At 47.5% G+C, this 142,633-nt stretch overlaps 4 protein-coding genes and 13 non-coding genes across 20 annotated transcripts; 6 read left to right on the top strand and 11 right to left on the bottom strand.

The window, feature by feature from the left end:
• Positions 1 to 4,631: 4,631 nt before the first annotated feature.
• On the bottom strand, positions 4,632 to 4,704 carry Trnaa-agc (transfer RNA alanine (anticodon AGC)). Its single transcript has one exon. It is a non-coding gene; the product is annotated as a tRNA-Ala (tRNA).
• A 15,779-nt stretch (positions 4,705 to 20,483) lies between these two features.
• On the bottom strand, positions 20,484 to 45,688 carry LOC144166797 (calumenin-A-like). 4 transcript variants are annotated; one of them, XM_077696285.1, is made up of 6 exons: positions 45,502 to 45,688; positions 34,831 to 34,958; positions 31,805 to 31,846; positions 26,261 to 26,494; positions 23,890 to 24,176; positions 20,484 to 21,909 (listed from the first exon to the last, which is right to left on the bottom strand). In XM_077696285.1, exons 2-6 carry the CDS (start codon positions 34,952 to 34,954, stop codon positions 21,640 to 21,642), a joined length of 957 nt encoding a protein of 318 aa, XP_077552411.1. In that variant the 5' UTR covers positions 34,955 to 34,958; positions 45,502 to 45,688; the 3' UTR covers positions 20,484 to 21,639. The 4 variants fall into 4 exon arrangements, with proteins under 4 accessions (XP_077552411.1, XP_077552412.1, XP_077552413.1 ...); XM_077696286.1 differs by lacking the exon at positions 45,502 to 45,688 and adding an exon at positions 35,598 to 35,746; XM_077696287.1 differs by lacking the exon at positions 31,805 to 31,846 and having other exon boundaries at positions 45,502 to 45,686.
• Positions 45,689 to 52,856: 7,168 nt separating this feature from the next.
• Trnaa-agc (transfer RNA alanine (anticodon AGC)) lies at positions 52,857 to 52,929 on the bottom strand. Its single transcript has one exon. It is a non-coding gene; the product is annotated as a tRNA-Ala (tRNA).
• Positions 52,930 to 63,114: 10,185 nt separating this feature from the next.
• Positions 63,115 to 63,187, bottom strand: Trnaa-agc (transfer RNA alanine (anticodon AGC)). The gene has a single exon. It is a non-coding gene; the product is annotated as a tRNA-Ala (tRNA).
• A 182-nt stretch (positions 63,188 to 63,369) lies between these two features.
• On the top strand, positions 63,370 to 63,442 carry Trnaa-agc (transfer RNA alanine (anticodon AGC)). Its single transcript has one exon. It is a non-coding gene; the product is annotated as a tRNA-Ala (tRNA).
• Positions 63,443 to 66,581: 3,139 nt separating this feature from the next.
• On the bottom strand, positions 66,582 to 66,654 carry Trnaa-agc (transfer RNA alanine (anticodon AGC)). The gene has a single exon. It is a non-coding gene; the product is annotated as a tRNA-Ala (tRNA).
• Positions 66,655 to 66,869: 215 nt separating this feature from the next.
• On the top strand, positions 66,870 to 69,882 carry LOC144166798 (uncharacterized). Its single transcript, XM_077696289.1, has one exon. The coding sequence runs from the start codon at positions 66,884 to 66,886 to the stop codon at positions 68,096 to 68,098; it is 1,215 nt and encodes a 404-aa protein (XP_077552415.1). The 5' UTR covers positions 66,870 to 66,883; the 3' UTR covers positions 68,099 to 69,882.
• A 7,479-nt stretch (positions 69,883 to 77,361) lies between these two features.
• On the bottom strand, positions 77,362 to 77,434 carry Trnaa-agc (transfer RNA alanine (anticodon AGC)). The gene has a single exon. It is a non-coding gene; the product is annotated as a tRNA-Ala (tRNA).
• Positions 77,435 to 77,616: 182 nt separating this feature from the next.
• Positions 77,617 to 77,689, top strand: Trnaa-agc (transfer RNA alanine (anticodon AGC)). Its single transcript has one exon. It is a non-coding gene; the product is annotated as a tRNA-Ala (tRNA).
• Positions 77,690 to 79,397: 1,708 nt separating this feature from the next.
• LOC144166759 (uncharacterized) lies at positions 79,398 to 82,336 on the bottom strand. The gene has a single exon (XM_077696247.1). The coding sequence runs from the start codon at positions 82,225 to 82,227 to the stop codon at positions 79,444 to 79,446; it is 2,784 nt and encodes a 927-aa protein (XP_077552373.1). The 5' UTR covers positions 82,228 to 82,336; the 3' UTR covers positions 79,398 to 79,443.
• Positions 82,337 to 85,771: 3,435 nt separating this feature from the next.
• On the bottom strand, positions 85,772 to 85,844 carry Trnaa-agc (transfer RNA alanine (anticodon AGC)). Its single transcript has one exon. It is a non-coding gene; the product is annotated as a tRNA-Ala (tRNA).
• A 178-nt stretch (positions 85,845 to 86,022) lies between these two features.
• On the top strand, positions 86,023 to 86,095 carry Trnaa-agc (transfer RNA alanine (anticodon AGC)). Its single transcript has one exon. It is a non-coding gene; the product is annotated as a tRNA-Ala (tRNA).
• A 10,300-nt stretch (positions 86,096 to 96,395) lies between these two features.
• LOC144166761 (uncharacterized) lies at positions 96,396 to 101,386 on the bottom strand. Its single transcript, XM_077696248.1, has 3 exons — positions 100,867 to 101,386; positions 98,992 to 99,228; positions 96,396 to 96,678 (listed from the first exon to the last, which is right to left on the bottom strand). Exons 1-3 carry the CDS (start codon positions 101,329 to 101,331, stop codon positions 96,406 to 96,408), a joined length of 975 nt encoding a protein of 324 aa, XP_077552374.1. The 5' UTR covers positions 101,332 to 101,386; the 3' UTR covers positions 96,396 to 96,405.
• Positions 101,387 to 106,449: 5,063 nt separating this feature from the next.
• Positions 106,450 to 106,522, bottom strand: Trnaa-agc (transfer RNA alanine (anticodon AGC)). Its single transcript has one exon. It is a non-coding gene; the product is annotated as a tRNA-Ala (tRNA).
• Positions 106,523 to 106,704: 182 nt separating this feature from the next.
• Trnaa-agc (transfer RNA alanine (anticodon AGC)) lies at positions 106,705 to 106,777 on the top strand. Its single transcript has one exon. It is a non-coding gene; the product is annotated as a tRNA-Ala (tRNA).
• Positions 106,778 to 109,567: 2,790 nt separating this feature from the next.
• On the bottom strand, positions 109,568 to 109,640 carry Trnaa-agc (transfer RNA alanine (anticodon AGC)). The gene has a single exon. It is a non-coding gene; the product is annotated as a tRNA-Ala (tRNA).
• A 174-nt stretch (positions 109,641 to 109,814) lies between these two features.
• On the top strand, positions 109,815 to 109,887 carry Trnaa-agc (transfer RNA alanine (anticodon AGC)). The gene has a single exon. It is a non-coding gene; the product is annotated as a tRNA-Ala (tRNA).
• The last annotated feature ends 32,746 nt before the right edge of the window (positions 109,888 to 142,633 follow it).

A 142,633-nucleotide genomic window follows, 5' to 3' on the forward strand; every position in this document is an offset into this window, starting at 1 on the left:
ATGGCCCCCCATAAAAGGACACAAAAAGGAGGGGTGTTTTGGCTGGGCGTGTTAGAATCACGACCGCGTCTTGCTGTTGGTTACACCATTTCTGAAGGTTGATTTGTGTTTGAAGAACACTTCTAACAATGTATACTGTCGCTTTTCCAGGTGTATCACCACTGGGATTATCCGGGAGTATGTTGACCGATGAAGTGGGGGAGAGGGCATACACCGGAGCGTCCGCACTTGAAGTTTAGCAGAGTGAATTTTAATTTTTAGGTCTCCTATTCGAAAGACCTCTGCAGTTACATTGTAGGCAGGGCCGGATTAAGGAAAATGGTGCCCTGGGCAACTGCGCTAGTATTGGCCCTGGACTCACGACTCACCCCCGCACCCCCCCACCACCGCCACCCCGCACCCCCTACGCCCTTTTTTACCCGAAATAAAAAAAAATCTCTCTTTTAAAGACTCCGTCCCCACCCTCCCTCGCTCCACTACTAGAATATACCATTTTGTTTTATTTTAGCTAAAAACACTTTTTTATTAAAACATATTTAAAGTAAAAAGAAAGTACGATTAATGGGATTCATGCGATAGTAATGCGTCAGATTTGTTTTTGCAGCACACAGCACAAACGCAGCCACTAATACGACCGTCGGAACGCGCGATACGTGTCCGTTCCGTGGCCGTAAAACATAGAACGGCCATTAGTACAGTTTGGTCCAGCTCAAGAAAAAAAAAGAAAAACACCAAGTGAAAACACCAACAGCTATGTTTACTATGTGCATTCGCTTTATCTAGACATGTTTTTTTAAACGCTTGGTTTTATGTGGACCACTCAATCTATAATCTCGTGAGGAGACATACCGTTGTATCAAGAACAGTGTTTACTGGAATTCAACGGAAGCATCACAGTGCGAAAATAGTAATACGTGTTATGCAATAAGTACACAGCAGATTCGGCATATATTTATCTTAAGGGCTTGCAAGCACAATAAAGTGGACAATATTGTCACGGGCCCTGGTCACGGGAAGGACCTCAGCAACGGAGTCAAGAGTACTTGTTTGAGCATGCTGCAAGTTTCAAAGGCCTCTACCATAACGCCAAGTGGACACCTTGTCACGGGGGAGACGAGACCTGGGCTCTGCACAAGTACACCCCCGCAGTGAAGAAGAAAACCAGAGGATAAGGAGGACAGTGGCCAGGGGGAAAAGGACACCTAGCAACACCGGTGGTCCTTGTCCTAACCTGAGCCGGCAGAGGAGAGTCCGGATGAGCGGCCTGTGTGTCACCCGCGAAGAAGCCCGAAGCCCACAAGAGTCTCTGATGCAGTCTTCACACGAAGAAATAGGCGGGAGGAGGCCGATCTTGCGTTGAGGTCTCTAGACGCCGGCATGCTTCAGTCTCCGTGGTAGGCCCCTTGGGTTCAATTCTTAGAAAAGGTGACAGACAACGGTCATGCAGGCTCCCAGCAAGATGCTGATAAGAGCGCCAAAGAGCACCTTTGCAAAAAGCTTCGACTCAGGGGTGGAAGGGGTAAACGGGTCTTCTGCGCCAGAATCGCTCGGAGAAGCACCTCGGTATCCATCGCCCCCACCGGCACCGGCTTCGCTATCGCTCATACCGCTGGAGCTGCCGGCTCTCCCATCATCGCTAATGAACTCCTCCTTCTTGTCCTGATGCGTGATACTCTTGCGTCGCGGCATCGTACTCAGCCTAGCGGTTCACTGTTGCATGGAATGCCTGCCCAGCGACACGCGCATGACGTCAGGTGCATGGTGCGAGGCGCGTGGCAAGAGTGCTTTATTCTCTTCACTATTTACTACGCTACACGTGCGGGTGCAGCAGATTCTCCCACATCTTCCTCTTTCAAGAAAGGTTACGATTCAAACCACGACGGTGGAATTGTGCTTGCAGAGCGGATACGCGAACACAGTGCCACTCCGCCTTGGTCCGTACAAAAAACAAAAGATAAGCGGCGATGCATTTGGGCCTGCGAAATGTGTTCGCTCAGTCGTCAAGCACGCCGTAATGCGCAAATAAAAAGCAAAAACGAAATGAACACATCAAGTGACGCAAAAAAAAATTCCTGCATTTTTGCAGCCGCCCCTTCCCATAGGGGCGATTGCCCGTGTAAGCCGGGTGAACTTCCCAAGCGTTGTAGTCCCACACAAGGGCCGAGCGCCAGGCCGGGAAGTCGCGTGTACCTATTTTACCGATAGGAGCCCGGCGCCACCAGGGCACACGAATGCACATGGTGCCTTCCACAGCCACGGTGGACGCTCAACTCGCAACCGCCTGTGGCAGGATATGCCGCCAGACTCTTTCACCCCCGGCAACGACGCAGCGCGGCATGGTGGCCGGGGTCCCCGCCAAATGGACAAGGGTCAGGGGTCCCTCGCTAGGGTAAAGGCAGCTTTCCAGACGTGAGTTCCCCTTTCAAGGGTCTGCACTCGGGCAGGAACGCCTGTACCCGTTAAAGAAACTGGTGGGTGCCCAGTGATGCCAGGATTCGAACCCAGTACCTACCGCATACGAGGCGAGTGCTGTATCTCTGAGCCATCGCTGCGGTCAAAAGCTACGGCGCCTTCCACCGGGGCATTTCCCGACAAAGTAGGGTAACTTCCCAAGCACGAGATCCCCTGTGCAGGGGGTGCCTGTACTAATTTTCACTGGTTGGTGCCCAGCGGTACCGAAGTACATCCCACATTCTCGTACTCCATGGCACAAACCGACGTGGTGGAACGGTTTCCAGTACACTGGATCCCCCGTACGGGGGGCGCGTGTCCCCATTTTTATTCTGGTGGGTGACCAGCGGCTCCAGAGGAACCTACCACGTCTGCCGCAGTGGTGGGGCGTGTCCAAGCCCTTCATCCCCCTCCGAGACAGGGGGCGCTTGTACCCTTTGAACTGGTGGGTGCCCAGAGGTCCCAGACCCCGTCCGAAGGGGTTCGAGGGACCTACCACACGGCCTTCCATTGCTGCTTGTGGTCAAGCTGCCAGCGTTTGTTCCACCGTCGAGACAAGCTACGGTACGGGGACGCTTGTACCCTTTAAAGAAACCGGTGGGTATCCGGCGGCTCAGGATTCGAACCTGGTACCTCCCGCTTACGATACGAGCGTTTCACCACTCGACCATCGCCGTCTTTTTTAGACAGAATTAGACAAAAAATAGACAGAAAATTATGCACACCTTCATGACGATGATAGTTGAACGCGAAGCTGTCTTCGTGTGAAACCAAATGGTAAAATGTCAAAGTCAAAGCCACTGCGATAAAAGTCCTATCTGCGTGGAGTCAAAGTGCAAACTCAGACGGCAACCAAGGAATCTCTTACGAGAAACCTTGGCATTAGGCCAACCATCGTCTTCGTTAGACGGAATGGTGCATGATATTTTGAAATGTTGCTTATACAGAACAACCTGAATGAACACTTAAACACTTTGAAACGTGGGTTTCAAATGCTCAAAGAATATGTAAGTGCCTCACTCACCCTCGATGGTTTTCTACTTTACTTTATTAGTTCACGGCACCAAGTAGTTCACTAAAAATTCCAAGGCAAGTTTTACGCATACCTTTTACACGTATATACACAACTTCGATCTTATTGCAGTAAACCTTTCGGTTAAATTGGCACATCTCGCATATGCATCTCCATATGAGCAGCTAGCTTTTTTGGTATAATATTATAAATAATAGCTTAGTTCAACGTATTAAACATAAAGCATACAAGGGATTTTTAGAACCTTCTAATAATGTGAAGGTGAAAGCTTAGTTTAGCCGTCTGTTGATCTCCTCAGAACTTTCTCTTGAAGTTTGACGCCTCACCCAGCACTAGCTGACCAGCCCCTGGACAGCACCCTGCGAAGCTCGGTTCGCCCACTAGCCATCGCCAGGAGCCACCTATTATCCCCGGTCGGTGACGCCAACCCCGGCCGCTGGATGAGAGCACACGCAAGTCAGCGCGCCATTCATCTAGCGGCCATGCGCCAACACTAAAAGCGGCTCGTGCGGCAGACTCCACTGGCGCACTCGTTTCCCTTTCCTGGTGCGCCATCCCCGACTCGCGTAACTTCAACATTTTTTTTTTGCAGGATTCCGCGCATCTCAGCACTTTTTTTGCATCTCACGCGTTTCATGAAACATAGATCTAACGCTTTCGCCCTAAATAAACAGCATTCAAAAATGAAACTGAAAATAAAATTAAAGGAAGACATCATATGGAGATGAAAAGCACTGTCCAACGAAACACTTTTGGTACCTCACGTGGTGGACTACACTACCAATGACGGCCCGTATCAAACATAGCGTATATTGCATTACCGCACTTGGAAGGTTTTACAACCTTTATGGAAGCAAATAAAGTCGCGGCAATGACCGGAAGTGCGGATCCGAAATTTCAGCCATGGAGGGCTTTTGTACCCCACGAAAGGCGATGAAAAACAGCTCTTCGCTGCTATCATCCACGTAAGGTGGGTCAGTAAATGAGTCCTTTCGTTTCCACTTCAGTTTTCACAATCACTTTTAACAGAAACAACCAATAGAACAAATCATGTCACGCTAGCAATTTAGTAATATACCGTTCGTTAAATTACCTTTTTATGACTACCGCACTTTAATTTACTGCAAATACAAAAACAAAACAGTCGTGGAGGTGCTGGGTATCGATCCCAGTACCTCTCGCATGCTAAGCGAGCGCTCTACCATCTGAGCTACACCCCCGATGGAGTTAGACGTCGAATGCGGACAATACGAACGAAACCGGCGATCTTCTGCGGGCTCCGTTGCGCAAAGTCCACTCGGCGCCTAACTGGATTTAATCTGGGTCAAAAGTAAGAGCGGCGCAGCAAGGAAGAGATAGACTCTTTAAAATTCTGTACGTCGTGCACCTTTCCTCGTCCGCGGGTGTAGCTCAGGTGGTAGATCGCTCACTTAGCATGCGAGAGGTACTGGGATCGATACCCAGCACCTCCACGTTTTTAACTTTTTATCAAGTGCTTTCATTTTGTGCAAGGGGTGGAGAAATTTTTGTACGCTCCTTCCTTGTGCTCGAGAGGGAGACACAGACATACATGGATAGATGATGCAAACTTATTGGACATATTTGTCGTACGTAACCACCCGAGAGGAAACTTCTGGGTGGGCGCTTCGTCAGACGACGGCCAGCAGCCCGTGGTCTTTGGCGCCGTCTTCCGCCAGGTGTACGACAAAATCTTGTACTTTGGCCTTCAACAGCTCGTAATTACTGATGTGAAATTCTCTGTTGGCGGCCTGGGGCTCGAGATTACTGGCCCAAAACGTGTGTGGGTGAAGCGACTAATAGTTCTCACTATGGGCATGTATTCTGGTATTTTTTCGGGCACTGTCGATGGGATAGGATTTGGTGAGGGAAAGTGTATGTTTGCATCCTTCCGTACGCCACGCTACTGATTGTCCTCTTGTGCGCGCTCTGTGAGCTACTGAAAGTTTCAGACGGATGAACCTATCGTGTTGTGTGAATTTCTGATATGTTCAGAGCCTCTCCCTCTACCCACCATGTCAGACGGCAGGTCTTCGGGCTCAATGTCAGCCTGGCAGCACAATCCTTGGTCTGTCTAGTGTGCTATCTCGTTCACCAGAGAAACGAGTGCGCTGGTTTCCAAATCAGACTGTACGTCTTGCTGTTACTGAGCAGGAGAATGTCGCATTAACTTGAGGGTCATCCAGGTGTTATGATGTTACGGGTGCCCATCTCTAGCAGCCAGTCTGTGGCGATGCTGATGCCGACTGCTGACTTGGTGGCTTTTCGTATAAATCTATTTTCCTGTATTCATGATCTCCTGACCTTGAGATACGAGGAGACGTACGTAATTCTGCGAGGTTTTGTAATAGCGAGGTTTCGAGGTCGATGGAGGTTGTTCCGTCAGAGGGCGAGTGTCCCTCAGATACCGACGTTCCGAGGTCAATGGAGGTTGCTCCGTCAGAGGGCGAGGCCGCAGAGTGTCCAGCTCCGAAGAAGAGGGTCCTACTACGCCCACTCAATTGCAGTTTAAGACAAAGACGGAAATCAAGGAGGCTCTATCTGCCGTTAATGATAGCATCAAGCAGATAAGCGACCGACTCACCCGTATCGAGCACAATGAGGAGAGCGTTGGGGCTAGGCTGCAAAACATCGAGGCACACTTGAATGGTACGGTAGTTCCAGCTATGGTGAAGATATATCCCAACCTTTTAGCAGACGAGGCCAGATCACACAATAATACCAAACTAAATAACGCAATCCAGCAAGGTCAAGATGACCTCAATAAGTAAAGCCTTTAGAGCCTGGCAATGGCAGTGCTGAGGATTTAGCCCAAAACAGGCAGCCCTCCAGCAGCTAATTAGACCACAAACTGAGAAACCACACCTTATTATGCTTCAGGAGACTCTTGCACCTGACCTCCCTTTCACGGGATAGAAGGTGGAGAGTCTCCGGTAGGATAGAGACCGGGGTGTAACTATGTTGATAAATAAGAAGATCCCTTATATCCTACATAAGCTCCGTACGTCGCATTGTAAGGTGGAATTCATCGCTGTCGAGATCATTCCTAATAATTATGTAGGCAAAAGCAGCAGCAGCATATTTCTCCTCAATTTGTATAGTAGCCCAAAAGAATCGAGGCAGAGCTCCAAGGCCATCCTAACTTAAGGGGCACGGTTAGCCGGTGACGCTCCTCTGATCGTTGGTTGGATTTCAATGCCCCTCACCAAGCGTGGAAATACTCTTACTTCACCGGCAAGGGTGAAAGGTTATGGAGGCACGCCTCGAACCTTAGTCTCACTCTCATTACCGATCCGGGTCACCCAACTAGATGCGGCACTTCTACGTGCAGGGACTCGACGCCGGACTTTACTTTTGTCCGGGGAATCGAGAAACCTAGCGGGGTAAATATTGTCACGGGGATTGTCCGTCATGTCACGGATGTCACGGGACGCGGCGGACAATCCCCGTGGCGCCATGGCCCACCACCACGGATGGTGACGACGAAGAAGAGCTGTGTGCGCCGCGCTGCCAGGCCGGGCTCCGTTTTGGCATTATGTAAATAGTTCTTTAACCATTATGTAAATACATCGCTTCATCGCTACATGATCCGTGTCATCTGCCGCCACGTAACATTTGGTGGAGAGTGCGGGTCATCCCCATCCCCATCCCCATCCTGGTCCCAGCATCGCATCGCATCGGTATGGACGTTGCCGCCAGGGATATCGAAGCCGCGCCGGGCAGCCCCAGCCCAGCAGAGACCACCACACGACGATGTCCCCCGCCTCGTGTCCCCAGCCCGAAAGACCCAAGTGACGACAAGCCGAGATGAGCCATGCCCATACAAGCCGAAGATGGATTCCCCCGCCCTTCCGTCCAACGTGGCCTTAGAACCTTTGGCGCTTCGTCACGGCTGAAACCATTGCTGTTGCTGGGCCAGGCATCAATCAACACCATCATCGTCATTCGTGGCGGCAAGCAATTCGTCTGCATTTCTCATCGCACACTCATCTGCATTCATTCGCCAACGGGCGTCGGCGTCGACCGGGACGGTCGTCTTCGACCGGCGGGGTGATGTCACGGGACGCGGCGGACAATCCCCGTGACGCCATGGCCCACCACCACGGATGGTGACGACGAAGAAGAGCTGTATGCGCCGCGCTGCCAGGCCGGGCTTCGTTTTGGAATTATGTAAATAGTTCTTTAACCATTATGTAAATACATCGCTTCATCGCTACATGGTCCGTGTCATCTGCCGCCACGTAACAATATTGATATACACCTCGGCAGCGATCACTATATTCTAGTCATCAGCTTCGAGGTAGTTCCTAAGAAGCTGAAAGAGTTAAAACTGATTGATTGGGGGAAATTTCGCGCACTGAGGGCCCATTCCAATACCTCTCCTGATTAGGCAGATCCTCCGCTACAGAGCTGGATAAAGCAGCTTGGGCTGGACATTCGGGCGTCGGAAAAAACATCCTCATGGATGTTAAAACTGAAAAGATGGACCACAGATTAGCTAACCTCCTTGAGGCTAAGCAATCAATATTAGCGCGGTGGAAATGCCAAAGACTGAACAGGAAACTTAGAGAAAGAATCACGCTGCTAAACAGAGAGATTGAGGAGTATTGTAGAGTTTTATGTAGGCAACAATGGGATGTAAAGTTTTATGTAGGCAACAATGGGATGAGATTTGCAATCTTTAGATGGCCAACTTCGCAAAGGGAGACGCTGGAGTCTCCTCAGACATCTACTAGATGAGAATGGTTCCAGATCCAAACCAACCCTGTGGTCACAATAATTCACAAGGCGCAGAAGGATGCTAAGGATGACGAGCTCTTAGAAGATCTAGCCCGCCAGTACATGCCACTTCTGAAAACGCAGACTTTCGTCCCTTCTTCAGTAATGTAGACAGGTTCTTTCAACCACGCGCTTGACGGAGATTTTTTGGATGGAGAAATTTGTTTTGCGATTCAGGAACTTAACAGTACATCTGCTGCTGGCCTTGACGGTATTTCAAACAGAGTTCTTCGCAATCTTGAGGTGAGTTCCATCAGCTATCTAACCAGGCAAATCAATAATATCTGGAGAGAGGGTCACGTCCCAGATGCATGAAAACACGCTAATATACGATACTCATTCCGAAGTCGGGCAAGCCTCTTCGATTAAAAAACTTAAGACCGATCTTTCTGACGTCCTGCCTCGCAAGGTTGCGGAGCATGTTGTGCTGAACAGGCTCTCCGGTTATGCGGAGGACAACCAGCTCTTCCCTTATACCATGATCGGCTTCAGGCCGGGTCTTTCGACCCAGGAAGCTATGCTCCGGATAAAAAATAAGCTACTAGATCGCATAACTCATTACACGGGGGCCATTCTGGGCCTTGATGTAGAAAAAGCCTTCTACAATACACACCACACGGCTATACTCCAGGCCATATCGTACCTTAGTCTCGGCGAGCGTTTCTTTTCTAACGTTCGATTTTTTCTTAGCGGCAGAACCGCCTCCCTACGCATTGGTGATATTATATCAGAACTCCTCGAGGTTGGAGACAGGGGAACTCCTCAAGGATCGGTACTGTATCCCTTTTTGTTCAATCTGGTCATGTCCTAATTAGCTAGAACACTTCTTGATAATTAGGGGGTTGAACACACCATCTATGCTTATGATGTTACCGTATGGAGTGCGGGGGGCAGTGACGGCGAATTGGAGGCTCGACTGCAAGAAGGTGTCAGGGCCACAGAGCTCAACCTCGCCCCCGCGGGTCTTAAATGCTCCTCAATGAAGTCAGAGTTACTTTTCTATAGCCCATCTAGACCAGGGCGCAAGCCCAGGGGTTGGGAGAAGGACAGGAGGCCAACATCGCGCTTTTTGGCAAGTACGGCAATCGCATTCCGGAGGTCACTTCCATCAGAGTTCTGGGCTTAATTATCGAAGGAAACGGATCCGATAACTCAGTGTTACAGAAGATTACCGGGGAAGTGAAAAACGCGTTACGAATGTTTCGACGTATTCTCAACCGGAGTAGAGGTATAAGCGAGGAGTGCGCCATCAGGCGTATCCATGCTTTCGTCCTATGCCATATTTATTACGTTGCGGCTATGCTCAATTGGAAGAAAACCGAAGAGAAACGCCTCTACCCCATGATTCGTCGGGTTTTTAAGGTAGCTTTACGGATTCCTATCAATGCATCCACAGATCTCCTACTGAAACTAGGTGTTCACAATACGTTATCAGAAATTGCAGAAGCCCAGCACACTGCACAGGTAGTTCGACTGTCAGGCATAGAGCAGGCAGAGATATTCTGACCACTGTGGACATCTTTACCGAACAGAATAGGGAGAGTGTCAGGCACCTTAGCAGAGAAATCAGAGACTCAATCGGGGTCCGTCCTTTCCCCATAAACGTCCACCCTGTCTTTAAGCAAGTGAGGAGACGGTCTCGCGCCAAGGCACTTCTAGCTGCGGCTCTCGAGAGCCCTAAGGAGTCGGCGTTTGTAGATGCTGCTCAGATAAATGGAAAACAGGCCTTTTCGATAGCCGTAATTGATGCTCAAGAACGGATGTACAACGCACTTTCCGTGTTTACCAAGAATTCTGAGGTTGCTGAGCAAATGGCCATTGCACTTGCTCTGCTTGATCCTCAACATAACGTAATTTATAACGACTCCAGGGCTGCCACTCGGGCCTTCGCCAGGGGAGTGGTTGATTGCAAAGTCTCCAAGTTATTGGAAGATAGATACATTAGAAATCATTCGATAGTCTGGTTTCCAGCCCACATGGGCGACCTCTGGGGAGAACAGCGGAACTTCAATGAATCCGCACACGAGGCGGCGCGAGGACTCATCAGCCGCGCTCCCTCCCAACAACCCCCGTCACCACACAGGGCCTTTAAGGATCAACTTCAGACCTACAACGAGCTCACCAAGCACTTCTGCTTAACTCGACGTGAATTTGCACTCCTAAACAAAGGACTTAACATGCCGCAGTCAGTCACTCTCCGCATGCTACAAACGGACTTATATGCCAATCCTTGGATTATGAACCACGTCGGCTCGGACTACGGCGGAACTGCTACATGTACAAAGTGTGATGGGCGTGTGAACTTGGGTCACATGCTGTGTGGTTGTGCTACACAAGCCTCCTATCTGGAGGATAAGAGCAAGTGGGACAATGCTCTCAGGAGCAGCGAACTTAAAGTTCAAATCTGGGCTGTCCAGTAGGTCCGCGTAGCGACGGAGAGTCTCGGGCTCCCCGTCTCGACGTGGGAGATGCCCTCTACGCCTTGACACCTGTCAGGTGTCCTTCAGGACCCTTTTTGGAAATAAAGTTTCTGCACCACCACCAACACGGATGAGGATGTGCTTCTTGAGGGCATGCACCAGACCCCATTTTTAACTAGTCACATACCCTTCCCATATGCGTGTGGGCACCGTTACAAGGTAATTACGACTCATCAACTGACTACCCCATGGCCCTGCAGACGTTGCAGGAGGTAAGCCTCTTATGGTGTAATTATTCTTCGGAGGTAACCCTCGTGGTGGTGTATATCGTACTATGGAGCTACGGTAACGTTGAGGTCGCAGAGTTAGCCTTGTTCACGACTTGTGTTCCGTACTGTACAGTAATAGATAAAACTGCTCTTACTACGTCATTTGAACCCGTGTACAAAAAATAACGACCCTCATCACCCAACCCATGCTACGTCACGTGGAAGACGATGACTTTAACGTCGAGGTCCAAGATACGTTCGATGTGCGAAGGAGATCCGAGTGTGCGGGTGCGCGCAGCTCCGAAAAGCAGCTAGCGGACCCGAAACGGCAAAAAACTTCGAGGCCAAATTTCTGAGTACGACTCAATAAACCGAACGTGTGTTTGGACTTCAATCCAGCCTCGATGAGAAGCTCCTGCGACGATACTTCGCACTATACAAAAGTGAACGCCCTGTTGATCAACTTGTTTACAAGGTTGTCCTAGATTGCGATTAGAGCACACTTAGACAACGTGCCTGATCTATGGTGGCTCGCCTCAAACGTTACTACGTGACATAACCGACTATATAAGGCGAAAGTCTTACATGTACGTCCCATCGTTCAGTTGACCCTTAACGTCCTTAAGCGAACCATCATTTGAAAAAAGGTTCTTCACTCACAAAATATTCTCCGTTTGTTTTCTCCAGTGATGTGCAATCGAAATATTATAAGTATTAAGTGCCTAAACTTCGCCAGTGATGTATTTTTGGGCAAATGCACGACTTTTTATGGAGTTACCTTTGACCAATCATCCCTATTCACGGTATTATACCGATTAAATACGTCAACTCCTCCAATCACGCATTTTCTTCTGGAAGCAAGGCGTTACACAGTTACGCAGTCCGGTGGAGCATCGAACGGAGCTAAGACTGTTCTTTTTTGTTTCTAGCCTGCCGTCCGCCTGGCCTACCGTCGTCACCTTGCTGCCCATTTTCCTGCTGATCGCCCATCTCTGCCTTCGGACCGGGTTCAAAGTGGGCGTCAAGTAACGGTCTGCACAGCCATGAACACTGGCCTGCAGAAACGAAAGATAGCAGCAGCGTTGGTGCACGAGGCGGTGTGGCGTCACGGCCAAAAAGCTACAAAGCAACTCAAGGAATCGCCGCCTTCTCAGAACAGTGGAGCATCGAACGGAGCTGAGGCTGTTCTTTTTTGTTTCTAGGTAAGAAACGTCTGTGATGCTTTCATAGCCCCGATTCTATGCTCCACTGGACTTCAATGTTTTGGCGTTAAATACGTCGTCGGAAAAGTGTTTGTCATGTTCCAAAGGTTTCGAAAATGATGCGCAGCATCTCGTGTGTAGCTTGTGCAACAAGTGGTTTCATGCGGAAAAATGTTCAGGTGTTCTCAAAATGAAGCTAAAACCATTGCTTCAACCGGTGTTCGGGGTTGGAAATGTGAAAGATGTACAAACGAAGAGTTCGAGGCGTCATCTGAATCTTAAGAAACCGATGAAGAGAACGGTAAGCCAGCTAAAGGCAGCGGTGCTTGTGACTTCAGCAAGAAGATATCTGAAATGAGCAAGATGCTAGCAACAGCTTTAAGTAGACTAGAAAGTTTGGAGAAGAAAGCCGATAGGCAATGTACAACAACGGAGGCTATTGAAAAATCCATGGAATGCTTAGCATCTAGGTATGACGAACTTCTGGTGAAGAACGCCGAGCATGAAAAGCATATTGACTATTTAAACAAGGTGTCAGCCGAAATTTCCAGAAAGCTTGCGGAAAAAGAGGCGGAAATAACACAGCTAAAGACTACAGTCAGCAATGCTGAGCAGTATTCCAGGCGAAAGAACGTTGAGATACACCGTGCAGCCCAGCTGCCAGAAGAAGATTTATACCGAGGTTCTAGTAGATCTTAGCCGTAAGCCGGAAATAAAGGCGCCCGAAAAGCAATCTATCGAAGTGATACACAGGCTCAAGGTGAAGCAAGATAAGATTCTAGCTATCATTGTTTGCTTCAGAGACCTAGAGGAACGCGACCTATGGTTATCTAAGAAAAAGGCACTTAGGAACGAAAAGATCTTCATAAATGAAAACTTGACAACAGCGCAACAACAGCTGTTCTGGCAATGCCGTCAAGCTGGCAAGCAAAAAAACTATAAGTTCGTGTGGATGAGCAATGGCAAAATTTTCGCGCGGAAAATTGAGGGAGCGACTGGAATTAGAATGGACACTTAAAACGATCTTGCAAAACTTGTTTAATGACCTCTTTCGATTCATTTTTCGAGTGGGAGGACTGTATCCAATCAGTGATGGTTGTGGACTCCCTTCAACTAGACGTCACCATTTTACACATTATTATCCGAAGCATTACTAAAAACTGGGATACGTTATGCGCGCATCTGAATGAAGGAAAGATTGCTGTCGATGTAATTGTTTTAACTGAAGTGAACATTGATGCGCAACGATAGTTTTCTTTTTCACTTAATGGGTATTCGAGAGCGGCGCTTTGTCGAGAAAATCGAAGAGGTGGAGGAATCTTCGTATTCGTAAAGGAAAACTGGCTGTTAGGTTCCACTGAGCTAAACTTTGAATATGCAGAGGCATTGCTGATTTCGATCAGTAAGAGAAACGTGACGTACACGATATGTGCAATTTACAGGCCTCCAACATGAACGTTAACTTGTTTTTAGATGAAATGAAACAAATGCTAAACCGTCAGATGAATTAAAAGAACCTTATAATAATAACAGACATTAACATTGAGGTTGTGCAAGAATCAAAAATCGCAGTAATGGACAACCTCAATTTATTATCGGAATTCGGGATTTCAGTGGTCATCGTTGACTACACAAGGGAAGAATACTTAAGTGACCAAATCACCAGATAATGCATAGATCATATTATAACATGTAGAATGAAGCAAAGACATCAGTCTGGAGTGATTAGGCTAAAGTTGGCTGACTATTACTTTATAGCATTAGCGATATTTTCTAAGGCAGCGAGTGAAAATGTTGAGCATTTAAGAATGAAAAAAAATTTAGACGATAAGAAAATTGATGCCTACATAAGTTAGACTAATTGGAACACCTTGCTGTTTCTGGATCACGTAAGCTTGTACATTAGGATAACTGAAATTTTTCGTGATATCTACGAGCGTTCCAGTAGGTGTGTAAAATTAAAGCAAAGACAATTGAACAACCAATGGATGGCAACTGAAATAATGGAACTTTGTTATTTGAAAGATGAAGCATGACAAAAAATGTCGGGAAGAACCGCAGGATACGCTAAAGAGGCAAGAGTTTCGGACTTTTCGGTATTTGGTAACAGCCAAAATACGCCGAGCTGGAAGCAAATATCACTTGTCCCACTTTTCCCAACATAAGAATACAGCAAGAAAACGCGGAAGATGGCGAACAAATTAATGGGAAGAATTACCCAAGCGTGCGTAGATGACACAATCAGAAAGAACTTTCCGAAAGAACCAACGCGTGAGTTGTGCAATAAATTTAACGACACGTTTATACAAGCCGCTGAGGCATTGATGAAAAGAAGGGCGAAGATGGAACGCGCACGCAAGAGTACAAGTTTTGTGAAACAAGGATATGCGAGGTAGCAATCACTAAACTTCGGTGCAAAATTCCCCCAATAAATTTTTATCTTTATAAATCTCGTCTGGCTCCATCTCCGCAATGCCCTTTCTGCGAAGAACTGGAAAATATAGAACATTTCCTATTTAATTGCCGCAGCTTCTCCCCAATGCGACGCACGCATCTGGAGTCAACCTTTAGACGACTTAACCTTCCACTATCTAGGCGGGAGGAGGGAGTTAGACGCCCCCCCCCCCCCCTTTCCCCCTCCTTCCGAAATATTTTCCAGGCAGCGCGCGTAAGCGAGGGCTAGTGTTTCCTCCCACAAAACTCCTCCCCGATAACCCCACATGTTTCTTTTTACGCAGCCAGAGAGGGGACGGTTCGCCTAATTGCTCCTTTGGCCCTCGGGGCGAAGAACACAATCACTGCGGGGGCGCAAACGCCTGCACAGAATGGCGGCGTGGCCCGAATGCGGTTACTCGCTCTTTTTAAGGCGTTGGCCTGGAGCTGAACCAGCTATACCTTCGGCCTTTCTTGTGTCGACAGATGCCGAAAAGACCAACGTTACTAGCTCATTCTAGTAACGTTGGAATAGACAAAATAGGAGCGCGGAAGACATCGACAGACAATTTCCATGTCGCCTCTTAACTTCCAGGTTGGGTGGCCTTCCTTTTCTTCCGCTCCCTTCACTGTTTTCCTGCCGGCGGAAAAGCAGTCTGGACCGAGTTTCGTCGTCGCAGCAGGGTCTACAGTGTAATAAATAAAATGAGAAATGACACAAAACAGGCACGGTACGCCGGCGTGGTCCCAAGTCCTGACTGGCTGTTCTGCTGTTCCCGGAGCACTTGAACTTTTTAGCGAGAAGAAAGAAGGAAAAGGGCGACCGGTGTGCAAATTTGGGATGAAACGTGTATTTGAGATTTTTTTTTTAGAATGACAGGACGGTTGCGAGAAGGAAGAGACAAAGGGCAATAACGATTCGGAGGAGAGTTTTCGGGCTAGTCTTGGGGAGGCGGCAGCAGAAAAACGGCGTAAGAAGAGTCAGCTAAGTGTGCTCATGCGCGCCTGCCTGACTGCGGTGAGAAGCGAGTCTGTTCCTGATCTGGTCTGTAGCGTGGTTGTTCGATTGCGCCGTGTTCGTGTTGCAACGTCTTGGAATCGCGATGAGTGTAGGTGAAGGTGCAGGGACTAAAAAGCGACGACAATTCAGCCTTGATGAGAAGGTGAAGATCATCAGTGCCGTGCATAGCGGCCAGAAAAAAAGGACGTAGCCGAGGAGTACGGTATCAGCGCATCGACCTTGTCGACGTTCCTTAAGGACAAAGAAAAGATACAGGAGCAAGTGGCATAACATAAATCGGACCCGTCAAGGAAGCGGATCCGTGGAGCCACATTTGAGTATTTTTGAGTATTATTTGTTGCACTTTTGCGTATTGTTTTTCGTCGCTGAATGTATGTTTGTAGTGATGCACTGGGTTTTTATTAATTTATGTTACGTTTCACTTTAATTCCTTCTTTTCCTTTTTGCTTCATCGTGTTTTCTCATACTGAGTGAATGTAATTATGCCTGCTTTTGTTTCTTGTGGCATAGGGTGTTTAGAAATTTCTCCTAGATGCGCTTTTTAGTGTTTTCGATCTCATGAAAATTCCTTAGTTTTCCTTTGAATATTAATATAGTTTTACAAGTATAATATTGAGTTTCCTGTTATTATATTTGTGCTTTTTTTTTCTCCCCTTTCGAGTCCGCCCTAAATATACTACTTATTTTGTATTGCTATATTGTCAATATTTTTTATTAATTTATATTACTACTTTGCAATGCATATAGCTCTATAATATGCCACTGTATAAAATGATTCTAGCGGCTTTCACTGTGTTTTATTCTTATATGTAATATTTAACCGAGGGTCCTGGTGCAGTCTCGACTATGGGACCCTCGTCTGTATAATTTTGCTTTGTAACCTTCATCTTCTTGTAAGATTGAGTAAACTTCTGCTTCTTATATATGCTTATCTGCTTTATAGGGTGTCAATTTAGTGTGCGACGCATATAGCGAAGTGACGTGTATAACGAACAATTATCACGGTCCCGCACGCTTCGTTATACAAGCGTTTGACTGTATTGTAATATTTCTGGTTTTTCTTAAATTTCTTTTGAAAATCTTCATTTGACATTCTATGCAGATTGAATGTATAAACTACGACATTTATGCACTGTTGTGCAAATATACAGCGTTACGTGAGGGTATTCAGTTCCGTGTCCAGTTTCTTCTACTTCGCGGCTATTAGCGCTTTGACGGTCATTATACTCTATAATTACACTACGCATTAAAAACAGCCCGAGGCGTTCCATATAGCACGGACCATTCCATAAAGAGAGCTCAAACTCGGCAGAAGCGAGACGTAGTCTCGATCCAGATAAAATGAGCGAGATGACTAGGCCGAACGGGCGAACATATCGGCAATTGTAATTCAGTTGACAAATTTAATTGAAAAACGTGGATGACAAAGCGAACTATCATGGACATCAATATGTAGTCACGCCTGAAGACGAAGGAAGATATGATGACGGTGGACGTCAAAGTGGGAAAAGAGAACTTGAGAACTTGCTTGCATTGCGTGCTGCCACAGCGCAGACCCAGCTGCTGAGTCAAAACGCAAGCTGGGCATCGTCAATCGCCGAAATGTTATTGTTGACAGCATGGATTGGTCATTAGGATGCATTGCGGCAAAGCTGGTCCGCGGGATTGTGCTAAAGTGCACCGTGCCACTAGGCTGTCTTCTTTAAAAAAGTATTTTGTCTCATTTGCCTTTTGCTTAGAACATTCTAGCTGCAACAATAAACGGCAAGGACGCCGACCACAAATTAAAAGATTAATGTTCCGTCTTCCACACATCAGCCTTGGTCACAATAAAAGAGTGAGCGCAAATGTTCGCCCTAAGTACGCTTACCGACGCTACCCAGGCCACTTGCGTAGACTCGTGGCGGATTTCCGGTGTTCCGATCAAGCGCATGCTTCGTCTTTCATGTATTGATTGATTGATTGATTGTAGGGATTAACGCGCCGAAACAACACAGGTGATGAGGCGTGCCGTAGTGGAGGGCTCCGGATTAATTTTGACCACCTGGAGATCTTTAACATGCCCCGAAATCTCTTACACACGGGAGTTTTTTGCTTTTTGCTTTTGCCTCCATCAGAAAAGCGGCCGCCGCGTCGTCGTCGTTTGTATATGAGGAGCGACTTCGTATGCTAGCGAGAAATATCATGCTTCTATTTTGCAAGCGCAGGGAGAAGTTGTCGACACTCGAGACAACGAAGAAGTTTTTCTGCCGGCGGACATTTAACGCATTCAAACTACGTCGTCAGCGGCGTGCGTTGGCGACTCAGCGGCGTTATAGCGGCTTGATAACTGCGTGGTGTACACGTGATACTACAAACCCGATGGAAGAGATGGAAGAGAAGGCGGCGAGGCGGTGGGCTGCGGGGGCCGAGCGCAAGCGCCGCAAGCGGGCCGACAACCGTGCATTCGCACTTTCACATTCTCCCCCTCGGGGAAATGCGGGGGAATTTTTTTGAAAATGCTGGCACCAACCCAAGCCTTGTGAAGGCCCCTACCGGAAAGTTTCAAGGAGAACTGCAGAACTATTGGATGATGTCTTCCACACAGTACCGCTTTAACACAAGTGGTTGTACTACAAGCTGCGTTGACACAATGGAACAGCCGATGCGATATACGGTCAACCGAAGATGCACAAGCCTGTTCTTCCTTTGCGGCCAATAGTGGATTTTACCTGTTCACCGCTCCACATGCTCTCCTATTTCCTGAATCGCGTCGCCTCACCACTTTTCGAAAGGAGCCTAGCCCGTTCCGCAACGATGATGTTTTTCTTGAGGTGGTTCAAAATCTTTAGCGCTTGAGCTAAAATCACTTTTCAATAGCATTCCCATTGATTTGGCTGTGGACGTCGGCACTTGCGCACTGAGTAGGGGCCCCAGGATGGGAGCCTCATCGAAGCACACAATATTGGACTGCTGCTGTTTTTTTGCCTGTCGAACACCTGCTTAACATTCAACGAGAAATTATTCAAGCAAGTTCACAGAGTGGCGGCGGGTGCATTAATTTCTGCGACAGTCGTCAACCTGACGATTGAGGCGCTTGGGTTGTGTCCCCTTGCCTCTTTCGCACCGCAACCGAGAACGTTCTTGCGCTGCGTGGATGACTGCTTCTCTGTGTGCTGCGAGACGTCTGGCTACAATCCTGCACCGCTCACCTCAACAGAATGAAATCGGCATTGCTTTTCATGACTAAGGAAGAGTACGACCGGTGTCTGGCAAGCATTCACGCAAGTGAAGCGTGATCGTGCGCGGATTTTCTCACTATGTTCAGGAATAACTTCACCATCCCTTCCCAAAGAAGCTTGAGAGTAGCGCGAAAGCTTCTGATATCAAAAATGCGTCAAACCCTTCGCTGAAACTGGGGCCAATCAATCGTCAAGCCTTCTAAAATCCAAACCGCAAAAGATGAACAAACCCATGCGACGGTTTTCGTTAACGCATCTGGGAACGATCTAAATGTATACCGATACGTGATTTAGGAGATGTAAGTACACTATTGTACTCTTTCTGCATGATCAATGCGCGTATTGTCCAATCTAGAACAGTTCTTTTTTTGCAATTTTCAGTTAACCGTTTTGGCACAATGGAATCCCGGTTTCCCGCAGGCGCCGTGTGTCCATAGATGTTATCAGAGCTTTTCGATCGACCAACCGGTGTATGCGGAAATTCGTTAGTTTTTTTAGAGTACGCCATCGGTTCCTCAAAGAAACCTTTCGCTTAAAAACACGAGAACTGGCCAATACCTGCCCTTTATTGCAGTGCACCCGTCAGCTCAGAAACGGTTTGTGGTCCCCTCCCTGCTCAGCGGAGCGAAGGTGATCTGCACTAAGACAAAGGACCGGGGGGCAGACATCACTCGAGTTCACAGAGATTTCATAGTGCTGTTAACCAAAGGCTTTCATCGACTCTGTTCACTCGCCCTGCACGTTTAGTCTACGTAGGAGGTCAGCGAAGCACGGCAATTTCGTATCTATCCGGTATCAGCGAGGCGCTGTTACGCATTACTCCACTCACATAATGTGCAAACCGATAAAGTGCCCACCAACAAACCCGGGCACGAGGTTGTGAAAGTGAAGGACCAACTGCAAGAACGGTATCCGGCCGTTGAATATGTCATTCCATATACAGATTGCCGTGCGTGTGCACAGCCCATAACGGAAAATGTACGAAATGCCTGCAGCAGCACCGAAATGATCTGAAGCAGCAATACGTGTGAGGAAGCGCCCTCTTCGAGCACAGCGACAGCACATCATACACAATCAACAGGTCCGCGTACTTGGAAAATAAAATGCCACTTAATGCCTCTATATTGAGTCGCCTCTACATGCAAATGACAGAGCACACTCCATCGCGACGCCCGAATTCTGCCACAGTGTACGCAAGATGCCTGCAGGCAGCGTGGCGAGCCGTACTGAAGGCGCACATTTGCGCTCTTTTATTCTGGCCAAGGCTACCATCCAAGAGCCGAAACCAAAATCTTTTGGAACTTTCTAAATTGGCGGTAGGCGTCTGTGCCTTTTATGCTTCAACATGCAGCCCGACCAAACGGGCTTCCGTCATACCTTTGAATTCGGTGTGCTTTGGGTGCTACTGCACGATTGCGTAGCTACGGCAAGTGTCTGGTGAAAATGTCTTGTGAGCATCACGAGACTTCGCGGAATTCTCTCGAATCGGGTGACCCGCACTGTACTGGGGACAGCTCATTCCGGGTTATCCAGATGAGTTCCAGAGGAGTACCGCCGACTCCAGCCGCTGCGTCTAGCTTAAAATGGGGGGGAGAGTGGCATTGCTTTTAGCTCGTGAGAAGACTGAAGTCCAGCGTTTCCCAGCACGAACAATATATTTTATTCATTTTTCGTGAAATGCAGACAGTTTTGAGTTGACACATCACCAGTATCCAGACAAATAAATATTCGAGTACACATTGAGCCTAAAAAAGGAGGGGCAAATCAAAACCGTGCAAGGCTGCGCAGTGACGTGCTTTTGACGATGACGTGGTGGTGTGCGTGGCTAAGGTTCTGGGAAAATGGCTTCTAAACCATCAATCACTTATAAATGCACAGCCAAAGTGTATTTATAAAATGCAATTTTTCCGGTCTTAACATATTTACGACAAATCTGACTTTGCTCAGTAATGTAAAAGAATGTCTGTGCCCATGTATTACGAAATATATTTTGAATAGTCAGAAGGTATGCACTTGAAATAGTTTGATACTTGGAAGTGCACAGTGAGGAAAGATTGGTACTAGAACGAGCATGTCGCCTGCATTCAGTCTCTGTAAAAGGAAAGAACCTGAAGTTGAGTATTGGCACTTATCTCACCAAAGGATAAATACAGGCATATTCTGGTGGAACTTCTACTCTGCAACACCTTAAACATGTGACAGTGTAAAACTAATTTAACTCGCGCAGAAGACTCGTTGCACGTAAATCAGGCAGTGTGGAATTTATCTTGGGTCGTGCAGTTTAAACTCCTGAAGACGACACACCGGAAGAACTTTGTACAATGCCGCGCATCAGGAACAAGTAAGAAACCATTATAGAGTGTGTAGTATGCTGCCTCCTGCCCTTCGTATGCACGCTTTATGTAGATTGTGACACCCTGATTATCAAAAATCTCGAGAAATACTAACAAAACTACAGTGTGCTACAGCGAGCAAAGTTTCGAGTTCATTAGACATCCTTCAGGTATCTTCACAACAGCTTGCACCTACAGAACACCTTATGCCTCCACCGTGAGGTCGTCACAAAGCTTCAGGGTTAAACTCTCCATTCGCATCTGCAAGCACTCATGATATTTAATATGTCGAAAACAAACGATGCTTCCCTAGATGACTGACGTTTGCAACCTGTCTGCTACATTCGACTGATGGATGACTGTTCTCCGCCCCTTTGGTAACCTCGCAGCGTCTGACCAAGGCCGGACAGGACGGCCGTATCACATGTGGCGACGGAGGAGGCGACGTGGTTGTTTGCATTAGAGCTCCTCGCGCGGCTTGACGATGCCGGCGTGTCCCTCCTGCTGCCAGAACTCGTGCGGCAGGATACCCATGAAGTAGTCTGGCTGCGCGGCCATCTCCTCCTTGGTGAGCTTGGTGTCCTGGTTGACGTCGCCGACGGAGATGAGCCTCCAGGCCTCGCCCTCCTCGCGGTCGTGGCTGGGCAGCACCCAGTCGCGCATCTCGGCCTCGCTCAGGGCGCCGTCCTTGTCCTTGTCGAGGTACGTGCTGAAATGGCTCTGCTGGGCCTGTTGGTTCACGGCAGGACAGAGAAAGAAGCGCGCGGTGAGAATGGAGTCTGATATGACATGTAGTTACAACACTTGAGAAAAAGGAGCACAGAATCTTTGGCCACGTGTAATGAGTGCCAGTACCACTTGAATTTGGTTCCACGGGCTGTGCAGAAGGGAGCCACGACATGTGCTACAACCCTACTATCATTTTGTGCGCCACAGCCTAGAACTGAAATCGCGCTTCAACCCCCGCCCTCTTTCACATGCTGACGAGAAGTAAGGTGGCAGCCACCACCTCTTACGATCATATCTCCGTTCAGCTCGTTATTCGGCTCATTCACGTTAGTAGAGAGGGTGTCACTCTCCAGTCATGACAGGTAGTGCATGTTGACGGGTATGACTTCGCGTAGCCGTTCCAGCTATCCTCATATGATCATTGGCATCGTATGATCAAATAGTGGAGAATGAACGCCGTTTCTGTGTTTTCAGTTACCTCTGGGAAGCTCACCGCATGATGCCGCACGCCAAACCGATGCCAGCCAACACGCTTCCCGCCTCTGCTTTCCTATTCCCGTTCCACACTTTTACAAGACGGCTCAGGTGACTGACTTTGAAAGGAGCAACGAAGAAAGACTGGATAGCTTTGCTGCCTAAAGTGAGTCTTTCGTGATCTACGGAACACTGGTTGAAGGTCAGTCAGTGATGCTACCTTTTTTATCAACTAAGCGATTTACCTCCGTGGCACTAAGCTAGCAACACTTTCTCCGTTCTGTAGAGCTAACACTGCCAATCTTGAGTTACGACTGCAAACACCACCGTTATCCAAGCCAAGTGGGCCCTGTAGAATGCTCTCTAGGAAATACAACATCAGGCGCCCCATATCTGCCCCACCGATAAACATGTGGGAACTGGTGTTGCAGCATTTTCAACGCTGTGAATGCTTCTTGTGCCGAGAGAAATCGCTGCAAGAAACTCGCGCGCCTCACAAAAAAGTCAATTTTCTAGTGTTCGCACAGAAGGCCTTATAGGTTGGCTTGCTTACATTGTTATATTTCCACAAATAAAAGCAGAAACACTTGAATAGGATTTGGAGCAGTAAGTTAAATGAGTCCGCGACGCCTTTATGCTGTTTCTGTATAATTGAAAAATCTCGGCGTCTATTCCGTGAAAGCGCCAGCCGACTTCAGCCCTCGCCAAAAATACGCAAAACGCGTCTGTGTTCTTCGACTCCTATAGGAAACTCACACGCTAAGCAGGAGTGTTTGCTTTATTTTGTGGTGCAAATGATGATATTGCACAGTGCAAAAAACTACGCTGATGTGTTGCAAAACATCCTAAACTCTCCGCGCTCCTGCTCAGCGAGGGTATATACTGGCAAAAGTGCTCAAATGTTTTTCGCCGTATTTGTGCACATGCATGAATGATTACTTCCCTAACGCTTTGCTGACGCTCAAACTCCTGGAACTCACTGGCGAACACCATCGCGGCATATTAAGTGCAGTACGCGCCTCGACACCACATACTCTGCACTGATGTTCGAATATGATGGGCTGCTGGGCTACTTGGTTTGGATGCATTTTGGAAAGGTTGACGCGTTGAGGTGAACGTTCACAAGAAGGGACATGTAGGAAAGGGGGCAGTGTCCTCTCGTGGCAATATGTGCCATATATCGAAGCAAAGAAAAATTGCGTGATGAAATCAGCTGCCACCACTGCCCGTCTTCGAATTCTCGTGTGGCTGCCATAACCGTGCATAGCCGTTGCGAATATCGTGAAGTTAAAGCACACTTTCCGGCCTAAAGCTAATCATACCTGCTATCTGGCGATGCGGATATAAGGCCTAAACAAAATTACTAATGTGGAGCAACAACATCTTACAGCAAAACTTCCCATTTCGTTTCATGTACTTTCCTTATACTATGCAAAGTGGCGAATTTTTCTTAAAGCATACGTGGCGTGACTATTTCCACGTCCGGACGTGCTCCTCATAGCTTACCGGTGCCCAGTTCTTGTCCTTGTCCTTCTCGGGTCCGGATACCTTCTTCAGGTGGTCCATGTACTCCTCGATCGACACCTGGCCGTTCTTGTCGTTGTCCATCAGCTCGATAGCCTCGGTGACCACCACGTGACGCACACGCTCGTCCTCCTCGGGGTGCAGGAAGCTCTTGAACTCGGCCTTGTCCAGGGAACCGTCGCCGTCCATGTCGGCCACCTTCCAGCGCCGCTCGGTGCGCTCAAGCATCTGCCGCGCAACCTTGCCCTCCTCGCCTTCCTTCTGCAGGTCTGCACGTCAAGTACCGCATGGTTAGTCGAGAGAAAGGACAACACGAAGGGCCCGCTGCACTAATTTAGCGGGAAAAGCTAAGGCCAGGGAATGCAAGTGCGAGATGTACACGGGACTGAAGACAAACGAACGACCGAAGTTTTTTATGTGCTCATGTTTTGTTGGGAGCACAACGACATATGTCGTTCTTATGGGCATATGATAAGCGTGTGGCTCATTGCTACTAAAGGCAGCAAAAATAAACACGATCAGAAACTGCGTTACTTTTGTGAAGGAGAGTAGTCATCAGCCTATCTACGCCCACTGCAGGGCAAAGGCCTCTCCCATGGATTTCAAACTACCCCGGTCCTGTGCTAACTGCGACCATTTTATCCCCGCAAACTTCTTGATCTGATCTGCCCATCTAACGTTCTGCCGCCCCTTGCCACGCTTGCCTACTCTAGGGATCCACTCTGTTACCCTTAATGACCAACGGTTAACTTGCCTTCGCATTACATGCCGTACCCACGCCCATTTCTTCTTGATACACTGCTTTCTCTTTGTCCCTTAACGTTACACCTATCATCTTCCGCTCCATTGCGCGCTGAGTCGTCCTCAATTTAAGTTGAACCCACTTAGTGAGCCTCCAAGTTTCTGCCCCGTAGGTGAGTACCGGTAAGATGCAGCTGTCATACACTTTCTTCTTAAGGAACAACGGTAGGCTGCCACTCATCTGAGATCGCCTGCCGAATGCACTCCACCCCATTCTTATCCTTTGAATTATCTCTGCCTCATGGTTAGGATCCGGGGTGACAACTTGGCCTAGGTAGGTATATTCGCTTACTACTTCCACGGCCTCGCCGCCTATCTCAAACCGCTGTGTTGTCCCGAGGTTATTGATCATTACTTTAGTTTTCTGCGTGTTAATTTTCAGGCCCACGGTTCTACTTTGCTTGTCCAGTGCGGTAAGCATATATATGCCTTGCAATTCATCCTCCGAGTTACTTAGCAGGGTAACGTCATCAGCAAATCTGAGGTTACTCAGGTATTCTCCCGCAACTTTTACGCCCACCTGTTCCCAATCCAATGTTCTGAATACTTGTCACCATGCTGTGAATAACATTAGAGAGATTGCGTCTCCTTGTCTGACGCCCTTTCTTATAGGTGTTTTACTGCTCTCCTTAATAAGGACGATGGCAGCTGTAGATACATTGAAGATATCTTCTAGTATTCTTACGTAATGCTCGTCTACACCCCGAATACGCAATGCCTGAATGACTGCTGAGGTTTCAACTGAGTAAAATGCTTTCTCATAATCTATGAAGGCTATATATAGGGGTGGAGTATACTCCACGCACTCCTCTATCAACTGATTGATCGTGTGAATATGGTCCATTGTTGAATAGCCTTTACGAAACCCTGCTTGTTCAATAGGCGAGTAATAAAGGTGGCTTATTCGTAAGATTAAGACATGGAGTTTTGACGCAAAAGCATATATGCCTGTACTAATCGCTGAGCGCAGACAAATTGCAAATCTTGTTTAAGTTCTTGATGAAGCTTTCCTTGATACCTACTATGGCCGCGGGGTTACACAAAAATTGGTGAAACTTTCTTTTGTTCACCCAAAAACTCGGTGTTCCGAACTCCAAGACTGCCTGTTGGCGCACCAAACTTTCTCTGCTCTTTCGTTCATCTAGAGCGCAGAATTGGTCATTGCATTCGAAGAGAATCATGCTACATTGCTTGAATACAAAATGAAATACCTTCTCGTCATTTTGCACGCTCACCCATCACTTCCATTTCAGGGACTTTCGTTTACTTACATTTTACTGTACGGGTTGCTCAGTACGAAAAGAAGCTGAATGCCAAGCCCAAGGAGAAAAAAGGAATGGATCAGAATTATTGGCATTCTAAATTTCTTTCCGATGATACTACCTTCTGTTCACCACTAGGGTTCTTAAAGCAAAAGAAGTTCTGAAACTTACAGAGTCGGGTGGCTCATTTGCCCAGAGCCCTATTCATAACGTGACGCATTGCGCCAGAGAACACGCCGTCCACCGGAAAGAGAAACCTATCATTGCGACGGACTGCGCAGAGCACTCACCCTTCTCCGGGAAGGAGAGCTTCTTGTAGGTGTCCCAGCCGAGCACCTTGACACCGGGAACCTTCTCGGCCATCTCCTTGTCGAAGTAGACCCACTGCTTGTCGATGCTGTCCAGGATGATCTTGCTGTGGAACTTCTTGAGGTAGTCCTTCAGCTCGGCAGACGTCACGTACTTGTCGCCATCCTTGTCCAGCTCCTCTTCGAACAGCTTGTGCAGGTGTGTGCGCACAAGCTCTGCGCGGTGCAAAAAAAAAGGGTGAGCGAGACTCCTGGGGAGTGCATGTAGACATGCGCACGATTGTTCTTGTCGCCTGCTCTACCGTGCATGACCTTCGCTCTGTTTTTACAACCAAATACGCAGCTTAAAATTTAGTTTTAACTAGCCCAGCATAAGATTTAGGTGAAATTAGGTGAAAGCGTTAGTACGTGGACGGAACAGTGTGAAAGTTGCAAATGTAGGCTGTTTTTTTTGGCTGTAGGCTTTTGCGGAGAACGCTTTCTCACTGACGTGAGACATCACGTTCAAGTCACAAAAATGTAAAAGTGCTAATAAATGCGAAACGCGACACTGAAACATTTTCAGAAATGTGTGTATAAAAGGAATGGCCCCTGTTTTTTCCGCTACCTTTGTGCACAAGTATGCGGTGCTCTCGCAGAAGTATATGCACGATTTCAATTCTCAACAATCCACTTCGCTTTGCAGCAACGAGAACGCAAATTCGAGCTAACCATCTAGCGGATTGAGAACACCGCAGCTAACAGGTCGGCTGGGCGGTCGGCTGGGCGCATGCACAAAAAAAACGTAACTAGGGGAGTATAAATAAATTTACTACGGCTAATTGCTGCTGAGCAGCAGATCGGCCTCCGCTGAAAGCAGCCCCGCACGTAACTGGTTCCTAAGTAAAACTGGTTGGACCTTTCGTGCATCCAGAATTGCATACTGGCACCGTGGAGTTACTCCGTGCAAAGCCCGCATTGAAAGAATACCGTTTTTAAAACTTGTAACGGAGTCTTTTTTATCAAGCACGAACGCAACTGCAAACTAAAATTTATTGTATATCGCGGTAAAAGTTTGCAATTTCAGCATGCTTATTTTAGAGTTGTTTTGACAATTGTAAATGCGTCAAACATGGCTGCCGCGTATGCCACTCGGCTTCGTCGGCTTAACCTGGCAGCGAGCATGTACGCGTCCCTCTAATGAACCAAAGTGGGATAAAGGCGCCGTGCGAGTAAGTGTGAGCGAAATGAATTTAGCGCTCATAATTTTACACGCGTCTTAAGTTTGATCCACATGTAATTTGCTGAGTGAAAAAGATGTGCTCTCGCAATATTATTTAGTGCCCGAGGCAACCGCGAATTTCTGAAATTTCCACAATGGTCTCGGTACCATTTTTTTTGTTAGAAAAAGGCCACAGCCAGAGGTATAGCTGGGCTGGAATGAGCGCACCTTCGTAGTTAGGAGTGACGGAGTGTAGGTTTGTGCAGGGTTATTGAAATACTGGACTCGACGGGAAGAAAAACGAAGGGGACATACGCTGCAAAGGAGTAAGTAAGAAATGTATATTCCGTGCATTTTTATTTTGTTTTTGAGATTACAGTGAGGTAGGAGTTAAAGACAGCGGATTTGGACCAGTCAAATGGCCTCCAATTTTTTGTTTGCACCGCGGCGTTCTATCTTGCTTTCACGGAAAGCTCTACGCCTTAGCTGAAAGGACACCTGTATGTTATTTTTTTTCCACACCTCGTAATGAATGCTCTATTCAAATAGCACGCAAGCCTACATTCTGAAAGACCGGCACGTCGCAGCTGCGGATGGGTGACGTTGTAGGGCGAGATCTCGGGCACGAAAGGGCTTAAGGGTGAATTTCTTTACCTGGAAAACAGCACCCAGGCCTTTCTCGCTACCGGGTCGAAAAAAAACAGACTCGTCATTCAGAAACTCCCAATATCGTCGAAAAATAAATTCTGTTTACATGTTGAAGAGTCCGCATATACTGCGGAGGAACATGCGAATCAGGCGAAAGCTTAGTTGAAGGCGAGAAAGTGCCATACGGAGGCGAAATTGGCCACTCCATTCCTCCACCTGTCTTCCCTTTGCACGAGGTGAAACGCTCCTTTAGAAGCACATAGAGGTGGACAGCGGCTTGGCACAACGAAAGCAAAGGGAGTTGTATTCTCCTTGGCATTCCGCCACCCGTTTGGCAGTTAGCAGTGCTTTAGGGGACAAGAAAAAAAGTTCGAAGGGGACGGGTTTTGCACGCCGGAGACGCACCTGAACTATGAGGCACGCCGTAGTGCAGGGTTACGGATTCATTTAGATTACCTTTGGATCTCCGAGTCGTGCCGAAATCGTAGTGCACGTAAAGTAGCCACACTGAAATTTCCGTCGCCATGAGTCTCCAAAAGTCGCTAGTTTGGCGACAAATCGCCAAACCTGGCAACCCTGAGCGCACGGGCGTTTTTTTTTTTCTCCCGCACAAGGAAAATGGCCGCTGTGGCCAGGGTGAAGCCCATGTCTCCATGCTCACCAGAATAATCCACCGAGGCACCGCAGAGGGTCTTTCATGGGAGGTGACCAGGGGGTGAGGGTGCTATGCTACGAAATCGAAGAAGGTGGTTCCATAGATGCCACCATATAGAAATTACCTGGAAGGACTTGGAACAAAATATTCAGCTCCAAGCGGCGTCTGCGGTCCTTAAAATACAACGTGGAATGGTGCTTCCTTAAGGTTTGATGTGAGCGCGGAGAATTAGGACGAAAAGCATTGCGAAAGAAATCTCCTTGAGCTAAGTACTGAGAACGAAGCAGTTATCATTGCCAGTTCTACTGCCGGTTGAAAAAACTTGGCGCATTAAATAGAATAGAAACGCATGCCCGGAAAGGTAAGATATGGAGGACAGAAGAAGGCGCGATTATCAGCAGGGCCGTAGCCGGGGAAAGGGGGGGGGTGGCAGAACACCCCCCCCCGAAATTTTCTGAGCGCCACATCCTTTTCTGTCCCTGTTAGCCCTATATTTCGCTTACGCTATTTACGAACCAAATCGATTCACCATAATTTGAAAAAAAAAAAGGTGCGTTTTCTAAGCTGATAAGATGACTCATACATTTCGGTGGCGCAGCCTTCTTCACACGCTCCAAAAATATTTCTGGATATGCCCCTGATTGGCAGCGCAGAAGCACGAGGCGACCAACGCCTTTGATTTCAATGACGCCTACAAACAAAACTTTTTTCTCGGGTGTCACAGCTCTTGTGTTCTGTTCATTGGTTGTGGTTACTTTCATACGACCACCAGTGTCCATAGCACCTGAGGACGTATAGGACAATGGCTAGAACCAGAAGGTTGAAGCGCTGCCTAACATGAAAACAGAATCTAGAAAAAGGAACGATGTTGGTAAACCAATGAGCCCCGACTGCCCAAGAAAGGCCAACATGCTGGAAGACGAATAATAACCAGCTTAAGAGTTGCAACACTTAAGCACTTATGGTAGTTTCAAGGAAACCACAAATACGTAAACAAAGAAAGGAATTGAGCCGAAGACGCCCGATTTTACAAAAACAACGAGGTTTCTCGATGGAACGGTAAGGACAGGGTTTTAATATTGACTTGCATAAGTAACTAAAGATTCTGCGCTTTACAAAGGGTGAAGATATGTGGTGAAACAAGGGGAGCAGTGTGGCTGTTATACTCACTGAAGGCAATCGGAGATGATACAACGAACATGGGTAATATAGTTATAGCAGCAGAAAGGTTCTGTGCGATAGACCCGCTTTATTTCTGCCAGTTATTAAGAAAATTCCAACTAATGGCAAGAATTGGTTAAAACTAGGACACACTATAGATAGCTACTACACGGGTGTGCTGCAAAGACCACACGGCATAAATCCGTGAAGAAGGCAGCAGCCCTCATAAACAGGCCAGCACGCAAGCCTCGGGAAAGATCACGTTTCAGCTTTTTTTTTTCATTTAAAAATATACCTACTCCCGGCATATCCCGAGTAGAAGAAAATGCATAACGTCGGTACAAAAATATTTGTTAGGAACACACGTTACATTCCTTGGTAACCAGGAGATATCTCCACATTTACGCTGTTATACTTTAGAAGGGCAATTGGCAGAAAGAACAGCAAAGCAAAAGCGCAGCAAAGCAAAAGCACAAAGGAAGCGAAGCAAAAGTACAAAGGACGGAGCAGAGAGCCAGGCGCAGAAAGCAGTTTTGGAATATGTGAGAAAGGGGTATATGTTCGCAGAGAGTTGTATGTCTAAGAATGGCTCTGGAATCGTCAGTCACCTTTTAGCTACAAAGGGGCCGTCTGGGTACACACGCCTCTGCACAGTCGTTCTAGCTCTAATGTAGTTATAGCTCTAGTGCAGCTACAGGAAAACATTAGATCGAGCATGCTGCCAGGACCATTTTCTAAGAATTCGCAGTTGCATTCCGCCTGCACATTACAAGTATGAAAACCATGTTTTCTTTCGTCGTCAGCCGTGACTATAGAAAAGTTAATACGGTGCACGGAATGCTCGCAATACTAAAACACTGCCTGATAACATCAGGAGGAACATTAACTGTAGCGAGACAAGCTTACAATCCTTGTCAAGTGTTCCATTTTAAAGACTGCTAACAAATTTCAGAATATTGCTACGTGGAAAAGTTCTAGGTGTAGGTCGTTTAAAACGAAGAAAATGTATGAGAAAAGTATTAGTGAATTTTATTTCACTGAGCTAAACCGCTTGATAATTAAACGTCATAACATTTCTACACAATTTAGTATGTCAAATTGTATGGCATTACAATTACCTCCATGGCAAAGCAGCGCGTGACCAACAATCTTTATAGCTTAGCGATTTCTGGCGCCTACAATTAGACAATCTAAGGCGTCAGCCTTGGTACGTTTGCGATATTTCACTGTTCTACCTTTCTAGTTTGCTTGGCCAGTTTCCAATCCCTGTTTATTTGTTGAGCATACGTGACATTGTATCCAGCTTCAGCTTTTTTTACCTGACGGGGGGACTTCGTAAGCTCCAGAATAACAGGGCAGTCGGAAAAATCGGCAAAAAAAACTCAGTACTGTCATCCTCAATAGCTCCTCAAAAAGTACCCAAATTATCGGGAATTAAGTTTATTTATCGGCGTAAAATTTATTTAAAATTTAAGGGTTGCTTACACTGTACTAAGTCGGTGCTTGAAAGTTTGTGTTTTGAAGTTGTGAAACATTCAGATATATAATTCTATGGCTCGGTAATATATGTCTGGTATATCTTTATTGAATATCACCAGTCCTCATTGTTCTTCATTGATACGTACAGAACTAAGTAACCGCTTAGTTTACAAAAGCCCATCTGAACGACTAGGGATGCTTTCGAGATGCTTCACGCTATCATTGCTACAGTTTTGCTAAAACAGCTGTCTACCTTTAGTTACGTCAATTATACACATCGAAACAAAAATATGGTGGCGATTCGTATTCGTAATGACATTGTTGCCCTATCCAACATAGTTAAAATATAGCCTCGTTAAAAAAAAGGTCAACTCACGCATACCTTGTAATTTTTTCAATTTTTCCAGTTGTGCCTTAGTAACAGCTGAAAAGAAAATGTTTTTTAGATCGTTTAATAATTGAGCAATTTTTGTGCGTGAAGTGCCAGGTGTGTAGACGGTGACGAGGAGTGCGGTTTGCAGAATCGTGACAAGGAGTGCAGCGTGGAGCATCGCAACAAGTAGTACGGATGGGAGGTAGTGCGAAGTGGGAAAGGCAACTGAGTTTGCGGCGTGCAGCGACTGCGTGCGGGTGAGGAGGGGTCACACATGCACCAAGGAGTTCGAACAAAACATTGACAAGGTTATGTCGACACGTGCCGCAAGCAGTTGGACAAGGTGTGTAATCGACGCAGTGTAGTGTCGATTACACAATGCAGTAACGAAAAAAAGAGTAACAAATAAACATTCATATCTTCCTAAGCATGAGTCCATATAACTTGTTATAGATCTTGATTTCTTTGAGTCATTAGCAGTATATTCTGAGTCGTATATTCTGCTGAGTATATTGGCAATATATTCTGAGTCATTGAGTCGTATATTCTGCTGAAAATGCTGAACTTTTCGCTCCAATATGACAATAGCTTCGGTCGAAGGATTTTATTTTTCGCACACTGGACCTACCCTTTTTCGCATCCTTCTGGAAACAAACTTCCCCTTGCGATTGCTCATTAAACAACAACAAATCAACACTTGTCAAATTATGAATAACAACTTTCAATTTTAGATTTTTTAAAAAACACTGCAGTGACTGCAGCTGGAACACTTAAAAAACTAAAGTGCTAAACGTTACAAATCGTGCAGATACCGACAGCAAGGACAGGTACAATAAGTGACGCCCTTGTTCGTTCCATTGTCCCAGCACAAGGCGGTACAAGTGACGCCGACAAGATTTGCATTTTTAGGTTCTAGGAAAGGCATCAGCTGTGCAGCGTGCATTTCCACTATGGCCTATCGCCAACTGCCTTGTGCTCCTACTTTTTAACTGGCAGGGAAAGTCAGCTTTTTTTAATGTGAATGTGTACCAAATGTGCTTGTTCGGCTGCGGGCTTCCGCAGGCTGCGGGTTTCATTGCTTGATAACTGGAAGGTTTGTGCGTTTCACTATCGCTGTTTTGCCTTCGCAGATTTCTGCGCTTATAAGATGGGTAACGTGAGAGTAAACCAGAACCGAGTGTGCACTGATATTTGCATTCACTCGTTCCCAGGCAGTTTCTTTACAGTTATGGACCATTAAATGTCCAAATGTTTGCGCGGGACAACATCCGAATTTTTGAAAACTAGAAAACATGTGTTTTCTGTGTTTTTAATAACAATGTGAGCGCTACTATCCAAATATTTTCTCGACTAAAGTTTTTGTCTCCGCTGTATCAGATTTTTTGCGTATGCGCGCACAACAGGACAGAAACTTTTTTGACATGAAACCAAAGAGGCGCAAAACCAAGGTTCTGCTTTCTTAATTTTCTTTCCTTAACTTGTCCCATTAGGTGCCAAACAGCTTTGGGACCAAAAATAAGGCCTGTCAGCCCTTCTGGCGGCGGCTTTTAGTGGTAGCTGAGTTGTGTCCGTTCCGGAAACGTACATTTCGCGTCCGTTTCTAGACTACGTTGCTGCCCCTGCGAGGCCTCAAGCTGCACCCTTTAAGCCAAACAGGGCTCTCTTAGAGGGGACACTTTGAAACGAACGTAAAGCAGACAAAACTCAGAAATCCGCCCCAGCAGTTCAAACTCTTTCGAACTTTCCGCTGTTGCTAAACATTCTTCATAACTGCACCTGATAAACTGCCAGTACGGGCTTTAAGGACCCCGTTATCAGCAGAATGGGCGCTGCTGCTTATCTTACTTCACCCCACCGATGCTTTTCGAATCAACTGTTATTTACCGTTATTTTAGAGCTCTCATTGCCTGATTCGGAGCCTTGCTGCAATGAAGACGGGTTTCACAAGAAAAAGCACAGCTATGGGCCTCATGTGCACGACACGGAACAGCGGTTTAAGAGCTGCTATTTCATCACTAACAGCTCACAGCTACAACACCCATGAGTATAAGCACTTTTACGGCGGTTATATGTAGAGTTAGATGGTTATTTTGCTTAGACGGATGACTGCAACAAACGACGAGGATACACTCTTGCACTGCCCCGATTCCTGCAGCAGCTACAGCGTGGGCTTAAGCGTATGTTCACCCCCTTTAACAGGCTGGCGCTAGGCCACGTAATAACTACTCCTTCATATGTGGACATATATACTGTAGTTCTTTCTTGAAACCCCTTGCCGCTCGCCGTACTCGTCATTCCCATTCTCTGTCCTTAACCCCAATGTTCGCATCCACCAATCTGTTTAAATTTTCCTTTTTTCCCCGCACAATTAATGATTGGAACAATACATCCGAAAATTGTCTAAATTCTCTTGGTTCATTTGAGGCAAATGTTTAGTTGTGCATTTGTAGTTGCCTCTAACGTTCACTGTTTTCTACTTCAGTTCTTGTTTCTGCTATTTGCTGTTTACTGTTTGTATTTGGTTGATACTGTTAACACATTACGCCCCTCCTGCTTGGGCCTACATGGCCTGCAGTATGTTCTTAAATAAATAAATAAATAATTTCCCCGAAGCACGTCCTATTAAAAGTTTTCTTCCGAAACAGTAAAAATATCATCGGCGATCGCCGAACGTGGTGCCAAGCACGTGTCCAGGAACTTTCGCTAGCACGCAATAGTGCTCAGAGCAAGATACAACAATGGCTAAGCAAGAGCTGCTAAAGGACGCAGATGTTCCTGGTTGCAGAACGACGTGTCCCTCTACATCTCTCGCATTACAACGGACAAATGGAAGAAACCACACTGTTTGCAAGCGCGTTCTCCCCGCTCGGACAATGAACAATAAGTCCGCAATGCTGCGGCGAAGAACAATCCCCCGGCAGGCGGCAAAGGAAAGCCAAGGAAGCGCACGCCTTGGCCATGTGTTCATACTAGTACAATGGGCCTTGGGGCCCTGACTGCAGCAGTTGAGAGCGTCTGGTCGCCGTGGCTCTCACCTGGGTCGGGTGGCTTGTAGAACTGCTGCTGCTGTTGTCCAGCAGGAGGTGGCGGCTGTTTGGCCGCGTCCTGAGCCAACGTGGTGGCCACGACCAGCAGCAGCGCTGCAAGTGTCTTCTGCATTGTTCTGCACAAAGGAAGAACACGTGTCAGAAAACCGCAACACCGCTAGTCTCAGTACCCTTGCGCTAAAACTAAGATCTATGTGTTCTAGAGAAACGACCTTATCAAGACATTTATCGTGGAAGCTTCTTAAGACATGTACAGCATCGTAATCGTGGGACAAGCACTACAGTGACAGCTGCCAGTGCACGAAACCACCGATAAGTACACATGTACCTTCTCATCTCAAAAGAAAAAAACAGGATAACTATGTTATTCAGCAAGGTAAGTGAGTGAGCTAAGCATAGAACTGTTTGTCACGTATCTAAGATACGCATATGCATGAACGATGAACGCACAGAAATTCGAAAGTCAAACGTTTTTGGACAATCACCAGAATTTTCGTCTTCTATGCGATGTACAGTTTCTGCTCACAATGCATGCGAGCAATTGTATTTGAAAAAAAATAGCGTCTTGTAGTTGGTTGCACCGACTCCGTATGGTAGTCGCATTCCTCTTATGCATGCTTAGCCTTTCAACCGCTATGGTTAAAATGTGCAACACCAAATGACAAACGAAACATAAAACGATATTTTGAACGCCAGCGCAACTACAAGTAACGTATTTAGTTAACATTCTACGCGTAAATAAACTTAGACGGTACCTTATAAGTATCCAGTGACCGATCAGGCAGACAGACGGCGCTCAGCTACACGTGTGAACTCAGCGCCGCAGCGCTGCTGATATAGGGCATGGCATTCGCGTGCGTGACGTGGTCCTCGCTAAGCGGCGCAGCGACTGTGACGTCACAGCGAGACTCCTGACGTGTCAAACCCGTGCTGGTGATCTTTTCTACGTTCCCGTGCCCGCGAGGGAGAACAAAAGAAAACTCCGGTACTTGCAAGACGTGAGCTTTTGAAGTCGCAGTGTTAACCGGCCATGTTTTGGCTGCGGAATAACGCGTTGCAGCACGCGATGACCAGCGCTGTAAAGGAAAGCAGTGCAACACTGCAGCACAATAGCCTCGTATACATGGACTCGAAAGGGAGTTTTGAGTCGAGAAAACGAGCTTTTTTCGACTCGACTCATCTATGTCTAAACGGACGGGGTGAATCGAAAAGTCGTCGGGGCGAGTCCGTTCGACCCGCAGGCAGGGGGTGGGCCGACTCGCTTGTAGGGCTGAGTCGACGGGCTGTGAGGAGCTGAGTAAGTCCTTTTTCAATAAACCCTCCTGTTCCCTTGCCTCGATTATTTGGATGGAGTTCATATAAATGCGGAAGGGGTCAAGGTAAGCTGAGCCGCCAGTCGACCCGACCCTCTCGAGTCGAGTCCATGTATCCCGGTCGCTGTACATTGTGCGCCGTACACTTACGTCATCATCATCATCACCACCAGCCTATCTACGCCCACTGCAGGGCAAAGGCCTCTCCCATTATTCTCCAATTACTTCGGTCCTGTGCCAACTGTGACCAATTTATCCCCGCAAACTTCTTGATCTCATCTGCCCATCTAACTTTCTGCCGCCCCATGCAGCGCTTGCCTTCTCTAGGGATCCACTCTGTCACCCTTAATGACCAGCGGTTATCTTGCCTTCGCATTACATGCCCTGCCCACGTCCATTTCTTCTGAATTTCTACTAATATGTCTTTAACCCCAGTTTGCACCCTGACCCACTCCGCTCTCTTCTTGTCCCTTAATGTTACACCTATCATTTTCCGCTCCATTGCCCGCTGAGTCGTTCTCAATTTAAGTTGAACCCTCTTAGTGAGCCTCCAAGTTTCTGCCCCGTAGGTGAGTACCGGTAAGATGCAGCTGTCACACTTTCTTCTTCAGCGACAATGGTAGGCTGCTATTCATTATCTGAGAATGTCTGCCATATGCACCCCACCCCATTCTGATCCTTCTAATTATCTCTGCCTCATGGTTGGGATCTGGGGTCACAACTTGGCCTAAGTATATATATTCGCTTACCACTTCCACTGCCTCGCCATCTATCTCAAACTGTTGTGCTTTCCCGAGGTTATCGATCATTACTTTAGTTTTCTGCATATTAATTTTCAGGCCCACGGTTCTACTCTGTTCGCCCAGTGCGGAAAGCATGCTTTGCAATTCGTCCCCCGAGTTACTTAGCAAGGCAACGTCATCAGCAAATCTGAGGTTACCGAGGTATTCTCCATTAACCCTTACTCCCACCTGTTCCCAATCCAACGTTCTGAATACTTCTTGTAAGCAAGCTGTGAATAACATTGGAGAGATTGTGTCTCCTTGTCTGACACCCTTCCTTATAGGTATTTCACTGCTCTCCCTATGGAGGATGATGGTAGCTATAGACCCATTATAGATATCATCTAGTATTCTTACATAATGTTCATCTACCCCCTGGTTCCGCAATGCCTGAATGACTGCTAGGGTTTTGATAGAGTCAAATGCTTTCCCATAATCTATGAGGGCTATATATAGGGGTTCAGTATACTCAGCGCACTTCTCTATCACCTGATTGATCGTGTGAATATGGTCCATTGTTGAATAACCTTTACGGAACCCTGCTTGTTCTTTAGGTTGACTGAAATCTAAGGTTGCAGATATTCGGTTAGCGATTACCTTGATAAATACCTTGTAGACGACTGACAGTAAGCTGATCGGCCTGTAATTTTTCAAGTCCTTCATGTCGCCTTTCTTATGGATTAGGATGATGTTCGCGTTCTTCCAAGATTTCGGTACCATTGCGGTCATTAGGCATTGCGTATACAAGTTTGCCAGTTTTTCAAGTACACTTTTTCCGCCATCCTTCAAGAGGTCTGCTGTTATCTGATCCTCACCAGGTGCTTTGCCCCCTTTCATTTCTTTCAAAGCCTTCCTTACTTCTTCGGTCGTTACTGGTGGGATGTCTATCTCCTCTGAGCTACTGTCTCCTTCGGCATTATCCTGTATGTCCCGGCTACTGTACAAATCCCTATAAAACTCCTCGGCCACTGTGACTATTTATCCCTATTTGTGATGACATTGACTTGCTTATCCTTAAGTGCATACATCTGATTTTTCCCCACGCCAAGACGTCTCTTCACTGCTTTCAGGCTACTTCCGTTCTTTACAGCGTATTCGATCCTCTCCATATTATACTTCCGTATGTCAGCTGTCTTACGCTTATTGATTAACTTCGAGAGCTCGGCTAGTTCTATTCTGTCAGCTGCGGTGGAGATTCTCATGGTTTGCCGTTTTCTGATTAGATCTTTCGTCTCCTGAGAAAGTTTACCAGTATCCTGTCTAGCCACAGTGCCCCCGACTTCTACTGCACACTCCGTGAGAATGCGTGTAAGGTTGTCGCTGGCTTCCTGTGTCGTAAGCTCGGCTTCCTCGTTAAGGGCGGAATATCAGTTCTGCAGCGCGATCCTGAATTCTCCTACTTTACGTCTTACTGTTAGCTCATTTATCGGCTTCTTTCGTACTAGCTTGTTGCGGTCCCTCTTCAAATCTAGCCTAATTCGAGATCTAACCATACGGTGGTCACTACACCTTACCCTTCCGAGCACTTCCACGTCCTGCACGACGCCAGGGTTATCGCATAATATGAGGTCTATTTCATTTTTGTGCTCCCCATTCGGGCTCCTCCAGGTCCACTTCCGACTCTCCCGTTTACAGAAGAAGGTATTCATTATGCGTAGGTTATTCCGTTCTGCAAGCTCAACTAGTAGGTCCCCCCTGCTATTTCTACAGCCCAGACCATAGTTCCCAACTGCCTTGTCTCCAGCCTGATTCTTGCCTACTTTGGCATTGAAGTCCCCCATAACTACGGTATACTGCGTTTTTACTTTAGCCATTGCCGATTCCACATTTTCATAGAAGCGTTCCACTACTTGGTGTCGTGGCTGGATGTGGGCGCGTAGCCCTGCACCACCTTGAGCTTGTACCTCTTATTGAGCCTAATTACAAGACCTGCTGCCCTTTCGTTAATGCTATACTATTCGTCTATATTGCGAGCTATGCTTTTATTGACTAGAAATCCCACTCCCAGTTCTCTTCTGTCCTCTAGACCACGGTAACATAGGACGTGTCCATTTTTCAGCACCGTAAGGGCTTCGCCTGCCCTCCTAACCTCGCTAAGCCCTATTACATCCCATTTAATGCCCTTTTATTCCTCGAACAACACCTCGAGACTTGCTTCGTTAGATAAGGTTCGCACGTTAAACGTTGCCAGGTTCTGATTCCATTGGCGGCCTGTCCGGATCCAGTGATTCTTAGCACCCTCTGCTGCGTCACAGGTCTGACCGCCGCCGTGGTCAGTTGCTTCGCAGCCGCTGGGGACTGAGGGCCTAGGGTTAAGTGGCGTATTCATGGGAGGTTGTGGCCGTTACTACACCAGGGTGGCCAATCCTGCTCTGGTGAGGGAGTGCATTACCGGCAATGGTCGCCGGGGTCAGGCCGCACCCCAAGCCCCTTTGTGCAATTCCATCAATACGCGGATTTTTTTTTTAATCCGGTGGGAATTGTCCGGCACCGGGATTCGAACCATGGTCCTTCTGCACGCGAGGCGGGTGTTCTACCTCTACGCCATCGCTGCATCAAGTACACTTACGTAAAGTACCTATAACAACGTTGGATGCCGCTCTTTGTCGCGAGAGCCCGGAATTCAACACTGTCGTGCCGCTGGTGCACGAAATTTCCAAACCACCCCTTTCGTGGAAATAAATAGCGTGTTTGCCGAGCCGTTTGTCATACAAGGAGATAACGTATTTTGTACACCCGTTTTTCTTTCGCAGGGGGTCGGGTTGAAGGTAATTTGGGTCTTCAGGCTACTGAAAGCTGTACTGCACGTTTCCTACAGTGAAACGGACCTTGATTGGATGTTGAAGGGCGACCAAGTATCACGTGACGGTTAAAAAGGAGAAAAGGTAACGAATATAACACTCCGTTTTACTTCTCTTTGGGCCCCCGTTAACGCTGTTTGCAAAGCTACCTCCCTTGCAGAAATAAGAACGTAGCAGTGCGATTGAGTGTACTGCGGTAAGTTCACTTTGTAACCCGATACCTCCTGTTCTGTAACAGCATTGCGAATCTGCGCATCAGTCCTGCTTAATGTGACCGTCTGTATTACGTTGAAGTTTTAGTGTGCAGTTCCGTGCATGCCAGTCCGTATTTTTAGGCGATTTAAAGTATTCGCTCTCTCTAAAGTGAATACTTTCGCCTCCCCTTTCTTCAAGTTTTATTTTTTCTGCGTCTTGATTTGTACTGATTCAGAGTAACTTTTATTGCGTGAAACTATGAGAAGGGACGGTACATTCATGACTCATGAGTTGAGAAAACACTACTACACACTGGTCCCTAGTGACCTGTCCGGCCATTTGGTTTCATTTCATTCATTTTATATAGTGTTTTCCGGTTCAGTGGCGCGCTTGTATGTTACAAGCAATACACTCATCTCTACCGACATGGTCTACATTCTATGAAAGCACGCCTTGGTGTGCTCGATGATGAGTCTTATATTTATTGACAACAAGTTGGCACTTTCCTACAGTTTCGCCCAGCACACCCTTAGTCTAAATCAGAATTTGCAACCGGCCATACGTAGGATGGGGCGAATTTTGTTTTCAACAAATTTTTTGGCGATTACTTCATATACATTTTATGCGATGTGTTTTAGTGGACAGAAAGAACAGCGGACGGCGATAATCATTTCAGGCATGCCTTTGGCCCCAACCAGGCCGCATAATTTGCTTTGATTTGATTTTTTATTTCCTGGCAAAAACCAAGGGGAGGCTGAGACTAAAGGCGAACGTGGCCTGACAGAGGCCTCCGCCACCCGATTTACAGCGTACATAACACTGAACGCTGTCCCCTTACCCGCTTTCGGTGAATATAGAAACAGCTTACTGAAACACTTTTATAAGCAAGCTCGAGACTTTGTTCCCAACAGGTCACATAAGTGATACATGCCAATGGCCAACGGGCAGTGAAAGCTATAAGGCCAATGCATTTCCACGCATATTTGAAAAATATTTTGTGCATCATGCGCAGTGTGCATTACGTTCTAGTACGGCAATACAGGTGGTTGTTAATTATTTATACGGTAGTTACCACCTCGCCAAGAAAAGCAGGATGCCCGCATGGTGCAAAGTGCATGACACGGGCGGCTTCTGAAACTGCAGTAAACAAACAAGTTTATCAACCTTAATTGCAGTAAAGTTCATCATCCCAAATCCTCATTTGGTATACTTAACACTGAGACATAACCGTCATGCATCCGTGGTACAACTTCCGAAGATCTGCCGGCGCAAAACCTTCCCAATCCAAAAGAGGCGCTTCAGTATTTTTTCTGCGTTTGAAATGGATAATCAGCTCATACAATAAGCTTGATGAAGTTGCGAGAAATATAACAGCAGAGGCCTTATGAGCCTTGCTTTCAAACCTTGCCTCCGAACCAGACGGAGCGCCCTTGCGCCGAGGAAAGGGCGCGTGCGTTTCGACTCAATTTTTTTCTTGAATACTATAAACTCCTCCACCGTACAACGCGTTTGTCTTTCTAGAACACTATGAGAATCTGCCTCTCAGAGAGGAGCCGAGGACAGTCGGCCGACGCAACAGAGGTCGCGGTTAATGGCGAAAACGATGGAAAACCGGTTAAAGGAAACGTGGCTGCCGACGACCGGCGAAGCGCAGACAACGCTGGTGTGCTACGTGGACGGCCAGCTCTGACGCCGCATCACCAGGTCGGGTCAGACCGAGCGCATGGAGCGGAGGCACACACCATAGAGGCAGACAGGTCTTGAGGCTGTCCAACTACGCCACCCTCACCTAGATTAACCCCACGCCCCGCTGGAGCTTCTAACTTCGACGTCCCGCTACGTCGAACGGAATTGGCTCTGAACGGTGTTGTACGTGTGGTGGTGTCGTGAGCGCGCCCTTCTTTTCACTCGGCGGTGACCGTGGATGTGCTTCTCGGCGGCCGCTATCGTGGCTCGTCTTTGCGCAGCTGCCGACGCTGGGATCCGTCTCGCATAACGGGTTTCCTTCCTTCAGCTGCTGAGGCATCCGCGCAGACCGTCGGGACGTGACCACACTAATCGAGGACGGGCCGGCCGCTCCGCTTTATACGAGCAGGCCCGATAACGCGGCCTGCTCTTCCGACAAGGGGTGGCGGCGCTTCGGCCTGGTCGCACCTTGTTCGCAACGGCGCGTTCAAGCGTAGAGTGCACCTGCCCGGTGTAGTAAGGCACGCTGACAGTGGCTGACGATATGGCTGGCTCCGCTCAGTAAGTGACCGGTGTGAAATGAGTCACTCTAAGTTATCACCTGGGCTTATTCTCCACTAATCGCCGTCATGGAAGAAAGCGCAACACGGCTTGGACGTTTTTTTTTTTTTCTTTCGCTGTTGCATTGCAACCGCTTTTTGAGCTAAGCGAACGACATGCAGGTGGGCTGAGATTACACGCAAGGCAAGTGAAAAGCGCTTCAGTTCAATCATCAGCTGCCTAGGGCTAGAAATGTCCTTCAGCGTAAGGAAATAAACAGAAAATGGAGGGAGAAGGCCGTGCCGTTACGCACCGAACTACTCGAAATATTCGTGGGTTCTTCTTGGGTTTCTTTCACGCGAGCAGCGCGATCCTGCATCCGCATACCGCTTGCACTTCGGGGGCAAGTCAGGAACGTTTCACACAAAGAAAACCAATGGACCAGGACGCTATAGAAAACCGGCGTGGTCTTTATAACTCGGTGTTTCGCCGTCTTACACTGCATCGACTGTGAAAAGCCACGCTTCTTTCGGACGTCGTTTGTTGCAGACATGCTCACAGAGCCGACACTTCCTGGAGACCGTAGGCAAGAAGAGAAACTAGTCTGCATGCGAGACAATCAACGTGTAGTAGCACTTAATTTTTTTTTTTTTTTTTTGCGCTGTAGTTCTCTTCCCATGCGCAACTTTCAAGGCAATTTCAAGGAGACTGTGCTTCCAGAGGCTTTGGTCTGAATACAGCACATCTAACGCCCATTTCTCCATTACACCCATTCAATGGGTTCACGAGAATAAGTCTTACAACTTCCCGTCAGCAATAACACAGCGCAGCAATCACGTACAGCAAAGAGCACGTGGCTTGGCGTTGGAATAAGTCTCTTGAATGGCGCCTAACCGTACCTACCCAAGAACCATCTACTTCGGTACTAATAGCCCGACGACAAGATGACGTTCGCTTAATTTCAAGCTCTGCGTCTTGATACGCGAGAAAGGTACAAATGGGCTCGGGCATGGCGCGAGAATAGGGTGTAAAAATTCAGTCCTATTACAAAACGCAGGCAGTTTAGTCTACTTCGACTAGGAGGTTGCGTCATAAACTTCGGAACCGACTAACGCCAGCATTACTAGGAATAACACTTTTTCAGTGACATGGTCGATTATCGCAACCAAGCAAAGTGTCGCTTTTCACGCGCTCGTTTCAGAAGCGCCGGGCGTTGCTTTTTCCACAACTCGTCCGCACTGACGCGGGTCAGACTCACGCAGTCATCCATACGCTATCGCTTAACCTGCTCGGTAACTGAATACCGCGGGGCGACTGCGCAGTTTAAAAAAAACTCCCGCATGCTTGAAGGCAGTTCAAGGGAGAAGGGGGTTTAGTGCCTACGCAGCGCTATGGTGTTGCTGAGTGGCAAGTGGAAACTTTGGGTTCTGGCGACGTCGTATCGCGACGGTAAAAACGGGCCAAAGCCACAGTGCGCAGATATTTTACAGAGCAGTGACGGCTCGCAGATTATGTATTCCCACGCGTCTAGCCTGGGAGAAAGCTACTCAAGATAGACGTTATGTTGTGTTCAGGACATCTTGCTCCGTACCTAACCCATGTTAAAAAAAAAACAACTGACAATTCGTCTTTCTCAACCGCAATAATCAGCACCGACGCGTCGGTTTTGGAGTGTAGTATTCTTCCTGGTTAAGTGCGTGTGACATTACTAGATGTCAAGAAAACCATCTACCGTTGAACATACCAGTCAACCATTGAACATACGTTGGCGTCACCTAAGCCATGTTGAAAAAAAAAAAAAAAGAATCAATTCGTCTTTCTCAACCGCAATAAACAGCACCGACGCGTCGGTTTTTGAGTAGTATTCTTCCTGGTTAAGTGCGTGTGACATTAACTCGAGGTCAAGAAAAGCCATCTACCATTGTCCCAAACGCGACGCTCCGCGTAGCGTCACCAGCAGGCTTCCTTCCACGCAGGCAACACTGCCCTCCCCCATTCTACACTCTCCCCCTCCCTCGGGGTTACTCCGGCTAGTGGAACACTTCCACGTAAGCTCTGCCGTCGTCGCGCACGATTGCGTCGTGCTCAGCGTGTCCGGTTCAACGCGTGGCGCTAATGAATAGGCCTTCCGTAATAAGCCGCCGCTCCGCCGGCCTTGGCATTGAAGCCGTTCCCAAGAAAAAAAGCATACGAGTGCACGACCGCGCTGCACGGACAGCTTGCGGGTCGTAGTAACGAAGTTAAAAACACTTCTGTTGCTTGCAATTCTCTGGGCTCCTCAAAGTAGGAAGAGTATCTAGTTTTAAAACACCTAACGCCCGCGTGAATTTAATTTACACATTACTGAAAATGGAGACAGGAATTTAAGTACATACATTTTTTTTCTCTTATGCTTGCTGTGTACTGTAAAATTTACTCAGCTAATCAATTACCTTAAACGGCTGTTTTTTCGGAATATGGAATACAAGAAGCAAAGATGCGCTATTTCTTACTCGAGTTGAAATGGCCTGGGTCGACACCAACCGCGTGGTTTTTGTCTGGTCTCCTAGTATCGTGCAAGTATCCTTCAGGGAGATTAGAAACGGTGCTCGCAAATCCTAACGGCGATGCGAGCTTATAAAAACGCCACATTCAGTGGGCTTATACTCGTAATAAAAGTATTATAAACTGCAAATATTGCCGCAAAGTAATAAAATTACAATATAAACCTCGAAATATTCGCCGGAAGGTAACAGTTGAACGTCAAACAAAAGCTTGACGTTGCAAATTGACCGCTACAGCTTGGTAGAAACGAAATCTACTTCGTGCTACAACCACGTGGCTGGCATCCGCCCCCTCAAAAGAAAGGTTTTAACGATAATTGCCGAAACGTCATTCATAACGAAAACGTGCAAAATACAGCAAAATGAGGGCGCCTTCGTACAGGAAGGTAGCATAGGTCTCCGACGAACCGAAACTAGGTATTCGGGTTACGACCTGATCGAACCGGTGATGGGAAATCGGTGCCCTGACCCGGTCGATCAACAACTGTTGCGTCTTCCTAGGTTTGCAACCCTGATTCGCGCCCAAGCTGTCGTCTGCTATTGACGCCCGCGTCGTCTGCGACTCTCCCGTGACTCCGTGACAAAGCGCTTCCACGTCGCAGTCGCGGCTTAGTGATACGTGTCTTCTCGGTAAAGCGGGCTCGGGCAGTTCACTCGAACACACGAATTAGCCGAAACGAAAGCTTGACGCAACGCGGTTTGCGTTTGACTCAAAACGTGCGAAAGCTTGAGCTAAACGCGCTGAGCTGCGGCCGTCGAGAAGGTACGAAGCCGTGCCATCTCCGGGCCCGGTGCTCACCTGAGCGCTTCCGGGGTCAGTCAGTCGTCTGCGCCGGCTCTGGTCGGTCTGCGTGCGTGTGCTGTCAACTCACGAGCAGCCCCGGCCAAGCCACGTGTACCTGTCAGGCAGCTTCGTGACGTCAGCGGCCGCCGACCGGACCACCGCGCGACTCGTTGCCGGCGCGCGGCTTTTCGTTTGCGCTTCGGCGTTACCGGCGGACGAGTGCGGTCTTTTCAACGCCCATATCACAACGGTAAATGAGCTGAGCTGGAACCACGAGCGAGTTTATCGCTTTTTCTCTTTCCAGTTTTCGCAGGTTTCTTAATTGCGGTGTAGAAGGAACGCGCGAAGATTGAAATAACGTTTTGCTCCAGAGAGAACAGATGGCGCCAGGCGCTTTAAATATTGGCGCGATATTTGAACATACGTGGGCGTCACCGCATCAGATACTGCTTGAAGATAGATTAGATTAGATACTGCTTGAATAGAGGCTCGGCAGGAGGAGCTGTGTTGTACATCCCTCCGTCTTTCGTCCTGTTGTTTTGCGCGCTGTGTGTGTTTCTTTCAGGAGGAGATTTCCATCCCCTCATCCCTGTCTCACAAGAATGGAGGAGGTGTTACTCCGACAGCTTCACACAAACACACTTCCGATTCCCGCAACCCTACATAAATACTACCCGGACATCTACCCAACACCACTGTGCCCGCACTGCGACCAGACGGGAGATTTACTCCACACGATGTGGCACTGCACAGAAAATCCCAACATGAAGAACATTACACCGAACAACAGATCCACGACACAATGGGAGGCCACCCTGCTCAACCCGCATCCAGCTTGCCAAAAATGGCTCACGGACCGGGCTGAGGGAGCTACTCGTCGGCCACCGGCAGCCCCGGATTAACGGGCCCGACCATGGCTCTGAGCAAATAAAGTTTTTTTCTCTCTCTCGGAAAGATTGACAGGACGCGTTTAAATGACGGGGTGTGGAGAACCTACATTGGGGTTAATTGGAGTTTGGTGAAGTAAAATGTTGAGAAGGACGGTCAGGACTCAACTCTGTGGCAGCTGCACACTGCGCTGCAAAATTTCAGGCAGCAGCAACGGCTGAAAACGTGTAATTTAAAATAAATAAATAAAATAGAAATTTGCCTTACTGTCTATCCACCGCTTTTGTCAGTTTGTCAGAACGCAGTTATTCTCAGCACGGGACTTAAATACGTCGGAAAGAAACCCCAGCTATATCACCGTCCATGCACTATTTAAAAGCGGCCATACATTATTATTACGCACCAAGATTTCGAAGGTCTATGAAAACACGTTTTTTCCGTTTACATTTACGAACATTTTCTAGTCATTTTATAACCACAGCGCAGCCCAAGCGTGAGAAAGACATGTTTGAAATTTAATGCTAGGGTTGACGGCACTTGTACACGCAAATTAGTTTGAAACTCAGTTATGTCAAGGAAGACCGAGACTACTAGAACCCTTCACATTTCTTTCCCCAACGACCTAGCTAAAATGGTGTAAAGTCAGAAAACAACGAACGACTAACCTTTAAAAGATAAACACTATGGCTGAAAACTATCTTTCTGTAGCTGATTTTGTAATTCTTTCACGAGGGTGCCGAAGGTGCACTTCCTTCATTCATATGAATGCGCAGTCGGAAAGAAATAACCAAGGCGAAATACACACGATGATAACATACCTTGAACTTGAATTCGACGTGATAGCGATAACAGAGACGTGGCATCGCGATGAATCTGAAATTATTAAGCTCGCAAAATACACTTCGTACTATTTGAGTCGCAAGCTAAAAAAAAAGGAGGGGTGGGGGGGGCGCGGTGCCATGATAATGGCAAAAAAACAACAAAATCTAGGCTATCGTTGATAATCTCTCCAAATCAACCGCTGACTACGAAATTCTAACTGGAAAAAATAGTAGTGACGTATATTCTTTGATGTATCGACTACCAACCGGTAATATTTCTTCTTTTCTGACATGTTGCGAAACATATCTATGCTGGATTAATGAGCACCAGTACTCGTTAGTGTTTGGGGGAGATTTAGACATTGGTTTTTGGTGTACGTTCCAACAAAGGCCAATTTCTGCGGGCTTTTGGAAGCCAACGCTTGTGCAAATGTTATATGGTCACCAACACGTGTTCAGGTTACCACAGCTACAGTCATCGATATTTTCATAACAAACGTTCTCACCGATAATGTGACTGCTGGAGTTATTACTGTGCCCATAAGCTACTACCTTCCAATATTTTTACTACAAAGTTCCAAAACCACCAATGTATTTACACAAGCAGATCCTCCAGAAGTATTCATACGCACCATGTTGTCTAGTACGCTGGACCACATTGTTAGTAAACGGCACCACGTTGACTGGACGCGCCGGTTCATCAATGTGCAGATGCGAATGAAGCTTGCAATGAAGCTTGCAATTTACACGCGCGTTTCTGAACATCCATGAACAATGCTTTCCGTTGAAGTTAAGAAGAAGGGTCAAAAAGGCAAAGAAGCCATGGATCACTCAAGAACACCTCATTGCAAAACGGAAAAAAATTATACCATAAATTTATGAGGACGTGAGACCCAAAAGATTCACGCGCATTCAAGTGTCACCGAAATAGAACAAATAGTTTCCTTCGGGAAGCGAAACGGAGATATCTAAATAACCTATTTTATGCCGACGTAATAAAAAGACTCGACCTTCTGTGGAAAAGGATCAACTTTGTTCTTTCGTTGGAATCGCAAAACGCACCGATTACATCGATTACTTGTACCTATGCCATGCTTACTGGAAAAAAAATTGGCAGATGGTTTTAACGACTATTTTGTTAATCTGGTTAGCCACTGAGCACCCGCCGTGGTGGCTCAGTGGCTATAGGGCGTTGCGGTGCTGAGCACCAGGTCGCGGGTTCGATTCCCGGCCTCGACGGCCGCTTTTCTGACGGAGGGAAAAGCAAAAACGTCCGTGCGTACGAGATTTCGGCGCAGGTTAAAGATCCCCAGGTGGTCAAAATTAATTCGGAGCCCTCCACTACGGCGCGCCTCATCGCCTGCGTTGCGTCGGCGCTACAATCAATCAATTTACACGCAGCGTTGCCTGACGGTGCTTTTCTTAGACCTACCACACCGCGAGAGATTGTAGCGGCAATTCAGTCGATAAAAACAAAACGGCGCTTCCAAAGACGTTGACGACCTCCAAATAAAGCTTGTAAAATACGTTGCAAAAAATATTGTCCCAGTGTTAGAACATGTCATAAATTTAATTTTTTTTTCCGCAGGAACTTTTTCTGAATGCCTTGAGGTTGCGAAAGTAGTCATTTTTATTAAAGGCGGCGACGATAATTCCTTTTCGTATTATCGACCGATCTCGATAGTCCCAATATTCTCGAAATGGGTAGAAAAACTGATAGATAAGCGCATGACTGACTTTTTAAACAAACACCGACTTATCACGCCCTGCCATGCCAGTTCGGCTTCAGGAAAGGGTGCTCTACAGGAACGGCTCTACGTCCTCAGAAAGAACACACATTAGCATCTTTTGAACAGCAGTTGTATACGTTGGCGGTAGTTGTCGATTATTTCAAGGCTTTTGACTGCATTAATCACACGACCTTATTGACAAAACTTGAGTGGTATGGTTTCCGAGGAACTTTTCTGACTCTCCTTAAACCTTACTTATAATTTCGTCGTCAACAAGTAAAAATTACAAACTTCACATCTGAAATGAAGTCTATAAACGCTGGAGTACCACAAGGCAGTATCCTCGGGCCATTGCTATTCAAGTTGTACATTAACGGCGTTGTAAATATTGATAATGACACCAAGTTTATAATTTACGCAGATGACACCAGCATTTTCTTGATCGACAAGAATATGCCAAAATTAATGAACAAAGCCAACCACTTGCTAACTAAACTTAATACCTGGAGCGCGGTAAACTCTCTTACAATAAACACAACTAAAACGAAGTCAGTTTTGTTTCGACCGCGTCAGAAAGGCTTTCGGGGTGAAGTTAATCTAAAACTGGGATCAAGAGCTATAGAAGTTGTTCCTGTTATTAAAAGTCTCGGTGTCCTCTTTGAGAACACATGCCCTGGAACAATCATGTAGAAGCTGTCCTAAATAAGCTTTCTAGAATAGGTTACGATTCTTTCTCCCATAAAACGTAAAAAGTATAATTTATAAATCTATTTTTTTATCGAAACTTAGCTATTGCTACTTGGTGTGGGAAACAACGATGAAAACTAACATAACAAAGTTACACATGATTCAAAAGAAAGCAGTAAGCATGATAGCAAATGTTTCCTATGACGCTCACACAGAGCCTATCTTCCGGCATTTAAACCTGCATCCTGTACACGAATTTTACAACATGGTCCTTCTGAAACGAGAACGGCGCAAAACACAATGATTCCTTTTTGACCCAGTTTTCCCACATTACATTGAAATAAAACGTGCGTGACTTACGTGTTAATGAGCTGTGGAAAATTCCACAAGCCCGAACGAACTATGGTTGCCAGATTTTGTCTTTAAAATTGCCTGTTTTACTGAACACTGCCTCGATTTGTTAGTGCGCAAATACTATGGCACATGAATTTACTGCCTGCAGTGTTGCTCTAAAATTTTTCTCGATGCCCAAGTTATTTCTTACGCGCTCGCGCTTGCGGTGTTGCTTTATTTTTGGATTTCTCTGTATTTCCCTGCAACATATTTGTTCTTTTGGGAAAGAGCTCATTTTTTTTTTTTTTTTGGGGGGGGGGGAGCTGCATTTTCTCTGCGTTCTTTCCGCGGTATCCCGTTTTGCTTTGGTGATATTGTGACTTCGTGTATGTGTTCTTTTTTCTTCTACTTGCTTGATTTTTGTGCACAGAAAAACTTCAAGAGTGTTAGCAATTTTTACCTGTACAATCGATTTTTTTAGAACATGCTGCTATATGTCCGAATATATTAACTGTATGTTATTGTTAAAGGGGCGCATACCTTGCCATTTCGATACTGGAAATAAAAATGATTTGATTTGCGTGTCCCCAGGCGTAGACGATATCTGTATTAAATTATCACCACCATAATCACCCAGGTCTACCGTCGGACGAAGGCCTCTCTTACAATCTCTAACTGCTCCTGTCCCGCGCCGCTCGAGAACATTCTTTACTTACGAAGTTCTTTATTCCATACCTTCATCGGATTGATGGCCTTCCCCTTTTTCTAGACCAATCTCTTGGTATCCTCTTTGTCATTATGCACCGGTTGTCATTTCGCCTAACTATATGACCAGCCCAAGTTCACTTCTTGTTCATTATTTGAACTATGCTATTGTCTACTCTCGTTTATTCTCGGATCCACGCAGCTCGTTTAACAGAAAAAAAATATTGAATTCGACCATTCACACAATTTTTAAGCTCTTAGCACAAAGTATGCTTCCCAAACGGAAATGCTTATTAATACCAAAAGATCACCCATTATGGGAATCACACACAAGTAAGTATGGAAGAAAAAGAAAACGAACAAGTAACAAGTTTTATAATACGCCGCCGCTACTGGGCCAGTTGATCTATAAATATATAAAAAATGGTTGGGAGAAAAGCATTCACACAGGACACGTGAAGAACAGACAAAACAATCGCTCAATAAGTGTGTTTATTCTGCAGAAAACACCGATCTATATATCAAACACCCCTTTATCCCATCCTTTCAAACGACAGCTCAAGAACGCTTCCCCTTCGCCACGCAAGCATCGTGACTTCTCGCTGATACACTATAACCGTCTTGTCGAATACGTTAGGCCTCCGTAATTTCCCTCGTAGTCTGGCCACGCGTTCCACCCACAGTATTTATTTCCCGAAATATTGGAGGACATCCGAACCTAGTACAATGCTTACATGTATAGGCAAGTGGGCGTTGTTACTGGCTCCTAGTGACAGGTCTATTTTCCATATGCGGTCATCTAAGCAACTTTCATGTCACCTCATGTCAGGATGTCACGTTACCTCATGTAACCGGAATCTAATACACCACTACAACTGCACGTCGTCGTCATCGTCATCCTCGATCGTCCGGTCAAAAAATGGTCGCCGCTATGACCCGATGCGCTTTGAGTCCGGATCTGGACAGTAGAAGCCTCAACCAAAGTGACAGCCCTCTTTTTATTACCGGCTTGATACAAAGATAAATAATACCAAAACAATAACACCTGCTCCAACCACAGCACAGTGATAAAAACCGCACCCACTAATAAGGGTGGCGCATATTAAAAACGTTTCAAGTTAACCAGATCATCGAGCATGCTGGCCCAATCAGGTTGATGGTCCTGCATTTAGATTGCGCCCATGTTATAAGCGATGCTTTCACTGTATTACCTCCTCAAAGGAGGCAATTGGATGAGGGATACTAAGCGGGGTAGATGCAGTGTAGTGCTGCCCGGCAAAAGAGGGTATTTGTATGCACGAAACGCCACACGCGTTCCTGGTTGTTGGTGAGTCGTGAATGGACGAGGGAATAATGGCGGCGGGTGAGGCGGTAATGGACGACAATGTCACGGTAGGGATGAGTCGGTCCCTAGCAGTTGAGGCACCATGGCAGGGGGTGTCGCGCTCGCCTCGCTCCCTTCAAGACCAGTGTTTTCGCCGGGGTCCGAATGAGTGCGGCCGGAGAAGCAGGAGATTTTTGAAGGCGATTGTGGATGCCACGAGGGCAGTTGACCCACGGGCGAAATTTTGAATGGCCGTTTTCGAATATGGGATAATAATTGTTAGAGTAGGCCGGTTGTTAACGCAAGAGCTATCGCGGCATCCTCCGCCGCCGCTGGGGAGGTGGTACGCACGATGAGAGAGGTAACAGGGGGGGCTATCCGGGGTGTTGATGGCCGCGAGGGCACGACCATCATGATGGCGGTGTTCTGCCGCGTCAACGTACATGATATCTGGGCGGATGGGCAATTTATTCGCCAGTGCTCGTGCTCGCTCTTTCCTGCGAGCCCTGTGGTACTCTGGGTGCATGTTCCGTGGGAGGGGACGAACGCGGAGACAGGCAAGGGTGGTTCTTGGGATGGGAACCTTCAGGTCGCAGATCTTTGGGGCGCGGATACCCAAACGTCGCAAAATGTGCTCACCAGTGCAAGTAGTGGAACGGAGCGCACACGCATTCAAAAAGGGTTCGCGACCAGTTTAAACGTGCGGTTTCGAGTGCAAGAAAGAGAGAAGGGTACAAAAATTGCTCCCCCTACCGCACAGAAGGAAAGAAATCCTCTGTAGCATAGGCGCCTACTGCGGGTGCTCGGGCCCCAGAGCCGCCTTCGGTGTTTTCCCGAGCCCCCTTTTCCCGCTATGTTTTGTAGATTCCAAAATAAAAATTGTGGAGGTGCTGGGTATCGATCCCAGTACCTCTCGCATGCTAAGCGAGCGCTCTACCATCTGAGCTACACCCCCGGACGTGCAACAGCGAACGGCATACGAGGTTTTAAAGAGTAAATCTCCTCCCTTCTACGGAGCTCTTGCTTTTGACCCAGATTAATTCCAGTTCGGTACGCAGTGGACATTGCGCAACGGAGTTTTTGTCTCTAACGGTTGTTACGTGTTGTCCGTACTCGATGTCGAACACCGCCGATGTGCGCTTTTTCGCATTATTCTATGGGAACTGTTGAAGAAAGTGTCAGTGTTTGGGAGACTAGTCGCTTCATTGTATGCGATTTTTTGTACTCGGGAATGTCATGGAGGGGGATATGTGTGTATGCGTCAAACATGGAAGTAAATAGCCACTATTTTTGAAAGTTTAAAAGTGTATGTAAACTGCGAAATGCATGTATATTTCTTGGCCATTTCAACTGCGTGTGTTAGAGTGTAGATAGAGCAGAAAAGCCGCCGACGCGTAATTTCAGTGCGATGTTTTTAAATATCCTGGCGCATGAGTATGGCCTGGAAGACGTCGCGTGTGTTCTGTCGAATGTGAATGTACTACAGTGCCCACATGTTCCATTTGAAAGCCAGGCAAGATTGGAGGATTGCGCATCTGTGCGAGGCCTACGACGTGAGATCAGCTTTCTTCAGTGATCACAGCATATTTACGTTTACTACAGGTCAGAAGCAAAAAAAAAAAAAAAAAACACGCTTTTACTTGGATGCGTGGAAATTCAATATCAGGCTCCTAAGTAATAAACCATTCCCTACTAGTAAAATACAGTTGAAACTCGATTTTACGAAAGCCGATTTTACAAATTTCCCGATTTAACGAACAATTTCGGATTGCCCCCGTAGTTTCCCGTAGGCTTAATGCTTTTATGAGCTCGAAATAACGAAGCAAACTTCGCCGCGAAACCTGATTTAACAAAGCATTACGGGAAAAAAAGGTTCCAAATTTATGGCGTATAGAATGTATGGCAGTGTGCTGTTAGCTGGCGTTGCCGGCTCCACAAGCACGCAGCGCGAGCAGGAAGAGACATCGCCCAGTTGTTGGGAAGGGCTTCGTCGGCGTGAAGAGGTGGCCGCAGATTAGAAATTTGACGACTTCGTGAACGCCGACGCAGACGCGCACACTGACATAACAGAGGTTCTCGACGACGAGGAACTAGTGCAGCTGGTTTTCGGCGCACAAGAGGAGTCTGAAGATAAGAATGATCCGGATACTGTCGAAGCTCCTGTGCCCACACCAAGTCAGGTAATGGATGCCGTCGACCTTCTGAGGTGGTTTGCCGGGGAACACGAGGGTGTCGAGGGCGCTTTGACTTCACTGGCCAGCTATGAGAAGTGTGCGCTCACACTGCTCACAAAGGGCGCGCAGGCAAAAATCACAAGCTTTTTCTCGAGGCAATAATTTGTCATTCTCTCGTTTTTGCGAAGTTCCAGATTTAACGAAATAATTTGCGGGTCCCGGCGACTTCGTTAAATCGAGGTTCAACTGTAGATTAGACCAGGCAATGGGAACAGAAAGCGGGTCAGTTATCGCTGTCTGGGAGCAGCTGAAAAGCAACGTTACGGTTAGTGCAGTAGAAACATCGTCCGTCATACGTCGTAAAGAAAAGGAAGAGGAGAAGAATTACAAAGCGAGCTGCACTTCTTGCTAGGCGCTTAGTCTAAAACACGACCGGCTTTATCGGTCGTGGACTCAACAGCGGGGATCTTTCACAAAACGAATAAGAGAGGTTAAAAATAATTTGGGGGTCATTGAAATTGGGAAATACAGGGGTGCCATAGTGTGCGCACGCGCAGAGCGAGTCTGGTTGGGCGAAGCGCCAACCAAACATTCTCTGAGTGACGAAAAGGGTTTCGCGAAAAATAATGAGATTAAAGCTATACGATACAGTAACGTGGTTTCTAGTGACTCCGAAGACGTGGAGCGCGCGTTTTTTTTAACACTATAAGGAACTGCTGGAAAGTGCAAAGCAAGGTAGTAGAGACTTTGTAGAAACTTTTTCTTGTCGTTAATGCCAAAGTTAAGTGAGGATGCCAAGGCAAGCATGGAGGCGTCGATCCGTTTGCAGCAGATAATGAAAGTCATAAACGATTTAACCACAGGGAAGTCACCCCGAACCACAAATGGCTTCGGGGTCGATTTTTACAAGTTATTGAAAGAAGACATAGCAGTAATTTTGTAGAGTGCAATAATGAAAGCATATGAATTTAAAAGAACGCCGGGTACATGTCGGGAAAGCCATGTTATTTTCATTCCTAAAACCGACGATCCTAACAAGCTGTTGGCTGTAGAATGGTGTCGGCAAATCAGCTTAACGAATGTTGATTACAAATTTTTCATGCATGTTTTGGCTGGAAGATTGCAAGGAGTCATAAAAAACAATAGTTTGAACTAACCAATAGAGGCCGGATTTTCCGGCATCAAAACATCGTGTTTTAGGCCCCAGAGATAGGCAGGCAGAAGAACGTTTTAGGCTTCCAAACTCGTAAATATAGGCACCATAAATTTTTACATGAATGTAAATAGCTTTACAAAAATGTGTGCGCGTTCATTATCTGCGATTGGAAAACCAAAAAAATGTTATTTTTTATGATGGGAAGTAGGTGCCAACAGTTGAACATTGTCGTTCAATTGTGCCATAAAGCTGCTTGATTAATGACGATCTATTGGCCTAATTCAACAAGCGCACTGCTCACCTTCTTGTTCAATGGCCTCTGTCGCTTACTCCGGCGTCGCTTACAGTAAAACAGGCACTGAACGAATACTTGAAAGCTGAGAATACTGACTATGAAAGCGGTACTTCATGTCGGCCTGACGCAATTAAATTGCGACACAATAATACCAGACACCAATAATAAACGCTAGATAGACGATGATTTATTAATAAATTAACTTGTTTTTAAGTGACGGCTCTTAGGTAAAATTCTGGTAATTTTCTCAAGTACAATGATATCCGAATTGTACAGACTAAACGCCCAAACGCAGCCAATACACATCCACACATTTGAAGCGCATTTTGTAGCGTGAGCTACACTGGCCGAGGTTGAGCAGTTTCACGTGGCTCCCGGAGATCCGTGCTGCGCATGCGCAAGGAGCAGTGACGTCACACGGCGCACAGAACGTTTCTCCCTGCCCGACGTCTCTCGCCCACCCCACGCGCCCAGCGTCTTCGCGACCTCCGTTCCGCACGTGGCTGCCCGGTCCACTTGATGATCATGCGAGGGGTGGCCGGGTGTGCAACCGATGGCTCGTGCATCGCAGCAACACCGGCGTGCGCCTGTGGAACCAGCTTAGCTCAGGGGTGATTGGTGAAACTGCGCCGGCCGGAGTCGCTTGACACATGTGTCACATAATGCGTATACCATGTGTGTGTCATTGAAGCAGCAGTAAGCATGATAATCAAGCTATCCGACACAACCAGGAAAGCTAAGAACATCGAGCTGAACCTTAGCTCACGCTACGCATATCCTGCATAGCCGAGCTTACCAATGCTAATTTTCTTCAAAAGGTGTTTAGTAGCCGAAGAGATTTTTGATAGAAAAGCCGAATTTAGGCCCCGTCGGCACGGTGAATTTTAGGGTGTAAGCAAATGCAGCAGCACGGTGGTGTTCCGCCATTGGCTCTTCAAAATAGGAGTGATTTGGTAACAAAGGCGTAGTCTTTTGTCTAGTGATGCGTTCGAAATAGAGTTGAATTAGAGTATGACTCTATAAATGAGGATGCTACTGCACATGTCTGAAGAAACTTGTTTGGAGAGAACGCAGAGTGTAGTCAAAGAATCACTCTGAAAATTGTGGAAACAGCAGCAAACTACCATCATCTCCAGATTTTCAAATCGTCCCTGCTATGCCGTAAGGCAAACTCTCGCAAAAAAAAAAAAAAAAAATCGTCCCCCTTTTCCCTGAGATTGAGCGTCCCATTTCAATTCTGCTAGCTATTCTTTTACGGGAGTTGACTGAACTGGAGGACTAGGTTGAACCCCATAGAGATTAGAACATTCAATTTCGCCCTGTAAAATCAGTGCATTGTTCAAAGCGCGGCCTGCAGCCGCACTGGTGGCAACGCGAGCCCAAATGGCCACCATCAGCATTGGGAACGTCGTTTTAAATGCAGAGCATTTCAGTAACTCACGATGTCACCCGCGTTGACGTCCGTAGTCGTAGTCCGCACCCCTCCCCCTACACTATATAAAAGAAATACTATCCGGCGCCTGGTTTCGATCCCTCGACCCTGCGGGCGGAACGCAATATGCATGGTGCTCTACCCACTGCGCCACAAAGCCGACACAGAATGAAAGGCTACGAACGCGCCTTATATCCTTGACTCATTCAAACTACGTCAAGAAGCTGATGATACAACGCATTCACTACCTGTGGGCGGAACGCGAGGCACATGGTGCTCTTCCCACTGCGCCACAAAACCGACACAGAATGAAAGGCTACGAACGCGCCTTATATCCTTGACTCATTCAAACTGCGTCAAGAAGCTGCTGATACAATGCATTCACTACCACCAACTCCCCAAACACTAAACGTTAACGCAATACACCCACCCCCTATGCGACGCATTTACTCGAGTCCCCCTCACGGGGAGATGGGCCCAATTTTTCTATAGAAATGCACAGATGCTTTATCTTTTAACATTCATACCCAGAGCTTTATTTCACAAGCAGATAGAAACGATATGTCGTCTCTGCATGCGGCTTCTTCAGTCGCGGTTAGTGCACTGGATAAGAAAGAGGTCAAGGGATGTGCAACTTCAGTCTTTAGATCCGGGAGGGACTTTACGAGCGCCGTGTAGACAAAAAGGTGGTGTCACCTCCAGAAGTGTTCATTCGCGCTTTTAGGAATCGAATGAAATACCGCTGCGTATACATGGCGATCCCGAAGAAAACATTAATGAGTAGGAGGAGTGGCGTTACGCCAGGCGGCTGATAGGTAAGCAGTGCAGCCACGTCAAAAGAAAAAAAAAACTTACCCGAAAACTCGTAAATGTTTTTCTAAGTCTCTGAGGCATAACAAAGAATTGAGTAACGTCATGGTTTCGATAACCAGCCGCCGAGGCGTGTGTTGTTCCCTGGAATCAGAAACGTTTCCCAAAGTGTAAAATAATAATTTCATGTTAACATTCTCACTCGAAAACTTCTGCACACAAGCGCAAAAAATTTTGCCGAATCTAAGTACCCAGTGTCCCCAAACTGGAATTTTGCCTAATTGGTCACAATTGCCGCATTAAGCGGTTGGTACCCCCGGTGAGGAGCAATTTTACCACCAACATGCATGGTGGGGTCTTTAACGTGCACTACAAGCACCGAGCACACGAGCGCGCATGCATTGACCCAGTAATGGGTGAATTTCGCCCTTGCCGCAGCCGGGTGGCCGGTCCCCGATTTCGGCCCCAGCAGCTGCGCACGCCATGCAGCCACTGAGCCGCTGCGGTTCGGGGGGGGCGTCCCCTGGGAGAGGGGGCTAGCATCTGTGGCGGGCAGCCGTTTCGGGCGGCGACTCCCACAACCGATGCAAATCCCCCTGTTCTCCAGCTGGCAGTTCGGGGCGGCGCACCATGAGCAGGGTTCTTGCCGCTGCCAGGTGATAGACTGAAATGCACACCCCTCCTTGCTGTGACACTGCAGGCAGCCAGCCCGCCTGTCACAGGGACGTCCCCAGTACATTATTGTTCTAGGGGCTTTATGAGAGTAACAAAACGAGTGCGGAGGAGAGACAGGAACAAACCGCTCTGGCGGCGAGTGCAGATCCTACAACGTGTGCAGGAATATCCCGACTGGTGTCCTCGGTATCCTGCTTTGCGATGGGTCGCCAGGAAGGAAGGGGTGATGTACAAGTGGCGACACGGGTTCTACGACTTGAAGAAGAGATATGTCACTTCTGGTTGAATTCATTTGCCCTTGGTAATGTTTTTGCTCGCGCAGCCTTTCACTTAGGCCACTTAGGCTGCGTAACAAACAGAGAAAAATGCGAAAATACATTATCAAAATCAGGCACCGCTCCGTCAACGACGGCAATGGTGTACGCGAAGCTTTCCACCACGACTAACAGCATCACGGCACGCAGAGCAACTTCATTCTTCCCGTGACGGATTCTTTAGTTGTCATCTAACTTTTCCAGACCGCTTCGCCCATGGCAAAATGGAGCAATCGGATAGACACCGGCCACATTACGTGAGGGACTAAAATTCTATTCCGGCCACGAGAAGCGTTTTAACAGCGAAGCTGCTGAGCAAATCGTTTGTGTAAGGTGCCTGCAGTTAAAAATACCAAGGCCGAGCGCTTCTGCACAACTTATTCGAGCGCACGTTCGCCAAGCAGAGCATACCAAGTTAAGGAGATTAGCAAACATTGGCCGCAAAAAAATTACAGCGTTCGCCAAATCTTGGCAACACTTACCGTACTTACCCGATTCTAACGCGCACTTCTTTTCCGTAAAAATAGGTCGAAAAATCGCATGCGAGTTAGAATCGGATACGAAACCGAAACTGCCGAAAAAGCGGAAATTTCGTCCCGCCCATTGCCATCGCCATCTCAAGATGGCGCCAAAGCTTTTAGCAACAATTTTTCGGACGCAGGAAGCATAGGTGCCTAGGCTTTTCTATCGGCGTTCACACAAATCGTCAAATCGTTCCACTTGCGTGCTTGATAACAGCAATGGCAGCAGCGGCTCTCACGCGTCCAAAATGAGCGGTCGGCGGAAGCGTGAGCCTCTGGGGAAGCTCGCGAGATGGGCGGGCGAGGCGTGGGCCACGATCCCATCGACCATGGTTGAACGCTCGTTCAGAAGTGTTGCATCGCGAACGCGCTTGACGGCACCGAGGACGAGATGTTGTGGTCAGCGGAGAGCGACGAGGAGTGAGATGAGTGAGATTACTTCGAGAAATAAATCGCCCGTTCCTCTCGCATTCGTTGTTCTTACTCACAAAGTTCCGTGCGCGTTACAATCGGAGGTGCAAGTTTTTTCGTTTGTTTTTTTTGCCAGGAAAATCGGGTGAGCGTTAAAATCGGGGGCGCGTTAGAATCGGGTAATTACGGTACTCGGGACAAGAAAGACGTATGATATCGTACGCTCCTGGTTCCGCTTTTCTGATGGAGGCGAAAAGCAAAAACGCCCGTGTGTACGAGATTTCGGCGCACGATAAAGATCCCCAGGTGGTCAAAATTAATCCGGAGCCCTCCACTACGGCGCGCCTCATCGCCTGCGTTGCGTCGGCGCGTTAAACCCCCACAATCCATCCATCGTTCGCCGTCGTGTCGTCGTGCACATGCTATCTGTACCGTAGGAGAGCTGCGACTTGAATGTCGAAGCTGCTGTAGGTGATCATTGCCTCCACATGGCCCGGCTGCGCAAGCTCACACGGCCGAGGAAGAGGCCACTCAGCTTCGAGAGAGACGGCGTGCAAACCACCCGCTAAAGACGATAAGTCGCGCTTGCGGAGTGGCGTACGAAAAACGTTGACCAAAACGACGAGCTCACTCTGGCCTTGCTCATCATAAGTTCATTGAAATGCCATACCTCCGAAGTTAACCACGACACCACAACGATTCTAAAACTCAACTTTGTGTCCGTCCAGGATCACCTATAACAGCTCGCCATTAAAGTCTTACACGTGAGTGCAAGCTTCCCTGAATTTTTCTTTCACTTCATCCACGATCATTCATCGTCATCGTAAAAGAAAGTTGGCTTTCCTGCAGGGCGTTTTGGCGTACCACGGCATCAGCGAGGACACTAAAACTTCGCTTAATAACAGTCAATAGAGCACGCCTTTAATGCAAATAAACATTGTATTAACCACAGGAACAGATACATTTCGACGCGAAATGATAAGTGGAATTAAAGTCAGCGCTTACTTCGAACAGAACGTGCCTGCATACGCGTTGGTATAAACGCTAATGGAATAGAAAATGTTTCAGATTCCCTGCTGCAAGAACATGACATTAAGTTTAATTTTCGTCAGCAAATTTATTCCCGTAACTTGAAACCAATTTATATTGTTTAAATGTGGTTGGTGTCATACTAGCGTTGCCGCATTATGTAAAAATCCCCCCGTGGTCCTTATAGATTGGTAACCCACCACTGTGATGCGCTTGATAGCTGAGGTGTAACTTCGGCGCGTTGAACCTAACAATAAAAAAGAGTTACCTAAATGTTTGGCCTAATTAAGCAGTTATCTAATTTCCTCACTGCCTAACGTGAAGCGTAAAAGTATGGGGTGACGATCTGTGTCACACAACCCCAAATAATCGTTTACTGTTTTGTTGCGCTAAAGTTTTATCCCCCTGATTCCTTGACTGAACATAAACGGGCATCCGTAGGTGCTCAGCTCATGGATGGGGCTCAGTGAGAACTTGAAAGAGTAGCATTTCAAGCAGTGAAATGCTTTCAACTCTTTCAAGCAGTGAAATGCTTGAAAGAGTAGCATTTCGAAAGTTCTTCATGACTTCTGCCATTGTAAGGGTCGGGTGATCCCGTCATTATTGCCCTAATTTCATGCCCAGGCAGGCAACAGGGCAACGGCCTCGCGGGCGTAGAGCCCCCCCCCCCCCCCCCCCCCCCCCCCCTTGTGCGCCGTGTTTCGGCCTTGCGTGCCAGATGGAGGCAGTCGAGGGAGCTGCTGGGTGGATGACCGCGCTTCGTATTTCGCGCGGCGGATGCAGTGTGCGGCCGGGCCGAAGCTAGCGCTAGGTTGAGGCGTCGGATATCGTTGTGCACGTGCGTTTGGTTTGAGTGGCGCGTATGGTTGCGCGCCCTTGGACGAAGGGCCCGCAACTTGCAGGTGCGTGGGAACGCGGTCGGAGCGAACGCGACCTCCTCCCCCGGATGCGAGGTTTCTTCGATTGCAAGCATGCGCTCATCGGACCAGTGATGCCAACCCTAGGGATTTATCCCTAGATCTAGGGGTCTTTTGTCTCTTTTAAAGATTTGGCGTCTTTTTGTGAAATCTAGGGATTTTTTAGAGTCTGTTGAAATGAAACGCTATGCAGCTTAGTGACTGGTGTTGCTGAGTAACCACGCGTTTTCAACAATAAGTGAATGCAAAGAATGTAATTTTTTGCTAATTTCTATTTTTCCTTTCTAACTTTCCTTCGCTATTTCTATTTTTTCACTTAAAACAGCATTTTTTGGTGTTGTGCAAGCCGAGAGAGGGCGACTGTGGTTCTGTAACGCGAGGTTCTCGCAGTAACAACCTGTGAGGTGTGCTGTCGAAGGAACTTGTCCGAACTTGTCGTCGCGAGTGACAACTTGTCTTCGCAAGTGAAGTGCAACTGTGGAAACTCTGAGGTGTGCTGTACACTCGAAGGAACTTTTCCGAACTTGTCTTCACGAGTGACTACTTGGCTTCGCGAGTGAAAGTGCAATTGTGACTTGCACGGAAAAACGCGCGAAATTCACCTCCGCCGCGCACCTTCACTGTGCAAAGTGAAGGCGCGCTCCATGTGAAATGGCAACTTCTGGACGAAGAGAAAATGTAGAAAAAAAGAGCTGCCGTTGCTGCTAGTAAGCTGTATCTTAACTCCAATAATATTCAGAGCAAACGAAGCGAAGAGCAAGCTGCGTTTAGACTAATAAAGGTGAATGCCAACTTGCGAAAATAAAAAAAAAATGCAATCTGGAGATTTTGTCTGCTATCTAGGGATTTTTGAGGGGTCATTCTAGGGATAAAGCGTTGCCTCAGGTTGGCATCACTGCATCGGACAGACCGGGTTGAGTTGTGGCTCGTCTCTGACGGGGTGCCGCGGGCACATAGCGACCAATGGCCTCATTGTATCCTCTTTGTAACCAACTGTAAAAAGTGTAAATACAAGTTTTCGTTTCGTCTCAACGGGTCGTCGCCTTCATCACAGCCGCAGCGCTGCACTAAACGCAGCGCAGGGCTGGCAGGAACTCCAAGGGTCACCAACGCCCGACTCGCAAGGAGGCGAATTGGAGAAGAACGAGACATTACTGCCATATTCTTTTTGGCTTTTACGGGCTCACGCGCAACTCCCTATGACGAGTGAGCACAATTACGCCCCAGAACAGTGCACCATAAGCTTAAATAATATTTTGAGTGGAACCTTCGTCAGATACTTCAGACCTCATAATTCCAACGCCCACTTTTCCTTGAAAAAAAAAATCAAATAAAATAGGGATTGTTTGTCACCACACGCCCGATAAAAGGAAAACGTTTCTTCTGGGATACTAAAATTAAAAATGTGGAGGTGCTGGGTATCGATCCCAGTACCTCTCGCATGCTAAGCGAGCACTCTACCATCTGAGCTACACCCCCGGACGAGGTGCAGGGAACGGCATACATGTTCTAAAGAGTCTTTCTCTTCCCTGCTGCGCCTCTCTTGCTTTTGAATCAGATCAAATCCAGTCGAGCGCTCAGCCGATGTTACGCAACATAGCACGCAGTGCCTCACCCGTTTACTTTGTATTTACTGGCCGCATTCTACCTCGAACCTCGTCGGGGGTGTAGCTCAGATGGTAGAGCGCTCGCTTAGCATGCGAGAGGTACTGGGATCGATACCCAGCACCTCCACGACTGTTTTGTTTGCCACGTTTATACTATCAACTGAAAAGATAGACATTTGAAGCAGCCGCTTTCTTAGAGTTTTAAAGTATTGAACTAACGTTTTGGTGTTGTAGCTTTGATGCCTTAGACTTAGACATTCAAGCTTGCGTGGCATTGAGTGTCAGGGATTTTCCTCTACGAAGCTTTCATTATTGGTGGATAGTTACGAAGCTTTAGCCGCGGACAAATATTCTTTTATACATGGCGTGCATCCAGCAAAATAATCAAACTGAGTAACTGAGTCAAACCAAATAGTAGTTTAGGAGAAATGCATTCGTGGTACAGGATGCGAACTGCCAACTTTCCTCCCACTTTCATGCGTGGCTGGAATGCAGTCAACGCAACCGGGCTAGAACCATGGAAAGAAGGAATTAAAGGGTTCAAGAAAAAAAGAACAAGCGATTGGTTGGTTGGCATGGTTGTCTTTGTTGGTTGGAATGAAGTGAAAATTGCACGAAGCTGTATTTAGAAGGCGAAACACAGCACAGTGAGACAAACACACTTTTCCTGTAAAACTTTGTCGAATGGTTCGTACCCCTAGCCTTTTCTTGACTTTTCCAGATGATGTGTTCATATACCCACGTCAATGCACCTTCTATAGGTCACTTAAACCCTGTAGATATGCAGTCACTTTGAATTGGGGATCAATTAGGGAAATAGTCATGTGTGAAATGTGCATGAGATATGCTCGGCAAGAACAATATTTTGTAATGAAATGTTAATTATCTTGCGAAACTTTTTTCTGGCCAGATGATCACCTTCTGTTATTTTCTAGCCGGAAAGCATGATGGCTTTCCACATTCGGTTTTTCTAGAATAGTACTTACTTTCTCTGCTATCAGAGCTCGTGCGTGTCGGTCAGGACGAAAATAATGGAGACATATGGCTACCTGTGGTTACCTGTGGCCATTCAAGCTTGTATCGTTACCTGTAATGAACGCCAAAAGGTAAAAAAAAAACAATCTTGTCTTTAGCTTTTTGATATTCTGTCCAGGTATTGCTACATCTCTGTTTTTCCGTTATTGCGGTTATCCTGCTGGCATTATACTAATGATAAAATGGTGGCATAGCGCTTAAAACCGTAAATGTAAAGCGTCTTGACGCAGTGTCTACACCGATGTACTTTAACGGGAAGATTATGTTCAAGGTTATGAAAACGGACTTGTTCTCACATCTTCTGAAGAGAAATTGCGCTGGGTATTCTTCAGGAAGACGTACACAGAAAAAAAACGTGCAGTTTGACGTGAACTCGTCACACTGACAACTGATCGCCGTGAGTACCCTGTCTTCACGCCAAAGTGTATGTTTTTTTCTGTGTCCGTCATTTATACCAATACTTATCCCAATTTCCCTTCAAAAGATGTTACACCAAGAGCCCGACACCAGGCATGACTGTTCTTACGGTCATCCCAATAAAAGGATGCATAAAGACGTGCACTATTTATCTTTAACATTTCTGCAGAGTTAGAATGGGAAGAACGTGACACCCATAATATAATATTCAAGCCAGATTTTCTTGCCAACAAGCAAAGCAGTAGCAAATATCCATCATGTCAGGTTTTCTCATGACAAATTTAAATATAGTTCCGCAATCAAATATGCCCCATGTGCTTATTTCGAGCTGAAAAGATGGCGACGCTGTCTTTTACCTCGCATACGATTGTAGCTTGTAGTCGGTGTTGACTCGGAAAGATACCCCCGCAGGTTTTTTGTTGATTATTGTGTAAGCTGAGTTGGTTTTTGTTGACTTCATTCGCCCGCACTGTGGTCGGTCGCGGCCACATCTCGCTTACGTGTTCTCGAATTCCTTGTGAACGTTTTTTGGCAAATTGGTTTTTCACTATGGTCCTTCGTTGTCAGATTATTATACCGCAAAAGAGAAGTAATTATGGTGTTCTCTTGAAAGGGTACTAATTAGAGTTTCGCTACCAGTCAGGTTCCCACACAAATGGTTCAAATGTGGCACACGTGCTCCCCATCAACCACGTAATTTTACATCCGGCCTGCCGGAAGCCCAGGCAAAACTATGTAACGGATTAATCTTTCCCGAAAGAAACATCCTCATCTCCTCAAAGATTTTTCTGATGACATTTTTTTCCAGCCTGTATACTATATTTGCTAAAACATTACATAGCTTGTAAAGTAACCATGTCTAAATGCGTGCGAATAATTTGTCATTGTGTTGTGGGAGCATAATGTGTTGGTGGGTAATGGCGACGTAGCTCCCAATGGGAATTTGCCAATTGGCCGTGAGCGTCTGACGGCTGCTGGAATCGTCACTGGTCGATCCACGTGACGGGGTACGTCATTGGGTTACTGCAGCCAATGGGAGCTTCGATGGGGGGTTATAAGGCTATGTGTATGTAGTTAATAGGAAATTTGCCTAATTTTTACGGATATGGGGAAGGCGTTTTTTTTTTTGTAAAATGATGCAAGTTATGCAGGGGTGAGGGTTATGCCTTTACAATGACCCGGAGCAGTGGTCCAGTTGATACGGCGTTGTTCTACTGAGAACGTGGGCAGGGTTTCAATCCCAGTCGCAACTGCCGTTTTCCTGATGGAGGCGAAAATCTAAAACACACGTTGATAGAGATTTAGGTGCACGTAAATATTTTTAGGCAGTATAAATAACTCCGCAGCCCACCACTACAGTGCGCGTCGTGGCAGAGATATAGCTTCTACTTTTTAAAGATATGAATAAAAAAATTGTACAAAGTTTACGCTTGGATTGAACTATCTAATTTTACTAAGTATGGAACTACCCAGTTTAAAACAAGAGTTGGGAAGATGGTTCACACCTCCAGAAATGATGATTGAACTTTTTGTATCAGCAAACCTTTTTTTTGCTGCACTTACAAGGGTGCTCAGTACAAAAACGGAACTGCGTACGCATTATACAAAATGCTTGCAATTGTAATTATAATCCCTTTTACAAATTCCGCGATGGTCGATTTTGCTTACAGAGACTCCCCTCGCAATTTCCATCGAGGTGCGCACAGTAACGCTTATTAAGCGCCATCATAAACTTAAATATGGGGGTTTGAGGGTAAGCAACCGACTCCTCCACCCCACAGAAAAAGAAAATTTTCCCGTGCAAACAAAAAGAGTGGAGGTGCTGGGTATCGATCCCAGTACCTCTCGCATGCTAAGCGAGCGCTCTACCATCTGAGCTACACCCCCGGACGAGGAACGTCTTCAGTTTAAAGAGACCACTTTCAAGAAACAATCTCCCTCCCTTGGCGTCGCCCTTGCTTTTGACCCAGATTAATTCCAGTTCGGCGCACGGCCGATATTGCGCAACGGAGCACACGTACGTCTGCTTCTTATTCTCGACATTCGATCTCGCATTCTGTCGGGGGTGTAGCTCAGATACATTCCACTTCCGGCCACCGCCGAGAGCGGACGCACGATGGAAAGCTCCGCCGGAGCAAGTTTTGCGGCCCTTGAGGGCCGCGGTTCCAGGGTTTCTGCTTCGGACAACGAAGGTTATCGAGTCATGCTGCCAAGTCTTCCTACAGGTCGTACAGTAGTTAATACAGTTTTTTTGCACGGTGACGTTGATGCCAGGCCTTACAGAGTTGAGGATTTTCGTGACGCGCTCGGTCATTTGGCACTGCTCCCGGACGTTATCGCTCTGGGGGCGTATCAAATGAATCACGTGTGGGCTGTCACATTCAAGAACGCTGAAGCGGTGAAGAAAATCCTCGCTATCACGGAAATGAAAGTGAAAGGCCGGCGCTGCTTGATTATCGACCCGACGAACCAGGACGTAAGGATCAAAATTCACTGGGTGTTGTACGGCGTGACCGACGAAGAAGTGCGCGTCGCCCTGGCCCCGTACGGCAAAGTGACTAACGTGACAAGAGAGCGCTGGCGCGTTCACGGCGTCGTCGACAAGGGATCGACGACTCGATTGGTAACGTTGCAGCTGAAGGCTGGTGATACAGTGGAGGACCTTCCCCATCAGCTTCGAATAGCCGGAGAACAGGCCCTCGTCGTGGTGCCGGGAAGGGCGCCTAAGTGTCTTCGCTGTCACACCACCGGGCATGTGCGTCGCGAGTGTCGCGTACCGCGTTGTGGACTTTGTCGTCGCTTCGGCCACGACGAGTCCAACTGCGTACGCACCTACGCTAACGTAGCTGGACCCGGGGGGCACGAGGATATGTCCGAGTTCGTAATGGATGAGGCGGAGGCGGAAGACGTCGCCACGGTGGATGGCGACAATGCGAAGAGGGATGAGACGCCCACTGAGGCGGACAACATCGAGCGCGACGTCGAGGCAATGCAAGGACAAGACGAACCAGGGCAATCAAAAGCGGCAGCTACTGAAGCAGCGCATGCCCCTGAAGATGAAGATGACATGCATATCCAGGCTGAAGAGCCGGGAAAAGGTGACGTCAAGGTCAAGAGGAGTGACGAGGAGGGCGACGACGAAGCAGCTTCAAAGCGGCCGCGTAAAGAAAGAAAAGACACTGCGGGCACAAGGGCCGTCAACGTCAGCGAACAGACGACTGCGAAGGAGCCTTACGTGAGGCGTTCGTCGCTTCACGTAAAGCCCAACGTCAACGCCGACAGGAAACTCGCTGCAACACCGCATTCACAGTGCAAAAATCGTGGGAAGTAGGCGGAACTCAGACTCCTGACAGTGGGCAGCTCCCGACGCTGGTTGTGTGGACGTGCAGCAGTGTACTACCCCACGAGTATGGTGGACCAACGTGGAAAAAAAAGAAAGCCCCTTCACAACAGTGATAGTGAATCCTTGTGTCGCCAAGCCAGAGCACGGATGTACGCACCGCTATCAACTGCAAGGTATGCGCAGTTCAAATTGGCTCGCTCGTAACTCGTAATGCCAGTGACGATTACGGAAGCCCTACGGGTCGCGACATTGAATGTGCGCGGTCTATCAGCGAGGCGCCGACAGTACCAGTTGAGCCGCCTGTCTCTTGAGGAAGGGCTAGACGTATTGGCTTTACAAGAGACTAAAGTAGCAACACAAGAGCAGGCCGATCGAATGGTGCAACCGTTTACAGGACGTTACAATGTTTGTGTGTGTCACGCGGCTGGTACATCGGGGGGGTGCGCCCTTTTGTTTAGGAACAGCTTGGATATGCAAATCGAAGCCGTGTTGGCATGCGAAAGTGGTCGTTTGGTTGTTGCTGATGTTTTGTTCAGTGGCTTAAGTTGGAGGTTCATATGTGTCTATGCTCCAAACAATTCGAACGAGCGTGCAAACTTTTTTGAGCAGCTTGAAGGTTATCTCAAGTGTGATCGATTGATTGTGATACTGGGGGATTTCAACTGTGTATGTTCTGCACACGATCGCTCTACAAACGTGCCTGTGCGGGATAGGAGTGCCAACCTGCTTAGTCGACTGACCCAGGAGTGTCAAATCGAAGACGTGGGTTCTGTGTTTACACCCGGAACTGTGTGTAAATTCACTCACTTCCAACGCGAGAGCAATGCTAGACTAGATAGAGCATACGTGTCCATTGAACTGGTGCCGTCATGCAATAGCTATGACGTAAAACACGTATCTTTTACGGACCACAGCCTTGTGTTGTTTACGTTAGGCAGGAAAAAAGAAAGTGCAAAGTTCAATTGGGAGCTATGGAAATTTAATGAACGGTTGCTCGAGGATGGCGAGTTCGTGAAAAGCGTACAAAGTGAAATAGCGAAAACGTTGTCAGCAGTACCAGAAAGCTACTGCGTCGTATGGGAAGAATTTAAAAGTCGCGTCAAAATGATTGCAATCGAAAGAGGAGGCAGTATCCGGCGCAGTGAACGGAAAGCTGAAAATGAACTACGTAACCAGCTTGACGAACTAATCAGCCTGGAGAACGAGCAGCCAGGAAAATGGTTAGACGAAATAAGGGGTGTGAAAAATAAACTGGAAATAATGGACGACGTTAAGTACCGGGCGGCAATGATAAGAGCACGAGCGGAAAAACTGTGGGCTGGGGAGAAACCTAGCAAGCGTGCTTTAGGCGATGAAAAGAGATACGCAACAAAAAAACGAAATAAAACAGATAAACTTCCGAAACGAAGCTACAGGTGACAAAGAAAGCATAGAAAGTGCATTCGTCGAGCACTACAGTAAATTGTTTGGGCGAGAGAGACTAATACAACCTGGTTTTGCGAACTGTTTCCTGGCGCACATGCCGCGATTAGAAGACGACGTACGAACACGATTAGAGGAGCCAATCACGTTGCAGGAAATCGAAGCGGCAATTGACGAATTAGCGGCGGGAAAGTCACCAGGCCCTGACGGCCTGGGAGCAGCGTTTTATCGAGCCTTTAAGAAAGAATTGGCACTTATGGTGTACGCCGTGATCCGGGAAGCATACGAAAAGAAGCGACTACCGAAGTCTTTTCAAGTAGCACACATGGTCTTGATACCAAAAACCGACGACCCAGATAAACTGTTGTGGGTGGGGTCATATCGCCCGATAAGCCTCACCAACGTGGATTACAAAATATTTACCAAAGTCTTAGCGAAAAGAATACAAACAGTTATCAAGGACTTAGTGGGGCCGCACCAGACATGCGGAATCAAGGGGCGTACCATTGCTACAAATATACACGTAGCGCGGAGTGTCCTTGAATGTGTTGACGCTTTCGAAAGCCGGGTAGCCATGCTCCAAATAGACTTAGCAAAGGCTTTCGATCTTGTTTCCCACGAAATCTTGTTTTCTGTGTTGGAATTTGTAAATTTAGGCACCACAATAATACAGGGTGTTAAGATGGCTTATTCCGATTGTGTTACACGGATTATAGTCAATAAAAACCTTACCGAAGGCATAAACGTCCGCTCCTCGGTAAGGCAAGGGTGTCCGTTGAGCCCCTTGCTTTTTGCCCTGTACTTAGAGCCTTTCCTGTTGAGACTGATAAGAAATGAGAATATAAGCGGGTTTCGACTAGAGCAGGCTCAAGTTAAGGTTCTGGCCTACGCGGATGATATCGCAGTTTTCTGCACTGACAAAGAGAGCGTTGTAGAAGTGGTCAGTATTGCAGACTCCTTTTGCCGTCAAACTGGAAGTGAAATAAACTGGGAAAAATGTACTGGGTTTTGGCACGGCAACTGGGATTACACACCGCAACTTTTCGCTAATACACAGTGGACAGCCTTGCCTGGGCGGTATTTAGGGGTGCCCCTAGAACACTACGTAGACACTGCGCAATACTGGGGGGAAGAAATAGAGAAGATAAAGGAAAAAACGGAAGGTTGGCAAGGTCGAGGCTTATCAGTGTTCACGCGGGCTACAGTATGTAACCTTTTTCTGACCGCTAAAGTCTGGTACGTGCTTCAAGTGCTGTGTATGACACGAGTGAATGTACAAAAACTGCACAGGGCGTTTGCAGTGTTTATATGGGCATCAAGCTGGGAGAGGACCAGCCGAACCAATTTGTTTCGTTCGGTTAAGAGTGGGGGCCTGGGCTTGTCGCATTTGTTCATTCGCCAACTAGTGTCACGTTTTATGTTTCTGCGAGACCAGACGGACCTATTTTTGCGCACAATAATACAGGTGCGTCTTCGAAGATACCTCCCGGAATTTATAGTATCGACAGGTGGTGAGAGCGGTCGGGCCGTCAGAGGGTACCTCAGGGAGGTTGTCGTGGCTTTCCGGTTCCTAACAGTCCGTTTTTCTATGGAGTATCTGAGTGCAGTAAATCGGAAAAAGTTGTATAGAGACCTTGTAGATACGTTGATGCCTGTGCCGCTTTACAGGTCGTTATACCAAGGCAATACGGGCCAAGATGTCCTTAAGAGAGTTAAAAAGATGCCTGTAAGGCCTTGTGTAAAGTCCTTTTTCTTTAAACTGCACACAAATACTTTGACAGTAAGCACATGGATGGAGGAAAAAGGGTTCTTCGTTCCGTGGACCACAAATTGTAGACTGTGCCGGAAACCGGAAACCATAGAGCATGCATTTATTGAATGTTGGGATCCAATATTTCACTGGGATGTCTTACAAAGGACACTTAAAAAGGAGTTGCCTATAACTCCACATGGTATACGGTACCTTCCCATAGAAAATGAAAATGGCGTACCTTATGACATGTTTATGCTGCTGGGACTGCACAGCCTGTGGAAGACAAGGATAGCTGTGAACAACGCAGATGTGAACGCTCGCCCTGTGCGCGAAAACTTCATTGAGAGCATTGCGTATATTCGCGATATTTTTGTGACCCAGGCTGAGCCGCCTGAGTGGACGGAAATTCTTGATGCTCTTGTTTGTCTGAAAAAGTTTTGAGGTCAATGATCAGCCAAAGATAGGCTGAAGTGTTTGTATTGAATATGTGTACTTTGGAACAGGCAATAAATAAAAAAAAAAAAAAAAGGTGTAGCTCAGATGGTAGAGCGCTCGCTTAGCATGCGAGAAGTACTGGGATCGATACCCAGCACCTCCACGGTTTTTTTTTTCTGGTCACAGTGAACTTGATTGATTGTGGGGTTTAACGCGCCGACGCGACGCAGGCGATGAGGCGCGCCGTAGTGGAGGGCTCCGGATTAATTTCGACCACCTGGGGATCTTTATCGTGCGCCGAAATCTCGTACACACGGGCGTTTTTGCTTTTCGCCTCCATGAGAAAAGCGGCCGCTGCGGCCGGGAATCGAACCCGCCACCTCGTGCTCGGCAGCGCAACGCCTTAGCCACTGAGCCACCGCGGCGGGTAGGTCACAATGAACTAGAGATCGTGGTGTTATGTTTTGAAAATACTTGATGGTGGAGTTGGTGGTGATGTAATTTGGTCAAGTGGTGCTAGCCTTTTATGCCACGCCGGCAACTGCTCCACCTGAGTGCCACCCGATGCGTTAAATATATTTCTACTTCCCCATAAGTCACTAAACGCACATTATATTACTCAGACAGTAGCATTTGTCATAACAGTAAAAAGTAATTTAAAACTAAGCTGGACACACGCATTTCGCCTGGAAGATAGGCAAATAACCAAAGGCTTGTTTTATCTTTCCTTTCATTGGATATAAAAAGCCTTCATTGCTTCAACCTCGGGTATCTTTCCCCGGCAATTGCCACAACTTCATCTGCTCCCGTGAAGGTTTTAAGTACCATCCATGTTGCCAAAGGTATTCATTCAATATATGCTACACTTCGCAGGAGCACTGGAAACTTTACTACAGGCTGTGAGGACCCGGTTGTATTAGGTAAAAACATTGAGGTTTGCTTTTGTATTTCATGGTTGACTTGAAATTTTATTAAACCTTCTTCTTTATAGCCTTATTATTCTTGTCGCAATAGTTTCATTTTAATTGTTTTAACCTTTTTATAGTGGATAAATGCTCGGTTGTATTAGGTAAAAACATTGAGGTTTGCTTTTGTATTTCATGGTTTACTTGAAATTTTATTAAACCTTCTTCTTTATAGCCTCATTATTCTTGTCGCAATAGTTTCATTTTAATTGTTTTAACCTTTTTATAGTGGATAAATGCTAGCTGTATTTTGACACACCCACATGATTTGCGCAAATTGATATCGAGGATGTGCAGTAAGAAAATGTTCACTTTACCGATGCAACAGCCATATTGGAGCTAGGGAAGTAAAAAATAGTGTTTCACGCGGTTCGGTTGGCTGAAATGTGATACTACGTCATTGTTTAAAGATATTACGACAGTTGTGACAACAGTCTGAACCTGGAGTTACATGTAAAACAGAAAACAGGATGTGGATGAGGCATGTCAGCAACCAGACTGCGAAATGAGACGTCAATTAAGGCCTAGCGGAGCAAAAAAAAAACGCGCACAATGCCGCTAATGTTTCCTTCGATAAGAGATACGGCTCAAGACGCCAAAAAAATTATGACAAACCAACAGAAGCAAAAAGAAACAATAAATGCCTTGCTCGGCTTGTACAGCGCGATAACGTCAGGGACGCTGTAGCAGAGATATCTCAAATGATTACGACTTCAGTGGACGAAGAGCAGATAACGAATCAAGAAGGAACCTTCCAATCCTAAATGAGACTAGCCTAAAGTTCTTGTAAACAATAAGGTTCGTTTTGCATACAAAAGGCGAGGGGACGTGCATCTGTATTACCAGTAACGTCGCCGTAAACCACCTCCCTGTTACAAGGAGCAAGCCACTAATCATCAACGTTATAAATTTGGGGTGGGGGCAACCATACAACCAGGAAAATTATTTGCTGCTATCAAGTATTCCTAATTCCCGGAGCATTCCGCAATGAATGGATCAGTTTATGCGCAGCGCCTTATTCTGGCCTCTGGGGATGGATGCCATTTCGTTTACATAGCCTTTTCTACTATTTCAATGGGCTAAGCGGTGTCACGCACTCACTGGCTTGTGACACGAATCTATACGCACGCATTGTCGTCAATAGCTCTGGTAATTACCTATGGTCATGCTCGCCGCCAGATTTCTTTTGAGAGCTAATGGAAGGAATAAATTTGGATCATGGCGTACATTTTAAGAAAAAAAGACTACACAGGACGAACATTGAACTGTGCCTCTCTCCTGCATACTTGTCGCTTTGTTCCCTGTTCGTAAAAAAAAAAAAAAAAAGCGGCCTGCCAAACCCTTCGATATATCCTCTATATTCCGAGTTATAAGTATGTGTGAGCGTAGCATAAAGTTTCTATTTCTTGAGAACATATTTTAAGATGAATATTTGACCTCGAAACAGCATAAAATGGCACTGGTGTGGAATGGAAAGAGTTTGAATCAACTTGCACGTGATGCTGTCTTTAAGGTTACTTATCTTTCAAGCGAGTATACAGTACCATTGTTCAACCGTGGCCTCCGCTATCGGCTACCGGCGGCGCGCAGCTACGGCGCGCCGCCGGCAGCCGATCGCGGAGGCCGTGGTTCAACATTCGTAGAAAATGTTCACTTCCCATTCTCGCCTAGCGCCATCTGCCGGTTTGCTTTCCGCACTTCGCTGTTCTCTTTAGCAACAGCTAGAAAATTCCCATTGTTATACCTCCGTGGACTGCGGGTAGAGTCACTGGTTCTGATGCTTGAGGCCTGGGTTAGAACCCTCTCAATTCAAGCAATTTTTGTCAAATCCCACGATTTTTAGCTCCAGAAGTATTTTTTCGATTTCTTGTCAGCGCTTACTTCCTTAGATATAAAGGAGCACGTCGTAGAATTAGTCTGGGCTAAAGGAAGGGGGGATTCGGCAGCGAGTCAAAAAGCTACCTGCAGCCAATGCGGGGTCGTAGTGTTGGCTTATAGGGCAAAAACTTCGCGCTCTATTAAGAACCGTTAGAGAAAACGCTATTCAGCCCGACGAGGCCTGGAAAGAAGGATGACTGGATGGACATTTAGGCATATAGTATTGGGTTAAGAAACAATCTTGCGCATCGTATTTAGAAACATATGGGTACGAGTTAGTTGGTACTCCATTAACAACACCGTTAAGCGCCGAAAAGAAGACGAAGGACGCAGAAGGCAAGAGCTGGCGCTACTCAGTTTGCTTCGCCGACCTGTCTAGTTTAAGATTTTCGCATATATCTTTTGCTTCCCGTTTTTACCTTTGTCAAGGACGCACCCGGACAAGAAACCTGGTGCAAGGGAACACCCAAAACCACCGTGGTGGTTGGAATATACCACGCACAAATTGTTCTCTTTTAAATATGATGCATCCTTCCTTACAGGTAAACGCACTTACGGAATTCCACAACGCAAAATTACATCAACACCTTCTGACGCACAGTTTTCCTCCTCATTGCCCGACACTGGGTTTGATAACCGTCCCAGAAACGACTGGAGCATTGTAGCAGAAGCATTTGGCTGCACGGCACACTTCGGCCCGAAGCTGAGCGTGTGTGGTGCATAATACGGAAGGGTGATGCGCCATCAGCGAAGACAGAGTTATTCGGAGCAGAAGGTGCCTTGGGATGACTCATCCGAAGCCTGAAGAGGGCCGACTGATATATTCTTTCGTCTGCAGCGTCAATCTGTGCGTTGTATTCGCGCTATCTTCTTTTCTTGACGAAAGAATAAATTCACTGACCTTGGGCAAGGTTGTATACCACATCACGGAAGAACAGTCGTTGCTTTTTAGATGCAAAGCATCTCTTGCTCCCGGCTCCGTCGTCCGTCGTCCATCCATCCGCCGGCCCAGGAAGACACCGGCAACACTGCCGCTCCAGGAGCCCTTTAAGGGGGAGCGTGCTCGTCTCGGGCCGGCCCAGGAAGACACCGGTAACACTGTCGCTCCAGGTGCCTTTAAAGGGTAAGACACCACCGGGCGTTCAGCAAGCCGAGCATGCGCAGTGGGGGTGTGGACGGCGCAACAACGGCAAAGGAGGGACATAGACCCGTCGCATCCAATAAAATTACACCATCTTCCCGTAGGGGAACCCTGAGTAGTATGCGAAACAGCCGTGGGCTCAACGCAATTTCCCATTTCGTAGTTCCGGTAAGTGAAAAGTGTGGTAGTTACCATAAAAACCAAACTGTAAACATAGCGGTAGCTACGTACCTCCACCTAACGGAAAGGACGAACTTAAAACTAATGGGCACTTGAATCGACACCATGGCTGCTTTGCATACTACTCAGGGTCCCCCTACGGGAAGATGGTGTAATTTTTTCCCCACTCAGAACGTATAATTCAGGACATGACAGCCTCATGGCTGGCAGTATAGGGCTGAAGGCGTGCCGAAGAGTGCAGACGCGTCCTTTGGACACCGTGGGACACAATTTCACACGTAAGACCCCATCGATTGAATAAGAGAACGAAGCGGACTTAGGCTCGGCATCTGTATTATGCGAACCTCATTTATTGTAAAGTACGTAGAATGAAGTGTGTTTTTTTTTGTTCGCGTAAGTTACTACTTGTGTTGTAGAACAAAGTGTAATGTATTGTTGTGGAACCAGGTGTATTGTTGCAATGCATAACGAACTGTACTGTAATGCATACAACGAAGTGTTTGTGTAAAACAAAGTGTGTTATTTTTGTATGATGTAAGTCATTACTTTTTGTGGTACATGTGACGTGCCCTTCCTGCTTGAACCACTCCAGGTCTGCAGTATTCAATAAATAAATAAATAAATAAATAAATAATTAAATAAACCCACAAATAAATAAATAAACCAACAGACATCCAATGGCCGAGTTACATTAAAACTTTTTCTCACAACAAACAGTATCGTCGATACCTTCTCAAGGTCCAGCGAACGTGTGTGTGAACATAGCAGTACTCACGCATTTTCTTACTGCACATCCCCGATTTGAATTTGCGCTTATCGTGTTGGTGTGTCAAAATTCAGCTAGCATTTATCCACTATTAAAAGGTTAAAACAATTAAAATGAAACTATTGCGACAAGTAAAATGAGGGTACAAACCAATGTTTTATTCAAATTTCAAGTCAACCATGAAATACAAAAGCAAACCTGAATTTTTTCCCCAAATACAACCGGGTCCTCGCAGCCTGTAGTGAAGTGTCCAGTGCTCCTCCGAAGTGTAACATATATTGCAGGAATACCTTTGGCAACGAGGATGGTTCTTAAAACCTTTACGGGAGCAGATGAAGTTGTGGCAATGGCCCGGAAAGGAAATTCGATGTTGAAACACTGTAGGCTTTTTATATCCAACGAAAGGAAAGACAAAACAAGCCGGTCGTTCTTTGGCTATCTTCCAGTCGAAATGCGTGTGTCCAGCTTAGTTTTAAATTACTTTTTACTGTAATGACAAATGGTGTTGTCTAAGTAATATAATGTGCTTTTAGTGACTTATGGGGACGTAGGCATATATTTAACGCATCGGGTGCCACTCAGGTGGAGCAGTTGCCGGCGTGGCATGCAAGGCTAGCACCACTTGACCAATTTACACCACCACCATCAAGTATTTTCAAAACATAAATTACACCACCATCTTTAGTTCACTGTGACCAGAAAAAAAAACCGTGGAGGTGCTGGGTATCGATCCCAGTACCTCTCGCATGCTAAGCGAGCGCTCTACCATCTGAGCTACACCCCCCATAGAGTAGGAGATCGAATGCCGACAATAAGAAGCAGACGTTAGAGGTTCTGCGTGTTCCGTTGCGCAACATCGGCCGTGCGCCGAACTGGAATTAATCTGGGTCAAAAGCAAGGGCGACGCCACGGGAGGGAGATTGGTTCTTGAAAGTGTTCTCTTTAAACTGAAGACGTTCCTCGTCCGGGGGTGTAGCTCAGATGGTAGAGCGCTCGCTTAGCATGCGAGAGGTACTGGGATCGATACCCAGCACCTCCACTCTTTTTGTTTGCACGGGAAAATTTTCTTTTTCTGTGGGGTGGAGGAGTCGGTTGCTTACACTCAAAAGCCCATGTTTAAGTTTATGATGGCGCTTATTAAGCGTAAGTGTGCGCACCTCGATGGAGTTGCGAGGGGAGTCTCTGCAAGCAAAATCGACCCTCGCGGAAATTGTAAAAGGGATTATAATTACAATTGCAAGCATTTTGTATAATACATACGGAGTTCCGTTTTTGTAGTGAGCACAGACGGTGGCCCTTGTAAGTGCAACAAAAAACGTTTGCTGATACAAAAAGTTCAATCATGATTTCTGGAGGTGTGAACCATCTTCCCAACTGTTGTTTTAAACTAGCTAGTTCCATACTTAGTAAAATTAGATAACTGGATCAAACCGTAAACTTTGTACAATTTTTTATTCATATCTTTAATAAGTAGAAGCTATATCTCGGCCATGACGCGCACTGTAGTGGTGGGCTACGGAGTTATTTATACTGCCGAAAAATATTTGCGTGCACTTAAATATCTACCAACGTGTGTTTTAGATTTTCGCCTCCATCAGGAAAACGGCAGTTGCGACTGGGATTGAAACCTTGCCCACGTTCTCATTAGAACAACGCCGTATCAACTGGGCCACTGTGCGGGTTCGTTGTAAATGCATAACCCTCACCCCTGCATAACTTGCATCATTAAAAAAAAAAACGCCTTCCCCATATCCGTAAAAATTAGGCAAAGTTCCTACTAACTGCTTAAACATAGGCTTAAAACCCTCATCGAAGCTCTCATTGGCTGAAATAACCCAACGACGTACCTCGTCACGTGGATCGACCAGTGACGATGCCAGCACTCGTCAGACGCTCACGGCCGATTGGCAAATTCCCATTGGGAGCTACGTCGCCGTTACCCACCAACACATGTACATGCTTCCACAACACAAGGACAAATTATTCTCACGCATTTAAACATGTATAATTTACAAGCTATGTAATGTTTTATCAAATATTGTATACCGGCAGGAAGAAAATGTCAGCAGAAAAACCTCTGAGGAGATAAGGATGTTTCTTTCGGGAAAGATTAATCCGGTGCATAGTTTTGCCTGGGCTTCCGGCAGGCCGGATGTAAAATTACGTGGTTGATGGGGAGCACGTGTTCCACATTTGAACCATTTGTGTGGGGACCTGACTGGTAACGAAACTCTAATAAGTGCCCTTTCAAGAGAACACCATAATTACTTCTCTTTTGCAATATAATAACCCTTTCCTGCCCAACACAGAAAGTCTTAGAAAAAATGGCCACAAGTAATTAAATTTTTTGTATTTACCCCTTCCTAATCATGCTTCGACAAGTGAAAATGGAAAGCTCAGAGTATTTCACACAGAAAATAAACCCACACATATGTTTGGGCTGGGCTTGTATTCGTATGATCTGCGGGTAGTAAGAATCCCTTATAACGGCATCAGGCGCAGAAAAACTACATTTTTACTTATTATTTACAAGTTTTATATTGTTTTCAGGTGTACTTATATTATCAATAGGATTTGGTGAAAATATTAATAATGAAGTTTTAAACAATATAATTAATAATTAAACTAATTATTATTATCCCAAGTAATTACGGAACTAGTTCAAGGTTAAGGTGCAAGAAAACATTACCAACGAGCGAGCCCAAAACCGCGAATGAATGAGACACCAAGAGAGAGAGAAACAACTTTATTGACAGTCCGGCATGGGATGGGGGGTGGGGTGAGACGGGCGTGCTAGACAGCCTGGGGCGGCAGCCTACTCATGCCAACCCGTGAGGGTGACGTTTTCGGCTGCTGTCTCGCCAGGATGTCCAGCACGTGCTGGACCACGTCTCTTTGGTCTCCAGGGTCTTGGCTTGTGATCTTGCTGCGCATGGCAGGAGGCATTGCTTCGTCTAGGCGGTCTGGGGGGGTGCAGTTCCAGAGCAAGTGTCTCTGGGTGGCTCTTGCTTGTTGACATTGTTGACAGATGTCTGTTGTATATACGGCGGGGCATATGTGTCGTGCCAGTACGGGTGTCCATATAGCCTGTGCTTGTATTTGTCGTAGTGTAGTAGCTTCCTTGCGGGTGAGGTCTCGATGTGGGGGTGGGAAGAGGTATCTATTTGTTCTGTACCACTGGAGAATGTCTCCGTAGGAGGTGATGGAGTATTCATCGTCATTGGACCGAGGTGCCGGGTGAATCGAGGGGCGGGGTGGGGACCCGCGGCTGGTTAGCGCGTGTGCCTCCATGTCTGCCTCTTCATTCCGGTTCGGTCCTGTGTCTAACTGCCCAGCGTGTGCGGGGAACCACTTGATGGTAATGTTGGGGCCTGATGATATTGTGGAGCATATTCTGGCAGTTGTATTATTGACGTTGTTTGTAGCGAAGTTGAGTATGGCCGTTTTCGAGTCGCTGAGGACCGTGCGGCATTTCGGAAGCGTAAGTGCCAGTGCAATGGCCAGCTCTTCGGCTTGTGTGGGTGTCTTGCACTGTATGCTTCCAGATGTTTGGAGTATCCCAGTGTCGGATGCGAGGACGGCTGCTACATACGTATCTGGTTGTTGGGGGTATTGTGCTATGTCCACGTAGTAGGCGTGTGGGTCTTTGACGTGCCACTTCGTAAGGGCCGTGGCTCTCGCCGACCGTCTCTCTTGATGAGCCTGTGGGTGCATGTGCTTAGGTAAGGGGGGAATCCGTAGGCGTTGGGCGAGAGTCCGGGGTAGCGGAGTTGCTTTCTTTGGAGCCGTTGTAGGTGTATTGAGTCCGATTCTTTGTAGTATTGCTCGCCCTGTCCTGGTCTGGGACAGTCTGTGATACTGAGCTGTGCTTTGGGCTTCTGCGATTTCGTCTGTCGTATTATGTACTCCTAATGCGAGCATGCGGTCCGTATTGGTGTGGGCGTATAGTCCCAGTGCTGTCTTGTAGGTTCGTCTGATCATTGCATCTATCTTTAGCTTTTCGGCCGCCTTCCAGTTGTGGAAGGATGCCACGTAAGCGATGTGACTTAGTGCAAAGGATTGGGTGAGTCTAAGTAGACTATCTTCTCTCATGCCTTGGTATCGCGTGGCCACTTTCCGGAGGAGTCGAGTGGCCATCGTGAGCTTGGCGTGGAGTTTCTGCACTGTGACGTTGTTGTGGTGCGAGTCTTGTATGTGCAACCCGAGCACTCTGATCGTTGGGACTTGTGTTATCGGCATTCCGTCCTGGGTGACCACATTGATGGGGGTGTGTTGTTTGGTTGGCCTTCTCGTTCCTGGTGGTGGGATCACTAGAAGTTCGGATTTTGTTGGCGAACATTTGAGTCCAGTGGGGCGTAGATGTTCTTCGACTGCAGTGACGGCTTCTTGGAGGGCCGCTTCTATCTGGCTGTCACTACCCCCTGTTGACCACAACGTAATGTCATCTGCATAGATCGTGTACCGGATGTTACTAACTTGTTCGAGTCTTCTAGCTACGCCGATCATGACTATGTTAAACAGCAGAGGGGAGATTACGGAACCTTGTGGGGTGCCCGTGCTTCCCAGCTGCTTAGGTGGGAGTTGCAGTTCCCCTGCCACAAGCCTTGTGATTCGGTTGGTCAGGAAGTCCTTGATATACGCGAAAGTTCGCTGTCCCATATTGAGGTTGGACACTTGCTGAAGTATTGCCGAGTGGTGTACGTTGTCAAAGGCTCCTTGAAGATCTAGTCCGAGTACTGCTCTGTTGTCCAGGGTGGGGAATTTTCGATCAATGATTTCGTGCTTGAGAAGCAACATGGCGTCTTGGGTGCATAATTTGGCTCGAAATCCCAGCATCGTGTCTGGGTAGATGTCGGATTCTTCCAGGAACCGTTGCCAGCGATTGAGGAGTACGTGTTCGAGCACCTTTCCCACACAGGATGTTAGAGATATAGGCCTCAGGTTGTCAATGTGGGGTGGCTTGCCCGGTTTGGGGATGAGTACCGTTTTCGCAGTCTTCCATTGTTGCGGGAGCTTGCCCGTGCGCCAGCACTTGTTGAAGTATTTGGTTAGGGCTTCTATTGCTGTGTCGTTCAAATTTCGGAGCGCCTTGTTGGTAACTTGATCTGGGCCGGCCGCCGATTTACAGTTAATGGTTTGAAGCACTGCACGCACTTCCCATTCTTCTATATCGGCGTCTAAAAGGTCATTGGGTGCGCCTTCATAGTTTGGGAGAGGGTCTGGTGGTGTTGCAGGGAGGTACTTGGCGTCCAGGCGTCTTTGTACTTCGGCTTCTCCCAATTCTCGGACGGCTTTGTGGATGGTTCTGTTCAGCGTGTAATGTTGAGCGCCCTTGGTGGTCTGGTCGTTTAGTAGGTGGCGCAGGGGATTCCACGTTCTGCTTTTGTGAAGTTGGCCATCGGCCTCTTGACATACTGCGTGCCATTGTTGTCTGCAGAGGGTTGTGCTGTGTTGTTCTATGTCCCGGTTAAGTTGTGCTATGCGTTTTCGGAGTTTTCGGTTGTGGCGTTGGCGTTTCCACCGCTTCTTCAGGGAGTTGCGTGCTTCTAGGAGGTGCGCTAATCTACTGTCTATCATTGGAACCTCTTGCTCCGCTTCTAATGTCTGAGTTGCGTCCTTGGTTGTAGCGTTTAACAAGTTGGTCCATGCTTCTATGTCTTCGATGGTATCCGGTGTTCTCTCGTCTAGCTTTTTCCTGTATTCTTTCCAATCAGTGAGGTGCTGCACCAAGAAAGCAAGAAAAAAGTATTTATCACTTGCGCTGGAGTGCACGAGCCCGCCACCCTGTACCGCCCAGCAAAATTTTCGTGACGACGAAAGCCCAGTCCACACATATGTGGGTGAATTATTCAAGCGTGATGACGGAAGGCACACAAAGGGAACGGGTGTATTTCTTAGCCGATCATGTTTTTCCAAGTCCTGCAAGTCGTGTCTTACGCTTGTTATTCAGAAAATACGAGAATAGCAAGAAGAAGTATCAGTTTTCATTTTGAAGACGGCCTGCGTGATCGCGCCGGCTGGGGCGTGGTTTTTAATGTGCGATTGCTCGCCCCCCGGTGGCGAAATGAGTGAAGTACCGAAACCAATAAAGTGTCGGAAGCCTGCGCAGCGACTACCCAGGGCCGTGAAACCGGAACCGAAACAGGTGGGTGCCACTTAGTAAACGAATTTGTTGACCCACACGTTTGTGTGGGCTGCGCCGTAAAGGGTTATAATCTGACAACAAAGGACCATAGTGAAAAACAGTTTTGCCGAGAAAAGTTCACAAGGAATTCGAGAAGACGTAAGCGAGTTCTTGCGACCTTCCATAGGCATTGTAGATACCCCGTACATCACGACAAACACGGACGACCGATGCCGCATCGGACCACAGTGCGGCCGAAGGAAGTTAAACAAACTAATTCAGCTTACACAATCAACAACAACAACAACAAAAAAAAAAACTGCGGATGTATCTGCGGATGCGGATACATCCGCAGATGCGGATGCGGACGGCAAATATTTACGTGCACTAAGTCCGGAGGCTATAGCTATAGCTAAGTCTTCAAAATTTCTCAGTGGCTAAGGCGTTGCGTTGCTAAACACAAGGTCGCGGGTTCGATTCCCGGCCGCGGCGGCCGCTTTTCTGATAGGGGCGAAAAGCAAAACCGCCCGCGTTTGCGAGATTTCGGCGCACGTTAAAGATCCCCAGGCGGTCAAAATTAGTCCGGAGCCCTCCACTACGGCGCGCCTCATCGCCTGCGTTGCGTCGGCGCTTTAAGTCCTGCAATCTATTACGTCTTAAAAATTTCGAGTGAATTCGCCTCCTGGCTATCATCCTGCGCGGGAGTTTAATTCCTCGAGCTCATTGTATGCCACGAGGCAAATTCGATTGGTCAGCTGGACCTTTGGAATCACCCAATCGTGGAGCCAAACGCCGCCTCTCGGAATCTCTGATGTTTTCCTCCTTTTTCCAAACGTCGTGAGTACGCGTATACATGTGGGAGAGGCAAGATTCCCGCAGTCAAGGCGGCCTTAAAAGTCACCGCCAGGGCTTACGCCAACAAATGGCGTCCACAAAAATCGCCTCCCGGGCTTACGCATTGCAAGCGTAACCCGCTGCCCTCCATGCAAGCAACTCCAAAACGGCGTTTTGTTGCTTTAATTGGGAGCCTCCTTCCGAAGGCTCCTAAATGGGATCCGCGATCCCCAAAAGAAAAACCGATTACGGAGGCGGCCAGAAAAAGAAGTGGGGCGGCAATGCTGGCAGCCTCCCAGATCGAGCATTGTATCTCCCAATCTCCTCCCCGCCGACGTGACAAAAGGCATCAGAAGCCCTAGAGTTCCCTTCCTCTCTGTGAAGAAGACGGGACCAGCGAAGCTGTGGTGCGTAAGGTGAGAGTTCTTTTAGCGGCAAAATTCCTAAAAAATATATTACGGATAGTTCCGCTGGAACAACAGTTAAAGCCGTTTTCTGTAACCATACTCCCTCCGGACACAGCCACGTATTGACAGCAGACAATAATTCTGTAACGTTTACAACTTCACTGGGGACTAATTATGACAAGCTAATGAAACCCGACCTGACGGTAGAGCAGTCTTAGTTGCTATATTATTTATTTCGTGCTAGTTTTGATACCGCAAGAATTAGAGCCGTTTCCTGGAGTCATAGTCCATCTGCAGATGACCACACTCTACTGTGCAACACACAACGTAGAAAAACCGTCTTACAAAGACAAAGCTTACATCGATTCTTCTGAAGTCGGCTTTACCTCTCCGCTCCTGAGGAGACATTTGTATAGGCAATATGAACCGTCTTATGTCAAAATATGAAGGCCATATGTCCTTTTATTTCTTATGATTTTTTTTCGTACGCTACACACGGGGCACAGTTTTATGACCCCATGGATTTTTGTGGGCGCCCAAAGGTGGCGCTACGCTCGCGTTCGATTCCTGTCGACATTCCTGTGTTGCTGGAGATAATCTGCTGGATCCTAGTCATAGACAGCTTCAGTGTAAAAAAAAAATGTTCTACAAGATTATTCCTGAAATTGTTTTACGAAATATAATCCACATGAAGCGTATTTTACACCCCTGTAACACGTGACTATTTGTATGTTACTTTCCTGGTTTAAAATTTCTGGAGATGACAGTACTTATCACGCAAATGTTGGTTTAGCCACACAAAACCCGATTTCACGTGTATATATGAGCGTCAGCCACGTAGCATACGAGAATTGTGAAAAGTCAATGAAACAGTACGTGTGCGATATTAAACTAATTTCTTGGTAGTTCACTACTTGCAGGCAAAGTGCTCATATTACTGGTCTGCTTGTTTTTGTTTTTGCAAAACGGCGCCCTATCTATTGCCTTAAGCCTTTCAAAAAACTATTCGAGTCAACCAATGCTTCTGTGTTTCTGGAAAATATTGTTTCATTTTCTTGGACATCGTCTCGTCCTGTGGTCGGTCACTTTTTTCTTAGTATTCACTGCAATTTCAGATGCTTCATTGTCTTAGCCAAGTTTCGCTGAATACATCCTATAGCCCCGCAAGGGACTGCAACCAAAGCTGCTAGCTATTTTGTATCTCGCGCCACAAGCATATTCGCATCGATCAGCGATATACTCAATGTTTGGTTATTTTTCTGAATTTGTCGGTTGAACTGACGGTTTACGGATAACTAATTCTCGCCGTTAAACCTCCACAACTATTCCCGGAAGAAAAAAAAAAAGTCTCGAAAAGGAAACTCACTGACAATGCTCCAAACGGTGTATTTCCAGGTTTTGTAATAATGCACCCAAAGCTACAAGCTACAAAGGTCGTATCGTGAATCTCAATAAAAGCATCTGCGTTGTGCTGCTGAAACCTTGGACGCGGGTTCAATCGCGGCCGCGGCGGCTGCTTTTCTGTAGGAGGGGAAAAAGCGGAAACACCCGAGTGTAGAGATTTCGGCGCGCGCTAAAGATCTATAGAAGGTCAAAATTATTCCGGGGCCTGAATTGTAGAGCGCATCGTATAGCCCAGGTGTAGTTCAGACGAGTAAAACCCTAAAACCAACCAATCAATCAATCAATAAAAGAAGCTGCTACAATGCCTGCGTGCTCAGTGCAAAGCATAAACGAACAAATAAAAAAGTGGTCGTGGAGGTGCTGGGTATCGATCCCAGTACCTCTCGCATGCTAAGCGAGCGCTCTACCATCTGAGCTACACCCCCGACGGAGGTAGACGTCGAATGCGGACAATACGAAGCAAACGGGTGATGTTTTGCGCCCTCTGTTGCGCAATCTCCGCTTGCCACCAAACTGGAATTAATCTAGGTCAAAAGCAAGAACGACGCAACGGGATGGATATCGACTCTTTATAGTGGTTTATACCGTTGGCTTCTTTCATCCGGGGGTGTAGCTCAGATGGTAGAGCGCTCGCTTAGCATGCGAGAGGTACTGGGATCGATACCCAGCACCTCCACTCTTTTTAAAATTTAAAAACCTGATGGTAAATTTTCTTATTGTTCGGTTGCACGAAGGAGGGAAATCGTTTACTCTAAAAAACCAATTTTTAGGCTCATTATGCCCCATTTTTGACGGTGCGTGTCTCCGGTTCTTATAAGTGGGGCGGGAGCCCGTGCGAACAAGAACAAACTTCGCGGAAATCCCCAAAAGGTTTCGAAATGCTGTTGCATTGGCAAGAATATTTAAAAGTGGACAATGGAATCCCATCCTTGCACTGAAAATACACGCGGACCTTGTAACTGCAGCCAAGCAATAAAGATAGAATACCTTTCGAGCAGCAAAATTGTATGATAATTCAGGGGGGTGTGAGTTATGTTGCCCCATACTTTAGCGTGTTATATTACGGTTGGGGAGTTAGGTTAATTACATAATTTTGTTAAAGGTTTAATGCGATGAAGCCACACAGAGGATTTGAGCGGCCCTATTATCGGGTAGCCAAAGGTGACGCAGGTTTTTAAGTGCAATGCACTTCTTAAGCGACCCTGAACCTGCGTCCACCGGCGATGTCCGCATAACATACCCAGGTGGGGGATTGGCCAGTTCAGTGCGAATGCACTTTTTAAGCGACCCTGAACCTGCGTCCACCGGCGATGTCCGCATAGCATACCCACGTGGGGGATTGGCCAGTAATCTCCTCGTCTTCCTTGGCAACGGGGGGAGATGGGCGCGCGCTGCCTGGCCGCTGACATGGCACATACCCACGTGGGGGATTGGCCAGGAATCGGGCGTGAGAAGGGCTAATGCACCCGCTTAAAGGAGTACTGACACGAAATTTCAAAGCTGAGATCCGCTCTAGCAATCAAGTACAACGACAACACAAATAGGTGTCTGTGAATAAATGCATCTTTCTTTCTTTGTGGTTGTGTGTGTGTGTGTGATCTCTCTTTCGCGAACATTACCGAACCGCGCGAATTGAATTCGTGCATTCGCACTTTCACATTCTTCCCCTCGGGGAAATGCGGGGAATTTTTTTCAAGGAACAACAGTTTATAGGAGCGAACTTGTGCTCCGGTAAGACTTCAGAGTACACAAGCGGCGAAGCAGCAGTCAACAAAGTAACGTGCTCGAGCTGCGTCGGGGAATCCAAGGCAGCGGAGTTTGCACTGCGAGCGTTTATCTTTTCGCGCTCTACGTACCAGAGCCGTCGAATTACATCTAGAACAAACAGTAACATTATACAGCCAAGCGACGACAGAGCGCAATGAACTCCCTATCAAACAAGATAGCTTGTGCAGTACATAAAAAAAGAGAGGAGAACACGAGCTTAACTCCGGACGTAGATAAGACAGTCAGGAGCGGCCAGACGGAGGGTACAAAACACAGACATGCTTAGCGGCCATATTAAAAAGCTCTGGATGACGTCACCAGCTGCAGGCGTAGCGAAACACGAAAAGGATTCTTGTGTGGCGCTTACTCCGTTAAAAGTTTGAGTTGTAACGGAGTGTTGACAAATACACTGCTCACAACTAAAACAAACGTGTCTTTGCAGATGGAAATTTGCACCTTTGTCTAGTCCACTGATCCCACCCCACACCCACACCTCTTCTAGGAGGCAGCCCACGTGCTGCGCATCCTTCAAACACGCGTTTTCAAACACCGAACGCAATTGATACGCACCCATCACCTTTTTACTACCGCTACCTGACCATCCTGCGGGGCACTCGACACTCACTACCATTCCCTCTGTGAATGCCCGCTGACCCATTCCCCTCTTTCCCTCAGCACCTCCCGGGCGCTGGTAGTCAAGGCGGCGATCTGGGCCTTCTCCACCTCAATTACCTGATCCCGAAGGACCAATAAAGTCTCTCTCTCTCTCTCTCTCTCTCTCTCTCTCTCTCTCTCTCTCTGTTGGAGGGAAGCGCAGACCATAATGTCAGCTTGTACGAAGCCGCCTGGGTGCCGCTACTAACGTTTTTATTGGTTTGGACACAGTAATTGTTGGAAAACTGGTTTGTTATCAATATTCTGGAAAAGAAAGCGCTTGCATTTCATTGGTTAATATATATATATATATATATATATATATATATATATATATATATATATATATATATATATATATTTGGTTTATAACCCACACAAAGCAAGAGGCCTTAAATGCATGTTGAAATGGGACAGGTGGCCTCGCCCAGCACGAATTCGGTCACGCAACTCATCCCTGTAATTGTCAAGCCCTATTTCGTGGCCCCCACGTGGAGCTGGTGAAAAAAAAATCCGGACATGTGTTCGCTGTTTCACACCGTTAAAATTTATTGCAGCCATTGAAAATATTTCGCAATATGTAGTTGCATACTCGAACATACAACTAAACGTGAATTGCTGGTATTGAGCACGAATAGGTTCTCGTGCCGTGAAGCGCTTCCTAGTTCTCTCTCGGAAGGTGGCGCCACGTCCACTAATTGGGCTGTCCAGGAGAAGCACGCCTTTTCAGCCGCCGTGTGGCTCAGCCCAGCACATGGATGGTCTCCTCCGGCCGGCTTCCAGGCGCTGTGGACCTGCACAGGGATCGCGGTAGATGGATGTGGAATGACTGTGACGGGCTTGGAAGCAAAAAAATGTGATCGGTGTTTTAAATGCATAGCATTTTAGTAACTCACAATGTCACGCGGCGTTGGCGTGCCTTGTCGTAGTCCGCATGCGCGTCTTGTCGTAGTCCGCATGCGCGCCTTGTCGTAGTCCGCAGCCAGGAAGAAATAAAATAACAGTTTCCGGCGCCCGGTTTCGAACCCATGACGCCGCGGGCGGAACGCAAGGTGCCCGGCGCCCTACCGACCGAGCCACGAAACCGACACACATTTCGACGCACCGAACGCGCCTTATATCCTTCACTCATTTCTCGTTTGTTTCGAAAGCGCCACAAGTTGTCCCGCGCCTCCAAAAGATGGCGACACGGGTCCCGCAATCAAGAGATACGACTTGCCGGCGCACCCCCTCGGAAATGCTGTGCATTTGATCGTGCCCCTCGCGAGGGGGATGTCTTTGTTCTGCGTCCACCAAAACAGTACTCTTGCTTTTTGTTTAACACATCACGGTTTTTAACGAACACTCAACTCTATGCTGTATATGCTGATTGCAAAGAAAGATTGCGCTGGGCTTCTCTGGCGGCAAATGCTGGGTCCCGCCTAGCCTGACGCATGCGCAAGGCGTCCTGGGCGAGAACTTCTGGATCATGCCTGGGAAGCTTCTTGTTTACCACACGAAATTCTCCGACCAACGATAAGCTAACAGCTTCGCTCTAAAAACATCATACGGTGTGACATCGTGTTCTATGTCAAGGTAGCATGCTCCATCAGATGTCAGTGGTACGCCTTCGTGGAGAGTTCTCTGAAGGACTAACCGCCGGACGCTACCCCCACCCCACCCTAAGCTGACGCGACGCGAAGCAGTGGTGTTTAGGCAGCTGCAAACACGTGCGCTGATGACGCCAGTAATAGCTAAACACATATGCCCGGAGGTGTACCCCAGTGATGTGTGTGTGATGTGCAAGAAGGACAGGGCCACGGCGGCCCACATCCTGTGGGACTGCAGAAGACACCCGAGCGAGGCCAGTGCAGCAGAGACGTTCCCGCCGTACCTTGTCAGTGCGGCGGCGTGCAAAGACTACGTCATACAACACATGGCCGTCCAGCAAGTGTCGGACGCCCTCGAGCTTCAACGCCCGAAAGTGTCACCCCCACCCGGGAGTAGGCATGAGTAGGTGACGGAAGCCGAGTGGCCGGCTGACACGACGTGAGGCCGCGTCGCGTTTGCAGGACAAATAAAGATGTTTTCTCTCTCTCTCTCTCTCTCTCTGAAGGACATCCCAAAAAAGCACCGCATCCCAGCAATTCACAAAGACGTGCTTGCATTACCTGCAGTCGTATCCCCACGGCGGAAACGTCCCCTTTCATGTAACCAAGTCAAAGCTGGCAATATCTGCGTGTGACCCGTCGCGGTGGCTCAGTGGCTAAGGCGTTGCGCTGCTGAGCACGACGGCGCGGGTTCGATTCCCGGACGCGGCGGCCGCTTTTTACCCACACGTTCACTAAATCCTGAAAAAACATTTTGCTTAAACTCGAAAGCCGTCCCTTTAATTCTTCTTTCCACTTCTGATCTCAACTTCCCATGCTGGTTTCGTTAGGAATCATTGAAGCTCGGATTTCTCTCACGCCAGTTTCAGGAATTCGTGAGGTACTGCCGTCGAAGAGAAGCCGGTGAATGTAAATCAAGACAGATTTGAAGTGATCGACTCATAAGAGGGCCCTTAATAAGGAAAAGCAATGCATGGTTCGCGTTAAGATACTCTTTAAGATAAGCAGGCGTTGAGATATGCAGGAGTTAAGATACTCATCGACCAGCTGTGCACCCGACAAGCGAACGCGAAGTGTATTGGCAAACCGTGTCAATGCACGTCTTTAACCATTTTGTTTATTGGTAACAACAAGCCGCGGCTAAATATTAAAGAATATTTATACTGTTAACGCAATTCTTCGGGTATAAATTGAAACATAATTGACGGAGAATGCGCATTCATACACCGATGGTACATGTAGGAGAAATTTTCGCCCCAGTCTTTGTCGGCTTGTCAATATCATGACAATGAGCGAGGAAGTAGGGAGCGCGTGAAAGGAGCTACCCTGTCAACGATGGCGACGTTGACAGGGAGACGATAAGTCGAAGCGGGACTCGCCAGCTGTCTCTGCCTCGAAGGGTCTCGTTACTCCCGCCACCGCTTGTACGCGCTGTGGACTAGAGTGTGCAGCCAGTGCGGGCGGCAAAGGACGGAAGAGTGCGAATAACAACGACGACCGGTACTGGTGTGCAACAAGAGGGGCGACAGGCAGACAGGGGCATTGGTAAAGCTAGAAAACGCTACCACTGGGATGGTTGGAGCGCAAAGCCCAGCTGGAACGGTATACGAGGGACGCCCGAGAAACGCCGTGCTGTAGACTTAGCCAGAGCAAGGTGCGCGTAGTGTCACTAGTAAGGTTACGCAGTATCAGCACTCTTGCCCGCCCCCATCGTTCCGTGCCGCCGCCGTTATCATTGGTCAGATCGCATCACGTGACATTTGTTTACAACGGGGCGGTTCATGGGCACAGCCATTTTGTTGTTTATGCGTTTTCTGTCGGCCAACTGTGGTAGTCTCAGCTTGTCCTCCATGCTCAGCGGCTGCTCGCGAATGGCGTCGTTGCGAACGCGAATCAAACATAACGCGCTTCGCAACATATCAGCTACAGAAGTTGTCGGAAGATGCCGTATTGCTGCGTCTTCGGCAGTGTTGTTTACAAATGACCTCGTCAAAGTTAGCGGAGAGGCCGCAGAAGCGGCAATCCGGCAATACTGATAAACACCAAAATGGCCGCTGTTGCTCACTTGCGTGCCTCAGTGACGGTACCCTTTATCTTATCTAGTGACATTAGGTGCGCGCATCCGGCTGAGTAACAAATTAGCCAGGGAGAAGAAATAAATGCTATCGCATTCTTAATCATCCTCGAATGTACCATCACTTAATCTTTTTATGAAGGCAAGATTGGCGAACGAAGTATTCCGCTTAATGAGGCTTTTTGCTAAGATATCTTCTACTCATAACGTAACCATTAAGGCATTCCGCTTAGCGCATACAATCGTGGCACAAGCGGTGGTGAAAAGCCGCGTATCTGCTCCTTGCACTGCAAATATCGCCGAAAGACGATAGTCGACTGGTACCCCTGCTAATAAAACCTGCCTTCTCTTTCCCGCTCACCTCTCATGCTGTTCCTCTCCGGTCTCGTTCCTCCCAAGATAACACGCTAAAGCTTTGCTCAAGTAAATTTAAATTTACCGCGTTCCACTGATCCAATTCGGGCGTCCCGATGCCAGCGCTTCCGTACGGCGGAGACGTGCATGAGTCGAGGCACCCTACTATAACGGTTATAGAACCACGTGGACCTACTCCACGAGCGTTCCAAGCGGAACGTGTATCCCTATGGTGGAACCTTTCGTTGCTATTTCCGTTAGATTTCTGAAATGCCGCCAGGAGGTAGCGGTGGCAACAACAGGTGGAGTTTTCGGCCGTTGATGCAGTATTCAATTTGCTAGCGCAAAAGCCAGGCACCCATGAATTTTAATAAAGGAACACTGCCAATTTCATTTGTGTATTGATTTGTTGCCTTATATTTGCATAGTGCCTTGTTCTAGTTGAACAATGTTGACGAGTATGAATACAGACACCACACTTAGACGTTTAGATTTGGCTGTGAGTATATAAGGCTATTGCGCAGCTTTCGTTTCGCTTTGGCCGAGTGGCTGAATCGGGTCACAGACAGACATGTAGACCGAAATTTCTGCGTTTATGCAGCCGAAGAAAGACTATCGTCTTTAAAAATATAAAATGTCCGTACGTAAACAGGTGTTTTCCTCCGTCGCAAAGCTGAAAATCGGCCTCAAGGCTTCGGCAGCCTGAAACTCTCGTCTTTGGTGCGCCGTTCACGAAACATATAACGCATCTGCTAACTGAGCATTCGGTTCTTCCTGTCTCAGCCGACACCTTTGCTGGCTCCACGGCCGCATTGCTTGCCCGTTTCTCCTTCCGTTGATCGGCTTCCGTAGCTCAAATTCCTTCCTTTCTGGCTGCTTCTTTGGCCCTGCACTGGCTTCACACTCAGTTTTCCACTAAGCAATCTACACGTGGAGTGGCGACGCGACGCTGCTAAACGTGCCTACGGCCGCTTTGGCATGACGTAACCCCGACAAAACGGGCCGTAGAAACGGCGGTGGCTTCCACATCGAGTTCCCCCGCGCAGCACTAATTGGCCGTCATTATTTTAGGTTTCTCGCCTTTGGAGCTATCGCGCCCCGTTAACTCGGCCCCCTTTCCCACTACTCGCACCCTCTCTGCTGGATCACATGTTGCTGACGTGACCTATCTATTCCTCACGCAACAATTACATACCCTGGGCATCTACGTTTGTTTGGCTTAAGACGAGTTCACTGGAGCGTGCGGCTGCGGGGTTTAACCTCTCAACGTCGTGGGGGGGCCGTCGATTCGTCCCGTGCCATCTGTAGTTCGGCAGACAGAGCTTGTGGTTGTGATAAGGCCGAAAGAAATTCGAAAAGATATTTTCAAATTTGCGTAACTACACGCTGTTTACTCCGTAATTTTGTTGTTTAGGGTGTATGCTACTTCGTTGTTGCTTAAAATAAAGTTCCAGTGGTTTATGAGACCCTCGCATCCATATTGGACACCTTTTGTAGTTAATCGACCATATTTAGTGGAAATCCCCAAGGTGGAGTAAGTTTCTATGAAGCAAAGTTTGACATCCACCAAAATGCAGCCATACGGCTACAAAGGAAAGCTATACAGCTTTCTCAGAAACTTCGCAGTTGAAGAAAAATTCGTCCTGGTCCAGGATTCGAACCCGGGACCACTGCCTAACCGGAGCAGTCGCTCTACCAACTGAGCTAACCAGGAGGCTAGTCGTTAGTAGCGCGAAAGCGAATTGATCAACAACTCGTGAAGTGAAGGACAGGTGTTAAGTTATGGGGTTCGATGCTGGCGTCTAAGTCAATTCCGGTTGGAGATGCGCTGTGGGATGTTTTGGCCAGCTCCAGGCCCTGCTGGCGATCAGTACCGTGCGAGCACAGACGCCATAAATCCAACTTCAACGCGCTATAAGGTGTGAATACGGAATAAAGTGCTTGCTTAAATAAGGTATGCCTTTACGTAGAAGTGTTATTTCTGAGAGCCAACCAGCGCGGCTCCTGCAATCTAACATCCCGTTGTCGATGTCCCCGATTCCATCTTCAGGCAGGCGCTCGCTTTTGGCTGCCGCATTGTCGTTTCCGCTTGGTCGTGAAGAAGCCCTACCGCCAGCGCTTGATGAACACGACTGATTAGCACAGCCGACAATGACGGCACCTGCGAAAGGCTAACCCTTCCGATGGTCTGCCCCTCCATAAAAGACAATTTATAGAATTGAATGACGGCGTTACGGGATATTCGCAGCACAGCTTCCAATGTGTAATATTCTCTGTCACTTCAGCTTTTTTCGCCATCCACCTGCACAGAGTGGAGTGGCTCATGATTTTTTACATACGTTTTGTTTGAGGCGATCGCGTGGTTTCGGTAGCTACATAAGCATGGGTTGTAGTGCGTCGTAGGCACCACGGCATCGCGGCATGGTAAAGTGTGCACCGCGTCACTGTGGCGGCTTGAATGCGCCCATCGCAACACCGACTCCTGCCTGAATTTTCGGCTGTGTTTTGAGAATTCCGCGCGTATGTGTTTTATTTTCAGCATCACCCTGTGTTCAGGCTGCACGAAGATACCGGCAGGCCTCGTCAACGCGTCGTGATCTGTGCTTTCGTGGCCGTTGCTCCGCTGAGCTTCGCTTACATTTTTGTGAAATACGAAAACATTTTTACGGCGAAGCTGTACTGTCTGATCCCCCAGATTCTCGCGGTGGTGTGGACGCGTTACTCGAGGCGGCCTCAATTGTCTCTCATAAAGGCACCCATAGTAACGTTCGTTGCTTTCGTTCATTCTGTGGGTCGGTCGGTCGGTCGGTCGGTTGTATCTTCGTTCGTTTGTCCTTCATTCGTTCGTAATTTCGTTAATCCCTTCGTTCGTTTGTTTGTCCCTCCATTCGGTCGTTCGTTTGACCCTCCTTTCGTTCGTTCGTGTTAGTCCCTTAATCCATTTCTTCTTTCGTGTTTCTCTTTATCGGTTCCTTCTTTCGTTTATTCGTTTCCTCGTTCTTTAATCGTTAGTTTGCTCGTGCGTTCGCCGTTTGTTTGTCCAACTATTTATTTATTTATTTATTTATTTATTTATTTATTTATTTATTTATTTATTTATTTATTTATTTATTTATTTATTTATTTATTTATTTATTTATTTATTTATTTATTTGACAAAAGGCGCGACCTAAATGAATGTGAGGGTAAACAGAGGGCAAGCGCATCACAGAAGAAGCGGTATACAAACAGGCCTACAGGGGAGACGGCGCACACCGTTCTTAGCTGACGGAAACAAAAAACGCCGAACGATTTCCCCGCCACCCCTTCGTCCCCCCAGGGCTCATCTCCTCGTTCTTGACACCTAATATATAATTAACCCTTCAAAACAGCGCAGAGGCCGGACGCAAGAAGGGACAAACTTGAGCGCTGACGAACAACTGGGGTAGAATTTATAACCGGACATTAAATACACGGAAGAAGAAAGGACTCACGCATGCGTCCGTTTAAGGATAAGACGTCCCTCCAGATATGAAATGGAAGCTTGCATCAGTAACAAAACCAAGCAAACGGAGAGTGTCAAGGCTGTTCTCCAAGGCACATTTAACTCGCTAGGTATGCGATCTATCGTTCTAAAGGTGCAGTCGATGGCGTGCTCACGCATTGTTCACCCCGAATGCAAATCATTGAGGCCGCAAATATTTCCCGGGAGTGAGCATCTCGATAGCGTTTCAAATTGTGTTTCTTTCAGCTTTGGGTGCCCATCACTTTCCTCACATTTATTGCAATGAATTGCAATATTACTTTCCGTTTCTGTGCGCATAATGCACGTTGCCGAAGGCACTGATTTACGCATCTACCACTCCGCTTTACGTAACCTCGTCCGCAGGAAAGCGGTTATTCCCATCCACGCATTCCACACGCACGTATTTCATTGTTATTTGCCTTGGCGCACAGAGACGCCAGTTTGTAGGGCGATGAAAAAACAGTCCGCATGGCTGCATTATCGCCGATCTTCTTCAAAGGGTGTGATACCCCATGCACGTGGGGTATGACGTTACGGTGGCCCTTGAATTGTTTTTCTTGCGACCGTCTTTTTCTTGTCATGTTAGCGCTTACCCTAGGGCCGCCTATACTGCATATCCTATAGGTGCATGGGGTATCACACCTTTTGAAGAAGATCGGCGATAAGGCAGCCGTGCGGACAATTTTTCCATCGTACAACAAACTGCCGTCTTTGTGCGCCAAGGCAAATAGCAACGAGGGCCCAAGAGCCACTCCAATACCTGCCATCACTGCAGGCGAGGTCGAGAGGGGCTCGACCTGCCCTCGAGCGATGGATTGGTTCACCGGCTGCAGCAAGAAGCTGGCGCAAGCAACAGAAGTATCGTTCAATAGGTGCTACTGTCGGCAGCTTACTAGGTAAAAAGGATGAAAGGCTGCATGGTAAACAAAGGCTGCCACTTATGAAATCGGTACAATAAATTCTGCCACGGTGTACAGGAGAGGCCCCACTAACATAGGGCAGATACCGCCTCCGTATATCATACCTTCAGTGCGCCGGGCCAGTTACGGAGCTGCGTGTGAGCCGTGAACGTAGTCGCGGACGCTGGGCGTGACCGCGGTATCCACGTCTCGTCCCGCGAGCTTGCACATGGCGGCGTTGAACGGAACGCTTCTGGGTGCTCGCATGCTTCGGAGGCCGTTGTGTCCCCAGTGTCCGTGCCCGATGGGTGACAGACGCAGCAGGAGGCCTCCGCCAAGCACGTCCACGCCGCGCACGAGAGGGCACAATCCGAACTCTGCCGCGGGGTCCCAAGGGCTGTTGTTCGGCACTCCGGACTGCCCAGGCAAGGGGGAAAGGCGCAATAAATGGGGAATTCATGTTTTATACACCTAAAAATAAACGAGATTCACGAGAAAATTGTTCAGCGATAAGACTCGTGGACAGCTTCCCAAGGTTTTTTTGGCCTTGGCAGGCGCGCCTTACCCGGAGAGCATATCCATCAGGATAAAGTTGCGGTGCACGGTATTCAACTCATAGGTACGCACGAACACATTGTTCTGCAGCCGCTCGGTAAGAAAAATTAATTTTTTTTTTCAAGGAAGGTAAAAGTATGTGCGCGCGCCAAATGCTCTAGCTAAACACAAGGATAACATTCAAATCAAACAATACTATTCAATAAGAAACTGTTTAATACGCATAAAAACAGGCCACTTTAATTCGTTAGTTCGTATAAGCAAAAAGGTGACGGAGGTGTTATCCGCTTGCTTCAACCAGTTGACTGATGACGCATTTTCTCCGACACCTTCCTCTACGAATCCTAGGCCGGGAATTTTCTATGCTTGAGTGCACTATCAAGATCGTGCGAGATTAAAATACACACTGAACAACGGCAGCCTTCAGACGTGCTGCGTAAGGTGAGTATGTGCAACCAATCTGAGGCGTAATTAGCTGTAACAAAGACACGAGCCATTTTTTTAAGCTTAGCTTTATGCCACCACGGCTTCATTAGTTCAATCGGTGCTGAAACCATTGAGGAACAGAGAAGAACACGGGGAAACGAATTTCCTGCATTGCTGCACCCGCTCCTCCTCAGCGATGTGCCCGTAAGGTTGTGGGGGGCATTGGCGTATGTTTCATCGGCGGCAAAAAATATACACCAGTCCTGGAGGCTGAAGAAACGCGAGCGAGCGGAAGCATTGTACGAAATTTCGTTGAGGGCCCAAGAATTCTCAGCGACAAAAAAGGTGACCCAGGGTTCTAAAGAAACGAGCTGAAGAGACAACAAGAGGTGCCGAAAAAGGGCCGTACGTATGAGCGTGAAAAACGCCTGAGAAAATATCGCCAGCGTCAAATACAGAGCGAGTCAGGGGATGGGTAAGGAATATAAAAAACATGTGCACAATCTGCATGTGCAACAGAGGCGGAGGTGCACGCTACGAGCCCCTCCTTCCCTTTTACGCAAAGGCTCTAGAAACGAAGAGGGGCAGGAGGGTTAAGCCCCCCCTTGCTTTCCTGTGTTCAAGAAACTGGGCACAGCCGCCCTGGTATCGGCACAACTACACCAGTGAGGACCATAAAACCAAAAACATAGCTGTAGTGGTCTAATCTAATAGCCCGTGATAAATATGATTGAGTCATTTTGACCGCACAACGGTCCGGTCCGCAAACGCTTGGTTATTATTTTTTTTTTGCCATTCCCTTTGTTTCCTTCGTTCACATAACTTGTTAGTGACACATCATTACCACTGCAGTTTTGATATTCCTGTAGGATGGAGTTAATGATTCCCTTCCTGTTTTAGTGCTCACCACATTGGCTGCCGCTTCTATGGATTCAAACGCTGAAAGAAAAGGCCCCGTGGTTCCTAGAAGGGCCCCTGCCCGCCATTGACGCTTGGGCTGTGCTTCACCCACGGAGAAAGAAGTATTTCTTGCTCCGTGGCTTCACCCAGTAGCTTGTCGCTCGGGCGCTCTGCTGCGAGAGAGACTATTTTAAGTGCGAATGCACTTTATAAGCGACCCTGAATCACTCGTCCGCCGTCCGCGCTCCCCCTCTCCCCTAGCAACGGCGCGGAGGAGGAGAGAGAGCGTGCGTAGCAACGGTTTCGGCATAGCAACGGTCTCCTGCTCGGCGTAGCTGCGGGCGGCGCGCCGCTGCGCCGGTTCGCTTCGCGTTCCGTCCGCGTGAGGGCGCTCGCTCGTCGGCTCCGCATTCCGACGCTCGAGGGCGCTTTCCCAAGCATTTCCCAAGTGAGAGGTACGTAACGTGCGAATGCCAAAGACTTTACCATAGCGCCCCTCCGGATCAAATCGGGTAACTTCGGGTAACATCGGGCAAACTCGGGCATTCGCACTTTGCCATCTTCCCTCTCACTTGGGAAATGCTTGTCTTTTTCTCCCTTCGATGCGCCGTTCCCACTTACCATTGTAGTTAGATGCGAGAGTGTAGCTACATCATCTATTAACCCAGGAAATATCTGTCAGACCCCGACTTGGCTCCCTTCGACCTGGTTCTTTACGCGCCGGAGGAGTTTTCTGGGTAAGGGTTTTCCTTTTGCCTACGTACCCTCGTAAATCTTCATTTTAGAAGAATTCCGGGGCCACTGTGGGCACAAGCAAATTAAGAGTGCGGTCTACAAATCATGCCGCACCTGCCGCAGGAACCCTGCTCCCTGGGGTCCAGAGTTTCGGACGCACGGCTTGTGGAGCAGCGGAGGGTGAAGCAGATTCCGGTACACGGTGGATGTTGCAGACGGCGACGTCCTGCAGAGCACTGCGCGGAACAGCGCGTGGCTGTGCAAGCTGCGCATGCGTCCACTGCGGGCCTCCCCGAAGTACGAAGAGGAGGTGTTTGCGAAGTGCTGGCAGTGGGCACTGTACCGCGTCACCTGCATGGTGGACAGGAGCGTGGAGATTGGTGAGAAGACACGGGACACACTGTCACTGAGCACAACATGCATTCAACACACGGACGGGCTTTCTGATCCACACTCTGAGCGTCGCGCAAGCCATGGTATCCTCATTCCCTCGTCTGAAAAGGCCATGGTTTGCGCCTGGACATATTTTTGCTGCGTACTGCACGTCGCCTCTTTACAGTGAACACATGCTGCAGAGTTCTTTCTGAGGGGCCTACACATGTTGAATGCGTACGCGCTCCATGTGCGCCACGCGCGCAGCGGCAACTTAAACACTGCCGAGATGTCTGTTTGTGGGGAAGATGGTTCAGGCTGGTTGAAGCAAGTACTCAGAGAGAGTCGAATAAAGCGGGATCTTAGGCGTCGTTGACTGTGAGTAGTGGCATGTGTGCCTTGAATATTGCTAGAGATTTCTTGGTGTGCTCATCGAGCGAGCAAGTGTGTGTCACTTCTGCTTATGCACGGAGTGTTTGGTCGTTTTCTGACCATTGCACTGAATCGTGATAAGGTATGTATAATGCTGTGATTTTTAATGCGAAACTGTTGACTGGTCCATTTAGAAGAAAAGGGGCCGTCTGGCATCTGTAGCGCCAAAACAAATACTAAAATGGCTGACGCGCATTGTAAAACAAAGTAAAAACCAACACCCTCAGCTCGACATCCACTTACTGAACTTAACGTCGCCGGCCACATCAGTAGGCTCAGCATTACGTTAACCAGACGTTCAGTCGAGTCATAGGATAGACAACGTAGTAGCTCAGTAGGATTGATCTGTCCTGACGAAATCTGCCGTCAGGTGTTCACGGCCATTTCACCAATACCCTTTCGGTGCGACGTCAAGATACCCACCCACAATTATTGCATACACACTAAACAGAATCAGCCAATGTCGATCACGATTGCCATCAGAGGTTGAAGGCCGATTCAACAATTTTACCTTTGGCTTCGACGTAAGCATACCCGAAATTCTAGCACGTTCCCTCACGGGCGATGGCGGCTACTGTCAAGCGCTCAGTGCCGGCTCACAGGTCGGCCACAGCGCCAACAAACCCTGTCGTACGAGCAATTAGCGGCGTTCAAGCGGACATTAGAGATGTAGAATTCAGAACTCGTAAGAGGCGGTTATGTTTCCTCGGAGTTCTCGTGGTGGAAGCAGGGCAATGCGCTTGCGTTTTCAATGCAGCCAAGAAGGCTGAGCTTCTCATAACGATTGCCGACATCTCAATCGTCAACAATACCCTGATGCTTTCTATGAGGTATTCTCGGTGCGACAGGCAACCGAAGCAGTCCGAATTGTACGCATTTCGGAAGATAGGCACAAGGCAGCACTCGGAAGCTGAGTGCATGAACAAACAACACAATGGAAGCATTGATCACTAAACCCTGTTCATTAGGAAATCATGTTCATAACCAGCGAGAATGCGCACTGCCGGGGAGTAGGCATTCTAATCAGGCGATAAACAGATTGTTAAGGGCCTTGGCATTCTACGCAAGTAGGCGATAATTGAAGGGTTTGGCCTTCTACGTGCACATATAGAGGGAAAATTTAGCTCAGTGCCTGGCACGCTACATCAGATTTCGCGGTAAACTCGCCGCAGCTCGAGCCCTTACCTCCGAGCCTTCGGATGCGGCGAAAGCCATTCGAGAGAAGGCAGATCCCGCAGTGCTGGGTTTCGAGGCCTGTGCTGAAGACGCTGAGCGTGACGACGTCCTGCTACCAATGGGCCTAGCACCGGAATCAGGATGCCCGTCGTCGGCTTCCACGGGAGCCGCAGCAGACAGCGTTGACACCGACGCAGGCTCGATCCACGGGGCCTGGGCCGAGGGTTTTGGCGGGGCTTCGCCGTTACGTAGCTGCAGTACCTCCTGGGAGGCTGAGACCGAAGACGAGCAGCGAATCTCTGAAAGGCTCCTCTGCAAAGATGACCATCGGGTTTTTCCAGACATTTGGCCAGACAGCGCGTCCAAACAAGCGCTCGCAGCGATTGGTGGCTTGGAAGAAAGCCTCCCGGAAGGTAGCGTCTCGTTGTCGTCGCCATCATGCACGTTGGGGACGGGTGATTGAGGCGTCTTCATGGATTTGCTTTCTTGATCGCTCAGCGCGATTCCGTTCGCTGCTCTGTGGCTGCACGGGGCCTGTAGATAAGAAAATGAGTAGCGGCTTCTTAGTTTCCCACATTTCCCCCAATCTTACTACACTACTAGGGAAGCAATCCAACGACGCACTTTATTTACCACCTCTCTTTGAAGTATGGCTTGCGTTTAGTAACCAAAAAAGGTCGTTCTCTACTTGCGTACAGACATGAGTCGGTCACGACGTGTGATCATCGTCACCACCATGCGTTAAGCATCCAAGAATTGCTCAACGATGAATTGCGCCATTTCTTTTAATTGGCGACGATGTTTGTTTGAGTACTCGTTGCGGGTGTTCGATGTTAGCCTTGAGGACGTGTGTGCATGTATGCACGCCAAATATGACACGACGTACCGCGTTTACCTATTTTTTCCGGACACGTGCGCACGCGCTTGTTTTACAGTTGTAGGTGGTTAGTACGCCAGAATGCTGAATTTGTCAACTGTGCCTGATAACAAGATGATTTTTTTATCTGTCTGTGGGACTGGTGGAAGGGGCACCAAAGATTTCTTTAAGGACCGGGACCTGTACACATCGTGAACGTAGGCCGTAACACTGACTTCGCTCTCCTGTTCACACTCAACTTTAAAATGGAGGGTACAGATATCGCGCAGAAGGACCCAGAGCCTCATCAGTGATTGCAATTTTAAGATCAAGCCTCTCTAACAAAGACATCTGCTAAAATACACACATTTCCCTTTCTTCCATGTGATTTTGCTGGATTCCAAAGGACAGGCCGTCCGCATTTCGATTCAATGCTGACATCGCCGAGCCGTTTGTTAATAAAAAAGATGGGTTAATAGAATTGCCCTATTTCTCCAGCAGTAATTGGCAAAAAAAAAATGCAACAGCTTTAATTTAGCCTTAGTTCGCACTTAATGCTGCAAAGGCTGATAAAGGAGGTTACAAAGCACGTCCACTGCCTACAACAGTACGGCGCTCACTGGGGCTTCTCGATTTACCATCTCGGACTCACCGCGGATAGTCTGCGGGTAGTCCGGGAATTCCCCAGAGCCATAGGGATATGTGGGAAAATCGAATGCCGGACTGCTTCTCGGGGAGTCCGCGGTGAGTCCGAGGCGGTAAATCGAAGAGGCCCAGTGTAGCTGCGGGCTGCTGAGTTTATTTTAACGGCGAAGCTATTCTTGGTCGAGGCTTTCATGGGACGAGGTGTGGTAACGCGGGCGCAGCGATGTGGAGAGGGCATAGCTTAACGAGGGGAGAGCAGGTGCAGCGTAGCGGGGAGAGTGGGAGTGAGCGCCAAGACGAGGGTGAGTACGTGCCGAGCGCAGGTGCACGGAGTCAAGGAGAGGAGGAAAGCAGTAGGCCGATTGGAGAACGCGTACGTAACATATGGTTCGGTGGAGCGAGCATATATAGACAAGGGAGCTTGGCAGTCGTTTCCCGAATGTTCTGCAGAAAATGGGTAAAAGTCGCACGCTCTACGGAAGATGTCGCCGTCGAGAGCGCCAGCGAGAATTGCCACGCGAACGGGAATCGATGTGCTGGCTTTGAGAAGTTCTATGAAGGTTAGCCTTGCGATTAGGGAACACCAGACTAAGCTGTTAAAAGCGTTCCCGACGTTCAGACAGTGAAGCTGGGAGAATTTTCCCCTTCGCTTTAGCGCTTTCACTAACAACATTTCCGGTGCAATTAGAGATACCTTTACTGCCATTTGGGCAGCCAATGCCAATAAGAGTGCAGCCCGGCGTGCTATTGATGGGAATTTTCTTACGGCCATAACAAAATCGGGCCGATGACAGTGCAAATTGTAAACCTGCTATAGGAACCACATGGTGCCCCCGCACTCTATATCTTTTTGTACAGCAAACATTTACTCTATGGAACAACTAATAAGTATATAGAGACATCTCAAATTTTCGCATCAATTGTCTGGTTTCACAAGCCTAGACAGCTTAATTTTCGGACGCGTTTACCAGCGCAATCCAAACACAGCTCTCCATTTTCATCATTGGGGGAACTGTAAAACTATCATTGGGTCGACGTAGCCCTGTTGTCTGTTCTGGCAATTAAATGCATAAAATGAGTTCGGTTTGTCTTTGAACACTGCCAGGTTTTTTTAAAACCATGAAAAGTCTTCGTTAAATGGAAACGTTGCTTCCGAGCACTTTAATATGTGTTGAAAGTTTGGCGTTCCCACCTAGTGGTGATCTGTTGAAAGTGTGAGCATGAGAGAAACTCCATTTTGCATGCGCGTATGTCTGATTTCCAAGATAACACTAGAGAAATTTACCTTGAACTTTTGGCATGTTAAATAAAGGTGCCACAAGACCATGGTTATACCAAGTGGACGACGCCCCGCCTACTACACAGTTAATATAGTTATTTATCCCACCGAAGTTTATGTATAGGTTGACAAATATAGCCTTGTTAAAAAGCGTTTTTTTTTTTTGCGTTCGTCCTAAATCTCTCTAACGATCACCTTTGCAAACGGGGAGTCAAACCAGCAAACTCGTAGTCCGCCTCGTATATCACACAAAGCTATATCGCTGGCGAAAGAGCCCAGCGTAAATATTTCCCGCTGGAGTTTTACCTCCTTTCTTTCCCAGAAAAATTTCTCTGTGTACCCTCCCGTTACTACAAGCAGAGTAATTTGTATGGTCCTAAAGTTTCCATTTCTTCGCAAAAAAATCCGCGCCAGTTCGGCCAATACTTTTTTCTGTAACAGCAGAATTTCAACTCTTGACAACTTAAATATATGTTTTTCTTGGTAAACTCAGCCGAGACACACTATGTCTAAGATTCTACCACAGATTAAAAAAGCTGAAGCTGTATTCAATTCATTATAGGGCAAGAAAGAATTCGGCCTGAACTCGGCAAGAACAACAGCCATTTGAAAAACGCCTTAATTACAAAGGCAAGATCGCTGGCTCAGCAATTAGGGCGTATGCGCACGCGCGTTTAAGTAGAATTAGCGACGTTAAACAGGAAAACACTGCGGAACAAGACCACCGCATCAAAAGACAATTGCGAATGCTGTCCTCGGAGTAGTATACGCCATTCGCCATAATGGGCTGGCTGTAGCGCCATTATCCGCTCACTGCTACCATCCAGCGCAATTCAAATTTCCCGCCTTCGCAGTGCTCGCGCGCCCGCTGCCTGAAACCAGCGGGAGTTCTGTTTTTTCTGTGCTTGCGTTTCCTCCAGCATGTGCCGGCGTTGCACTTTACTACCGTAAAAACTAACCCAACGAGCGTTCCTAGCTAAATGAACGCGGGCGCTGCCGGTTAATTACGTATATTTTGCCTCAAATGTACCGACAGTTTCTTTGCGCTAATACATAGGGAAGATGTATGACAAGCGCCAGCGGTCAAGAGTTTCGAACGTGCATAACTATATAAACCAGTTGGCTTTCGAAGCCTCTGGGTTACGTCGCGTCAACAGTCGCTACGATGGAACGCCGTGAGGCTCTACTTCGGTCCAGCGAGCGAGCTACGACAACAAGGCGAGCCCCTAAGGTGCTCTGCACTTAAAACGCCCCGGTGCACACGAAAGCGACCGGGGCCACTTGCCGCCATGTACGCTTGGCCTCGTCTTCTTCGGTTCGAACACAGTCCGGGAACAAGGAGAAAGCACACCGCCGCCACTGGCCCGCCTGGTCGTCGGTGGACGTGTCTTGGTCACGGGCCTTTGTGACCACTATGACAGGGATGAGAAAAAGATGCGCCGTCAGAGAGGGCTCGTAGCGAAGCGAGAAATATTCGGACAGGTAAGACAGCGTCGTGTGGGCTCGAGCGATGAGTTCATTTGTTGTTGTTGTTGTTGTTGTTGATCCTTTTCTAGTGGCACGTACCCACGTGGGGGATTGGCCAAGAAACGGAGTGGTTTTTTGGGGCTAAAACGCCCACCTCATGGCCCTATATAATCAGCCTGTAGTAATTGGGGAGACGGTTACCGAATTATATAATGTCTAAAGAATGAATCAGTCAATGGTGTAATTTTTGGAAGAAAAGGCTAAAAAATTTTGACTGAGTTAGCAGGACATGCGTCTGGTCTCTGATATGTACGCGTGAATGGCCGCAATAATCCCTCTATGACAAAACCCCAGGGATGTGGCCCCGAACGAAAGAAGCACCGGCATCGACATAGGAAGGCCAATACGTTGAATTGGTGCGGCTAGATACCGTTTCCGAATGAAAGAAAAACCTCGGCAGTACAGGAAAAAGTGTTCAGCGTGCGGCACGCGCTCTCGAGCCACGAGTTGGGGGCGTTGGTGGTGGCGCCATGCGGCGTGGTATTGGTGGCCGTCACTTTAGAAAGACCACGTGACGTATGGTAGGACGTTATCCCGGAAGTAATTATACCATTTAACACGCGGGTAATTTTCTCACGATGGAGGGAAAAAGAGAGGACGTGCCGAACTACACTGGATTATGAGAGAACTTTTTATTCGTTATCAATTCTTTCCTGTAAGTAAATTTTACTTTCTTGAATACTTTACTTTACTTTACTTTCTTCACCAGTTAATTTAAACTGGTGAACCTTTCTGTTCTGTTATGAAGTTCGCGTTGGCCATGGAAGGTTCAGGTTACCCGTTTCTGAAAAATCCACCCGGTGGGTATGTGCCGAAAATAGAGGAACTACAACAACCTCATTTGCAGCGGTATGTTTCTCTTTCTTAAGAGGCGTCTTGATGTGTGTTTTTTTTTCAGTTTCGTTTTGCTAGCTTTGTACTTTTTGCACCCTTTGTTTTTATCTTTGCTTTCGGTATCGTCCCATTTACCACAGGGACGATACCGCCCCATTTAAACGCAATGATATAATCTAGAAAACTACCCAACTGATTGTTTAATGCGCAAAAATATGGGGCTGCGGTGCACACCCCCAAAATTGGGCAATATCGTTCCCAAACTTCATTAGGGCTTCCGCAAAGTTCGTTCCTGTTTGCGGGGGTTCTCGTCCTGTGAGTCCGGGGCCCTCACGCCCAAAAAGGGTAGACGATGACGTTAAAAATTTAGTGTTGATCGCAACAATTCCCTTCCCTCCCTGGGTCTGCTCATTCCAATAAAAGCAATCCCATCGTAAAAAAAGAAAAAGAGTGGAGGTGCTGGGTATCGATCTCAGTACCTCTCGCATGCTAAGCGAGCGCTCTACCATCTGAGCTACACCCCCGGACGAGGAACGTCTTCAGTTTAAAGAAAGCACTTTCAAGAACCGATCTCCCTCCCATGGCGTCGCCCTTGCTTTTGACCTAGAATAATTCCAGTTTGGCGCCGAGCGGAGATTCCGCAACGGAGCACGCAAGCTCCCTGCCTTTTGCGTCGTATTGTCCCTGTTCGATCTCGCCCTCCGTCGGGGGTGTAGCTCAGATGGTAGAGCGCTCGCTTAGCATGCGAGAGGTACTGGGATCGATACCCAGCACCTCCACGTCACTTTTTTTAGAACTCCTTTTTTTTTCAGAATTCAGAATGCTTAAATAGATAAAATTGCGCAGTACGTTTGTCCTTATCCTAAAAGAGTCCACAAGGCGATCTACAGACCATGGTGTTGGATAACTGTCTAACACTATGCTTCAGACTACCGGCTCAACAGCCATATCGTGAGCTACGGACGTCAAAAACAGCGTGTCACGCAGTTTGGTTGGCTGGAACCTGCAATGGCGTCATTATGTAAAGACATTACGACCGCTGCGACAGTAGTCTGAACCTGGCCTGAGACTAAAATGGAAACGAATCAACTTGTTCGCACCCGCATATCACCTAGATTATAGCAAAAAAAAAAACAGAAATCTTGTTTTGTTTTTCCTGTATGAAGGCCCTCCATTGCTGTAACCTCGGATTTCCTTCGTCGCGCACTGCCACAAGATCATGTGCTACCATTAAGATTGTGGAAGCCGTTAGTGTTTACGAGGGTGTTATTACAACGTAGGGGCCACCTCTGATACTCCGACACAGGCTAGAGGCGCCAAGAATGAAAAAAAAAAAAATGATTTCCCTTGTATTTTATTGCTGGCTCAAAATTTCGAAAAAGCGTGTTTCTTCGTGGCGTTGTTGTTCTCCCCAATACTCTTAACTGTTTTTTTTTCATTATGGTGAATAAATGACTAGCTGAATACTTTGAGGTCCCTACCAACACGAAGGGTGCACATTACATGGGTTTTACGCGCCGAAGCTACACGTAGGCCATGAGGCATGCCCTAGTGGGAGGCTTTTTAACGTGCTCTTTACTCGAAACACACAGGCATTTTCGCTGTTCGCCTCTTTCTGAAAAGCCGTCGCCTCGGCGGGGAATCGAACCCACGTCCTTGGGATCAGCCGCACAGTGCCTCAGCCAATGCCCAACATAGGAAACCAAGATGTGGATGCGGCATAACACCAACCAGAGTCGAAATGACGGCACAATTAGGCACCCTGATTAGGACCAAAACTCACACGAGCACTAGTCTGATGTTCCCTTCGATAAGCGGAACGGCTCAAGACGCCACACACAAAAAACGGCAAACCAACAGAAACAAACAGAAGCAAGAAATGCCTTGCTCGGCTTATGCAGCGCGATAACGTCTGGAAAGGGGAAAATAACGCCAGGTTATGTGCATCGGCATTGCAAGTGACGTTCTGCACACCACCCTTGTAACAAAGGGGTAGCCACCAACCTTCGTCATTAACATGTTTTACAAAACAAATATTATTGGTTACGGGCAGTTAGGCAACTGTCATTTAGGATGTAAAGTTTCCTGAGTTCATTATCTGCTCTTTTTCTGCTGAAGTGGTAACCATTTGTGATATCTCTACGAAATTTCCTCTTCCCGGGCGTTATCGCGCTGTATAAGCCGAGCAAGGCATTCCCTGCTTCTGTTTGTTTGTGTTGGTTTGCCGTATTTTTTGTGGCGTCTTGAGCCGTTCCGCTTATCGAAGGGAACATCCGAGTGCTCGTGTGAGTGTTTGTCCTAAGCAGGGGGCCTAATTATCCCGTCATTTCGCACTCTCGTCGGTGTTATGCCGCATCCACATCTTGGTTTCCTAAGTTGCGCATTTATTAATGCACCCGCCACGGTGGTAGAGCTGTGCAACATGCGGACCCCAATGCGCTCACTGTAAGCAAGTATTTTGCTCAAAATGTCAGTCTGTTGTATGAAGTGTACAAGTTACAGGACCCCGAACTTGAATGGCTTCCTGTTTTAGAAGAACTGTGTACTTTTGATGTTTATTTCAAGTCCTTCCGTCAGCCAAAGTCCGGCAGGCGGTTTTTAATTTATCCGTGACTTGTATTACGTGTGTGCAAAAGGTAATAAACAAAAAAAAGCCACTGTGGTAGAGTGGATGAGACTATGCGGCTGATCCCAAGGACGTGGGTTCGATTCCCCGCCGAGGCGACGGCTTTTCAGAAAGAGGCGAACAGCGAAAATGCCTGTGTGTTTCGAGTAAAGAGCACGTTAAAAAGCCTCCCACTAGGGCATGCCTCATGGCCTACGTGTAGCTTCGGCGCGTAAAACCCATGTAATGTGCACCCTTCGTGTTGGTAGGGACCTCAAAGTATTCAGCTAGTCATTTATTCATCATAATGAAAAAAACAGTTAAGAGTATTGGGGAGAACAACAACGCCACGAAGAAACACGCTTTTTCGAAATTTTGAGCCAGCAATAAAATACAAGGGAAATCCTTTTTTTTTTTTTTCATTCTTGGCGCCTCTAGCCTGTGTCGGAGTATCAGAGGTGGCCCCTACGTTGTAATAACACCCTCGTAAACACTAACGGCTTCCACAATCTTAATGGTAGCACATGATCTTGTGGCAGTGCGCGACGAAGGAAATCCGAGGTTACAGCAATGGAGGGCCTTCATACAGGAAAAACAAAACAAGATTTCTGTTTTTTTTTGCTATAATCTAGGTGATATGCGGGTGCGAACAAGTTGATTCGTTTCCATTTTAGTCTCAGGCCAGGTTCAGACTACTGTCGCAGCGGTCGTAATGTCTTTACACAATGACGCCATTGCAGGTTCCAGCCAACCAAACTGCGTGACACGCTGTTTTTGACGTCCGTAGCTCACGATATGGCTGTTGAGCCGGTAGTCTGAAGCATAGTGTTAGACAGTTATCCAACACCATGGTCTGTAGATCGCCTTGTGGACTCTTTTAGGATAAGGACAAACGTACTGCGCAATTTTATCTATTTAAGCATTCTGAATTCTGAAAAAAAAGGAGTTCTAAAAAAAGGAGTCTTGGAGGTGCTGGGTACCGATCCCAGTACCTCTCGCATGCTAAGCGAGCGCTCTACCATCTGAGCTACACCCCCGACGGAGTTAGACGTCGAATGCGGACAATACGAAGCAATAGGTGCCACTGCTCCATTGCGCAATGCCACTCGGCACCGAACTGGAATTAATCTGGGTCAAAAGCAAGGGCGACGCCACGGGAGGGAGATCGGTTCTTGAAAGTGGTTTCTTGAAACTGAACACGTTCCTCGTCCGGGGGTGTAGCTCAGATGGTAAAGCGCTCGCTTAGCATGCGAGAGGTACTGGGATCGATACCCAGCACCTCCACTCTTTTTAAATAATGTTTCACAGAGAAACGTTTTTTCAGTGCACGTGTGAGAACATTGAGTGGGCGGGAGGAATTGTTACTATCAATACTCACGTTTTTACCGTCATCGTCTACCCTTTTTGGGCGTGTGGGCTCCGCGACTCACGGGAAGAGAACCCCCGCAAACAGGAACGAACTTCGCGGTAGTCCTAATGAAGTTTCGAATTGATATTGCATTGGAAGCAAATTAGAAAGCCCTCGTGCAGGGAGTCCCTCTCTTGGGCTCAGCCTACAGGGTGGTCCTCGCAACCGCAGAAAAGCAATAAAAAGAAAGCACACCTGTGCTCCAACGATATTTCACAATTTGGGCGGGGGTGCACCGCATCCCCATATTTTTGCGCATTAAACAATCAGTTTGGTAGTTTTCTAGATTATATCATTGTGTTTGAAAAAATTTAGTCGAAGTCCCCCCTCACTCCAATTCATGGTTTTAACCAGCCGAACATACCTTTACGACATGATTGCGTCACATTGTGATGCTCCGGGGTTAGCTTGGACCACGTGCGAATTTAACGTAGTGCAAAAACGATTTTTGTATTGCACTGTGTTACAAGTTCAAATTTGTTTCCACTTTTCACTCTACGCTAAATGTACTGCTAACAATTACAACAAACGCCGTACCCCGACGTGTATTCCTGCTCTGTTTGGAGGAGCCGCTGATAGTAATTTCTGCTTTTAGGAATTGGCGCGGGCATTGCACCTAACGGTTTTATTTCTTTGCACACAGTTACTGTGGAGATACAAGTTAGTTCATAGTAACGTTTTGTTGCGAAAAAAGGTCTTAGCGAGGCGAGATTCCGTTGGGCAGAGAGAGAGAGGGAGAGATAGATAGATAGATAGATAGATAGATAGATAGATAGATAGATAGATAGATAGATAGATAGATAGATAGATAGATAGATAGATAGATAGATAGATAGATAGATAGATAGATAGATAGATAGATAGATAGATAGATAGATAGAGAGAAAAAGAAAGAGAGAGAGAGAGAGAGAGAGAAAGTAATTTTATTCCTTGACAGCCAGTTATCCTAGACGTCGGCCAAGACCTCTTGGGCTCTGGCAGCGTCTTCGGCCAACTGAATGGCCCTGACTTGATCCGCTGGGTCCGAGCTGATCAATACGGTCTCCCATTGCTCCACACTAGCGATTTTTTGACCTATAACGTTGTCTCCCGTGGGCAGGCCCACAGCATGTGTCCTAGGTCTGCCCTGTTCTTACACCGGTGACACTTTTCAGAATACTTCCCGGGGTAGCAGTAACTGTACGCTACCGGGTTGGGGTACGAGTCCGTTTGCAGAAGTCGCAAAGGAGGGGAAGCCTTTACGTTTCTTGACAAGTTCAGCAAAACAAGTTGCATTTTACAGCGAAGCTTTCTTTGTTTCACTGATGCGACCGTCCCGTCAGCAAAACGCATTGTAGGGATGCCAACTGTACACAATTGGTTTCTTAAAACAGTGATGATGGTAAGCGAAGGCATACAAGTGCCTCAAGAAAAAAAAAACACGTTCCCGTGGTCGAAATCGAACCTGGGTTCCTCGCGTAATGAAGGCGACGTGTAAATGATGACGCCATTCCGGCAGTTTTTTTTCTTTATTGCGCTCCAATCCGAACCAGTCGAAGTAGTTTGGGTTTTGGACTTTGACTTTGACTCAGGTTACATGAGAGAAATATCCCCGATTTAATCATCTCTCAACAAAGAGGTTTTGATTTCACCCTTTTACTTCGTGACAGCTTGCACCGGTAAGTTTCGCTTCATCGAAAAGCAAGATACGTGAATAAGGAGAAATTAAAAATATGGTCTCGGCAGCCCCTAATTATGTAACTGACTTCATTATGTACAAGAGTGTGGAACGTCAGCAACCTCGATATTTCATTATATAAGTCACGAGTCAATAAATAAAGCATCTGCTTTATAGACACATCTTGTTATTCAAAGCCAATACAATCTCTTTCAGGCCGGTTTACTATAATTCGAAAAAGAAATCCCGGATTTGACGAGGCAGGACGTACAATTAATCTTGTTGATAGATGGGTTCAACCCTACGTTAATCAGGGCGAGAAATAGAGGTCATCTCTACGAACGAGCAAAAGAAGTGAAAATTAAGTGGCACAAAACGATCAGTTTTCGGGGTAAGTACACCACAAAGATTGCAAGCCCGATTTTTCTCAGCACGTTTCTCACAACATCTGTATGCTGCCCTGCGTGAATAGAAAGTGTAAGATGCTAATATTTGAAGTTTCACGTGCGGCGTAAGAGTTACTTCCTTTCTGTTTTCTTTTACACCGGACCAAATTCTTCGGACAACGTGAGTATGCGTAGACATCGTCGTACACACGTTTCCCTTGCTAGCTTTTAAATGCGGCGAACACCGCCGGCTAATGCGTCGGAAAATGGAACACTGACAATTCAACCGCTCAGGGCCGGTCACCGGCAGCCGTTCAGTCGAATCCTGCAAAAGTGCTGGAAAAAGCAACGGCGCAATAAAAAGAAAATGGCTGCAATCCACGCTATGAAGGGGGTTGGACCGCGAAGCTGTAAGCGATACCCACAACGATTCCCCATGCGACGTCACTTGAATTCACACACGTGGTTCTACAATGAGTGAAACCAGAGGCAAGGGAAACGTACACACACACCTTTTATTACTTCGCAACGACATTCACGACTGCTTTATGATCAGTGTGATAAACAGAGATTTTCAGTCCTCACTGTAGAAACATTCTATGCTAATAGTAAATGAATTCATGATCCATGAATAGCGGTTGGTTGAGTTGTATTGGTGAAGCACATGAGTGCAGAGTCCGTCTAGCAGCGCCCTCTGCTTCGCGTAGCACCTCGTCATTCTGGCGGGCTTGTCGCTTGCGCTGTGCTTCTCTGGCGCCATTTGCCGGGTCCTGCCTAGGCTGTGGCTTGCGCTGGGCGTCTTGTGCGAGAGCTCGTAGGTTTTGCCTATGACGCTGTTGAGCGAGACGGTTTTGTTCTTTCCGTCGAGCATTATCTCCATGCTGTTCGTCTGGCGTCTTTAATTTCCGTGGTCTAAACATGGTAGCCTGAAATGAACTGAATGAGTTGCTACACCGCTCTCTCTTTTAGGGCGCAGCCTTATGGAAGCAGTCGCCTGGCTTTCGCGGTGGCGGTGTCCCGAACGCAGCAGCGTCGGTGAGGAAGAGAGCGGCACGCGCGGGCTATGGCGTCATCTCTCTCAGTGCCTCTTCCTCACTGTTGTTTTGATGCGCCAATTTTAACCCGAATAAATGTGTTTCCCTGGCCAGCCTCAGCTGCCGTCCTAATTATTATAATACATGCCAAGTATTTTTATATATATATAATGTGCAATATTTGATACATTGGCTGTGATCTTAATGGGCGAAGCGTCATATTACACTACATGTCTTCATAGCTATACGTGCATCACGTCACTGATTGCTTACGTTGCGCTTACGCAAAAAACTGACGAATTCACTGTGAATTTATGCAGTCGAGAATAGGGCCCGGGACACGAAAATTTACTTGGCTGGTTAGAGGTATACTTGTTCGCAGTAAAAACTCCACATCCGCATTGCAGCGTCCGGGCTAATTGCGGTACCACATTATCCCCTGGTGAGCCTGCAAAAACATTATTGCGTTCATCGCCCCCGCCTTTTTTACTTACATGCGCTATAATTGTCGTGGCAACAATGCGTGGAGGCTCAGCTTGCGTAGGGGAGAGGTTATGCTTTCGCCCTCTCATGCTTGTTTGATTCTCCTACCCCCCCTCGTCGCCCCCGATTTCCGCCCGCCAACCGCTGATTCCACCGGGCCAGCCGGCGCCGTTATGCTGGATGGCGTACGTACGCCTCTTGGGCAGTAACAATGCCAGCTCGAATATCACTTGAAACACTTTATTCGCGTTACGTTGCGACGGGCGGCGAGAAACATTGATGCGCAATACAAAACAGACAAGGTTGGCTGTCATCAAGAACAGCACGCGCACGACAGATGTCCAATCCTTCAGCTCAACCTCATGGCATACGAACGAGTTTCCCACCTTTCATTAAGCAATCAGAAAGGCCTCTTGCTGCGTACTGGCGTTCTTGGCGTCCCTTTTTCAGCACCGAATCTCCAACCACATGAGACACGCACGTCAGTATCGCCGTGCGGCAGTGGAAGCATGGGTGACCGTTTTCGCGCATGCGGGCCACCAGTTGTGCCGGGGAGAAGTGGACATGAAGAAAATGAGAGGAGAAGCGTGTCCCCAGGGCCGCTACCTTTAGGGCCGCTACCTTTAGGAGCGCAATAATCGAACCGAAACTAGAAAAAGTAACACCGCCCTGGTTTAGCTTCCCGTACGTAGAAACGTCACGTACGTAGAACTTTCATGGGTGACCAGTGCGCATGTCCAAACGCACAGGGCCTACGTGAGCTTCACCGACGTACGTGAGAGAGAGAGAGAGAGAGAGAGAGAGAGAGAGAGAGAGAGAGAGAGAGAGAGAGAGAGAGAGAGAGAGAGAGAGAGAGAGAGAGAAAACGTTTATTGAAAAGCAGGGACGGGGTAGGGGAGAAAAAGAGTTAGGAGCTGTGGGCGGCCATCCTATTCCGGTAGGCCGCGTGCCGCGGCTGCCATCTTCGCGTGAGATTCGAATTTTTACGTTGCGGCGTTAACGTTGCTTCCGCACGTGAAGCTGAATGTCGGCGCCCTGCCCTACCAGTCCGTCTATAATCCTTCGGTGCGATATTGTCTTCTTGGCTGTTGATTATCGCCTTCAATTTGCTAGTTCTTAACCTCACTTAAAGTTTACATCACAAACAGTGTTTTCTTTTTCAGATAGAAGAGCGATTTCCCTGCTGTTAAGCCTGACGAAGTAGGTTTGTCGGTTTCATAGCAGCGGGCTCGCGAGATCACGAGTGAGTACAGCAGTATCTGTGCCTGTTAGCAAATAACGCTAGGAGTAACTCGCGGTAATGGGCGTAGAGCGCGTGCATCCAAACACCCTACGCCCGGAGCGCGTCGGCTACGTGCAACTAAAAGGGAATCAAACTACATCCGCGTGGGCTGCGTAACCTTTTCACGTTTGTGTACATGAACTCTGTACGGACGTGAAACTAAAACTGTATTTTATGACACCATTGGCAACCACGTGAGTACGTCTAAATCTTGGGGTATTCTTCGTTACTTCTGGACCCCTCCTACTGGAAGGCAAAGTCATCGAACCAAATACGACAATCACTCAACCGACACACTTTTGGGGCACCTGGACGCAAAATACTTCCCGCCCGGTCCGCAACAATGCCGCAGACTACGATGGATCGTCGAACCCCACACTGGATCAACACATCCTCATCTCGGAGGTATGAGCGGCACCGGCCCGCATCCGACAGAACACCGCTGCTGGCCCTGATATAATTTCCAACAAGCTACTAGCCCACGGGCGTAGGCAAGAGGGTGCAAAAGGGGCACTTCACCTCCCCCCCCCCTCCCGAAGCCACCCCAGGACAATTGGCCCACCCCCATTCCCTTTCCCTCTTTCCCCTCAAAATAATAGGTTTGCCCCCCCCCCTCGATGATGACTCCCTCGTGTCCGTCACGGCGTGCCTCAATAGAGTCGAGAGGGCAAGATCCTTGCAGAATGGAAGCTCGCTTACGTTCAGCTCATTCCCAAACTAAACAAGACCCCCTCCATTGACAGCCTACGACCTATCTCGCCAACGTCCTGCGTAGGAAAGCTCATGGAGGATATTGTTCTCGCTCACCTCCAGCGGCACCTAGACGATCGCGACCTCATACCAGCCTCCATGTTCTAATTCAGACCCCACCTCGCCACCCAGGACATCCTGCTCAAGAATAAAGATCCAGTCGTGGCCCTGGTGACCCTACACTTCCTTATGAAAATGCTGCCATTGAACTTCAAGGGGGTCTTTGACAATGTGTCCTACTCAGTCATTTTGGCGCACCTGTGAAAGCTGCATTGCGGGGAATGCACGCACGCTTACGTGCGAGACTTCCTCACCAACAGGCAAAGGGGCTACATCAGAGACGCTCAAAATTTTGACCCAGGCTGTCCTCACAAGCAAAGTAGCGAAGACTTCACAAGCAAAGACTTCACTTAGAACCAGTTTTTAACAGCTGGAAGTGTTATATCGCGAAAGCCTTCGAGTCATCACTGGTCTACATGGTTTACATGGCGAAGTTTTGCCTCTCAACAGAGGTCACAGGTCTCGCCACGCGAGCGGTCTACGGAGCCAGCAGAACACCGATATGCGAAGCGCTGCTCCCCATTTCCACTCGGGGTGGAGTTGACGGTTGCAGGCACTAAAAAGCTACCCCCTGATAAGAAGGCAACCAAGGCCATTAGAACAAATCGCCTGGACCAGTATGTGACACTGGCTGAAAAGCGTCTTTCGATAATTCCCCGTTCAAGTTCTGGCCTATCCTAGCAGATTACCCAAACGCAAAGACCTACACCACCTAGTCCAAACATCAAATATAAAGCGAGAGTGCCCTCGGTTCGACTACACGTTCGGTCAATTAGGGTACGCGCTCTTTTGCTTACGGCCGCTGCACGAAGCATGGAGTATGATAAAGAAGCCGTTTGTTGTGTTGGTGACATTCTAAATAATTGGCCGAGTAATCGGCTAAGCACAGAAAATTGTGGGTTAAGAGGGGTTGACACTGGTCTTTTCTGAAGTAGTGGTCCAGTATGCCCCTTAAATTCACAAGATCACAGCAGTTCAATGGGAGAATCGTGAGATAGAAAGCACCATCTTCTACCAATGAAAGAGACTGACGAACGCGTAATGGTAGAGACAGCGTAGACCCCCTCGTTGATAAGAACAGCTACTACTCTCCCAAACAGCGACAATACTGCTTAACCGGGTCATCATCTCAAGTGAAAGGTAATTGAGGTGAAATAACTGCACTGAGATCAGAGCGACCCAGGTCGTCATAGATTCCGTGCGGAAGTTTCCCCAGTATGTTAAACTGTGTGAAACCTTCCCCATAGCCCGGAATTTCGCGATAGCCCTCACAACAAAAACGATTCCCCATTCCTCCGTAACTTCATGGTCGCATTGAGACGAGAGGATTTCACGATGATGAATATACCTGCTATGGGTCCTCACCAGTAACCTAAAAAAAGGTGGAGTGACCCTGAATTTTTAGTGCGAATGCACTTCTTAAGCGAGCCTGAAGCGTCCGCCGCCGTCCGCATTCCGCCGCCGTCCGCATTCCGCCGCCGTCCGCATAGCAACAGCTGCGGGTGCGCGTGCTCCTCGTCTTCCTTGGCAACGGGGGGAGATGGGCGGGCGCTGCCTGGCCACTGACATGGCACATACCCACGTGGGGGATTGGCCAGGAATCTCCTCGTCTTCTTTGGCAACGGGGGGAGATGGGCGTGCGCTGCCTGGCCGCTGACATGGCACATACCCACGTGGGGGATTGGCCAGGAATCGGGCGTGAGAAGGGCTAATGCACCCCGCGCTGCCTGGCTGCTGACATGATACATACCCACGTGGGGGATTGGCCAGGAATCTCCTCGTCTTCTTTGGCAACGGGGGGAGATGGGCGCGCGCTGCCTGGCCGCTGACATGGCACATACCCACGTGGGGGATTGGCCAGGAATCGGGCGTGAGAAGGGCTAATGCACCCGCTTAAAGGAGTACTGACACGAAATTTCAAAGCTGAGATCCGCTCTAGCAATCAAGTACAACGACAACACAAATAGGTGTCTGTGAATAAATGCATCTTTCTTTCTTTGTAGTTGTGTGTGTGTGTGTGTGATCTCTCTTTCGCGAACATTACCGAACCGCGCAAATTCAACTCATGCATTCGCACTTTCACATTGTTCCCCTCGGGGAAATGCGGGGAATTTTTTTCCGCGTTTTTGAGCTAGTTTACTTTATTTCTTATCTATATTAGTATTTATTTAATTGCCGCCGACACAATTTTCAATATACAACGTCGTCTGCCGCGATGACCATGAAACACACATGCTGTTCACGCACAATCGTTCCGAACCATGACGCTATAAACAACTTCGTATTTCGTGCATGGTAACAGCAACTTTTAGTTGCATTGATAGCCACTACGGGACAATGGCATGACATCGCGACGTGAAACTTGTGATTACCAGTTCCTGCCCGACTCGACCATTCCGAGCACCCGAGAGCTCCAATGTTCAGGAATAGTGGGTAATTGTCGTGCAGCGATCTGTAAGTGTCACGTTATCAGATATCTGTACGCCATCTAGTTCCGATGTAGAAATCACCGACGCACCGCTTTTTATATTCTGTGCGGAAGAGACACACGCTCACATGCGACCTTGTTGTCAGTGCACCGTCAGACTCCCGCCCAGCGGAAAGCACTCTCCACGTGACGTGGCACTGGAACTGTTAAGCCTTGTTTTGGGGTCACCACGTTGTTGTAACGAAACGAATCCGGACATTTCGTCGAATTATCAAACCATGAAAGTTTATTACTGTACTTGAAAAAAATTCGCACGATGTAGTAGTATACACGTGCATGTAAAAAACACGGTGGCCATCGAATGAAGCACGTTGACGTCTTCGAGGCCTGGCGAGCTCCCGTCTGCGCTGTGGGAAGATGACCCGAGGTACACCCATAGTGTTGTCCAGGAGGAGCATTCCTTTGCAGCCACCGCATCGGATTTTCACGGCACGTGGCTGCTCGACTCCTTCCAGCTCCGGTACATTGTGAACCTGCACAAGTATCGCAGCAGGAGGAGTGCCGAATGAGATTGGCGGACTGGGAAGCAAAACCTCTTCTCCTACCACTCTGCTTAAAATTTGGATAAAAAATTGCCACACCTTGCCCTAGGGGTGCAAGGCTGGAGAAACAGGCGAGCTGGGGGTCGACCTAGCTTCTCACGGTTTTGCTAAGTGTCGCTAGGTTTCGCGATGTTCTTGATGGGTTGAACCTGCCCTGCCAAGTTCAGCAGGATTTTACAAGGCCGTTCCGGTCGCTCCCCCAAACTGACAGTGGATCCCAGGGAGAAAGAAGCTAGGTCGTCCCCAAGCTCCGCTGTTTCTCCAGCCTTGCACTTCAAGTGTAGGTTGCGCCCCTTTATTGCGTTTTAGTAGCCAAGGAAATACTATCACCATTACATGGTATAATAAGGGGTGCACATACGCATATTCCCCTTGTGGCGCGAAAGCTGGCCTCGTTGTTATAATATCCTATCTGAGGTGGTGCACCATTTACAGGCGGTGGCGTTTTTTGGTATTTTTTTTTCTAACGCCACCGGACCAAGCTCTAGCTTATACAGCTCCGCTATTAGAAGTGAATAAGGCTATGCTTCAACTCAAACGCAGCTTTTTTAGTGCTTCTGTAGCCTTTCGATCGGCACCACACAGCGCTTTGTTTTCTTTTTGTTTTTTCTCTGGGACATCAACGAGCACGTCACAAAACCCACTGAGGAATTCGTGAGGCGCTGCCGCTCAGGAGACGGCAAAGAATGTCAACCATAGCGGCAGGTTTTCTGACCATGAAAACCGACGCCCGGCACCCATGCTTGACCACCTCAACAAGTGTGACTCTGGCCACCAAAAACGAACCATTTCTCGTGCGTTCATTCTTGGATGCGTTTCAGCTGTACTTGCACACCAAATATTCCCAGCATTACTTAGATTATTGCTCATATTCTTAGAAACTTTTTATTTGAATTCTATACGTAATGCATTCAAAATCATGAAAAAAATATATCGATGTCTCTCTTTGTGTCATTTTATGAAAAACGCTACGAACAAGGCCATTTGCAGTACTGTTATCACAGAAATGCGCGCCCTATTGCGGTCCCTTACCGACATGTAGTAGCGTGTAACAGCCGTGAAAATGTACCCCTCGGTAGAAATATGCCACCTCTGGCTTAGCAGCAGCGTTTTTGAAATGCCAAAAGTGTGACAACAGGTATCGATCGCCCACCAGAAAAGTATTCAGCCGTCCTGCTGGACAGGGCAGAGATTTCCAAGGTCGCAAATGGTGAGAATGACGCTTAACAAGAAAAAAAGGGAAATGCACATTTTTGATGCCTGGAAGGAGTTGTGATGCGTATGGAGCAGCTGCGCCTGCACCCAGCAAGCAAACCTGAGCTACAAGTTATGGGCTGCAGAAATGCACGCCTTAAACCGTTTGCTTTCTTGACAATCGCTACCCGCAAGTAAACTACTGCAGAATATTTCTAGTGTGAGCACCATTGGCCAACCTCAAATTGATAACTGGCTAATGGAAAAGCACGCATTGATATTGCGTGCGGCTTTATTGCGTGAGGAATCCATGGGCCATGTCGGAAAATTCATGTGGTTGCTTGTTGGTATGCCAACATGATGAGTGATAGAAGAGTACAGAATGAGAGAGCGGAGAGAGTGTGTGGAGAGAGTTGGCACCGTTGCCGGGGATGAAAACGGACGCGTGGCTCGCCAGCTGCATTTGTCTCGACGGGTGTCTTGGCTCCCGCCACCATTTGTACGCCTCTATATAATCGAACCTGCAGGCACTGCAGGCAGTAACAGAGGCAGGAATAGGAACGACGACGACGGAATGCCGATACTGGCGGCCGAGAAAACGAACGACAGGCAGACAAAGCCACTGCTAAAGCGATAAAGCTATACAATTAGAGCGTTAAGCCCGGTTTCCAAGATGTACCAGAGACGTGCGAAAACCTACGTTGAAGATTTGGGAAGCCGGAGCATTGCGTGACCGTTGGGCCGAGCCTCAAGTGTGCCAGCTAGAGCGACTAGATCAATTGCGTCCTTCCTGTCTCAGTTATGACGGTGCTCGCTTGGGGGCAGCATTGCTTGAGTGTGGCTCGTTCGTTCTTCAGTTTCTGTCTTTAGAATTCCGTACCTTTTGCCACCTGTTCGGCCCTGCCCTCGCCTCGCTCTCCGTGTCTGCACTACGGATCAACGAGCACAAGCAAAGACGGGAAGTGCTTGTCAAACGAGCCCACCGCCACGCCGAATTGACGTCATCCGAAAAGCAGGGGCTTCTGTGAATTACATGGAACCTGAATATTCATATTCGGGTTGTACCACGCTAGTCCTCTTCGCAATGTGTTAAACAGGCACTGGGGAAATTCTACCGCAGCCGCGTATATTGACGCACATTTATTGCGGAGAATCACCAACGCAAATGGTTCACTTGCGCGGTGCAAGGCTAGGTCTATTCGTCCGGTGTCTAAAAGTGATCAAAAAAGGGTTAGCCCGTATGACGGGCATGCTGCATCCACCAATGGCCACTGCACGTCCTCTGCTACGATGGCCGCCATTCCATTCCAGCCGCACTATTATGTTCATTTAGCACACAGTCGCGCTCGCAGCAGGAACATAAAAAAGCTCCATCAACTTCACGCGATAAAATGCACTGTGCGCATTGTGCTCGTAGCATGAGCGCTATGAAAATTACGGCCTTTCTTGTGCCAAGCTAAGGCTTTTACTTGCAAAAATTACAACAGAACAACTGGTGTTCCAAATCGTGACACGGTGCGTTTTCCCTACTCCCATCACCCTAAGCCGCCTGCTGGCTGTCCTGCCACGTAATTCAACTTGGTATATTCAACAACAGTGCCTTCGCCTTGTCGCACGATATATAAGACAGATGACATGGAAGGTAGGTGAGGGAAAATAAGGATAGGTAAAAACATTCTTACACCCTGGTATCGCGTTGCTAAAACGCGAAGCGCTTTGAATATAATGTATCTGTTGTGTTATAAATTGAGATGTTCCAATGAGCTACCAGTAAACATGAATCTATGGTAGGTCTATACGTCTCAATTGTATTTCACTTTACAACAAAATTCCAGTAATTGTAGCAGCACTACAGGAAATCGTGCGAATTCACGCATCTTTCTCAATATTGGGCGGAAAGCTTCATCTCTTCCTTTATGCCGGCTTGGGAGCAAACTTTGTGCTACCCAGAGGCCTCTCACCTTGGTCTCCGTAACGGTGTCGCCTGTTCAAAAAGCTCCCCTCCAAAGCGCCCTGGATGCTCCTAGAGGTGGCCGGTGAGCTCTGTCCCAGCCATCCTTCGTGTCCACATCATGGCCACCGGCAACCTTCGCCATTAGAAGTGGAATCCGGTCATCAGTACTCAATTGCAAGCTTCCCTGGGATTACAGCTGCTTGAAGGGGGTCAATGTTTACTGATGTTTTACACTTGCGACGCGACAATAGAAGAACGCAAAAGCAGCGCTTAGCGCTGCAACCACGAGTGTACCGCACTGCAACTTGCGAACATACCGTAAACGAAGAGCTAAACATCATGGCGTTGACATGTGAGCGACGACTTGACTCGTCACGTGCACTTGGGAACAAAACAAACCTTCCGACTACTAAAAAATGCCACTCATTTTAACACCACTTTCAAGACCTTTCTTTGTTTTGAGGGAAAAGACGTGTGCCGGTAGCTGAAAAAAAAAAAAAAAAAAAGACTGGTTCTGAATGAAATTGCATGCGATTGTAACTCAAAGTTCAGTTTTTTTATCGTTTTCTGGTAACGCGATTTCTCGAAACGTTCTCAAGCTTATTGCAGTACTGACACGAGCTCTCGATGTGGCTCATTTCAAGAGTCTTGCCCTGTTAGGGTGAAACACTCAAGCTCCCGAAATGTTTCTAAGCTTACTACAATAGTTGCACCCACTCAAGATTTGGTGGCTCTCATAAAGAAACATTAGGCCATGTCTCCTACGTTATGTGGTAATTTGTGCTAGATAGTAGGCGAGAGAACACAAGCCGCCCACGAGGGACAAAGGTTTGAGGCTGACGCACAGATTTCGCGCCTCCAAGCACTCCATGATTGGTGCTTGGCGGCTGTCCCTACTCTACTCAAGTAGTAGCAGCGACTCATGACCCACCTATACTGCCGACAGCTCTAACTACGAGAGGCTATTTTACGAGAAGTAAGCTTAACAGTATGTTTGCAAGGGTATGTGTAATTTGCGTGTCAACTTAAAAGCGCGTTTCCAAAGTGCGTGGCAGCTTGCCGGCATTCCAACGTGCCAGATGCTGGTGATAGTTCTCTGAGGGGTTCACAACGGTCACCAAAAGCTGGAAGACCACTCTAAGAAACTATGATCACCTACGTGCTCGATGGGCCTTTCCCCGACGGGTGCTTTATTTTTCAGCGCGACAAAAGCCTCGTGCACATGGAATGTCGGGTGACCAACCTGCTGGACGATCTGGGCGTACGCACTCTACAGTGGCCTCCGCACGGTGCGGATGCGAATCCCATCGAGGATGTGTGGCGGATCATGAAAGTCCCGCCTGTCCAGACGCGACTTGTCAGGGGGCATAGCGGACGCGCTGTGGACCGCCATTCGGGAAGAATGGGAAAGCCTTCGCTCAAACCACAAGTTTGTGCTTTTGCTTTACGAGTGAATGCCGAGAAGGATGAGCGAGATCATTTCCGCAAGCGGCCACTCCAACCACTCCTTAAGTTGGGTAATGGGAAGGAGCACAGCAGCAGATTTCACAGATGCTTTTTCATTGCTGGCCTTCACCGGTGCTTTGATTTTTAGCTGGTGTAGAATACCGGCTCTCATTTTTTTAACATTTTGGCAAACCCATGACCACGCCGATCTCTTCTTCCGTTTCCCCTTTTTATTGTTTCAGAACGTGTGCTAGGTGAAGTCTCATCACACCTTCACAAAAAATTACTTCTTGCTTCCGTTCGTATTTTGTTTTGGTGTGCTCATTCTTAGTTGGCAACGAATTGCATGTTTTACGAAAAACAATTAAAACTCGTTCCACCGATTGTTATTGATATCTATTGAACGAGCGCCGAGCCGCAGTTACAACCGTTTTGTCCTATGGCAATCTCTCTCCGTAGATTTTGTTATGATGACAAAAAACTAATTCTCCAACGTTTACACCTTCATTACCCAATTACGACAAGTAAACGAAACTCGGCATATCGGTATAGTCGTCCTATCAGCAAATTCTCATAGAATTGGTTTTTGGATACATATAATAACACATGAGTTAAAGCCATTTTCTTTAACCATACTCCCGCCTCAGATTTCCATGCCTCGCTGCGCAACAGGCTGTGTGAGAAGGCCAGCTTACAAAGACCAAGCTCCTGCCGATCTTCATAAAGCCGGCTTTACCTGTACACACAGGCGCATTGCTGGGAACTCCGGAGGGAGCGTAAAACGATACAACGACAGGCTGTAGTCAAGCCCAGCCCAAGAACAGCGCCGCTGTTAGACCTATCGAGGTGGGAGAGCTTCTGGGATACAATTTTGTCCCAGCGAGATGGGCAAGACTAGTTATCTGTCCCAGCAGGGCAGAGCGAGCAACGCATCTTCACCCTCTTTTTCGGTTGCTGAAGCGTGTACGAGCAACACGTGTTGAGCAAAGGAAGTGGCCCCTGGCGCCAACCTCTGAATGTGATCAGAGCTGCCGTTTGAAGCGAAGTAAAAGACAGGCTAGCGAGCGTGGTTGTACGCGCACGCGCACATCGATGTCTCGACACCAGGAGTGCAACGTCAGATGTCGCGGCAATGCATTTTGTCACACGCTCGCTTGCCCCGGCTTATTTTGACGCCGGGTGTACATAGGCGTTCAATGGATTTCTTTGAAACAGGGGCTGTAACATACCTTGTATTTACACTGAATAGACCGTGTAAGATTTAACTGTGCAAAAGAGTGCTTCAGTAGAATTGATTTGCATTTCTGTTAATTTTCTAGGTGCTCTGTGTATACCCTAGGCCTGGGCCACTGCCCTTGAAAAATCAATTTTGAACTTGAAAATAAAAAAAGTTGTTTTAAGAAGAGAGAACGATATGCAAGATCGCTGACTCCACTACTAAGGCCATTTTTTTTTCTCTGGTTCAGAAGCATTAGCCGTCTCGCTTTTTAAGTTAAGAGCGCTTTATGGGCTCGCCTTGTCGTCGTACCTCGATAAAGGTCGATGCGACTGCCGGAATCAGGCGGCGCAGCGAGATAACGGACCCAAGTAGAGCCTTCTGTAACGTCGTCTGGGAGTCACGCTGAGGCTTCGAAAACCACGCGGTTTAAATAGTCATAACCGTTCGAACCTCGTGAACCGCTGGCGTTTGTTATACATCCTCCCGTTGTAATTAGCGCAAAGAAAACTGAAGGTGCATTTCAGGCAAAATCTGTGTATATAACCGGCAGCCCCCCGCGTTCGTTTAGTTAGGAACACTTGTTGGGTTGGTATTTACGATAGTAAACCATAACAGCAGCCGCGGAAGAAAAAATGAAAATGGGGCGTTCGAAATGCAGAAAGGCTCCAGCTGCGCAATAAAATTACACGTTCGAAATGACGCAAAAAATCTCCAGCATACGAAATTAAAGGAAGCACAAGAAGAGCAGAACTCACGCTGGCGCAGTTTCATGCGGGGGGCGCGCGAGCACTGCGGAGGCGGGAACTTTGAAATGTTTGTGACTACTAAATGTTTAGCACAAAAAATGATTTCTTAGACCCCCCAAAATGGTGAATTTTCTGCGGTAAAAAGAAAATTATCGTTCGTCTGCCTGCGTGCCACATACCGAAGTCTATCCTTGGCAGATATCAGCATCAATGCATTGGATGGCAGCAGTTACCGAATAACGGTCCTGCAGCCCATTATGGCGAATCACTGCTCTGCACTTCCGACAGCTTTCACATTAAGTAGAACGGCTTTGCTTTTTTTCCCTTTGCTACACTTTGCACTCTTCGCTTTCCATAAAAACGCCTCGCATCGCCAGTCGATAATGAAAGGATTAGCAGATGGCAGTTAAAGAGGAACCAGTCGGAATAATTGCCAGCGAGCCCCGTGTGATGCGATTTAGAATAAGTTGGCATTCTGCGTACCAACGTCCAGCGCGGCCGGGAAAACGGTGGTATTGGCACGGTGCATAAGCTCTACGCACATGTTATTGCTGGTTTTTTAACCAAGTTGATGCAGTCTAACTTTTTTGGGACTCAACTAGCCTCCCATAATCTTGTTGCATATTAGTGAAAAACCAAATTCTCGAAAAAAACATGAAATGAAATAAAATGGAAGGAAATGCACGCAACAATCCCGCCAGTCAAGCATCCTATACTGGACTGCTACTTCGAGCACAACGGAATCCCTTCCGCTATAAATCAGAAGGCTGTGTTTTTTGGTGGCCTGTTATCGCAGTACTGTTCGAAAGAGTTCATACGTGCAATTGCTAGTTCGCCGGCCTTTCTTTTCCTTCCATTATCTGCTCTAAGCTTGGTCGAGGAAACAAGAATCTCAACCCTGCGTCAAAAAGGATAAAGGTGATGAAAGTTAAAGTAAGTTCAAACCCTCTAATAAACTATGCTAGCCGAGCATGCAATTTACAATACCAGTTTGGTTTACTTGTGTACTTGATCGTTTGCATAGCTAGGGGCAGGATCCAGATTGACCAGAACGTATGGATGGGTGCGTCGGCTACTTTTTATTCCAGCAGCTGCAGGTCGCACAGGGTGCGGAATTTGCGAAGTTGAAGGATAAATTCCGCTTCCAACTACAGTAGCACGCCGTTCCTGCACAGCTGTATCTCAGGGCGCTAGCTGCCGTCAGCGGCGGCCGCGAGTTTAGGTTATCTACAAAGCCAGTAGTGATTCGGGCGCAACACCTCTTATTACTTGCCGAGCTTCCAAACAGCTCACAAAGCCTGTCTGGTAAATTGTACCATGATGTACAAGCGGAAAAACCGCCGTAATATAGTGCAGACACCACCTCCATATATGGTATACCTTGAAGCTGCTGGGCCAGGCGCTGAGCAGTGCGTGGGCGAGGCCGTCGGCTCGGACGCTGTTCTTCACCGCGACCTCCACGTCTCGTCCCGCCAGCTTCCCCATGACGGCGTTGAACTGAACGCTTCTGGGTGCTCGCATGTCCAGGAGGCCGTGGTGCCTCCAATGTCCATGTCCGATGGGTGACACAGGCAGCCGGAGGCCTTCGCCAAGCACGTGCACGCGAGCGCAGCAGACTCCGAACTCAACCGCACGGCCCCAAGGGCTGCTGTTCGGCACGTCGAACTGTAGAGGCCAGGTCAAAGAACGAATAAATGGAGAAAATTATGGTTCATGCATCTAACAAATAAAGGAGACTCACGAGAAAATAGTTCAGTGCCAAGACGCTGAACCAAAACCTTGGGATAGTAGCCGTTAGAAGCAAGCCGGAGGAGTCATCCACAAACCTGCAGGCCGCGCATAGACATCCCCAGTATCGCTATCTACTGCTTCGTACTCCTATTCTTCTTCGGCCTCAGTGGCGTAGAGGGAGAGCCATGTGTTTTTACACAAACGATCTGGGTACGAGCCCCACTGATTGCAATTTTTTTTCATATAAAGGACGGCATTCACAACACGTTATCGTAGATTAATTCTACGTATTTTTAACGGAAATAGGGTTGTTCTGGCATGTTAGGGCTGTTTAACCCACTAATACGTTTATCAGTTTTTCGCCCCTTCTAGTACGACGAGAAAAAGTAGCGAACGTGGAGTGCGTCTATGTGTGCAGGTTTGTCAAACGCGCGAACAGTTAATTAGGTATATCCAGCAGGGTGAACTGGCGGTGCAAGGTCTCCACGTCGTAGAAACTCACTCTTGCCAAACAAAAACTATCATAGCATTAATTTTTATATTATGCAGATATTTGAAGTAGATAACGCACTCTCGAAGTCTTGGAAAGAGTAAGCGATTATGTCTATTTGGGTCAAGTCACAAGCGCTTATCCCAACCAAGAAACGGAAATTAACCGCCGAGTAAGTATGGAGTGGATTGCATTCGGCAGATAATACGATATCCTGAGTAGTAAGCTTCCTCTCTCCTTTAAAAAGCTTGTATAGAATCAATGCGTTGTTCCGGCAATGTCGTATGGGGGAAAAAACTTGGTGTCTCATTACGCGACTTGAAATAAATTTTACATCGGTTCAGCTGGCTATAGAAGAAAGGATGGTAGAGGGGTCACGCTTGGGGATAAGAAAACAGCTGCGTGTATACGAGAACAGACTCGTATGAAACAGATCTTAGTTCAAATTAAGAGAAGAAGATGAATATGGACGGTACACGTCATGCGCTTGACGAACAACGGGTGGACCATCCGTTTGACGGAGTGGTTGCCAATAGATAGCAAACGCATGAGGGGTCGGCCAAGATCTCGATGGAGGGATGGACCATGGAGCCTGCAGGGTGAATTTAGCCAGCACTAGATTGACGCGTCTGGAATTTTTTTGGGAGAGGCCCTCGTCCTGCAGAGAGCACAACCAGGCTTATGCTGATGCTGAGGATGATGACGACGACGACGATGACATTGCTGGAATAAGTGGTATTTAAAGATTCTGTTCGAAAGCCCAGGGCCGAACTGTGTGAAAAGAAACTATTCAAGCGTTAAGAGAAAAGGCAAACTGGTTTCAAGAAACCTGAAAATTTAGAAAGGGCGAAAAGTATGCGCGCATGATATCTCAGTAACACCTAAACGGGAATCGGTCAGAAGGTGTCCTCGAAGTATAAATCGTCATTATTTCCACCATCATCATATCCATCATAATCATCGTCATCGTTGCCGTCTATTGACGAGCCCTGCCCTCCTCCCTTCTACCCCTTTAAAAATTATTCGGAAGCCTCTGTCAAGGGCTCCACAAAGCGCGAAGGGGGGTGTGGAGCTCAAATCCCCCTTGGCAGAGCGCCCCCAGCCCCTCCTGGTCTTGACGCGATTACACCAGTTACAGCTCAAAAAAAAAAAAAAGAAAATACCGGCTTGAAATCAAAAGCGCGATGCTCAATGCGACTCTTTCATCTTGCCAGAATGTACGATCATTACTCAAAAATCCCTCTTCGTGTTGTTTCTTTTCTCTTGAAACTTGTTACTAATACATTACTGTCACTAGAATTTTACTGTCCCTGTAGGGAAGAGAAAATGATTTCTTTCAAAAATTTTGTCCCTGCTAACGAGTGCATCAAGCGTGAAGGCGCTTCCTATTCCAGTTCGAATACCACAAAGACGGTACGATTGCTTTTCCATGATCACAGTTAACAATCCTGATTATTACATTATATAGGATGTTTGAAATGAATAAAGTTCTGTTAATTTAATTGTGTTTTATTCAGGATTTTGTTTGAAAAGCCAGGGTCAACCTCTTTGAGAAGTACTATCCATTTCAGACGCCAAGAAAAACGCACTCTGGTTATTATCCCGACTACCACCATCAATGATCATCACCTTCTTCAAGTAACATCAGCACACCTCCACGTTGAAATCACTTTGAAAGTATCTGTAGACACGAGTGAGTGAGGCACGTTATCCGCAAACCATGTCGCACCTGCCACAGGAACACTTCCCCCGGGAGTCCATAGCTTCGGGAGCATGGCTTGTAGAGCAGTGGAGGGTGAAGCAGGTCGCGGTAAACGGTGGTTGTCGCTGAGGGCGACGTCCTGCAGAGCACTGCGCGGAACACGCTCGAGCAGCGCCCCGTGAGTCGGTGCGTAGGGCAGCTGTGCCAGCAAGGAGTACGTCCCCTACGGGCGTCCATGAAGCCCAGGGGGAGTCTCTTTGCGAAGTTCTGGCTGTGGGCGTTGCACTGCGTCACCTGGAGGATAGAAGCGAGCAGCCAGGTGAGAAGACACGGTACACATTATGACTAAGCATAAAAAGCCTTAAACACAAGGACATCACGTGTGCGGCGTTCTGACCCACACTGAATTCTGCACAAGCCTCCTCCTGGCTTGTTCTCGCCTCACTCCCTTTTCTGTCACGGCCAAGGGTAGTAGCGCCTGGAGGAGCTACGGCGGAACCGCCATGAAATACTTCCTCCGCACCCCGCCATTAGCAAAGTTCTCGTTGCTACCCGAAAAAGCTCCTCACACAATTCCTCCTCTTCCGATTCTCCTTCCAATTGCCCCCGCTGGGCTGGCTATACGAACGGTCCTCATGCTCTGTAGAAATGACCGGTCATTAAACCACCACCTTTTGCTACCACCGCATTTTCCCGCTTGGCAAAGTTGCGAATGCGGCAAGGACCGGCCTTGTTTGCCCAGGAGGCCCCTTCCATGATCGGTTGACTTCGGTGGCCAAATTCAGCTGGAACTGGGCCACACCAGGGAAAACATCCTTGATTGGGTAGGCCCGTTCGCGTGAGGTCAATCATTCAATCAACCTAGACGATGTTCTCGCTCTACAACGTAATGTAGACAACAACGCACCTTATAGTGAACTTCGTCAATGCTTCCAATACACGAGCAGCCGAAATTTTGCTATGCGGTGCTGATCCGATAGCATCGAGCCTACGACGATTAGGGCCACGGTGTTACAGAAGACAACATCATGCCATTATGATAGCTTTATTGGTGAGATCCACATTAATAAGCACTGCGATATAACATAACGTGTCCCCGAACTTCAATTAGACTCGATTTTCGCTGTGGTTTGGTTCTTTGAAACGACCATATATGTAGCCTTTAAAACTCTTAATTAAGAATACTCTTAAGGTTTCCACGAGACAATTACCCTTGCTGTGACAGGACACCAAAGCACTGCGCGGGGAATGCATTTCGGAACGCACAGACAGCGGATCAAACAACAAGTTGCGCAGGTGCCTTAGCCCTGAGCGGGAAAGAAATTAGAAAGTGCAACCTCCTCAGCTCGCCACTTATTGTTTAACGGTAACTACTTATTGAAATGAAAACTTACATAAACGTTACATTTAAAGCAGTGTAACCGGTTCCGGGAGCCAACTGCCAACTGCCCTGTACAGCAAGTTTTTTACTTCAGCACAACAACCTCTGCCATTAGCAAATAATTGGCCTCGAGGAACATACACTCGCGCCTCACAACCTACTTAAGTTAGCAATCTGCCTGTTCTGGTTACGATTTTACATTATTGAAACATTCCAGTACTACGACAATGCTTTCATTGAATTTCGCATCCGAACCAATCCCAAGAACCAAAATTTTCCGAATTTACGTATTCACGTGAACATGAGGTCAGATTCTTTCCTCAAAAATACAGGTTTAAAGGTGAATACAAGAAGGGGGTCGAGGTATACTCTAGTGCAGGGGTCGGCAACCTTTCGGGGTGGAGGGCGAGCGGCATGAAGTCTAAATCTTGGGTAAGGGGGGGTAGGCTTTTCTTGGACCGGTGCAACGAAAGAAATGCAGGCAACTGCACTTGGCACGGCAACTGCAAGCAATGTTCCTTTGTTCCCTCGTCAGCCTTTAGATAGGAAGCGACATGGGGAGGGGGCTCTGACATTATGCCGGGGGCCGCAGGCCGCCTGCAGCCCGCGTGTTCCAGGTTGCCGACGCCTGCGATAGAGGAATGATTGTAGGGTACAATTTCTGTACTGTGTTTGCTTGAATGTTGTCAAAAAATCAAAGTTCTCCAGATGATTCGCAAAGTAATTTCACTTTAAAATGAACTTACAAGACGACACAAGCATTGTTCAACTGCTTCTTTATTGACAATTCGAATTCATGAGCAGCGAAAATTCTGCGGAACATGAAATGTGCGTACGCCTTCCAATTAGCCAATGTTAAAGCTGCGATTAAGTCTAACCTTTTAGGTTTACTCATATTTGCCAAAAAATGGATCAGTGCCTGACATACTACATCACGTGTATACGGTTAACTCGTCGCAGCTAGAGGCCTTACCTCCGAGCCTTCGGATACGGCGAAAGCAATTCGAGAGAAGGAAGATGCCGCAGTTCTGGGTTTAGAGGCCTGTGCTGAAGACGCTGAGCGTGACGACGTCCTGCCAGCAATGGGCGAAACACCGGAATCAATAGGCCCGTCGTCGGCTTCCACAGGAGCCGCAGGAGACAGCGTTGACACCGACCCAGGCTCGTCCCACTGGGACTGGGCCGATGGTTTTGGCGGGGCTTCGCCGTTACGTGGCTGCAGTACCTCCTGGGAGGCTGAGGCTGAATTCGCCCGGCACATCTGCGGAAGGATCCTCTGAAAATATGTCGCTGGTGTTGAAGACCGAATAGCGGGCGTCCTCTCCGGGCAGCCCGGCGACGATAACTGCGAGGAAGGCGATTGTATTTTCCCATGCCTGTGGCCTGGCGGTGCCTCAAAACAAGCGCTCGCAGCGATTGGTGGCTTCCAAGAAAGCATCTCGGAAGGTAGCGTCTCGCCGCCGTCGCCGGAACTCACGTTGGGGACGTCAGAAGGCTCGCTAGATGGAGGCATCTTCATAGATTTGCTTTCTTGACCACTCAACGCGATTCTGTTCACCGCTCTGCGGCTGCACGGGACCTGTCGGTAAGAAAACGAGTAGCGGCGTCTTAGTTTCACAGATTCTCCTTCTATAAATCTTATTACATTGCTCACGAAGCAATCCATCGGGAAAAATTATTTTTATGTTCTTATTTTTAAAGTATGTCTGATGTCCAGTATCAAGGAAAACGCTAGTAGGACGCCAGGTATCGTGATCATTGTCCCAACGATACGCATATCTTAAGAATGCGCGAATTGCCGAGCCATGAGAGTAAGGATTTCTTTTCAAGTGCGAGAATGACATTTTTGGTCATTTAGTTAGGACTTCAAGGACTTCAAGTGCGAGAATGTCATTTAGTTAGGACTTGTGCATGTGCCTGCGTAAATGTAAGCACAATGTGGCCCCATGCTCCACTTTTACTTGTTCTTTCGCACATACTTGCACACGCGTGTTTTGCATTTGCACTTGCAGGTTGTAAGTACCCGAGGACGCGTAGGTTCAGAAATATGCCTGTTATAACTTCGTACATGTATTTTTAGTTTCAGTTTTAGGGGCGGCAGTTAATTAGAGGACTGTGGCCTATACATTACTTCATGCACGTATACCTGTGTAGGCTACAATCCTGGCTGGATGTTCGGCGTACGCTATTTTTAAATGGAGCATATATCTATCATGCAGAATTACTCGAGCCTCGTCAGTCTTTGCTACGCTTAGGCCATGGTCCTGCATCATACAAAAACGTCTGTTTTGAATTAAACTTCTTTCACTTTCATGCAGCTTCGATTCATTCCAAAGTTCTGGCCTTTCACACGTCACTGCGTTGCTGACATCACTCAGTCATTTGCGATTTATGAAAAAAAGATTTATGCCATTCCTTTATTTGTATCACTGCTTTTGGCACAAAAAGAGCAGCAGCCTTGATTCAGCACTCATTCCCCCTCTGTGATGCTGAAAAATGATGAATAAGCGAGGAACCGAAGCTGAGATATTATCCACAAAACATACTAAATATTACACAACTTTTTAGTTCGGCGGCGTGCTTATTCCTGCTTGCCTTGAACATCCCACTAAGAGCATCTTGGCGACACACTTCAACAAGTTCATCCCAACCGAGCAGCAAATTTCAATTACAGCCCAGCCGGGCTGGGTTTTGTCAATTTTTTTGCGGCCATAGCGAAATCGGGAGACATAGTCGGAAACGCGTCACCCACTTATAGGGACCACTTGGAGGTCATCACCAGATAGAATGGTTGACTCTGGGGACATTTATATACGTACCTAATTTGTTATGACTAACAACTATAGCGACTTCGAATTTTCACATCAACTGATTAGTTTCGCAAGCCCAAATTTCTAATTTGCGGGCGTGTCTGCATACCAGCGCTTTCCGATCTTCATCTGTTTCATCATTGTGTGAAGTCTGGGAAAATCATTGGGGCGAAGTCACTCTTGTCACCGTTTTGGTATTTATATGGGCCAAATATTTTAAGCTTGCGTTACCACTGCCACGTTTCTTACTACAAAATGGACATTTTTAATTTATCGTTGCCTTAGTGCTGCCTTAGTGGTCTTTAATATGTGTTGAAAATATTCATTAAAATCTAGTTTCGGACTGTGACTGTTCAACGTATACGCAGTAGAAGGACTGCATTTTTCATGTGTCGGATTTCCAAGACAACATTCGAAAGATTTCACTTGAAGATTCGACATTTCAATTTAAACGGAAGTGCCACAAGAAGACACGAAGAGTAGGACACACTGTATTCTAGATAGTTAATTGTTATTTATCCCACCGACGATTATGTACAATCCACCGAATAGCCGCATTAGAAAGTATTCATTGTTAATCCCTTTCATAACCAGCAGCTGCTCAACGTGGTTTAACCCCATTACCTCGTAGTCAGTACAAAGCCACATAGCAGGTTTGAGTTAAAAGGCAAAGCAAAATTTTTTTTCCTCCGGAATATTTTTTCCTTGGCCAGAAACTTTCTACTGTGCCTACTAGTACATGCGGAGATTATTTTTTTGCAGTAATATTTTTTTTTGCACGGGAAACCACCGTTCCTCTTTGATCAATAACATTTTCTGCAAAACAAAAATAATTTCCATTCCCCGCAACAAAAATCTTTTTCTTGGACGACACGACACACAAACACTGTCCTATGTTTTGCCACATGTTAAAGAATTTAAGTTAGTATTCAATTCCAACGGGCTACCAAATCACCAGCACTTAATTCTCGTAATAAGAGGACTACTGACACCAAACTCAAAAGCCTAAAAAATCATAGAATTCGCTTCAGTAGCTTGTGAAGATGGCTTCCAGTAGTTTTTGCAACCAGCTGTGTCGGGGAGCACATTGAAAATCAGTTTTATTTGGGCCGGCCTCGAGCTACCTCATATTGCCAGCGCCCGCAAAATCGCCTCAGCGTGACGACAGTCCGCGCCCTGGGAACCGGCTAGTTCTGGGTGACGTCGGGTGGCCCTTTCCGGAACCGGAAACACATCCTGAGTTAGTATTGTTGGTGGTCTCGTTTACCCAGGCCAGGTCAGCTCAACAGCATCGCCAACTCCGGCAAAGTAGCAAAAAATGAACGTTATGTATTCAGAAACTAATGGAAGCTCAACATCATGAGTAGAAACGAACTGAAATATATACAAATTAAAATAAAACCCAGTAATAAACGTCTAACTACACGAATTTACAAATTACGTATCAAATTTCCCGCGGCCCGCTTGCCACCACAAGGTCGGGTCGGCCAATGCAGACCACGTGAGACCAATGCAGGGGCGGAAAACGCGCGTGACGGCACGTGTTCGTGATTGACGTCACAACCTGCAGTGGTTCGGCCACAGTTATGTGACGTAATGCCATCCGGCATGGCTCAGAACTGCCATCTGTGCGGCTGGCGACGTAAACCGAAACTCGTTGAAAGAAAGGCATTGTAACTGTTTCTATGCTGACTGCTCAGTGGGTGTCGCTTGATATTTATTAGCGGGCGAAGAGGTATTGTTTGCGGCATAAAAACCAGAAAGCAAAAATTTGGTGTCAGTACACTTAAGCCCTGAGCCAAGATGGCTGGTGAAACTTGTCTTTCCACACTCTAGCAGGCTGCCAAGGTAAACCTCCTCTGGTACGATGCACAGCCGGGTTTAACTATATATATAGAATTAGCGGCGCTAAACGTAAAGACGCTCCAGAACAAGACATTTCAAAAGACAATCGTTAATGCGCTCCTCCACGCTTACTACGCCATCAACATGGAGGTAGAAGAACACGCTTGTGCACATGAAGGCAACTGGGGCCACTCACCGCCATGAACGCTAGGCCTCGTCTTTGTTGTCGAACACGGAGCACACTGCCGCGGCTTGCCGGCCTGGTCGTAAGAGTACGCGCCGAGGCGACGGGCACTTGTGACCACGGAAACTATACCAGGGAATAGAAAAGGATACGCCGACAAACACGTCTTGCAGCAAGCCGGGGAATGTTTGGCCTGCAGGTGAGAGTGAGCGTCTTGTGGGCTCGAACGAGTGGCTGAGTGTGCGGCACGCGCACTCGAGCCACAAGCTCCGGAAGGTGGTGGGGGTACCGCAACGCGGCACTGTATTAGAGGCTGTTACTCGTGAGGTAGACGTGATGTATACAGTGACGTTATCGCAGTACTACTTACACCACAAAAACGCGGGAAATTTTAAACGATGGAGAGAAAAAAAAAACAAGAGGACGCGTCGAACGAGACTTCCCTAGCTGGGGTAGAATTTTTTTCTTTTCGTATGTCTCGTGCGATAAGGCGGTCTCTTCCTAATTTCAATTTTTTGCTCATCCTTTTTAGTGCTACGAAGTGGGCGCATCAGCCATAACCGGCCACTTCCTTTCTCTGTCCAATCCCCCCTCGTGGGCATGCGTCAACAATGTAGGAACAACGGTAGCAACAATTGCTTAGTTATGCGCGTTTCTTCACATTTCTCTGCAGGCGCTTTGATTTTACAAAATGGTATGTAAATTTTTGTGCCGCTTTTTTATCTTGTCTTCCGTATTGTCGCGTCTAAAACACGCAAACTGGCCTGAATGCACTCAATTTCCAACACATGCGCGCCATTGTTTTCGCGTAATCACCAACCTCACTATTTACTTGGAGTATTTTATTTTTTTCTAGGTAGCTTGGGAGACATAAGTAAGGACATTTTGGGATCCGGAGGGCTGCGTCACTGTCAATGTAGCATGACCTTTTTCTGGCGATCGGTCGTCATCCTTGTCAAGCGAAAGAGAGAGAAAAACTTTAAGCAATAATGTGAGAGGGGCTTCTCAATCCAGGAGCGCATGTCAGTTTCAGCAACTGTTTTTTCTGCATTTCTTGTGGTTATGTTTCTTTCATGTTGTTGTGTGGGTTATACTCCGACGATCCTCCGCACGCGGCTGCCGTGTAGACGGCGCCGGCGTGAGAGGCAGGCAAGAGACAAAGGCAACCGACGCCAACCTCCAAGGGGGGTTTATTCCCAAAACAGCTGGCCCCGTCTTCTCGGTCATCGACGAGTTCCGCGTTGCTCGAGCGGCCGGAGTCGTTCGACTCCGCCGCTACCGGTGGACAATGGTCAGTCCAGGCTGGAGGGGAAGACGCCGTGTCGCTCCGCCGCCGCACGTCGTCTCTTCCTCGCTCGGAGCGGCCGCCCTCCGCCGCCGAGCGCTGCAACACAAGTCCCTCGCTCTCGCAGCCGCCTCCCCGCCGAAGGGACTCCGAGCTCCCCCCGCTCCGATGATGATGCTTAGTGGCGTCCCCTTTGTAACGGGGTGGCGTTGCACAGCGGCTTTAGTCGCAACGCCGCTGCACAATCACCTCGCCAGAAAGTACAAACAAAATAAATAAAAAAATAATATCAAAATAAAAATAAAACACCTTTACAAAATTTTCGTGCTGTCTGACTTCTTTGTTCACATGTCTTCCCAGATTGTTCTCTGCTCTTTTCCCACTAACACTCTAACCACCTTTTACTAACCTCTACTGCTGTCCAATTCACTTTTCCGCTAACCTTAAAGCCAAATGCTTCCGGAAGCTGGATGGCTCCATCACTGAGGACTGGACGGATACTTTTGCACTCCGTTACAATATGTCACATGGTTTCTGGCTCATTTCCGCAGCCTGCGCATAGTTCTTCCTGTACCGGCTCGCGGATAAGCGTTTTTGTCCGCAAGCAACCTGCCCGGGCTTCAAAAAGCAATGCACTCCCTTTGGTATTATCGACTAATTTTAAATTTCGTAGAACCCATTTTGTAAATCGAGTACACACAAGCATGTCGGTTTAACTACAAAAATCGCAGGGCGCGCAAAGCATGAAGATGACAAAACAAACTGTCGCCATAGGATATCTAGATTCTGTCAAACGTGACACGGAGACATTTCCGTGAGCAGTAACACGTGCTGTGGCACCACCATAGGAGTACTCTGCAATAAATCATAAGACTGTGTATAGGCGCGAAGCGTTCCATCCGTTCGCTGTTTCTCCAATTTCCCAGAAAAACATGTAGTGTGTGTTCGGGAGTGGATTGGACGGAAGATAGTGGAAGAAAGTTGCCTTGAAGACAAAATACAAGTTTGTTTTATTCGAAAGATATCGTGTTTTATAGTGCCCCCAGCGGTTGTCCGGATACAACGGTGCTTTATTCGCTCAGAAGTTAAACAATTTAAGTTAAAAATTTGATTTTCCCACTAAATCTTGTGTTATCGTGATCTGCGATGACATCACAGGAAGCCACCGCTCTGCAGCCTAGGGTCCCTTGATTCACGCGTCCGCCGTACAGGGTAGAGACAAGTAGGTATACGCTGGCGCCGCTATTTTGGGTCACTCGCTCGCCGCAGAAGCAAGTCATTGCATCAAAACCGCACTAAAATTATCGCCGAAACGCGGTTTACTGGCGAAGTTTGAATCATCTTATCTGTTTCGCGTTGCTGCGTCTCGTGGGAAACGAAAAGAACAACGCGTTGAGCACGTTGACTCAATTGCAGCGGCACGGGACCGTTCAAAGGGTGTCTCCGCCCTGTACGTTGGGGCTGGTCTCGAGGTACTCGCGCGTTTGTTTACGTTACTGAACCTAGATGGCGCCACCATACCGTGACAAGCCGTTTTTTGCCTTTGGTTTGTTTTTGACTGTATTTAAACCTGCTTGTTTTTTTTTTCTGGGAAAAAATCTTTTAGTGAAACATAGTGCTCGCTCGACAAATATGGTCACGTAAGACACCGCTGCTTGTGTCACTCGGCCACTGTCGTCTGAGACAACCCCAAAGCCGCGCAGTGCTGTGCAGCTAAACCAAGCATAGTGCGCGCAGTACCATGCAGTGCGCATCAGTACTTCTATGTTTACATGTGCTTTCGTTACTAAGACTGCTTGTCCCACCATTCTTATCGCTTTAAAAAGAATGTTCCCTAAATTTAAGCACAAATAGCTCGTTCTGAAAGCTTGAAAGCTCAGCCTAATTTGCGTTTGCTTTTGCCGGCCTCCGCCAATCGCAGAACAGGCTGGTATGACATCATAGGTTCTGTTGCGGGAAATGATTGAGTGGGTCGCATGGCCATTCCCTTCTTTTCCAAATATATAGCTTATTTAAGCGAAGTTTACCTTAAAACTTGTGTCAGTGCGATTCTAACGAGGCCGTCTTTTGAATGAACCAAACTTGTGTTTTGTCTTCACGACTCCTTTCGGGACCGGTCCCTGAATAAACTAATGAAGGCTGCCGCCAGCTCATTATCGTGGTTTAACTTGTGCGCTTTATGGGGCAAATTAAGGAGGAAGACGAACACGCAAATTGGTGTGGCGACGACAACAATTACCATCTTTCTCTGCACAGTGCTACGCACCCGACAACAAGCCTCTACATCATACCTATGGTTTGACAGAAAAGACATCCCAGTAACAGTGTGTTTCCAACAGGCCCTTTGCACAGGAAAGCCGTAAACTCTGATGAATTATGGCCTCGACCGCTCGATGCTTGGAGTGTCCGTGAGTTTAGCAATCACAAACTCTCCACCCTTTTTCCTTCTTCGAAGTATGTTAATGTACACCTGCACACGCTGCGCTTTTCTAGTTCGTCGTGTCCCTTTCGCTCATCCCGAAGCACCATTCGGACGACTTGGACACTGGAATAATCAAGCTTTATTTTTTTGTCCATCACGTGGTGCTGGCGAAACGAATCGGGACGTTTGTTCGGTGTTTCGCACTGCTAAAATTTATTACGGCACTCGAAAATATTGCGAGTGATGTAGTTTTATACCCGAGCACATAAAAAAAATCGGATTGCTTGAACTGAGCCCGAGGACGTCCTCAAGGTAAAAGGTGCTTCCGCGGACGCTGCCGCAAGATGACGCAACGTCCACCCATCGCGGTGTCCAAGAGGAGCTTGCCTTTGCAGCCGCCGTATCGGGCCTGCACGGTACATGGTTACCTGCCTCATTTAAGCTCCAGGACACTGCGGACCTGCACAAGGATCGCGGCAGAAGGAGCGGCCAATGAATTCTGAGGTATCAGACCCAGAACCTCCTCTCGTACCGCTCTGCTTAAAAGTTCGTTGTACCCTGAATACCATTTTGCTTGAACGAACAGGTTTCTTTTTTACCATCTGCACACAGAACATCTGCACACATACTGCACACATACTTTTGCTTAAAATAAAAGCTCGTAATTCTTCCTGTTTCCCATTTTATTTCCCTGAAAGGTAAACGAGCGCATCGCACAACCTGTTTGGAAAGTCCCTGAGGTACAGTGGTGGAGAAGGCCAAAGAAGAAAACCAAATAACAGGGGTGCTGTTTTATAAGGCCTGAGATTGCTCGAAAGTCGGGATACACGAGCTTTGACGACGTCTCTACGGAGTTAAAATGCTTTAAAAATGCAATTCGTGCAATTTGCTTATAAGAATTTATTCAATCTAGTTACAGCTAGGACCCGCTGTAGTTCGCTACTACACGGGTCGACAGGACACAAGATATACGCAATGTGCCACAGAGGAAACAAAACGGACAGCTCACAACTTCAACTTCACAAAAACAATGTCCACCGCGCCGAATGCTCTTTACACCAATGCAAACGACATAAAGTCCAGACGCCAGCATTCATGCTTGGGAGTCAACATAAAAGCCACAACAGTTCTCACAGATCAGTTCCCCGCTATACTCATGTCTATGTCTCTACATAGAGGCATCATCAGCCAGGCTGCCACGCTATGCTTTGGACTCTGCACATACGACCCCCTTCCCTAGACAACACGCAAGTGTTACACGCTGATAAGTAACTGCACCCCCTGGAGTGGTGTTACTGGCGACCTTTATGAAGCGAGTCGACCAACGCAGGAGGAAAACTTCTTCCCCCAGCGCAACCACTTCATGCTGCAGGTACTCCATGGCCATTTTACGACCGCGCCACAACAGGGGGCAAATCGCACGCAACGGTCGTGCCTTCGAGGCGGCCGCACCTCGTTGGCGCCAAACAACAAAGGCACCCAAACACAGCAGAAAGCTGACGAACGGATCACTCGATTTATTGTTGGCTCCCAGCCTAAGCTCTAATATTCTGCCGAGCAAAACCCAAAATGTGACGGCCACACGACCTTCAAAAATAGCATGCTCCAGACTATTGAGGTGATTAACCGGTACAGGTCAGCGCGCACCCTAAGGAGGCGCGGCTAGGGCGTGGCGGCATTTTTCAGTCCGTTCTCTCACTCCACTGTTGCACCGGTGACTACTGAAACAATCAAACCACACTATATTTATTGATATTTTATTTGATTAAGTTGTATTTCCCTACAAAGTTCATTTATTTTTTAATGTTTCAGCCGTTCACATGAGCTTTTTGTTCGCATTTCTTCGTCCTAAGAAGCAGTTTCTGCCGTCGGTGCAAGACAATGAAATCACGTTACTATGGCCGACCAGCAAAAGAGAAAAAAGAAAGCGTGTGATGGAAACGCGCCGCATTCAAAATAATTGCTGCTGGGTATTGCGTTACCCAAACCCTCCGCCCGCTTTCCGATACAAAATTTCCTCGGAGCACTTAAATCTGCAGCCTCGAGATAGTTATTAACAACTTCTTTACTGAAACGTTCTACGTGCATCTTTTTCTCAGTTTCATTTCCTTGTCTTCTGGCACAAAGTATTTTAAAGAGCTTTTTTCTGCTATACTGTGTTCGCGCCAGTTTCTCCTCTTTCATTTCTTCATTAATTACGTCAGCAAGAAAACTGACACACGCCACAGCCTCCCTAGAATGGGGCGCTAGAAATCGCGCTATTTGAATGTTCTAACAATTTCGTGTCGGCATTTCATTTTTCTATGACTGTACATGATGCAAAACGCGTACAGATTTGGTCCCGTTCACCGTTTAGGAACGGCAAAATTGTCTCCGGCCCAGTCTCCCGCAAAAAACAAGCTATGATATCTCGCATGCTAGACTGTTTCCTATTGTAACATACGAATTATCTATCCCTAGATCTCACTCCAATCATACTTCTTTCCATTCCGCGTTGGACTGAACTATATACGTTTCCCGTCAGGGTGTTTCCCACGGGCCACAAGGTTCTTTCCCTCATAAGCCATCACCGCCTCAGCGCTTTGGGTGTAGACCTATCTCTTCAACGACACCGTTTGCAGATTTTTCTTTGCAAGTTGATTAAAACTCTTTTCAATACCCAGCAGTGCCATTATACTATGCCATTCCGGGAAAAAGTGCATTCTAAAGTATGCTGTCAAGAAATCCTTCACGCGGAATTAAGGTGATATCTATCTGGAAGGGCATTGCTGAAACTTCTTATTATCATCATCGCTGCACCGATGAAATTATTTACATCGGTGCCCGCCATCATGGCAAAAGCTCGAGCTCAAGCTGTTTCGTCTTCCTCATATCGCCATTTTGTAAATAGGACATCACCGTATCACCGGGACATCGCGGCCTTGGGTCTCTCCTCTCATTTTACAGGCACAAAACGACGACATTGTTAAAGGGAGGTAAAGTTGAATGCATAATTTTTTTTTAAATTTCTCACAATCACTATTTATTTCCGAGATTAGCGTTCAAAACAAAGCATGCACGCATGAGCATTTGTACTTGGCTGTGTTTGACAGGAAAGCGTGCGCGGATTCGCGTCACAAGCTACTCTGTGCGTCACACCGCTTAGCTAGCTTAAATGGTGGAACATGCCGGGTAGATGCAATGCAAGGCACACGAAAACCAAAATAAGACGGCGCGCGAATTGAAGTTTTACTGCGTAGCATTCTTCCCGAGCACCCCCACAACCAGGACCGTGTAACGCCTTGCATTTCCACAGAAATGCAGTGTTGGCAGAAGTAACAACTTTAATTGTTACAATAGGGTAAACGGCAGGAGCAAATTTTGAAACACCAAAATAAACACTGTAAAAATAAAATATTTACTGAAATGATCACACAAAATGAAAAATATGCATCATACACATCTCCCTGAAAAAAAAAACCAAAGGGTAAACGAAAGAAGTCCGCAAAGGAACATTACAAATACCTATAAAGATAACGCTAACGGACCAAC

This window comes from Haemaphysalis longicornis, unplaced genomic scaffold, assembly GCF_048455015.1.
Source record: "Haemaphysalis longicornis isolate Haplotype H1 unplaced genomic scaffold, Haemaphysalis longicornis Haplotype H1 scaffold_19, whole genome shotgun sequence".
Taxonomy (NCBI): Eukaryota; Metazoa; Arthropoda; class Arachnida; order Ixodida; family Ixodidae; genus Haemaphysalis; species Haemaphysalis longicornis.

What these genes read in the sequence shown, in the direction of transcription:
- LOC144166797 (XM_077696285.1), bottom strand. Translation starts at nt 34,954, where the DNA reads ATGCAGAAGACACTTGCAGCGCTGCTGCTGGTCGTGGCCACCACGTTG. An exon ending in CTACAAGCCACCCGACCCAG is followed by an intron (nt 31,847 to 34,830) that starts GTGAGAGCCACG and finishes TTTTCTTTTCAG; the next exon opens with CTGTTACTAAGGCACAACTG. An exon ending in AGGACAAGAACTGGGCACCG is followed by an intron (nt 21,910 to 23,889) that starts GTAAGCTATGAG and finishes GTGAACCAACAG; the next exon opens with GCCCAGCAGAGCCATTTCAG.
- LOC144166798 (XM_077696289.1), top strand. Translation starts at nt 66,884, where the DNA reads ATGGAAAGCTCCGCCGGAGCAAGTTTTGCGGCCCTTGAGGGCCGCGGT.
- LOC144166759 (XM_077696247.1), bottom strand. Translation starts at nt 82,227, where the DNA reads ATGATAGACAGTAGATTAGCGCACCTCCTAGAAGCACGCAACTCCCTG.
- LOC144166761 (XM_077696248.1), bottom strand. Translation starts at nt 101,331, where the DNA reads ATGAAGACGCCTCAATCACCCGTCCCCAACGTGCATGATGGCGACGAC. An exon ending in CCGCATCCGAAGGCTCGGAG is followed by an intron (nt 99,229 to 100,866) that starts GTAAGGGCTCGA and finishes TCCACCATGCAG; the next exon opens with GTGACGCGGTACAGTGCCCA. An exon ending in GAGCAGGGTTCCTGCGGCAG is followed by an intron (nt 96,679 to 98,991) that starts GTGCGGCATGAT and finishes TTGCCTGGGCAG; the next exon opens with TCCGGAGTGCCGAACAACAG.